The sequence below is a fragment of the Pleuronectes platessa genome, chromosome 1, assembly GCF_947347685.1.
Source record: "Pleuronectes platessa chromosome 1, fPlePla1.1, whole genome shotgun sequence".
NCBI classification, from domain to species: domain Eukaryota; kingdom Metazoa; phylum Chordata; class Actinopteri; order Pleuronectiformes; family Pleuronectidae; genus Pleuronectes; species Pleuronectes platessa.
In genome coordinates this window covers 29,974,025-30,101,079 of record NC_070626.1, presented here as the reverse complement: position 1 = coordinate 30,101,079, position 127,055 = coordinate 29,974,025, and the positions used below count along the sequence as shown (strand labels likewise).

Below are 127,055 nucleotides of genomic sequence, written 5' to 3'. Positions count from 1 at the left end.
ACTTTCTTTCTTATTGGGTCATTATTTATTTAAATTGTCTCAGTTCTGCTCTGCTCACTGTCCCTCAGTCATCTGTCACTCACCCAGCCTGTCAGTCACGTCCACCTCATCAACTCCATTCACCTGCACTCACCTGCTCCTGATCACTAAGAAAGTGTCAGTAAATAACATGTGGACTGAGGCCGAGCACTCGTCCTCCTCATTTTTTCAAAATAGGACACATTCTTATTGAATCACACAGTTGATAAGTATAGAAGAAAACAGGAAGTGACTGTCAGGAGCCATCTCTACTTTAAACAGTGTTTAATTACACAAACCTGCTCAGTGACCAAACACAGAGAAGAAGCTGATGAATGAAACAATGGTCCAACATGTCTGATCTGATATTTATCTTCAGGTCTTAGACTGGACTGAGGTCAGCAGCATGTTGAGAGTCTGTGTTGACATGATGACGATCCACAACAGCAGGAGGACACATTTTAATATTCATCTTTTTTTATCCAGGTTGGAGAGCTGCTGTCTGTCAGAGATCAGCTGTTCTTCTCTGGCTTCAGCTCTGAGGTCAAACCCCTCTCGTCTGAGAGAACTGGATCTGAGGAGCAACAACCTGCAGGACTCAGGAGTGAAGGAGCTCTGTGGTTTTCTACAGAATCCAGCCTGTGGACTGGAGACTCTGAGGTCAGACATCATGTTTTATTGTTAAAAGTTGGGTTTAATGACATCTAGCGGTGAAGTGTCATGTTGCAGCTGAACACCCCTTATAGTAGAGAGGACCCGCTCCTGATGTTAATATAAAGGGTTAGGGTATGTAAATATATATTGTCGTTAAATATAAAGTATTTAAACATAAATGTCTAATTATAAAGTAAAGAAAAGTTTGTACAATTAAGATGAAACTAGTAAAAACATCTATTATATTATATTCAGTTTCTAACTGTAGATACTTTCACCTGAATCTTACACACGGGAGTAGGGCTGGGCGATATGGAAAAAAATCGTATCATGATTTCAGTCGATATCGCTATTAATCACTATATAATTTAAATAACCAGTAAATAACTTTTTTCACATTTGTGTTTATGTACAGGGTTTTTCTCATGTGCAAACGTTAAAAACTGAATTTGACTTGCTCGTACAATCATCCTGTTTCATTGCACTTTAGTTATAATGTTTTATACAAACCACTACGGTGAAAATGTGTATATAATGTAATAAATTAATTAATGAATTAACATAATTGTTATTATGAGGCATATTACGCCACTGGTCAACAAGTGACTGATGTTTTTTAATCACTCACATTTAGAACTGATCTGTAAAAAAACCTGCTAAATTCATATTTTTGTTCCTGGATAAACGGGGCGTCGCTTCTTCTGCAAACAAGTTCTGAGAACAAAGAAATTCAAACTCTGTGTTACGTCGTAATCTGCAGGAGGAACTTCTGTCTGTGGGAGCGTGTGTGAATGTTTGTGTCTGTCTCCTCATCTCTCATCACATGTATTTGGTTATTAATCGATGATGTCAAAAGTCCAGATGGTTCCGTCACTTTAACCCTGATGTCCTGACTAAACTCTAGTTAGCTAAGTTGAAGGATATGGAGTTCTTGACAGTATAGAGGTTGGCAAAAATTTGTGAAAGAAAAATATTTATTATGAATATAATAAAGTATAAAAACACAAATTACTGACGGTGTACTTACTAAACAAAGATGTGCATGTGTGTGTCTGTGTGCTTCCAAAATGGCGGCTGGCCACTTAAAAAATGACATCCTCCCCCCCTTTGGAGTGTTTGATGATAGATAGCGGAGGTCAGAGATAATTAGGTGAAGAGTTATGCATGTGTTGTGGGTTTGTGCCATGTTAGAGAAAGAGTGTAGAGTGAAATGCAAAGAAAGACTTTGAAGAGCATAACAAACTGACATTACTTTTGAATAACTTATAACCAAAATATCACAATACAAATCAAACTTATAAACATCACACAGAATCGAATAAACAGTCTTGCTTAGCCTAGCATGATTATTAAGGCCAGTTGTGTTACCCGTCAGTGGAAAGGGGTAAAAATAAATTGCTGTGTAGTTCGCAGTTCGGTGACCTCGTCTAGCTCAGTGGTTCTCAACTGGTCTGGCTTCGGGACCAACCACCCCTTAATGACAAGTCGTGAACCAAATCGAGGAAAATTTTCAACTTCTGAAATTTATTTTATAAAAAGATGGTGCAGTTTGAAGCTGAGATGGTACAGAATATCATGGTATGCCAACACCAAAAAACAAGTTTAATGATAAACTGAAACGACCAGCAGCTGGCGATGCTACAGAGGGAAATATTCCCTTTTACACTCAATTAGCTGCATTATAATTAAAAACCAAAAGTGCATCTTAAGGACATGTCAGGCGTGTTGGTTTATCCTAAATATGAGAAGATGAGCCGAACTCGGTTTGTTCAATCAAGTATTTATTTAGAAAGCAATGAAAGCTAACAATCAGCAAAGCAATGGGCATCCAACAAGTCGCATCAGAACACGAGACCCATCAGAACGCATCAAACAGCCGGCGCCTGTCTATTTTATAACAGTAGATCTTGGTTCTTCCTCCTCGAAAGTGCGCAGGCGTAGCCCCTCCTTCTTGGCTTTGGAATGAGGAAGTGACAAGTCTCAAAATGTTCATCTCTTGACCAGCCTTGACACAGCTGATGGCATGTGGGCCAACGGTTTTGACAATTGGAGAAAAGATTATTGTGTTCTTGCTATATCAAAACAATGTTCTGTTTGTACAGACATTCAAAACAATTTAACCAAAACAACGAAACAGCATTGTGACGCAGACACATTCTAATTTCAAGATTAAACGGTAGGAAGGAAAAGGTTATTATTAATCATTTGTGTGAAGGCCTTATATCTGGCTGAAACTGCTTCTATCTTTATTCATTTAGAGTTCAGTTAGACACAGACTATAGTTAAAATATTGAAATCCTGACAAACACAAGGTAATACAACTTACATAACAATTCCGTAACTTCAGCCTTTTTTAACAGACTCAACAGTGCTTACATGCACAAACTTGAAATAAAAGAGTCCATCTACTGAGAAGTAGTTTAAAAAAGACCCAAATTATGTAGCTTTAGCTGAGAATACTAACTCATTGAATCTATGACAACAAACAAAACTGATCCTATTCACACTTCATAACAAATACTGGAAGACGGCAATCCGCTGCATAAATAAATCCCCTTCAAAATAAAAGCACAGGATTTTCTTCTTAACATTATTTTTTGCCCAGGCAAAGGCCCGCAAATCACTGGTCTAGCTGGTTGTGTGGCTCCTTCCTTAGTGGTTCTGTTGAGCTGTGCAGCTAAGTTGCTGGTTGAAGTTTTCCTGCAGGACATTGCGTCGCTGCTAGAGGCTGGTTGGAGGCTGGTAGAGCCTCCAACCAGTTGAGAACGCAGCAGCTTCTCACTGGTATTAAACGGCAACATCACATCTTCCTGATCCTCACTTCTCTCCATTGGCTCCCTGTCCGTTTTAGAATTGACTCTAAGATTTTACTGATCACTTTTAAAGCATCTGGCCCCAAACTACATCACAGAATACTAAAAATCCTTACAAATTCAATAGGGCCTCTCACCATTCGGTGCTCAGGCCCTAATTATTGAGCCGTATGTTCCTGCACGCAGCCTTAGATCCTCAGGTGGATCCTGCTGTTCCAAAGTCCAGGTTGAAAACTAAACCGTGACCGTGCTTTTACCATAAGGGCCCCTCGGCTTTGGAAAGGCCCCCTGATGAGATAAGGCAGAGTCAATGACTTATTTTCAATCACTTCTTAAAATCCATTTTTATAGACTTGCTTTTATGTGATGTTCTGTTTTTACTGTGTTTTTAACATTTACAACTTTTATTTACATATTCATTTATCTCTATTTTCATTTAACTGCTTTTTATGGGTTCAAGTTTGTATTTACTTTTCTGGCTTTGCTGTCAAATCACTTTGTAAACTCTGTTTTTAAAATGTACTGTATCAATAAAGTTTATTATTATTATTATTTATTCAGGTTGTGGTGCTGCAGACTGTCAGAGATCAGCTGTTCTTATCTGGCTTCAGCTATGAGGTCAAACCCCTCTCATCTGAGAGAACTGGATCTGAGTAGCAAGAACTTGCAGGACTCAGGAGTGAAGGAGCTGTGTGGTTTTCTACAGAGTCCAACCTGTCAACTGGAGACTCTGAGGTCAGTTCACTGACTGACTTTTGTAGATCTCATATCTATAATACAGCATTTATACACAATTGATCTCTTCATACATAACATGAATCCATTCATTAATTAAGTTGTGACATTTAAAATATTCAGCTACTTGTTAAAACACTGAGTTTAGTTCTGGAGTTCCTAAACTGATCTGCAGGACAGAGACCGGGTCCAAATAATCTATTTTTACTACATCAGGACATGCTTTAGTCCAACATGTCGGATTTCATATTTATCTTCCATGTTGTGAGGCTGTGCTGACATGAATATTCGTGTGTTATTTTCACACATGAACTCAGTTTAATTTACAGTTAAGTTTTATTCTTTATCCAGGTTGATTCAATGCAGTCTGTCAGAGATCAGCTGTTCTTCTCTGGCTTCAGCTCTGAGGTCAAACCCCTCTCATCTGAGAACACTGGACCTAGGTACAACAGCCTGCAGGACTCAGCAGTGAAGGAGCTGCTTGATCTAAAGCAGAGTTCAGGCTGTCGACTGGAGACTCTGAGGTCAGTAGATGGTTGGAGTCAGTCCACGCTTCTTTCATCAGTATGTTACTAAACACAGTCAGTATCACAGATCCAGGGTCTGTGCTACCAAGCAGGATTTGTGGTTATCAGGTTAACTTCAGGTTAAGTTTTTTCAGTCCTACGAAACTGGTCCACTTCTTAACGAGGTAAATCACCATGGTAACTTCTGATGAACTGCTAACCTGCTCCAGGTTAAGTTGGAGATCAACCCGTATAGAAGCTCCGCCCACTGACCACAGTGACTCTACACTGTTGTGTGGTGCACACTCTCCTTAAAGGGATGGATTAGGGAAGTTTAAATCAACGTCTGGTTGGTTCAGTTGATCTCTAACTCACCCAGAACATCTCAATCTCTCCAGACTCATCCTGTCACCAAAACACCAGATGACCTCAGTCAGCTTCCTGAAGATAGGTCGATGTGTTTTTATTGAGTAGTGATGTCAGAGGTTCCCATGCGTACAAACGTTTTGGAGATGGGAAAGTGGCGACGCAGTGGTGAACTGAAGCCAGATTATTGATCCAATTCATCATTTACATTAAAACCAACAGCTCAGTTTTGCTGGCGTGACATATCTGCTCCACACAAGGCTTTAATTAAAAAATATATGAAACAACTGACAGCAAATTACATTCAGATTCGATTTAACCGCGGAGTTACGGAGCCGAGTCATTAACCGGTTTTAATAATATCTTCTAACACTGTGCGTGTATCAATAATTCACTGCAGTGAACGTGATTGAGCCATCAGGCGCACAGAGCACAGAGCACAGAGCACACAGGAGATTACTTACAAGAAATGAAGACACTTATCCCAGAGTGGAGGCAAGGATCCCCTGATGTGAGGGAATCGGTCCGATGCTCTAAATAAATAAATACTGCCGTGACACCGGTGGTTCTGCGCGATGTGTGCATGAGAATGGAAGGACGAGGAGGAAGCGAGGGTTTAATGATTTCTGATCTCACACATTGTGTTATCTTATCCACAGCAGCGGCAGAGTATCAGTGTGTTTTCTTTATTAGTGACATCACTGCTGTCCCATAAAATCGCTCTTCACCTCAATAACGAACACCTCGATGTCAGTTTCAGAAAGTTTCACTTCCTCTTCACATCGCTTGATGCCGTGACTCCGTCAGGAATCTCGGTGGAAACCCAATGGTCAGCTTCATAATTTAATATTCGTGAAGTGCTTTGCATTGACCATTTATAGTTGAAATTGGGCGTGTGGAGGGCGGATTTAGAGTTCGAGTTTGCGTGCGCACAGTTTTATAAATCGGAATTAGCTTTGGCGTACGCCATTTCCGGCTTTTGTGCGTACGAACACTTTCAGCAAGAATCCTACGCACTCTCTTAAAAATCCGACCCCATGTCTGTGATTGGTCATACATAGTAAACCCCGCCCCTTTTATGTGCACGTGCTCACACAGTGAAACATGTCTTCACCTGTAACAGCAGTAAATCCACGTCTCAGGTGTCCACTCTGCACTTTGACATGCAGAGGACACACACTGAGCTCTTAGCGTGTTCATTCCAACACGTGAACATGAAGCAGAGAGGAAGCTGCTCCACCTCTGAACAGGACTGAAGTCCCTGCTGCTCTTTCTACTGGATGTGCTGCATCACTGACTCACAGCTGATGAAGTGAGTCTCTGTAACACTGATGTATACTTCTCTCAACAGTTGGTGATCTTTGTGAAGGTGAGTGTGAAGAGGACAGTGTGTGTGGACGGAGGCTGAGCTGTGTCCTGAGGATCCAGAGGCTGAAGCAGCAGCAGCTTGTGTGTATAGCGGCTCTGACTGGGCCTTGTTGCTGGAGGAGGCTCTGAGATCAGCTGTCACACAGTGTCCAGTCCACCATCCTCCCTGTGTGTTCCTGTGGATGTGACACAGCATCATCAGTGGATCTGCTGCTGCTCTGTCATTTGACTCAGTGTCTGCAGACACACTCAAGCTCCTCCATCTCCTCCACTCTTTTATTCACTAACATATTCTGAACACAAACACACTCAGCCGATTATTTCTGTTCACGACAACATAACTTCAGATCAACACTTTTCTAAATTTGTTTTGAGTGAATTTGCAGCATCTTTTTCGACCTCTTCCCTCCGTTCACGATCTTTACCACTTGTCCTCTTGGGGGCAGCAGGGGGAGCTGGAGCCGATCCCAGCTGACATTGGATGGGAGTTGTGGTGCACCTCGGACTGGTCACCAGTCACACTCACATTAACACCTATGCTCGATGTAGTGTCCCCAATTTACCCAACCCCTAATCTGCATGTTTATGAGATGAAGCTGGAGCACATGGAGAAAACATGGGGAGAACCTGCAGACTCCACACAGGAAGACCCCATCTGAACCGGGATTCAAACCAGCAACCTTCTGGCTGTGAGGCAACAGTGCCAACCACCGCGCAGACCCAAAGCATTGCCCCCCTTGCTGCCAATTGTGTTTACTCACATGAAGAATGTGTTTATTGAAATGACACAAAACCAACAGAATATATAAACCCTCTGTCAAGAGTCACATACAGTGTATTTAACTTTGCCTTTATTATTTTACACCTTTGTCCCTCAGTATATATCCATGTATGTATAACCACGTTTGTCTGTATTTGTTTGTTTATAATCATAAAGATCCTGGATTCATGTCACAAATTGAGTTTTGTCTTTGACACAAAAGATCAAAACTCTGGACTTAAAAATGGGAAGTTTTCATTTCTGCATCAGGTGCAGAGCGGTGGTGGCTTTTCTACTTTTTGACCAACAGGTGGCGCTGCAGTATAACAGCAGCACATCCCGGTCAAAGCCTTTATATTCAGTCTATGAGTCAAACACATGGATCATTTCCTCTGTGACAAACCAGATGTAACGAGAAGAAAAACATCTCAGAGAGAAAAGTTCTGTTGTGTCTACTTCTCCGTCTCTGCTTTAATGCTCAATAAAAACATCCTTCCACCGACTTCACTGGAATAATGACTCTGGTTTTCTTTCATCTTGCAAACAAACAGGTGTAAACATCACCTCCTTGCTGCAGGTACATGAACAACATCACCAGTTTGACATAATAGAAACAACCACAAGAAAAATGAATGTTATATTTACAGTATGAAGAAGAGTCGAAGAGCAGAGCATCTTTAAGTTTCTGAGGAAACTTTCATAAATATTTTACCATATTTAATAGAAAACTGACCCGAGGACATTTTATACAAACGTAGATGAAGATTCTTGTTGTATGTTCTCGACCACCAACTCAGAACAACCACAAGGGGGAGACTGTTGCAGCCTCTGGGAACTGCAGCATGCTGGGAAATAATGGATGATGGGAGGTTCACAGCAGAGACAAGGGACAGAGAGTGTCTGAGAGATGATGGCCTGAAGACAGTGGACATTTGGGGTCTGTTGTGTTGAACAGTTTGTGTTATTCTGTGGAGACACTTGTCTCAAAATGATGATTTCACTGAGTTTATTTTCAAGCCCGTCTCAGTTCTTTGTTACTTCAGGATAAGAAATGTTTGACAGAGTCAGTTCCTGACAGGCTCAAGTTCTCACTGTGTGGAGAGGTCATCATGTGACTTTGTTATGATCCTCAACACACGTGTGTCAGTGTAACATGTGACTGTGACGCCATGTTCATGAACACGCTGCTCTAACATCTGTCCAGCAGATGTTGAAGCTCTGAGGTCCACTTCCTCTTCACCAGAGTGACACCATCATCTCTTCATGGAGCTGTGCACGATCCGTTCAAATTCCACCAAACACATTTATGTGATATACTTTACACTTATGAAGAAAAGTTTGTGCTCGTAATCAAATTCTACATATTATAAATATTATACATCAATCAGTCTTGTTGTAATCAATCGTTTTTCAGCCTGATCACAAACTAAACTAAGGTTCTGTCTGAAACACAGTGAAGGTGCAGCTCAGGTTCTATATTCTTACAGGGTGAAAAAAGAACAAATTCTTTACCTAAATATGATATAAAACATCTTTAAATTATAAAACACGATAAATAAATCAGTATTTAATTTCAACCATTTTCTGCCATCGTCGCTCTCTGACCTCTCGTTGGTAAAACAAGTGTTTGACGAATAACAAAAATTTATGATTGATTTTACCCATTTGTGCTTCTCCGACTGTAACATGTGAAAAATCCCTCTGTAGTCACGTGTTTATTGTATTTTAAAACATGCACAATCTGGCCAAAGTCATGTATTAAAGATTAAAGCAACGTTCTCGACCCTATGACCTGTTTACCTGGAGTGTGATTGATTCATCCCAGCAGCACCATCTTGGGTCTTGTGATGTGATTGCTGCACCGACATGTTTGCGTGTCTCTCCTCACACTCTGCGGTATCAGTCCTGTCGGCCGGTGTGCACGTCTCAGTCCTGCCCCAACCACAATTTCGACTCCGACCCCGACCAGTGTTCAGGCCTGACCGAGGGCTGCGTGTGTCCTGAGGGGACGCTGCTCCACCGGCCCTACTCCGCCCTCTGCATCTCACCCGAGAAATGCGGTAAGTCTCAAACTTTTTATTTAGCCTGAATATAAGAGGATATTTCTTTCTGGTAACAACGTCCTAAAAGTATTTGATGTGATTTTGTGTTGACAGCACCAGATGTGTTTTTTGGTGATAGAGAGGAGTTGTGTTTCATTTTGAGTGTTTTCATTCTGTTTATAGTTTAGACTTAGTTCAGAGTTAGTTTAACCTGCAGGAGTTTCTGGAGGCTGGTGTGATGTGTTTTGTCGTCTCGGTGGAAACGTCTTTACTGCAGCATTCTGAGAGAGCAGGACAGACAAGATCCCAGAATGTGCATCTTACATTAGAGCAGGTGATGTTTATTTCTACATCCTGCATCAGAGCAATGAATAAAAGAACATTTCTAATTGGTGCAAGTGTATTTTTGTGGCTGTGGAGGAAGATCTGGAGGAAAGTGATTGTTTTCTTTCAAACTCAATCTACTTTTGCTTTTATTTCTTCTTTCACTCAATCAAGAGAAACATTTTCTTTCCCTTGAATCAACAGTTTCTCAGGGAAACTTTGCCAATGAGTATAAAATATTTAACTCTCAGTGAGAAAGTGAAGAAGAGTGTTTCCCAACATGTGGATCTGTTGGATGAATTAGTTTCTGTTTGTTGCAGGTTCATTCAAAGGGTTGAACTCTCTCAGTTCACACACTTTCCAATTTCATTTCGAAGCTAAAATTACCCACAGTTTATTTGTGTATCATATTTCATTGAGGCGATTCAAAGTACTTTTCATAAGATATAAGAGGCATCATAACAAATTGTCCAAGCAACATTAGACAATATCAGAAAGAAGCATTTAAACAGAAATTAAAAGAGAATATAAAGAAATTAAGAAATATACAAACTGGATGTTGAGCACAGACCAGTTGAGGACATCACCATTTAAAGGAAGTGGAGAATCTTCAATTTAATCGGACAGTGACTTGAAAATCACACTTTGAATTTAAAGAGATGTGTCCACTCCTCTGGATGACTTCCAGCTGTGTGACCTTCTTCACTGATGCTCTGTGTCCTGCAGGTGAACATCGTGTCATGTGACGGGAAGTGTCCTTCCGCCAGCATCTACAACTACAACATCAACACGTACGCTCGCTTCTGCAAGTGCTGCCGGGAGACGGGGCTGCAGCGGCGCTCGGTGCAGCTCTACTGCAGCGGCAACGCAACCTGGGTCAGCTACAGCATCCAAGAGTCCACCGACTGCTCCTGCCAGTGGTCCTGACACACACACACACACACACACACACACACACACACACACACACACACACACACACACAGAACGATGTTCTGCTGCCTCTGCTGGCAAGGAGGTTGAAGTGCAGCTTCATTTGCAGCAGTGACACGTGACAACTTTTTTTGTAATTTATAGTTTTGATTTTAGCTGAGAAAGTTTTAATGCTGCTAGATACATTTTTCAAAAAAATGTAATGTACAAACTGCACATAAAGCTGTTTACGTATAATTTTACCATCATCTGTAGTTAAAGATGGACGACATGGCTGCTCCTCAAAAGTGAAGCCAGTTGATTTTGATTGCCCCTTGCTGGCTGGCTGCAGTATAATTCATAAATCTTGCCTCCTCCATGTTAGTATTTGGGATCAGAGATATCTTAGCTTCATCTTTGATCAACAGGAGGAAGTTGAGATGTTATCCATCTTTATTTTACAGTCCATGGTTCAAAGTTACTGTTCAAACTGCTGTAGCGCCACCTCCCTGTCCGCTGGCACACTCTCCACATCTCTTTCCATTGTGCCTGTTTTTTGTAAATAACTAAATGTCCTAATGTTTAAAAATGTTTTGCAACATCAAACACTTAGATTTCCCTCTTATTAAGACAATAAATTGTATATGTACTGATTACACACATCTTTTAAATAATCAGAGGGAGTTGGTGAATCAACTGATCTGAGTCCAGCAGTATGTGGAGCACTTTATTTATTTATTGGAGTTCAATAGAGCAAAGCTGTTTTTATTTCGTGGAAACATTTGGTCCAAGCGGAGAAGAAACAAACCAAACTTTGATTTGGTTCAATTATCGATGACAGAAATTGCAGGGAGAGCCCAGTGGAGCGTTATGGATGCATATTTCTCTGTGGACCAAACTTCTTTCAACATTTGTTCATATCAATCACTGGAAATTTAAAGTTAAAGAGGACTTGTATAATATTAATGTACATTTGCATTTTCAATAAATATTTCCTTTTGAAAAACTAAAACAGGTTTTTGTCTGTTTATTAGTTAACAGGACGCTGTGTAATATAGATGATGTTATCCCTGGTTATTACTATTATTTTTATTATTATACTCATGTCAGGATGTTCTGCTGCCCCCTGGTGGCCAAACATCAGGTCTTGATCCTAGATCAGTAACAGGAAATGTTCACAGTCAGGACTCAGTGTTAAAGTGAAGATCTGGATCAATGATCATTATTAACTAAATACCATCCCGATAAAAAATGAACTGTGAACGTGAACCAGTTCAGTTCATGTGTATGAACTGGACTTAGAACTGGTTGTTTCCAAGAGTGAACTGGTTCAACAGGGAGGAGGAGCATGAGATCGGTGAAGTGTCAGACTCCATTTTCACTTGGATGAGCAGGAGGAAGAAAAGTGAGCAGGTGAGTGTGAACACAACTTTCTGAAAGTTTTACTGTCTCACTCTCACACCTGCTGTTAACATCCGTCTGCTGATCACAGGACTCTAAGTTTGTCAGTTCACACCTGGTGACAGACGTAGTCTCATGTGATCGAATCCCAGAGACAGATGTGAACAGCACCTGTGGAACAAAGAGCCTTCAAAGGACTAATTAACAGAGTTAACTCAGAGTTTCACGTTTTATCTTCATCACATCTGTTCATCAAGTGTTTAATAACAGAACGTGTTTTCAGAATCATACGTTACAGTCACCTCAGCTGGTGTGTGTGTTTGTATGTGTGTCTTTGTGTCTGTGTATCTGTGTGTGTGTCTCTGTGTCTGTGTGTCTGTGTGTGTGTGTCTTGCTTGGTATTTTTGGGTGTGTTTCCTGACAGACTTGTTTGTCCTGATTCCTTTGAGCTCACAGTGTTTTTCCTCTCAGTCTAAAGATGAGTGGTTATGAGGAGGAAGAGGAGGACAGAGCAGAGTCTCCAGGGTTCAGCTGTGTGTCTCTGAAGAGTGACAAGTCCATGAATCAGCCTCTAACCTTCAGGAATGAACCTGGACCCTCAACCACAAAGTAAGAGACTTGCTACAAACATGTGAACCTCTAAACTGAATCCTCAGAGAATGAACCAATGAATGATGTGTTCTGAATAAAAACATGTTTGTGTTTGCAGAGGTCAGGACCACAGACTGAGAGCAGAGTCTCCAGGGTCCAGCTGTGTGTCTCTGAAGAGTGACTGGTCCAAAGGACTTCCTCTAGACTTCAGTAATGAACCTGGACCCTCACACAGAAAGTAAGAGACTGTTTCTACCCCCCCCCCCCCCCCCCCCCCAACTCCTCCCCGATCTGGTTCACGGACCACATCCTTCCAACAAGTTTACTGGTAATCTGTTCAGTGGTGTTTTATAATCCCCTAACAAACAAACCAACTAACACACAAACATACACGGTGAAAACAAAACCTCCTTGACAAAAGTAATGACAACCTGTGACTGTGACGTGTGAGTTATCAGAAAATATCTTCACAGGGAGAGGAAGAGGAGTCATGTTTCTGAGGAGGAGCAGTCGTCCTGCTGTGCTTCGTGTCAGGACGTCCTGAAGGATCCAGTCTCCACCAGCTGTGGACACTGGTTCTGCCGACGGCGCATCACCTCAAACTGGGACCAGTCTGGATCTTCAGGAGACTCCCCCTGTCCCCAGTGTGGAGAACGATCCAGAACAGGAGCTGGAGCTCAGACAGCCGGTCAGAGCAGCACTGTACATGTGTCTGCTGATGTGACTTCTGACACAGCTTTTATTTTCTGTAGTTTCTCTGTTTCTGATGAAAACAATCAGCAGATTCTCAAATTCATTGTCTCTGACATTGTTTCTTGTCTTTCAGCAGATCTTGGTCTGCAGGAGGTTTCAGATGAACATAAGCTCAGTCTGAGGAGGAGATGTGACCATGTGACTGAAGGAACTGATGAAACAGGAAGTAGAACCCTCCTCAACAGGATCTACACTGAGCTCTACATCACAGAGGGACAGAGTGAAGAGGTTAATACTCAACATGAGGTGAGGCAGCTTGAGACGGCTTCCAAGATGAAGATCCTCCACGACACTCCCATCAAGGTCCACGACATCTTTAAAGCCTCCACTGACCAGCAGAGCAGCATCAGAGTCGTCCTGACCAACGGCGTCGCTGGAGTTGGAAAAACCTTCTCGGTGCAGAAGTTCACTCTGGACTGGGCAGAGGGTTTAGAAAACCAGGATGTGGGTCTGCTGACTGTGCTTTCGTTCAGGGAGCTGAACCTGGTGAAGGACCAGCAGCACAGTCTTCTCACGCTGCTCCGTGTTTTCAATCCAGCATTACAGAAGCTCACTGCAGAGATGCTCGCTGTCTGTAAACCTTTGTTCATCTTTGACGGCCTGGATGAAAGCAGATCTTCTCTGGACTTCAACCACAGGGAGCTTGTGTCTGAGGTCACACAGAGATCATCAGTTAACGTGCTGCTGACAAACCTCATCCGGGGGAATCTGCTTCCCTCGGCTCTCGTCTGGATAACCTCCAGACCTGCGGCCAATCAGATCCCTCCTGCATGTGTTGACAGGGTCACAGAAGTACGAGGCTTCACTGAGGCCCAGAAGGAGGAGTACTTCAGGAGGAGATTCAGTGATGAAGAGCTGTGCAGCAGAATCATCTCACACATCAAGACGTCCAGGAGCCTCCACATCATGTGTCAAATCCCAGTCTTCTGCTGGATCAGTGCTACAGTTCTGGAGCACATGTTGACCACAGACCAGAGAGGAGAGCTGCCCAAGACCCTGACTGACCTGTACTCACACTTCCTGCTGGTTCAGACAAAGAGGAAGAACAACAAGTACGGTGAGGGACATGAGACGACTCCACAGCAGCTGACGGAGGCTGACAGGGACGTTCTCCTGAAGCTGGGGAGGCTGGCACTTAAACATCTGGAGGAAGGAAACATCATGTTCTACCAAGAAGACCTGGAGCGGTGTGGTCTTAATGTCACAGAGGCCTCGGTGTACTCAGGAGTTTGTACTGAGATCTTCAGAAGAGAGTGTGTGATCTTCCAGAAATCAGTCTACTGCTTTGTTCATCGTTCAGGAGTTTCTAGCTGCAGTCTACATGTTCCACTGTTACACCAAGAGGAACAGAGAAGAACTCAACAACTTCTTGGGAACATATGGGAACACAGACAGTACCTTCTCCCTGGATGAACTCCTGAAGAGAACCATGGAGAAATCCCTCACCAGTACAAATGGTCATCTGGACCTGTTTGTTCGCTTCCTTCACGGCCTCAGTCTGGAGTCCAACCAGAGAGTCTGCTGGGTCAGACAGAGAACAATCCAAAGATGATCCAGAGAGTCTTAGGGGGCCTGCTGGGTCGTACAGGGAACAATCCAAATATCATCCAGAGAGTCTTAGGAGGCCTGCTGGGTCGGAGAGGGAACAATCCAAAGATTATCAAGAGAGTCATCAACAACCTGAAGGAGATGAAGAGTGATGACATTTCTCCTGACAGAAGCATCAACATCTTCCACTGTCTGATTGAGATGAACGACCACTCAGTTCATCAGCAGATGCAACAGTTCCTGACGTCAAAGAACAAATCTAAGGAGAAACTCTCTAAGATCCACTGCTCAGCTCTGGCCTACATGCTGCAGATGTCAGAGGAGGTTCTGGATGAGTTGGACCTGGAGAAGTTCAACACATCAGTCCAGGGTCGAAGGAGACTGATCCCAGCTGTGAGGAACTGCAGGAAGGCTCGGTGAGTCCAGACATGATCATTAACATGTTCAATCAGTGGAGATGAGTCGTTCTTCAAATACACTCAGTGTTAAATGATTCTCATTGTTTTGGGGCAGCATGGTGTTGCAGTGGTCAACACTGTTAGTGCAGCCTTTTTGTGAGGAGGAGGTTCTCCTGGTGTCTGCAGGGTTTTCTCTGGGTTCTCCAGCTTCCTCCACAAACCCAAAGACATGTAGATCGGAGTTAGTTTGACTGGAGACTGAGATTCAGTGTCGGCTGAGATGTGCTCCAGGCCCCTGAGATAAGGATAAGTGGCTATTGGCGTGCGTGCGTGCGTGTGCGTGTATTTATACGTATGTATACTAAAATATATGTATACATTTGGTTTGTATATATACATTCTCATTGTTCTCATTTACATATAAGAGCAACTAGATCAGATGTGGAGAGTCTTATCCAAGTAATCACTGTGCTGGTGTTTGCCATATAATTATATATATATATATGTATATACATATATATATATGTATATATATATATATATCAGAGCGACACACGCAGTGGAATCAGAGCTCGTTCACGTGAAGCAGCCGCTCAGTGGTAGCCTGGATGCCAGACGAACTTAGCCCCGCCCACAACAATTTGGTCGGGCAGTTCGGTCTGGAGTCGCTCCATTGGGAAAAAATTATGGCCCGACCGGGCCAACCAGATTGTCAGGGCGGGCTTTATACGATGATTGACAGATGATCAACGGTAACGTAATCAACCACGTCATCACAGTGCCCCTGGGTTGAATAATAATATCACCCGTTGATCCAGTAGATCGCTGCACGGCTTTGTGCCGGTCACACCGGAGGCTGAAGCACCGCGCTGCGTCAAGGCTGCCTCGCGGTGCTTCAGCCTCCGGTGTGACCGGCACAAAGTTTTAACATGGGAGTGGATGGGAGCCAGCTTTTATTTAAGGCTTGGCGCTGCGCTGAAGCGTCCGGTGTGAACCCGGGTTAGTAAATAACTCACAATGCGTTGCTTAGCATACGTCACATACTACGTTGCTCTGACAGCAGGAAAAAACTGCAACACATAGTCAACACAGCTGGTGAGATCATTGGTGGCCCACTCCCTTCCTTGCAAGACACTTACACTACCCGCCTCACCCGGAAAGCTACCTCGATTGTGAGTGACACCAGCCACCCCGAACACAGTCTGTTCAGCCTCCTACCCTCTGGAAGAAGGTCGGGAGTCTCCGTTGCCGCACCACCAGACTCAGAAATAACTTCATACACCAAGCTGTCAGGAAGCTAAATTATCTCCCCTCACTCCCCACAGCCATATCCTCCAGTCTGAAAGGAAGCTGAATTCCCCCCCCCCCACCTAAAATCACTCAGGACTCTGCAACAAACTGTCTCTTGTACTTTTTGCACTGTTATCACTACGTTTACACTTTAGACAAACTTATGCTGCTCTATGAAAAATCTGTATGTTTACTTAGTATTAGGAAATGTCTTGTCTTATCTGTTGTGCCTGTGCACTTTATACGTTTCACCGTGGGAGTGGGAAACGTCCTATCGATTCCTTGTATGTCTTGAACATGTGAAGAAATTGACAATAAAGCCACTTTATCTTATCTTTATCTTTATGAGGCTGCATGTAAACATCATGAAAATGACTCGTCAACATGTTGTGCTCAGTCCAACACGAGACGCTCACAGTCAGGACTCAGTGTTAAAATGAGCAACACGCAGACATGATCCGACTCCATAGATTCAGAACCAAACACATGACCGGACGTTTGTCACCTGAATCATCCCAATAAAAAAATGAACTGTTGACGTGAACTAGTTCATTTTCATCTTTCATCTTTGAGTTTGATAAAAAAGTTCTGAATAACATCATCAGAGGCAGAGCAAAGAGACAGACACAACTTAGGTTTGGTATGTTTTAGTTTGATTTTATTGTATTTTTCAATCTAAATAACTCACATTTGGACTCGTTACCAATAAAAAAACTAATGTTAAGTGTAAATATCCGCCTTCTGTCATTTATCTTTCTGTTCCCACAACAATATACAGAGATAAAGGGAATTTTTCGGCATTTAGAAACGGTGATTAATCAGATAAATCACAGCTTCTCTGTGTTTAGGATGAGAATCACTAACTGTTCCTTTAAACTGAAGAAGTAGAACTGGAAAATTTGTTTATTCTTCTTTCTGGTCAAACTAGAATTCCCACCCTGCGTTTGTACACCACCAACAACCAGTGCAGTGTCAGTCCCTCCAGGTTCCTGACATTTTGCATTCACAATAATATGAGGTCACTGTTACCTTTGACCTTTGACCACTGAAATCTCATCATTTTATCTTTAAATCCAACTTGTAAAAATGTGAAGAAATCCCCTAAAGACAGACCTGAGAAATCATGTTCAAGAGGCCAGACACATGTTGTGTGACCTTGACCTTTGACCTTTGACCACCTGATCTAATGATCCTCTGTTAGTTTGAATGAACGCTTGTACCAAATCTGAAAGGATTCGCTTGAGGAGTTTTTAACATGTTCATGAGGTAATAAGGGGATTTACCAGGGTGAGGGTCACATGATCACGTTTTGTAGGAATGATGTGTTTTCTGATTTAATTCTAACAGATATTTCCTTTAATTACAGACTCTGTGGTTGTGAACTCTCCGAGACTCACTGTGAAGTCGTGGCCTCAGCTCTGAAGTCAGACCCCTCACATCTGAGAGAACTGGATCTGAGTGGAAACGAGCTGCAGGATTCAGGAGTGAAGCTGCTGTGTTCTGGACTGGAGAGTCCAAACTGTCGACTGGAGACTCTGAGGTCCTTAAATCCTTGTTCCCTTCTCCAACTTTCTTTCTTATTCGGTCATTATGTGGACTATAGATCTGAATGGCGGATCATGATCTTGCTGGCTGCTGACCATAGACTATGAGTGCAGCAGGACTGCTTGACATATAGTATTGAAGTTATCCTTCAAAATGTTTACCCTCATACCAATGCTGCTAAAAACTTTAATCTTGATGATGTTTTCCTACACCTGACATCTATTGCACTTCTGTCCATCCTGGGAGAGGGATCCCTCACATGTGTCTACGTATTTTTACCCTGTTGAAAGGGTTTTTAGTAGTTTTTCCTTACTCTTTCTGAGGGATAAGGACAGAGGATGTCACACCATGTTAAAGCCCTATGAGACGAATTGTGATTTGTGAATATGGTCTATACAAATTTTGATCGATGATTATTTATTTAAATTGTCTCAGTTCTGCTCTGTTCACTGTCCCTCAGTCATCTGCCACTCACCCAGCCTGTCTGTCACGTCCACCTCATCAACTCCATTCACCTGCACTCACCTGCTCCTGATCACTAAGAAAGTGTCAGTAAATAACATGTGAACTGAGGCCGAGCACTCGTCCTCCTCAGGTTTTCAAAATAAGACACATTCTTACTGAAACACGTTGGACACTTGATAAGTAGAAACAAACAGGAAGTGACTGTCAGGAGCCGTCCCTACTTTAAACAGTGTTTAATTACACAAACCTGCTCATCGACCAACACACAGAGAAGAAGGAGATAAATTAAATAATGGTCCAACATGATCTGATATTTATCTTCAGGTCACAGACTGGACTGAGGTCAGCAGCATGTTGAGAGTCTGTGTTGACATGATGACGATCCACAACAACATTCAAATATTCATGTTTCCTTATCCAGGTTGAAGAGCTGCAGACTGTCAGATATCAGCTGTTCTTCTCTGGGTTCAGCTCAATTTTCAGTGTGTAGAATTTAGTTACATCTAGCGGTGAAGTGTCATGTAACTGACCACCCCACAACCCCCCCCCCCCCCCGCGCAGAACATGAAAGAGAACCTGTTGTAGCTTCAGTTGTCATAGGAACTCAATAGGTTTAGTTTGTTCAGTCAGCATTATGTTGAGAGTCTGTGTTGACATGATGACGATCCACAACAACAGGAGGACACATTCAACTATTCATATTTCTTTATTCAGGTTGAAGAGCTGCATTCTGTCAGAGATCAGCTGTTCTTCTCTGGCTTCAGCTCTGAGGTCAAACCCCTCTCATCTGAGAGAACTGGATCTGAGTAGAAACTACAACCTGCAGGACTCAGGAGTGAAGGAGCTGTGTGGTTTTCTACAGAGTCCAACCTGTCGACTGGAGACTCTGAGGTAAGTTCACTGACGGACTTTTGTACCGTCAGTTTAGAAACCTTATATCTAAAATACGCCATTTATACTTTATTATTATATTATAATTTATCTCATTTAATTGTAATTTAACATAATTCATGCATTACTTGAATCCCTTCATAAATTAATCGGTGACATTTTAAATATTCAGCTATTTGTTAAAACATTGAGTTTAGTTCTGGATAACCTAAACTGATCTGCAGGACAGAGACCAGGTCCAAATAATATATTTTTAGTAAATCGTGACTGGTTTTTATTCCAACATGTCTGATTTCATATCTATCTTTCATGTTATGAGTCTGTGCTGACATGAATATTTGTATGTTATTTTCTCACATGAACTCAGTATAATAAACAGTTAAGTTTTATGCTTTATCCAGATTGGAGGGCTGCAGTCTGTCAGAGATCAGCTGTTCTTTTCTGGCTTCAGCTCTGAGGTCAAACCCTTCTCATCTGAGAGAACTGGATCTGAGGGTCAATCACCTGCAGGACTCAGGAGTGAAGGAGCTGTGTGGTTTTCTACAGAGTCCAACCTGTCGACTGGAGACTCTGAGGTCAGACATCATCAGTGTCATGTTGCAAATATAATTTAGTTACATATAAAGTATTTAAAATTAATGTCTCATTATAAAGTAAAGAAAATTAACATTTGTCAAATTTAGATGAGACTAGTAAAATCAATTATATTTTATATTCAGTTTCTAACTATAGATCCTTGCACCTGGATCTTAAACACGGGAGTCGGGCTGGGCGATACGGGAAAAAATCTTACCATGTTAAATAACTTTTATCCTTTACTCAGGTTGAGGAGCTGCAGACTGTCAGAGATCAGCTGTTCTTCTCTGGCTTCAGCTCTGAGGTCAAACCCCTCTCATCTGAGAGAACTGGATCTGACGTACAACAGCCTGCAGGACTCAGGAGTGAAGGAGCTGCTTGATCTGAAGCAGAGGTCAGGCTGCCGACTGGCGACTCTGAGGTCAGTAGATGGTTGGAGTCAGTCCACGCTGCTTTCATCAGTATTTTACTAAACACAGTCAGTATCACAGATCCAGGGTCTGTGCTTCCAAGCAGGATTTGTGGTTATCAGGTTATCTTCAGGTTAAGTTTTTCCAGTCCCATGAAGCTCATCGACTTATTAACGAGGAAAATCACCATGGTAACTCATGATGAACAGCTAACCTGCTTCAGGTTAAGTTGGAGATCAACCCGTATAAAAGCTCCGCCCACTGACCACAGTGATTCTACACTGTTGTGTGGTGCACACTCTCCTTAAAGGGAAGGATAAGGGAAGTTTAAATCAACGTCTGGTAGGGGAGGTGACGTCATGATCGAGGCAACAGCCTGATCAAGAAGCTCCCAGAGAAATAGCCAGAAAAAATAATTACAATCTTGTTTCCCATCTAAACTACTAACAACAATTAACCGTGATGAAGAGCGTTCGACGAGAGACAAGAAAGAGGAACAAAATAACTCCAAATCCACCACCAGACCAACAAAGTCAAAGTGACTCAGGTAACGAAGAGAGCATGGCGGCGGTGCTAGTCGAGCTGCGCACTTTCAGGAAGGAGCACTCAGAAGCCTCCAAAGACACCAAAGACTCGTTAGCAAGAGTGGAAACTGCGCTGTTTGATGTAGCTGAAAGGACGACACAGCTTGAGCAACGAGTGACAGAATACGAACAAAGACTGGGTGCTGCCGAGGCGACACGAAAGAGCACTTTGCACCTGCGAGATGCTAACCTAACAGCAAAATGTGTGGATCTCGAGTCCAGAGCGAGACACAACAATATCCGTATATACGGAGTAACAGAAGATAAAGAAAACAACGATATGCTGAGCTACATCAGCGATCTCATCCGAACCTCACTGACATTACCAGTGGATCTTAATTTAAACATAGTGAGAGCACACCGATCTCTGACCATGAAACCGACAGACCCAGGGAGCCCCCCGAGGTAAGTCATCATCAGATTCCTTGACTACAGAACTAAGGAATTCTTATACACAAAAATGTCACCTTTGATAGTGATCAGATAATTGCAGACACGAATAACCGGTTCATCATAGTCACCGGTCGTCTTTTCAACAAACCAGTTTTTCTCGCCAGTGTATACGCTCCAAACTGGGACAACAGCGCTTTTATTAACTCCTTTTTTTCAACTGTCCCCTGGGTCAATAGCCACCACTAGGATGGCTAAATTGAAAGAGCTTTCTGTAAAAATGTTACAGCTGGACAATCAGTATGCCTCGCAATTACTCCAGAGCTTTATCAAAAGCGGATTCACCTACAGACTGAATTTGATCTAGCCTCTACCTCAGCAGCAGAGCAGCTGTTACTAAAGTCCCGACATTCGTTTTATGAGTTTGGCGACAAAGCCGGCCGGCTTCTCGCTCACCAAGCGCGCCAAACTGCAGCCTCACGCCAGATAACTCAAATTAAGACCACCTCGGGTTCAGTGACCACAGAGAACAAGGAGATTAAGGTTGCCTTTGTAGCGTTTTATACAAATTTATACTCGTCTGAATATGAGGATGAAAGATGCCCTTGATTCCCCCCTGACGCTGGAGGAGGTTTGTGATGCCATTAAATATATGCAATCTGGAAAATCCCCCGGACCAGACGGGTTCTCAGTGGAGTTCTTTAAGAAATTTACAGAGGACTTATCACCAATACTACTATCTATGTTTTATGAATCATTTTCAATTGGTCATCTCCCTTAAACCCTGAACCAAGCCTCTATCTGTCTCCTACCTAAAAAGGGTAAAGACCCCTTGTTGTGCGGGTCTTACAGACCGATTTCCCTTCTAAATGTGGACTGTAAAATTCTCCATAAGTCCCTTGCTCTGCGGCTTGAAAATACTCTTCCCAAGCTGGTGCTACCTGACCAAACCGGATTTATCCAAGGCAGACATTCCCATTCTAATATCCGTAGGCTCTTCAATATTATTTATACTACCACCTGTTCGGAGGATCCTGAACTTGTAATTTCCTTAGATGCAGAGAAGGCGTTCGACCGGGTTGAGTGGGAATATTTATTTATGATCATGAGGAAATTTGGCTACGGTGATGAATTTATCTCCTGAGTTAAATTGTTGTAAATCTCTCCCTTAGCCTCTGTCAATACTAATGACTCTCACTCAAAATATTTCCCACTACATAGAGGCACGAGACAGGGCTGTCCTATGAGTCCCCTGCTTTTTGCTCTGGCGATTGAACCGCTTGCGGCTTCTATTCGTCAATGCCAGGCAATTGAAGGAATAACTCGAGGAGACACAATACATAAGCTATCGCTTTATGCCGATGATTTACTTTTGTACATTGCTAACCCAGTATCTTCTTTGCCGCACGTCCTGTCTACTTTGGAACGATTTGGAAAGTTTTCAGGTTACAAACTGAATTTACAAACTGAATTTAGAAAAAAGTGAACTTGATATCCCAACCCCAGCCTTCCCATTCAAGAGAGTGTCTTCCCATTTTAAATACCTTGGGGTGGTGGTGCCGCGATCTTTTCCCAAGTTGTATAAATTAAACTTCACACCATTACTGGATCAGTGCAGGCAGGACATAAACCGCTGGCGCATGTTATCTTTATCATAAGCTGGCCGGATCAATCTAAAAAGATGAATATTCTTCCTAGGTTTCTGTATTTGTATCAATGTATTCCGATTTTCATTCCTAAAAAACACTATTCTAAACTCTACCAAATACTATTTGCATTTATATGGGATAGCAAGACGGGACATGGGACGGGAATTATGTAGAATGCATTTCAAATGCTGACTGTGAATTATCCTGCTTTCTATTGTGTGTGTAATTTATGTTATGAAGATGGAGATTTCCAGCCTATCTTATAGATATCAAGTCAGTGTTAAAGCTCAGAGGTGAGCTCGTAATTGAAAAACCTGTCACGGTCTGGAAAGTGTGTTTGAGATAAGAGACAATTTACCTGCTGTACAATGTGGCAATTCCAATATCCACAGATTTGCAATTTTACAAATTGGAAAAATCATGTTAGTGCTGTCAAACGATTAAAATAATTAATCGCGATTAATCGCATTTATTTCATAGTTGACTCGCGACTAATCGAAAATTTGTATTATTCAAAATGTCCATTCATTCTTTTTTTTTCCATAATTTGTTTTTCCGTTTAAATGCTCTTATGAACATGGAAAAGTGAATTGGCTTGCTTTATGCAAATGTTTTATTTTATTGAAAAAACAACATTAAACACAGAACTTTGTAGGGCTATTTGAGTCTTCCCCATATTTGTGGAAAATGTATGAAAAAAGAAGTACCCTATTTTTAAATAAATAAAAATATATAGCTGCAGCCTAATAGCTAAAAAATATATATTTTAGTTGGGGAAATATTAAAACAAAAAGCGAGAGCAGGTCAGACCGGAGGCGAACACAGATACTGAAGATCTGTAGAAACCAACTGCAGCTTCTGCTCTGATCAAGACGCTGAGGCGCTGATCTCTGATCAGCTGAGACCAGAGAAACTCTGGGTTTTCACTGTTTCCATAGTTAAGAGACAGTCAGTCACTGAGCGTGACCGACTTCACGTGAACGAGCTCTGATCTCACTGTGTCTCTCTGAGACACAGTGAGATCAGGGCTTTAAATTACGGCGTTAAAATGGGTTTGCGTTAACGCCGTTAATAACGCGTTTAACTGACAGCACTAGTTATTATTATTATTATTATTATTATTATTATTATTATCTTTATCATTCTTTGCTGTTCTTGTTTTTTTTGTTGTTGCTTTTTCTCTCAACACATTTACTGTGATTATGCCTGAAATTGAAATGTGATGCATGCTACGCTGCTCTTCTAATTGACTTTATCATGAAATGTATGTTTTGCAAAAAGAAGAAAAAAATCAACGTCTGGTTGGTTCAGTTGATCTCTAAATCACCCAGTACATCTCAATGTCTCCAGACTCATCCTCTCACCAAAACACCAAATGACCTCAGTCAGCTTATTGAAGACAGGTCCATGTCTTTCTATTGTAGTAGTGATGTCAGAGGTTTCCACCACAGTGTGTCCTCAGAGTCAGTGTGTCCACAGAGACAGTGAGACAGTGTCTGTCCTCAGAGTCAGTGTGTGTCCTCAGAATCAGTGTGTGTCATCAGAATCAGTGAGACAGTCTGTGTCCTCAGAGACAATGTGTGTCCTCTGAGTCAGTGAGAAAGTGTATCCTCAGAGTCATTGAGAAAGTGGGTCCTCAGAGACAGTGAGACAGTGTCTGTCCTAAGAATCAGTTTGTGTCCTCAGAGTCAGTGAGACAGTGTGTGTCCTCAGAGACAGTGTGTGTTCTCAGAGTCAGTGTGTGTTCTCAGAGTCAGTGTGTGTCCTCAGAGACAGTGAGACAGTGTGTGTCCTCAGGATCAGTGTGTGTTCTCAGAGTCAGTGAGACAGTGTGTGTTCTCAGAGACAGTGAGACAGTGTCTGTCCTCAGAATCAGTGTGTGTCCTCAAAGTCAGTGAGACAGTGTGTGTCCTCAGGGTCAATGTGTGTTCTCAGAGTCAGTGTGTGTCCTCCGAGTCAGTGAGACAGTGTGTGTCTTCAGGGTCAATGTGTGTCCTCAGAGACAGTGTGTATCCCCAGAGACACAGAGACAGTTTATGTCCTAGGAGTCAGTGTGTGTCCTCAGAGACAATGAGACAGTGTGTGTCCTCAGTCAGTGAGATTTTGTGTCTTCAGAGACAGTGTGTGTCGTCAGAGTCACTGTGTGTCTTCAGAGTCAGCCTGTGTCCTCAGAGTCAGTGAGATTTTGTGTCTTCAGAGTCAGTGAGTGTGTGTCCTCAGACTGCACTTTGACATGCATAGGACACACACTGGGCTCTTAGCGTGTTCATTCCAACACGTGAACATGAAGCAGAGAAGAAGCTGCTCCACCTCTGAACAGGACTGAAGTCCCTGCTGCTCTTTCTACTGGATGTGCTGCATCACTGACTCACAGCGGATGAAGTGAGTCTCTGTAACACTGATGTCTTCTTCTCTCAACATGTGGAAGGACTGGTGGAGCTGAGTGTGAAGAGGACAGTGTGTGTGGACGGAGGCTGAGCTGTGTCCTGAAGATCCAGAGGCTGAAGCAGCAGCAGCTTGTGTGTAGAGCGGCTCTGACTGGGCCTTGTTGCTGGGAGGCAGAGTGGAGACAGAGCTCCAGAGGAATCAGAGGAGGTGAGCTGCTCTGAGATCAGCTGTCACACAGTGTCCAGTCCACCATCCTCCCTGTGTGTTCCTGTGGATTTGACACAGCATCATCAGTGGATCTGCTGCTGCTCTGTCCTTTGACTCAGTGTCTGCAGACACACTCCACCTCCTCCACTCTTTTATTCACTCACATATTCTGAGCACGATTACACTCAGATTATTTCTGTTCACGACGACATGACTGCAGATCAACACTTTTCTAAATCTGTATTGGGGTAATTTAAAACCTGTGGAGTCTTTACCTTATTTGTCTTGTGTGTTTTTTGGGTTTAATATGTTGTAAAAATGTAGAGTTATGTAGTTACTGAAATAAAAAGATACCAAACATCAGCAAGCTGATTTTTTTTTTTCGCGACATTTAAAACTAGCCGCATTAGCCGAGGATTCTAAAGGATTCAGGCACGTTCATATTATATCGTAGAAATAGTAAATTTGCAGTTTAAAGATGGAGACGACTGAACTCAGACGTCTGAATACTGAGAGTAAGAATGAGGTGAGAGGAAATGAGAAATCGCTTAAATTATAAGGGAATAACACTGTTTAAATTGGAGAAATTCCATGAGAACTTAGAGCTTTGGAGATACTTGGTATATAAAATATACAAAGGAAATTTAATGAAGAATCAGGCAAATATATATGGACTAAACTAAAAAACTTAAATCAGGCTCACTGGATATGCAGCATATGGAGAAATTCCTGTGGAGGAGAAAAGAAAAACCAGACATGATGTGTGACGTTCATAGAAAAACACAGATTAAAATTTATTCAGCATTTTACATTTCGCAGGACATCAAAAACAAGTCATTTGTTTATAAATTAAACTCATCAAATCGTTTGATTAGTCTCAAGTATTCACACGTTATTGACCATTTCATTTTTTTCTTTTTTAAAGGGGGCAACAGTTAACATGTACATATGTGCAAGAGTAAAGTCATCTTATTAAAATGATCAGTCAATCAAACTCGTCTTTTCAGTTCAAAACATCCGTCCGAGCTACGTGTGGCGCTATTTATACTTTTACTACTCGTGGTAATTTGAGGAAAAATGAATACAACAAAAAATAAAACAAATTATAATTCTGTTCCCCCCATCACAATGAGTGTTGCTGGTGAACTATGCATGTTTTGTTGATCAAACGGGAAAAAGTTTATTTAAGTCTATTTGAATTCCAGTTAGTAACAGTACATAATGGGAAAAAGTCCAAGGGGGGTGAATACTTATGCAAGGCACTGTACATTCCTCCTATCCACAACTGTCATTTCAGATATCCACAAAGACATTCCTCCTAGGAGAAATGATGTCATTTTTGCCATTCATGTCTATCGGGTTTCTCATTACAGATATCTACAATTCAATTGCGGATATCCACTATGTGAATTACGGATATCTGCAACTGAATTGTAGATATCTGTAATTCCAGTTGGAGATATCTACAATTTGATTCTGACTAGTCATAATTCCAGTTCAAGATATCTTTAATTCACCTCAATTCAAGATATCTACATGTCCCTTTTCAGATATCTTAAATTAAGTTTTGACTAGGCGAAATTACATTGTAGATATCTCTAAATGGAGTTAAGACTAGTCAAAACGACGTTGTAGATATCTCAAACTGGAGTTAGGGATAGTCATAATTTAATTGTAGATATCTATTATCAGGTTATAGATATCTTGAAATTAATTTTGATTAGAGATATCTAAAGTTGTAGATATCTGTAACTTTCATTCCGCCTAGTCAAAATTGAATTACAGATATCTTAAATTAGAGTTTTGACTAGGCGAAATTACGTTTCAGATATCTGTAATGACAAATTATAGGACCGCCTCCCACTTTAGACGGGAGTGGAGCAGGTCGTTGTCGTTCATCATCATTCACACAATACACCTGTGTTCACTGATTACATCGGTCCACGGATCAGTTTAGTACCATGTCACAGCAGCCGGCAGTCGAAGGGGTCGGGGTTTTTAACCGTCTTTTTAACGCTGCAGCCCGTGCCAGGCAGGAGCTGGCAACGAGCAATGAGGATTCCCGATTACTTTCTTCAACGAGAAGACTATTTCGCCGGGAAGTTCCACGAGTTCGGGGTAAGTTTGGCCATTTGCTAGCTAGCAGAATGTGCTAGCAGAAGTTCGGGGTAACGTTAGCTGTTAAATATGTTAACCTATCTTGTTTTTCCGGGTTGACTATCGTGCTTCGTTATCGTTACTATAAAGTTATTTGCAGCATAATTCACAGCCTCATACGTATTTAAGTGTAACGTTAATTCAGCTGCTACCTCAGGGATTCCCAATCTGGTACGTGAGCTGCTAACTTGCTAGCTGCTAGCAGGGGGGTCATCCCTATGTTCCCCGTTTTTTTTTTAAAAAGGCTCCTATGTTCCCCGCTTTTCCCAAAAAATGTGAGATGAAAAGGGCAATGTCGGAAAGGTGTTAAATTTACTTTTTAAATCTTATTTAATTACTGCACTTTGATAACATTTAATGCTGGTCTCTCGACTTTATCCTTATAATGTTGGACTTATTTGCACTACCACCATGACTGGCTATTGCTAGATCAAGCTCAACTGTAGCATGTGCAAAAGCTGCAGGGCGAAATCAAATCGCCGGAAGATTGGGCTGGGGGTTACACGAAGGGGAAACGCAGATATTTCCACGGGGTTTGGCCTCTAATTTACACAAACACTTTTTCTTCTTCTCTTTTTTTTTAATCACAAAACTATTCTCAAAATGAGCGTCGGAATTACGGCATGGCACCATTATAAAAGGTATACACTACAGTAAGCGGTAATATGGTGAGCCGTTCCAAGAGATCCGGCTCACTAAAAAGAGCCGAAATTCCCATCCCTAATTCCCTGGTTGTTTTTATCATTGGTGTGACCAGAATTTTTTTCAATATCGCCGTTTTTCAGAATACCCTGCTGCTATGTATAAACATGGCCTAACCATGACGCACTTTATAATAGAGCACCTTACCACCCACTGAATCACAGGGTCAGTCCCTCTCTGCCTGCATGCCATACACCCCTCAGTACATTCATGTGAACTTTTTATTTGTTTTATTTAGTATCTTATTGTCCATATTATTCATATAGATTTTAGCGAAGAGTGACTGACAGTTATGTATTTGTGTTTACAGGAGGATCTGGTGGCCGCAGGGAAAACCTTATTTGGCAAGCAAAGCTTTTCCTCCTTCCAGGGCCAGATAGTGATTTTCTGCCCCCAACAAAAACACTTGATGAATTTGCTAAACTTGGATTAGGTAATGTGAGATTGAAGCACATAAGAATTGAGTGTTATTTACTTTTACACGTTATTATCCAACCTTCTTGCCAAGAAAACTATGGAACAAGCTTTTTTAATTCTAACTTGAGCCTGTCTGGTCCCATTTGTAAAACTGTGTATTGGGAGACATTTAATTATGTTAAAATACATTTAGCATTTGTTTTAAAGAAATATTGTAGAGCTGTTTACTCTTTAATGCATTTTCATAAAAGTTTCCATGTAGCCATTTTAATAAATACACCTATGCCCTTCCAACACTTTCTCATGCCAAGGCATCATTTTGAAAGTGTTGAGGAATATCTCCCAATGAATCATTTTGCATCAGCTATCTAAAGTTAGTCAATGGTGGTTATGGTTAGTGTGGGTTCTAGGTGGTGCATTCGGAGGCTCAGCTACACCATATATCATATGTTAATGTTCTTTCACATATTATGCTCAGAGGCTCAACTGTGTGATGCCCTTGGGAGTGAAACCAGGCTCCCTCATCTCAGTCATATACAAATTTTGTTTAGCTTTAAACTTTGTAGAAGCACAACTTATCATAGGTTAGCTGTGGCAGTCATACAGGTCTACTTTAGTGGTTGGCAACACTGATTATCTCTGAAAATATGACAACAGTTTGGAAGCCTTGATTTGTGGAATTTATCGTCTTTGAAACTGTCTTCGCGAACATTGTAGGAGTCTGGGCAAGATCTCTAAGGACAGTTTGCGAGGATTCCTGAAATATCGGGAATATAGTATTAGCAACTAATGGCTGAGTTACTTTGCCACTAGAAGCAGATTATACTGATGTTTACATTTCCATTTTTAGGAAAACCTGTGCAAGATTCAGCAGACAGCCGCACAAACTCGAAGATTGGGTTGAACTGGAGTCTAGCGGAATTAAACAGCTTTGTTTGTCACAGCTACCCTCACATAAGCTTAAATTTGGTTGGGTTTGAATTGGCAAGAACAGGCAAAGGACGCAAAATCCAGATATTGAATGTTAGTTCTGTGAGGGAACTAAAAAACAGCTGTTGGCAAAAGCAGACTTTACATCGTGCCACGAGCCACTGTCTTGCAGGTATGGAATTATATACACAGGGATTTATATCATACTACAGTGCTGAAGTTAGTTTCACCTTTGTAACCTATTTTGAGGTTCTTAGAAATAGGCTGTTTATGTTTTTTTACCTTGACAGTTATAATAATAATAATGTACTACAATCAAATGTGTTAACTGTAATGTCTGCCTGTAACTGAAGTTACCCTCTCTTACCTCAGGAAACCTCACCACCTTCAGCCATGTCCCAGAATTCATTCCCACCACTCTCTGCAGCTCCAGCAGCAGATGAGACCTCACAGGTAGCTAAGGAAAATGTGGTTTCAGATCAGGCCCATATTGAAATGATTGCACATCTAAGATCAGTATGCACTTGATGAGTGGCAGATATAAACAGTGTTTTTGTCTTTTTCTAATATGTATTTATTATACTGTGATGTCTGAGCAGTTACATTCCCCAGGCAAACAGTTTTTGTACGTTTTGATTTTCTGTGTACTGCCAGGTGGCATCCACATCCTCTGCCATATCCATGGTTTCATTCCCACCACTCTCAATTGCTCCAGTACAAGATGAGACCGCCCCTTTGGCTGAGAGTACCCAAGCTCAAAGTGTGGTTGCAAATCGGGTAACAAATTTTGACATTAAAGAATCTATTATTTTAAGTATGTGTAGGCCTATTTGATGGTGATTGGTGAGAAATGCCATTTTTGATGTTTTACTTTAGGCTCTTCAAGAATGGCAAGCAATACGTGCCCAGCAAGACCAGGAATATAATGACAATTTGTTGGTGGATCAGGAGAAGGTAAAATTTCCAAGTTGTTATTTTGTATGTTTTACATGATATTACAGAATGCATAAATAATTTTAATGTGGTCTTTTAATAGGAGAGGAAGAAACTAGCCTATCAGGCCTGTGAGGAAAGGCGTCAAAAGGTTTGTTTGTAATATTCGTTTGAATGAACTAGCCGAAGATTAATTTGAATTTTCTTTTTAATGAGAGCAATAACATTTCAGGCTATTGAAGCAAGACATCAGCGTCTATCTGCATGTGAGGTACCCTCTGATGGGGTGTTGATCAAATTTAAATATCCAGATGGACACCTCAACATGAGGAAATTCAGCTTGTGTGAGCCAATTCAGGTGATGTGTGTTCAGCTTGAGAAAATATCAAGTGTCGTCACAGTGGGTTGTCAAACGTCACTGGTGTAACACTGTTTCACATATTTTACGACCTTGTTTGACTTTGTGGGACAAGATGATGGTGCCAGTGAAATCTTTGTGGTACAAGAAGCCACATCATCAAGATCAATTGAGAGCAGTTCCGCCGGGTCAATAATTGATCATGGCATAAAACCATCCTCAACTCTTTACGTACTTTGGTTTTCAAATCACCATGTACAGGTAAATGTATATTGCATTGTATTTCCTGTCTCAAATGAAAAATTGTTTTGTTTTGTGCAAGCTCATGTATTGTGTATGTTTGTCTTCAGGAAATTCTCTCAGGTCAACAAAATGATGGAGCTCATGCCCTAAACCATACATCTCCTGGTCAGTCGTCGCTGTCTGAGCCCTCAACCCAGCAAAGTCTCTCTGTGCCCTCTCTCCAGTCTGAGCCCTCAACCCAGCCAAGTCTCTCTGTGACCTCCACCCACTCACTGCTGTTTGAGCCCTCTCTCCAGCCTCTGCCATCTGAGAACTCTATCCAGCCATCGCTCACTCTGATCTCACAACCGCAAGAAATCCTGACTGATGAAGAACCATCACTCCCTCCTTCACCTGTCCAGGAACCAATCATTGATCTTGATGAACAAGAGGAGACGGTTTCACAAAATCAGTCTCCTGTATCGACACATCACCTTAGAGGACCTGTGGATGAGTATGTGTTTCTCATTAACTTGACATTGATGTTTTTGGTGTATGTAAATATTACATTTTCTATACCATAAAAAGGACTAGCACTAAACCAAAGTCAGTGTGATGCTTATATCCTGTAACATTTAAGCAGGTGGTTAAAACTTAGAAAACATGGTACATATTTGGCATATGAATAAAATGTATGAACTTCTTTTGTTGCAGGATTGATCTACAGACCATATTGAAAAAACTGGTCAGCAAAGTAGATGACTGCTTCTCTCCAACAAGCAACCAAATAAATGTGTGCAGGGACAATGTTTTACCATGTAGCCTGCGGGCGTTTAAACGGAAGTCCTTCGACCCTGAAGCAAGACTGGATGTTGTCTTTGTGGATGAAGATGACAATGGTGAAGGGGCAGTTGACGAAGGCGGCCCGACCAGAGAGTACCTAAGGCTGTTGATGAGGGCCGTCCACCAATCAAACATCTTCGATGGACATGAGAAAGACCGGCAGTTGCGTCTTGATACGCAAGGTAAGGAAGCCCAAATTCTTGGGGCTGTCTTCATTCAACTGGCATAATTCTAGAAATGTATACACGGAAACCTATTTAAATTATTGCACTCCCTTATTTCTCCTGTCTTGATTTATTGTGGTTTTTTTACGTGTTCATTTTAGCTTTACAGAGTAAACTGTACACCTGGGTGGGGAAAATGATAGCTGTGTGCATCATTCATGGAGGAGTTGGTCCGCATTTCTTCTCGGAAAGGCTTTTCCGGCAAATCTGTGGAATAGAAACGACCCCGGCCACGGTCGATGAAGTTTGCGACCATACTTTTAGGGAGCAGTTGATGAAAGTAAGAAGGAGAAAGGTGTTATACATTGAATGTACAGTCTACTGTGACACAGCCCTCCAGTTGCTTTCTATTAACTTTCTATTTATGAAATGCTTCCTTTCATAGTGTACAACTATTGACATGTAATTTATATAGGATAGGTGTCCTTGTAAGCCAAGTTTGGATTGTAGACTCCTGCACATTTTAATTATCCTTGTCTTTATGTGCCACTCACTATCTTTCATCCTGTCTTTTCTTTCTTTTTGTCTTTCTTTCTGTCGATTTGTCTTTTCTTTTTAGATACAGGATGCAACAACAGTCAGAGAGGCAAACAATGCAATAACAGAGGCAGCAGATAGTCTCAGTATTATAGGTGCCTTGAGACATGTGTCCAGCCTGGAAGAGAAGGACTCCCTTGTCCAGTCAGCTGCTGACTTCTTTGTCAACGGCAGATTGGCGACTGCCCTGGACCAGTAAGTAATTGCCTCACCTGTCTTGTCTGTCCGAGAAATTAAACTCACTAGCCCAGGACAACTCACACTGTCACATGTTTTCATAGGTTTGCTGATGGGTTAAAAACCCTTGGATTACTCAAAGAGATGAGGGAGAATCTGGCCGTGTTCTTCAACTTCTTTGTCAATGAGGAAATTCCCCTTCAGGCGAAGGACCTGTGCAAGTTATTTGTTCCAGACTTCTCAGCGCAGGGCAGCAACCGGAGAAACCGAGAAAATATGACAATCTGCTTCTGGCGTGACTGGTTGATTGACATAGAAGGTATACTAATTATTCTACCAGTAACAATATTGTATGTGAAAACATTTGATTTATTTTAAATTAACTTTTCTCCAATTCTATCAAGGTGTGAAAGGCATCACTTAATCACCGTTTCACACCACTTTCTTGTGTTACAGAAGGAGAATGCAGTCCAGTCACCCTTAAGAGGGTTTTGGAATTTTCGTCTGGAGCCTCTGTAGTCCCTCCACTGGGATTTCCACACCCTCCTCAAATACAGTTCATTCATGAAGAGAACCGAATCTTCCCTGAAGCAAACACGTGTATTGTTACATTATGCCTGCCGCTGCACTCTTCTTATGAATGGTTTAAAAAACATATGATGGAGGGAATTTTGCAAGCGCCGACCTTTGGTCTTGCATAATGTTACCGTGTTTGTTTTTAAAATTGTTCAGTGCAGGTTGTTAGAGGGCATGCCTCTATTGTTCCCAATTGTTTTCTACATTCTAGTTTTACAAGTGCTCTTTAACTTGGCACTTGTTGTTCTAATCACAACCCCATCACCAGATTTGTGCCCACCCTCTGCCACTCTGCCAATGCTGGGCCCACGACACAGGCCACAATGCCTGTTAGTTGGGCATCAACCACAGCTGCCATCAAGTGCCAAGTGCACTTGCACCTTCACTTTTAATGATGTGGTACTCTGTTAATGTTATGTCCAATTTCATGCACTTTTAAATATTTTCTATGTCCACATCTTACAAGTGCTCCTTGCCTCTGTGGCACTTGTTGTTCTCTTTACTGTGGTCATCCCCACTTGCTGCACTCTCAATAAAGTGGTCAGTGCTACAATGATGCATTGTTGAGTGTATTTATATGCAGGGCCTATAATTTAACAAATCCTTTAAATCAGCATCCCAATAGCAGAAGGCCTAATAGACATAAGAATAAATGGCTTCTAGGCAGAATGGAAACATTCTCACACAAACATGGACTTTTGATCAATACTCGGACTAACAAGACTTTATCACTTTAGATCAAGCGTTTGCAATAATACACATTTGTTCCGTTTGTTTTGAAGACGTATGACCATGCATGATGCCAGCCTCTTGGGCACCTGTGGGCAGGACATGCAAATTAGTTAGACATCAAATGTATATTTATTTATTGTACAATGTTGACCAAGCACAATGGGAGCAGTAACGCAACTATACAGCCCATCCCCCTACACAGAGTAGCCTTAACAGAGTCAGGCAGGGCGTGTCGGCGCTTGTCAACCAACAATAGGCCTACAATATGACATATGACAACACTTGTTGCTACTTCCAATGTCTTGACTGGCACACCCGGCATTAGCTACATCCTGGATAATGTATGCAACCAATAAAATGTCTCTGGGCTTAGAATTGGACTATACCTGATCAGTTTGCAAAATACTGACAATTGCAGTACAGCAAGCCTGATATTTAATCTTCAGATCAGAAAAGTGTTGGATTGCATTGTGCACAGATGTCTGTTGTTGCCGAGTGAGGATGAGTTGAGGTGGCTCTACCCTTACAGCTGGGAACTCTTCCTCGTCAAGTGTAGGCAGTGTTTGAATTCCGTACTGCGCTAGGATGGCCTCAATGTTTTGGTCGCTGTAGGGATTTTCCCCAAACACATTGTTGACAGCTGTGCTGTCTGTGGCAATATTTCTGAGCATGCCCTCTGTCCAGAGTTGAGTTGGTGTGCGATTATTTTCTGTTCTCAACGGATGGAGGTTCCAGGCCTGTCTAAACTGCTCCACTCTTTTCTGGATCTCCGGAAGATAAACAATATGCAGTGATAGTCTGTGGACATCATTATCTGGGTTTAGAACCTCTGAATCCTCTAAGGAGTAGAACATATGGTAAAAGTGCTGCAACACATGCAAAAATACATCACGCCAAAGGCGTTCAATTCTCTGATTGTGAACTGATCGTCCGGTTATGAAACCTCTGTGTTCAAGTCCTTGAACTAGATGCATGAATAAAGCCACAAGGATGTTTTCACCACCATGGTCAGATCTAACTCTTGATGGTAGGGCATAGAGGCAGGTTGCTTTCAAAAACTGAGAAAGCACTGTTGTGGAACGATTGTCTGTGCTGCAGCTGAGGTAAGTAATCAGACGGGAGTATCCATCAATTGCACCATGAGTGACAAAGCCCCATCTAGAAAGGTTGAAAAACAAATAAAATGATTACTTGAAATTATAATACTATTGACAGTAGTCTTGAAACAATATAGCTGTGAACTCCAGTTTTTCACTTGCTGAAGTTCTCTTCAAAATATAAAAGAATATATTGACAAGTCTGGTAGTAAGTATGACAAGTCTGGTAATAATAACCTTATCAGACGCATGTTCCCATCAATGTGCCACAAACTGTTGGGGTAAGGTACATGATAAACACGTCTTGCAACTGTCCGGCTCCATCTCCTTGCAGCAGCAGTAGGATTCACCCGTGTCAACATCTCACGCACTCTGGACCGTGTAACAAAGACACCCCGTGTGCGCAACAGGGCTCGAATAATCTGAAACACATTTAAGAAAAGATCTACATTTTCTTGATATTCAAAAAACAATGGCACACAAATGTGAATTAAATACAGGCTAAAAATAAAGACCACCAATTACCTCATTTCCAGAATTAGGATATTGGCCCTGAAGTTGCCTCACATGTTGTTCTAGTTCACCATCATCTATTGCAGGCCGCATACTTCTGACAGGTATACCCATCAACTTTGACTTCTTGTACAGAAATGATGAGGAACATCCAAGTATTTCAGCAGTTTTTGCAATTGTATTGCCTTGCGCCAGCAGAAATTCTATCTGTTCTCTGGTAACATCAATAGCTGGTCGGCCTGTTCTCCCTACAAAAAGAAAAAGTCAACAAGGTTTAAGTGTTGAGGCAGCATTGGACTGTTTATTAATTATAATTTAAAGTAGGCCTATATATCAGCATACCAATTCTCAAACATGCATTGAAATTGCATATTGTTAATGAATAGGCCAATAGGCTACCCTGGGTGTGGAGAGGCTTGAGGATTTGCAAAAATACTGTATTTATTGCTGTGACCAGTCAGTGGACATAACAGTAAGACCAATACATTTAATGATTGCTGAAATAAGCACATGGATCAGTGTGCGAAATACCCATCAATATTCGGGGGGTCCCCATCTCCCCCGATTGTTGCGCCATATCGATCTAAATTTTCTCATGCAGTAGGCCTATTACTAGAGATGAGCCGGATACTCGGCTGAAACGAGTATCCGGTACGGATAAAGCACTTTTGCCGAGCACGAGTATTATACGAGTAATACGAGTCAATATCTGTGCTCGGACTGAATGAAAATCCTCACACAGCGTCACAGCGCTCCTCCCCTTCACACACCGCTCTGCTCACTCACTCACAGAACAGCTCTCTGTCTCTCAGTCACTCAGGTTCGCGGGTCTTTTCCGTTAACGTTTAGGGTTTCTTCAGCTTGAAGTTTGTTTTTATTTCAGTTTGTACTTACTTATTAACCAGTAGAGTTCTGTTAAACGTGGGTTCGTTCAGACGTGGTGCTGGTAGAAAGCGACTCGCGTTGCGTCTCTGCCTGTCGGAGATTTTTTTTTTTTTTTTACTTCACGCATTGAGTGTCGGACTACTCTCTAGCGTCTGGCTACTCTCTCTCCCTCTCTCTGCCGGTCGTTGGAGTTTTTTTTTTTTTTTTTAAACCGTCAGTTGGCTCTAACCAGTTTTATTTTACTTCACGCACTGAGTGTCTGACACTTTCTAGGTAGTAGTGGTATAAAAAATATTACAAATTAAGCTACACACACACACACACACACCTCGTGTGGAAATAAATGTAAATAAAATTAAAATTAAAAAATCATAAAAAAATTTCAAAGTTAAAAAATAAAGTTATGTTGAGTATGAAAACCCTTGTTATTACATTTCACTTCATAATTGCAACAGCATGTGTTGTATTCATTGTTGCAAAACTTGTTTTGTAAATAGTTCGTTTGCTATTGTGATCAAAATCATTGATCTGAAGCTCAATGCTGATACTGTCCTGTAATAGTTTTCTAATCAGCAATAAATATAACAATTTCTGATCAACCCATATCAATTGCATGCTTAAAATAACATACTGGTTAAAGCCCCGCCCGTATCAAGACAACCCGGCCTACTTCCGGGTTAAATCCAGCCCACGTCCGGGTTAAATCACACCCACTTCCGGGTTAGGCCCCGCCCACTCCGAGTACGGATACGGATACAGATAATTCATATGGTTAACAGATACAGATACAGATACAGATAATGCTGTACTCGCTCATCCCTACCTATTACATTACAATATTTCATGGATGCAAGCCAAGATAATCAGTCTAATAGGCTACATGACAAACACATGCACACACTTAACAATTTTGCAATTTTGCAAACTGAAATAAACATTTGACAAAACATCCTTTTACAACGGTGAAAAATCATTAAAAACACTGAACGGGAGCAAGTGTGCGGACTTTCCACTCTTTTTCATTTTGATAGTTATTTTTGTCCAGTAGCAATTGTTTTTTATTTCTTTAGTGTGACTTCTCAACATTACGTCTTCTGTTTGGCGCACATGGCTAATTTGCATACGCGCGCACAGGACTGGCTGGCTCCGCTTGGCAAAAAATAGAACATATTTGTGAATAAATGTTTAAAATTCTGAATACTGGACATGGTGAGCTTAAACACATTGAAATTACCATTAGTGACAATAATATACATATATATATATATACGAAATTTGAGACCCCTCTCAAATTTTGCTTTTGAGGCTTTCAGGGGGTCTCATGGGATAGGGGATAGTCGGGGTGCCCAGCCCCCCCGACCCCCCCGTATTTCGCACACTCCATGTGGTAGGCTATGCCACTCGTTTTTTTGTTTGTTTATTTTTTATTGACCAATGTACAAAATCCATAACCACTCGGTTATCGGGTCACCCATGCAGGAGCGATAGAGCAAACTCCATGGCTCTGACCCATGCAACTTGTTTTTGTATTTTCACAAACAATCAGACGTGGTCTGAACCGTGCACCTGCATGTCCGTAGGAAACACTATCGCCACTATGTCGCCACAACTATTTTACGTAGCGAACTAATGCATATTATAGCCTAATATATGAATGCAGTGATAAACGGACACACCTGAACGAATGCGCCCGACAGAGAAACTTCGGTCTTCCCCAGCCTGGAAATGTGTGCCTACTAGATTTTTCAGTTCAGCCAAACTGCTTTTGAGTTCGTTGTTGGTCTCTGGTGATAGCAAATCTTCAATTCTTCCGAGATTTCTTTCACAGCTTTCAATCGAACGACGTTCTCTCTCTCCACAAATCCCCTGTGTGAGGGCTCGTTCAATTTCATGGCATTTTCTGGTGATTTTTTCGATTACAGCCAACGCCATGACTGCTCCTTTCTTATTCCCACTTCTTCTTTGATTATGGCGGCAAACGGAAATTACGTATTTCTGGATATCTAAAACGTCATGCCCAATAATTCGCACTCAAATGACGTTTGAGATATCTTTAACTTTAATTCTGCCTAGTCAAAACTGAATTACAGATATCTGCAATTGTCATTTAAGATGTGTGACGAGTTGAATGTCGTTTTCTGTGACGTCATTGCAGATATCTTTATCTGTCGTTTCGACTAGTCACAATTACATTACAGATATCTTGAATGAAAATTCCAACTAATCAAAATGTAATTACGACTAGTCAAAAAGAAGTTGTTGATATCTACAATGTTAATTCCGGATAGTCAAACGTAGTTGATAAATGACAATTCGGCTTGCCATAGCTGCGAGGGGCGCGGAGAGTCGGCAGCAGCGGGTCGGTGGAGGCGAAGGCTGGTGGGTGTCACCTCCTGGACCGAGGCCGGTCTGGAGCCTGTGGACAACAAAATAAAAAACTGTCTGAGCTTTTCTGATGACGTCGAATTATTGTTCATTCTGAAAATGTAATTCCATTCATCATTTTGACGATAAATTAGCTCTTTAAGACGTTAAAAACAGACTGAAATTTAACTTTGGTATTTTTGTGTGCATTATATATTTTGGATATTCAACCATTGATCAGACAAATCAATTATATCGTCATCTGAAAAGTGATTAATTTCAATAGTTAAATCAGTTCAATTTAACTGGAGTGATGATGATGAAAGGTTTCCAGTGTTGATTTGACTATAACAAAGTATAGTGTAGTGAAACACGAACAGACGTCACATTCTCTGTGGCTTTTACCTGCGGTTGGTGTTTGGTAAATGTACGTGGGGGTTGAGGTCTTGTGGCTTTCTCCCCCTGAAGCTTTACACCAGCTGCTGCCCACAGAGAGTCTGCGGTGAGGCGGCAAGTTTGAAATGTTCAAACTGAAAAAGTTGGTGTAGAATTAGAAAATCCAATGTTGAAGATGTGATTTGTGGCTCTGCAGTTTGTAACCAGAGCCTGTGTGACCTGGTCCCTCCTGAGTGTAAGTACGGGGAGAAGCTGGTTTCGGACTACAGGCAGGACTCCTGCTGTCCGCACTACGTCTGTGGTGAGATTCTCTTTCTCTGACTTTTTATTTAGTCTGAATATAAGATGATATTTCTTTCTAGAAGTAACATCCTAAAAGTAGTTGCTGGGATTTTGTATTGAAAGCACCAGTTTCATTCTGTTTATAGTTTATAATTAGTTGAGAGTAAGTTTAACCTGCAGGAGTTTCTGGAGGCTGGTGTGATGTGTTTTGTCGTCTCAGTGGAAACGTCTTTACTGCAGCATTCTGAGAGAGCAGGACAGACAAGATCCCAAAATGTGCATTTTACATTAGAGCAGGTGATATTTATTTCTACATCCTGCATCAGAGCAATGAATAAAAGAACATTTCTAATTGGTGCGAGTGTGTTTTAGCGGCTGTGGAGGGAGATCTGGAGGAAAGTGATTGTTTTCTTTCAAACTCAATCTACTTTTGCTTTTATTTCTTCTTTCACTCAATCAAGAGAAATGTTTTCTTTCCCTTGTATCAACGGTTTTCACAGGGAAACTTTGCCAATGAGTATAAAGATCACGGCTGGAGGATAATCATTGATGCAAACTAACTGCAACTTGACTGGTTTGTGGAGGCTGTGGTTGTAGTTCACCTTGAGACACTAGAACTGTTTCACTGCAGCGTCTCATTGGTGTCGATCTCCTCATTTAACTCTCAGTGAGAAAGTGAAGAAGAGTGTTTCCCAACACGTGGATCTGGTGGATGAATTAGTTTCAAACACATTAATACTACAATGAATGGGGCAGGGAGGGGGCAGCTCTGGAGAAAGGTCTGTCAATCCAGGTCTGCTGCTTGGTGTGATGGAGACATGAGGTTAGCATCAGGAGCGGAGGTTGCAGGAGGGACCGTGGAGCTGAGGCACACCTGTACTGCTTCTCTTGAGAAGAACTGAAGGACACACAAACAAACCATATTGTTAAATTATGAAGATGGTTCCCTCAGATTTTTTTGTTTTAAACATAAACGTCAGACAGGCCGCTAAAAACTAAAAATGCTGAAGCTAACAGCTACCCAACAGCAAGCTAATGCCTTCCTAAGGCTGCCAGGGAGTAGCATGAGTAGCATTGTAGCAAGAGAGTGTAGCTAATCACAGCCCTTCATCAGTGGAGAAGTACCTCGCCATGTTTTCATCTTCAGAGGAGTCATCTAAAGACTGTGCTGCTGTTCCAGAATATGTCAGGCCCGCTGCAGCCTGCTGGGCTTGAACTCTGAGCACGCAGAGTAGGCCCTCACGTCCCGTCTCAGTAAATGCATCAGTCCTTCCTGAGAATATATGATAAAAAACAAAACGTCTCAATAGTGCGTTTGTACGTGTGTACGTATGTATACATACACACATTTTTCTACAGAAATATTTTTCCTGAGTTGATGTCTCTGCTTATGCCATCTAGAATGTGAAACCAAATATATTTTGGCATAGCTGTATGTTTTCGGATTGTCTAACTGTGTATTTGTGTTAAAGTCAAAACGTCAAGGCCACACTGACCTCATCTTATGGTTTCAGTTGTCAAGAGACACAGTGTCATTTATACGAGAGAAAATATGTAGAAATATGTAGACGGACACTGCACTGGTTAGCGGAGTCATACAACGCAGTGCGGTAATTCTAGTGTAGTTTTTTTTTAATAAATGGGTTATCTTTTTTTACAATCTACAAAAAGTTATCTATACATTTGGTCAAAGAATGTTACACAAATAAATTGGCATTAAAGTTTGCATCTTGCTGTCTGGCCAGTCTGACGATGCAGCTGAAGCGTCCATCAAGGGCGTTCTGCAGGTAATTTGGATTGTTTGTTTCTTGTGAAGAGGAGAATAACATGAATTCATACCAATATCAGTTTACAATCAAACCTTTTTGTGTTAACCTTGTGTAAACAGAGTCAAAGTACATTGTACAACAATGACACACATTTTTCCACAGTACCTGTCGTTCACTACTGAACTTCTGACACCCATTACTGGACTGTGTCTTCCTGTAGAGTGGTGATGTTCTCAACGTTCTTTTCACAGTCTGTCAAAACAAAATTAGAGTTACAAATGTTAATGCCCCACAACCCATTGCCGATACGGTTTTATTTGCACACCACATCAGATCAAAACAAAACTGCAGTCTGTGAAACAAGCAGTTTTGGTAGATATAAGGGAAATGCTAATATTTCTACATGAAACATATTCAGTCCCTTAAGCAAAATAACAATGATGGCAGGCCGCAACCTCGATGCCTTCGTCTGCTTTGCTTACAGACTAGTTTGCGGAGTCTCGGGCTGCCGCCCACTGACCGATACATCATCGCTCTTTTCTGAAACTAATGAATGCAAATTCACACATGTAGACAGAAATAATCAGTATAAATTAAAAGGTGTAAAGATTGCTAACATTATGTTTGATGGGGGTCATCATTATACATAACAGAGTAAAACTTTGCACATGTATTCCTTAAATTTACTTGCCTTCCTGTGGAAAAAGTTGTTTTCCCAGTTAAACAATCACAGCAGGGAAGCATGATTGATCAAAATTCTTTCAGTGTGATATAAACTTGTATGTCAGCAAGCGTACTTTGGGGATTTAGTAAAAATGTATATTTGGCACATTATATAAAATGGTGTTTCTGGTATGTAACTTAAAAGTACCTCTTTAATGGTAGGATCATTTCTCTCCCTCATCTTCCTCGTGGTACGTGGATGATGGTAGTGGGCTCAACCCGGCTTCTCTTTCTCTCCAGTCTGCCCTTCCTGCTCTTCATCAAGCAAAACAAAGTGTTCGGTCCAAGTTATTGACGTTAATGAAACTCCTGTAGCTTCACTTTGATCCTCCTTGATTAAAAAACAGAACATAGCAATTGTTTTATAAAATGAATCGCAACTCCATAACATGGAAACATTATTGTCATAGTGCATACTATACATTAAACCAAATTGACCTGATATTGTGAAGTAATGGTAGAGAAATACACTCCTTATTAATCTAAAGCATTCATAAATCAAATTCATGTTTATATTTATATTGTAGCGTCCCTCAATGATGAGCTAAGCGTCTTGAATTGGTTTCAACAACCATGTATTCACCTCCCAGGTAGCACAGGCTAATGTGGGCTGTAGCATGTGGCTATCAATGGCGTATTAGCTGAAGAATAGCATCCATTGTGTGTATCAACGGACTCCGCATCTGCTGTCTCAGCACTCGGACTGTAAACCTAGATCGTAACGATCTTTAAAAACAATAAACTACTCACCTGACAGAAGGAAGATGACATCGTTTGTCTTCCAAGCGCTCGGTGGTTATTACGCAGCCCCGAGTTAAAGGACCGGATGTTTACTAAAAGCCACAGTCCTTAGCATTAGAGGTGTAATCTAGCCTCAAATATTAATATTATATACCGTGAATAACATTCACGATCACTGAACGACGCCACGCAGGGACGGTGATTTTAACAGCACGCTGTGGCCTGGTCTTCCGCATGGCAGCGTCATAGCAACCCTCATAGCAACGATAAAAACATTCGTGATAACTATTAAAATATTGATCATATGCACGAACTGGCTGAAGACTGTGGAAGCAAAGAGCACATTTCTCGCTAGAAATGGTGTCAGAATGTATTTTTATGCCCAAACTAAGTTACAAAATTATATTTTTATCTGAAAAAACAAGGAATCTCCGCCATGTTTTCCTCTCCGCAGACGGGAGCTTGAGAGTCACGTGACGTGAGAACACGCCAATGCAAAACAATGGGCTGACAAAATGTTACCAGCTCACAATCTGAGAGGCCAGATTGTGAGATGGTAATGTCGTTCCAAGTGGACCAACGTTGCCACTGAACGTTTTCTGATGAGACTGGGTTGCCATGCCTGTTCCTCTGCCAGATCGTTTAGTGTGTTCGTACCTAATCCTTCCAGCGTTTACCTCCTGATTCCTTTCCTGCCTGATCTCACCCGTGACCTGCCTGCTCTTCCCCTGGACTCCTCTTCTGCCTGATCCTTGTCGGTTCTGTTTGCTTTGGACTGACTACCTGGCTCCTGACCCCTGCTCTGTCTACCCTGGATTATCTCTGGCCTGCTCCTTATTGGATTTGTTTGCATCGGACTGACTACCTGGTATCTGACCCCTGCTCATTCCAATAAACAACAAACTTTGCTTATTCCCACTCTGCCTCATTGTCGTTTGCTTTTGGGTTCACGCCTGCCATTCTGCCGGTCCTGACAACAGGAGGAAGTTGAGACGTCATCCATCTTTATTTTACAGTCCATGGTTCAAAGTTACTGTTCAAACTGCTGTAGCGCCACCTCCCTGTCAGCCTGCACACTCTCCATATTTCCTCCAATTGTGCCTGGTTTTTGTAAATAACTAAATTTCACAATGTTTGAAAATGTTTTGCAACATCCAACACTTAGATTTCCCTCTTAAGACAATTAATTGTAAATGTACTGATAACACACATCTTTTAGATAATCAGAGGGAGTCAGGTGAATGAACTGATTTGAATCCAGCAGTATGTGGAGCACTTTATTTATTTATTGGAGTTCGATAGAGCAAAGCTGTTTTTATTTTGTGGAAACATTTTGGTCCAAACGGAGAAGAAACAAACCAAACTTTGATTTGGTTCAATTATCGATGAAAGAAAATACAGGGAGAGCCCGGTTGAGCGTTATAGATGAATGTTTCTCTGTGGACCAAACTTCTTTCTGTGTTTGTTCATATCAATCACTGGATATTTTAAAGTTAAAGAGGATTTGTATTGTATAAATGTACATTTTAATTTTTAAGACTAAAACTGGTTTTCGTCTGTTAGATAACAGGATACTGTGCAATATAGATTATGTTATCCCTGGTTAATATTATTATTATTGTTATTATTATGATTATGATTATTATTATACTCATGTCAGGATGTTCTGCTGCCCCCTGGCGGCCAAACATCGGCTGAACAGACATCAGGTTTTGATCCTGGATCAGTAACAGCTCACTGTCAGGACCCAGTGTTAAAGGGAAGATCTGGATCAATGATCATTATAAACTAAATACTATCCCAATAAAAAAAGATCTGTGAACATGAACCAGTTCATTTTCATGTGTATGAATTGGACTTTGAACTGGTTGTTTTCAAGAGTGAACTGGTTTAACAGGGAGGAGGAGCATGAGATAGGTGAAGTGTCAGACTCCATTTTCACTTGGATGAGCAGAAGGAAGAAAAGTGAGCAGGTGAGTGTGAACACAACTTTCTAAAAGTTTTACTGTCTCACTCTCACACCTGCTGTTAACATCCATCTGCTGATCACGACGTAGTTTCATTTGATCGGATCCCAGAGACAGATGTGAACAGCAGGTCTGGAACAAAGAGACTTCAAAGGACTAATTAACAGAGTTAACTCACAGTTACACGTTTTATCTTCATCTGTTCATCAAATGTTTAATAACTGAACTTGTTTTAAGAATCATACGTTACTTCACCTTAGTTGGTATGTGAGTCTGTGTGTGTGTGTGCGTGTGTGAGATTGTGTGTGTTTGTGTGTTTGTGTGTGTGTGTGTCTGTGTCTTGCTTGGTATTTTTGGGTGCGTTTCTTGACGGACTTGTTTGTCCTGATTCCTTTGAGTTCACAGTGTTTTTCCTCTCAGACTGAAGATGAGTGGTTATGAGGAGGAAGAGGACAGAGCAATGTCTCCAGTGTTCAGCTGTCTGTCTCTGAAGAGTGACATGTCTAAAGGACTTCCTCCAGAGTTCAGTAATGAACCTGGACCCTCACACACAAAGTAAGAGACCTGCTACAAACACGTGAACCCCCAAACTGAATCCTCAGAGAATGAGCCAGCGAATGATGTGTTCTGAATAAAAACCTGTTTGTGTTTGCAGAGGTCAGGACCACAGACTGAGAGCAGAGTCTCCAGGGTCCAGCTGTCTGTCTCTGAAGAGTGACATGTCCAAAGGACTTCCTCCAGAGTTCAGTAATGAACCTGGACCCTCCCCCACAGAGTAAGAGACTGTTTCTAATGTGACCTGCTCTGAAGAGGATCTAGTTTCCTCTAGTGTGGCCCCTGCATTAGGACACAGCTTCATTGAAGTTGATGACTAATCCCTCAGAATCACTCAAAGAGCTCAGACCTCCACCAAGAACCAACACGCTCCTTATGAAACCCCTTTGAAATTCACTAGAGACCCATTTTGATTTGGATCTGCACCAAATTCCACAAACTGGTAAACATCAGTCCTCTGAACATGTCTGTGAAAGAGGAACCCCCCCCGATCTGTTTCACAGACCATAACCTTCCACCAAGTTTACTGCTAATCTGTTCAGTGGTGTTTTATAATCCCACCAACGAACAAACCAACCAACACACAAACATACTGGGTGAAAACAAAACCTCCTTGACAGAAGTAATGACAACCTGTGACTGTGACATGTGAGTTATCAGGAAATGTCTTCACAGGGAGAGGAAGAGGAGTCATGTTTCTGAGGAGGAGCATTCGTCCTGCTGTGCTTCTTGTCAGGACGTCCTGAAGGATCCAGTCTCCCACAGCTGTGGACACTGGTTCTGCAGACAATGCATCACCTCATACTGGGACAAGTCCGGTTCTTCAGGAGACTCCTCCTGTCCCCAGTGTGGACAAATATCCAGAACAGGAGCTAGAGGTCAGACAGCCGGTCAGAGCAGCACTGTACATGTGTCTGCTGATGTCTTCACTTCTGACAACAGCACATGTGGTTTTATTTTGTTCCTTCATACAGCATCAACATTTAACATCGTTAGAAAAGCACAAAGTTAAAAAGCTTTTATTTTCTATAGTTTTTCTGTATCTGATGAAAACAATCAGCAGATTCTCAGATTCTCTGTCTCTCACATTGTTTCTTGTCTTTCAGAAGATCGTGGTCTGCAGGAGGTTTTAGATGAACATAAGCTCAGTGTGCGGAGGAGATGTGAACATGTGACTGAAGGAGCTGATGAAGCAGGAAGTAGAACCCTCCTCAACAGGATCTACACTGAGCTCTTCATTACAGAGGGACAGAGTGAAGAGGTTAATACTCAACATGAGGTGAGGCAGCTTGAGACGGCTTCCAAGAAGAAGATCCTCCAGGACACTCCCATCAAGGTCCACGACATCTTTAAAGTCTCCACTGACCAGCAGAGCAGCATCAGAGTCGTCCTGACCAACGGCGTCGCTGGCGTTGGAAAAACCTTCTCGGTGCAGAAGTTCACTCTGGACTGGGCAGAGGGTTTAGAGAACCAGGATGTGGGTCTGCTGGCTGTGCTTTCGTTCAGGGAGCTGAACCTGGTGAAGGACCAGCAGCACAGTCTTCTCACTCTGCTCCATGTTTTCCATCCAGCGTTACAGAAGCTCACTGCAGAGACGCTCGCTGTCTGTAAACCTTTGTTCATCTTTGACGGCCTGGATGAAAGCAGACCTTCTTTGGACTTCAACCACAGGGAGCTTGTGTCTGAGGTCACACAGAGGTCATCAGTCAACGTGCTGCTGACAAACCTCATCCGGGGGAATCTGCTTCCCTCGGCTCTCGTCTGGATAACCTCCAGACCTGCGGCGGCCAATCAGATCCCTCCTACATGTGTTGACAGGGTCACAGAAGTAAGAGGCTTCACTGACGCCCAGAAGGAGGAGTACTTCAGTTGGAGATTCAGTGATGAAGAGCTGTGCAGCAGAATCATCTCACACATCAAGACGTCCAGGAGCCTCCACATCATGTGTCAAATCCCAGTCTTCTGCTGGATCAGTGCTACAGTTCTGGAGCACATGTTGACCACAGACCAGAGAGGAGAGCTGCCCAAGACCCTGACTGACCTGTACTCACACTTCCTGATGGTTCAAACAAAGAGGAAGAACAACAAGTACGGTGAGGGACATGAGACGACTCCACAGCAGCTGACGGAGGCTGACAGGGACGTTCTACTGAAGCTGGGGAGGCTGGCACTTAAACATCTGGAGGAAGGAAACATCATGTTCTACCAAGAAGACCTGGAGCTGTGTGGTCTTAATGTCACAGAGGCCTCAGTGTACTCAGGAGTTTGTACTGAGATCTTCAGAAGAGAGAGTGTGATCTTCCAGAAATCAATCTACTGCTTTGTTCATCTGAGCGTTCAGGAGTTTCTGGCTGCAGTCTACATGTTCCACTGTTACACCGAGAGGAACACAGAAGAACTCAACAACTTCTTTGGAACATATGGGAACACAGACAGTACCTTCTCCCTGGATGACCTCCTGAAGAGAACCATGGAGAAATCCCTCACCAGTACAAATGGTCATCTGGACCTGTTTGTTCGCTTCTTTCACGGCCTCAGTCTGGAGACCAACAGGAGAGTCTTAGGAGGCCTGCTGGGTCGGACAGGGAACAATCCAAATATCATCCAGAGAGTCTTAGGAGGCCTGCTTGGTCGGACAGAGAACAATCCAGAGATCAACCAGAGAATCATCAGCAACCTGAAGAAGATGCAGAGTGGTGACATTTCTCCTGACAGAAGCATCAATATCTTCCACTGTCTGACTGAGATGAACGACAACTCAGTTCATCAGCAGATGAAACAGTTCCTGACGTCAGAGAACAGATCAGAGGAGGAACTCTCTGAGATCCACTGCTCAGCTCTGGCCTACATGCTGCAGATGTCAGATGAGGTTCTGGATGAGTTGGACCTGGAGAAGTTCAACACATCAGATCAGGGTCGATGGAGACTGATCCCAGCTGTGAGGAACTGCAGGAAGGCTCGGTGAGTCCAAACATTATCAATAACATGATCAGTGAAGATGAGTCATTCTTCAAGTACACTCAGTGTTAAATGATTCTCATTGTTTGGGGCAGCATGGTGTTGCAGTGGTCAACACTGTTAGTGCAGCCTTTCTGTGAGGAGGAGGTTCTCCTGGTGTCTGCAGGGTTTTCTCTGGGTTCTCCAGTTTCCTCCACAAACCCAAAGACAAGTAGATCGGAGTTAGGTTGATTGGAGACTGAGATTCAATGTCAGCTTAGATTGGCTCTAGGCCCCTGAGACCGCTAAAGGATAAGTGGCTACTGGCTGAAGTGTGTGTGTGTGTATCCGTAAATATATGTATAAATCAGGTTTGTTTGTTCTCATTGTATCCATTTACATATAAGATCAACTAGATCAGATGAGGAGAGGGAAATCCAAGTGATCACTGTGCTGGAGTTTGCCGTATATTTATTTCTTTATCTATTCATAAGGGCGTGGGATGATTCATTTGTGGAATTAACGTGTTTATTATTTTAACGAATTAACGCATAAGATGCAGAATGAGCCGCTCCATGAACCCCCCACTCACTTGCTCAGAGCGACACACGCAGTGAAATCAGAGCTCGTTCACGTGAAGCAGCCGCTCAGTGACTTTGTAGAAGTGAAACACAGAGTTTCTCTGGTCTCAGCTGATCAGTGATCAGCTGCTTCATGATCAGAGCAGAAGCTGCAGCTGTGACCGAGCTGGAGTTTCTGTGTCCTGCTCCACTCTGCTCTCACTGGAACTAATAACTGTCACAGTCTGCTCATCTCCTGTCTGCTGGTATTTTTCCACTCACCTGTCTCTGCTCCACTCTGCCAGTCAGCCACACCTCCTCATCAGGCCAACTCTCCACACCTGTGACAGCCCTGGCTGCATTTAAGCCTGCTCCTGTCTCTGCTTCAGTGCCAGATGGTCTTGTGTTATGCCTGACTTCCAGTGTGTTTTCTCCGGACTGATCACCTTTTGCCGACCCCGTCGATCCCCGACCTGCCTGCCTCGTCTCTGCCCTGGATATTACCTCAGCCTTCTGTCTTCGACCACGAGTTACGCCTGTTCCCTCCTGGTTGCGCTCCTGCTCGGCTCTGTGGCTACACAGCTCACCACTGGACCTGTCTGCCAGCTAGGTAACCCATCAGCTGTTGACTTTACCTTCAGTCAGCGACACCAGGCTCGCTCCTGTTCAGATCTCGCAGATGATCACTGTGAGCAAAGACTTTTCACCCTGCCACTGTTTGAACTGTTAAAGACTGCAGTGAACAATAAAGGTCATTACCGACTGGTATTTCGCCTGCCTGTGCTGCTTTTGGGTCCTCACCATATCCGTGACAGTACAATCTGGCCAGACATGGACCCAGCACACACGCCGAAGGATCGCCTGGAGAAGGTAGAGGCGATGCTCCAGCACCACGGGGCGCTGTTAATTTCAAACTCAGCAGAAGTTCAACTAGCAGTGGCTAAGGAGGAGCAGGCGTTTACCTCGCTAGCATCGCAGGTCCAACAGCTCGCCTCAGCTTTTGCTCAAGCTGTCCCTCTGCCTCCAGAACCAGTCCAGCCTCCACCAACCCCGGCTGCCTCTGCCTCTGCTTTCGGTATTTCGTCTGCCTGTGCTGCTTTTGGGTCCTCACCATATCCGTGACAATAACCACTCATCACTAGTTATCAGGAACTGATCAGCACATGAAGTCACTAAGTGATTCCACAATTTATGAGGCTGCATTTAAACATCATGAAAATGACTCTTCAACATGTTGTGCTCAGTCCAACATGAGACGCTCACAGTCAGGACTCAGTGTTAAAATGAGCGACACGAAGACATGATCCGATTCAAAACCAAATGCATGACAGGACTGTTGTCACCTGAATCATCCCAATAAAATGTGAACTAGTTAATTTTCATCAGCATGAACTGAACTTGGAACTCGTTCTTTTTACGTGTGAACTGGCTCGACACTGCTTCTGCAGATGGGCTCAGATTCAGATTTCATGTTCACATTTAGTTGTGTAAAGGTTTGGTTGTTTTTTTTATTTACAAAAAGAAAAGAAAAAAGTTTTAATAAAGAAAGAGCAAAGACTCCGATTGCTTAGGATAAAGGTTCTCAGAGGCAGACACATTTTGTTAGATTTTTTATTATATTTTTCAACCTTAATTATCATTTGGACTTGTGATCAATAAAAAAACTAATGTTAAATGTATATATCCACCTTTGGTCATTAACTTTCAGACAACAATATACAGAGATAATGGGGATTATTTGGGGATTTAGAAACGGCGATTAATCAGATAAATCTCTGTGTTTAGGATGAGAATCACTGACTGTTCCTTTAAACTGAAGAAGCCGAACTGGAAATATCGTTTATTCTTCTTTCTGGTCAAACTAGAATTACCACCCTGCGTTTGTACACCACCACCAACCAGTGCAGTGTCCGTCGCTCCAGGTTCCTGACATGTTGCCTTCACATAACATGAGGTCACTGTAACCATTGACCTTTGATCACTGAAATCTAATCAGTTTATCTTTGAGTCCAACTGGTGAAAATGTGTAGAAATCCCCTAAAGACAGACTTGAGACATCATGTTCAAGAGGCCAGAAACATGTTGTGTGACCTTGACCTTTGAGCTTTGACCACTTGAATCTAAGGAGTTCCTCTGTCAGTCTAAATGACAATTGTACCAAATCTGAAAGGATTTTCTTGAGTTGTTAACATGTTCATGAGACAAAAGGGGATTTACCAGGGTGAGGGTCACATGATCACGTTTTGTATGAATGTTGTGTTGTCTGATTTTATTCTAACCAGAATCAGAATCAGAAAGTATTTATTGCCAAGTAGGTTTACACCTACCAGGAATTTGCTCTGGTAATTGGTGCATACAATGAACATGGAAACATAAAAACACAATAAATACAACACACATAAGAAAAGTAATGAAAAAAAACAGTATATATTTGCTCACTATTTACTTCTTATTTACTCACTTTATCTAAATAAAAAGATATAAAAGATATAAAAAGTGAAGTAAAAAGTGAAATGCAAAATGCAAAACAGTGAACAGTGTCAAATTGCAATATGCAATGTAATGCAGTATAATATAATATAATATAATGTGTTAATTTAACACATCCTTGAGGTGTGGGGCGGAATAAAAGTCCGAGACAGGTGGGGGGTCCAGGGCCTTGTTGATAGATATTTTCTTTAATTACAGACTCGGTGGTTGTGACCTTTCAGAGACTCACTGTGAAGTCGTTGCCTCAGCTCTGAAGTCAGACCCCTCACATCTGAAAGAACTTGATCTGACTAACAACAACCTGAAGGATCCAGGAGTGAAGCTGCTGTGTTCTGGACTGGAGAGTCCAAACTGTCGACTGGAGACTCTGAGGTCCTTAAATCCTTCTTCACTTTTCCAACTTTCTTTCTTACGCCGGGTTCACACCGGACGCTGAACCGCCGGGCAGCGCTAATAATATCACCTGCTGATCCAGTAGAATAAAAGCATATACTTAATTGTTGCTCCAACATTAAGCAACAGCGTCCAAACATTTGTCTTTTTTAGTGTTGTCTTTATACAAAATGTTCCGAGGATCATACAACTCACTGTATTTCTCCACTTCAATTATTAATTTAATGTCATCCATGTTGAAGAACTTCTCCGCTGCTTACAACGTTAAATGTCGGGTGTCGAGGGTAAATAACGTATTTTCACCTCCCCTCTCTCTCTCTTTATCGTTATCACTGATTGTGTGGCTGTAGTGGATGGGCAGAGGGGGACATTTAATAATGTGGTTGGTAAAAGTGGTCAATTAAAACTCCTGGACAACAGAAGGTGAATACAAAGTATGGGATGCTTATTTGATCATTTACAGTGCCTTGCATAAGTATTCACCCCCTTTGGACTTTTCTACATTTTGTCATGGTATAACCACAGATTAAAATTTATTTAATCGGGAGTTTATGTAATGGACCAACACAAAATAGTGCATCATTTGGAAGTGGGGGGAAATATTACATGGATTTCACAATTATTTACAAATAAAAATCTGAAAAGTGTTGAGTGCATATGTATTCACCCCCTTTACTGTGAAACCCCTAACAAAGATCTGGTGCGACCAATTGCATTCACAAGTCACATTTGCAAGTCACATAATTAGTAAATAGGGTCCACCTGTCTGTAATTAAATCTCAGTATAAATACACCTGTTCTGTGACGGACTCAGAGTTTGTTGGAGATCATTACTGAACAAACAGTATCATGAAGACCAAGGAGCTCACCAAACAGGTCAGGGATAAAGTTGTGGAGAAATATGAAGCAGGGCTAGGTTATAAAAAAATATCCAGAGCTTTGAACATCTCTCTGAGCACCATAAAATCCATCATAAGAAAATGGAAAGAATATGGCACAACCGCAAACCTACCAAGAGGAGGCCGTCCACCCAAACTGAAGAGTCGGACAAGGAGAAAATTAATCAGAGAAGCAACCAGGAGGCCCATGGTTACTCTGGAGGAGTTGCAGAGATCCACAGCTGAGGTGGGAGAATCTGTCCACAGGACAACTATTAGTCGTCTACTCCACAAATCTGGCCTTTATGGAAGAATGGCAAGAAGAAAGCCATTGTTGAAAGGGATCCATAAAAAATCCCGTTTGGAGTTTGCCAGAAGCCATGTGGGAGACACAGCAAACATGTGGAAGAAGGTGCTCTGGTCACATGAGACCAAAATTTAACTTTTTGGCCTCAATGCAAAACGCATTGTGTGGCGAAAACCCAACACTGCCCATCACCCTGAGCACACCATCCCAACAGTGAAACATGGTGGTGGTAGCATCATGCTGTGGGGATGCTTCTCTTCAGCAGGTACAGGGAAACTGGTCAGAATAGAGGGAAAGATGGATGGAGCCAAATACAGGGAAATCCTTGAAGAAAATCTGATGCAGTCTGCAAAAGACTTGAGACTGGGGTGGAGGTTCATCTTCCAGCAGGACAATGACCCTAAACATACAGCCAGAGCTACAAAGGAATGGTTTGGATTAAAGAATGTTAATGTCTTAAAATGGCCCAGTCAAAGCCCAGACCTCAATCCAATAGAGAATCTATGGCAAGACTTGAAGATTGCGGTTCACAGACTGTCTCCATCCAATCTGACTGAGCTTCATCTTTTTTGCCAAGAAGAATGGACAAACCTTTCCATCTCTAGATGTGCAAAGCTGGTAGAGACATATCCCAAAAGACTTGCAGCTGTAATTGCAGCGAAAGGTGGTTCTACCAAGTATTGACACAGGGGGGTGAATACTTATGCACCCAACAGATGTCAACTTTTTTGTTCTCATTATTGTTTGTGTCACAATAAAATTTATTTTGCACCTCCAAAGTACTATGCATGTTTTGTTGATCAAACGGGAAAAAGTTTATTTAAGTCTATTTGAATTCCAGTTAGTAACAGTACATAATGGGGAAAAAAGTCCAAGGGGGGTGAATAATTATGCAAGGCACTGTATATCATATAAAATATGTCATCAATATCGTTTAAAATCATTTTTCAGTGTGTTTCCTGTTGCGATACGCTTGCGTCAAGTGGAAAAAATAGACTCAACGCCGAAGCGATCGCTTCACGGCACTAGGCAGCTTTGGCGCGGCCCGGCGCTTCAGCGTCCGGTGTGACCAGCACAACGATTTAACATGGGAGTGGATGGGAGTCAGCTGTTTTTTAAGGCATGGCGCTGCGCTTACCGATGTGAACCCGGCGTTATACGGTCATTATTTATATAAATTGTCTCTGTTCTGCTCTGCTCATTGTCCCTCAGTCATCTGTCACTCACCCAGCCTGTCAGTCACGTCCACCTCATCAACTCCATTCATCTGCATTCACCTGCTCCTGATCTCTAAGAAAGTGTCAGTAAATAACATGTGGACTGAGGCTGAGCACTCGTCCTCCTCAGGTTTTCAAAATAAGACACATTCTTATTGAAACATGTTTGACAGTTGATGAGTATAGAAACAAACAGGAAGTGACTGTCAGAAGCCATCCCTACTTTAAACAGTGTTTAATTACACAAACCTGCTCAGTGACCATACACACAGAGAAGAAGCTGATGTATGAAACAATGGTCCAACATGTCTGATCTGATATTTATCTTCAGGTCACAGACTGGACTGAGGTCAGCAGCATGTTGAGTGTCTGTGTTGACATGATGATGATCCACAAAAACAGGAGGACACATTCAAATATTCATATTTCTTTATTCAGGTTTTTGAGCTGCAGTCTGTCAGAGATCAGCTGTTCTTCTCTGGCTTCAGCTCTGAGGTCAAACCCCTCTCATCTGAGAGAACTGGATCTGAGTAACAACAACCTGCAGGACTCAGGAGTTAAGGTGCTGTGTGGTTTTCTACAGAGTCCAACCTGTCGACTGGAGACTCTGAGGTTAGTTCATTGACTGACTATTGTATATCTCATATCTATAATACAGCATTTATACCCAATTGATCTAATTTAATTATAATTTATCATAATTCCTCTTCATACATGACTTGATTCCAGTCATTGATTAATCTCTGACATTTGAAATATTCAGCTACTTGTTAAAACACATCTGAGTTTAGTTCTGGATTTTCTAAACTGATCTGCAGGACAGAGACTGGGTCCAAATAATATATTTTTACTGAATAAGGACTCGTTTTTAGTCCAACATGTCTGATTTCATATTTATCTTCCATGTTATGAGTCTGTGCTGATATGAATATTTGTTTGTTATTTTTACACATGAACTCAGTTAAATTTACATTTAAGTTTTATCCTTTATTTAGGTTGGGGGACTGCAGTATGTCAGAGATCAGCTGTTCCTCTCTGGCCTCAGCTCTGAGGTCAAACCCCTCTCATCTGAGAGAACTTGATCTTAGACTAAACGACCTGCAGGACTCAGGAGTGAATGAGCTGTGTGGTTTTCTACAGAGTTCAGCTTGTCGACTAGAGATTCTGAGGTCAGACAATCATGTTTTATTGTTCAAGGTTCAGTTTGTAGAATTTAGTGACATCTAGTGGTGAAGTGTCATGGTGCAGCTGAACACCCCTCAACACCCCCCCCCCCCTTCCAGACATGAAAGAGAACCTGTTGAAGCTTCAGTTGTCATAGAAACTCAAAAGGTTTAGTTGGTCTAGTCTGGGCTACTGTACAAAAACATGGCTGGCTATGTAGTGAGGACCCACTCCTGATGGAAATATAATGTAGGTCAATATAAATGTCTAATTTTAGGGTAAAGAAAACAACAATTAATTTCCAACCGATTCAGGACGCAGCAGCTTCTCACTGGTATTAAACGGCAACATCACATCTCCCTGATCCTCACCTCTCTCCATTGGCACTATATCAATACGGTTTATTATTATTATTTATTCAGGTTTTGGGGCTGCAGTCTGTCAGAGATCAGCTGTTCTTCTCTGGCTTCAGCTATGAGGTCAAACCCCTCTCATCTGAGAGAACTGGATCTGAGTAGAAACCACAACCTGCAGGACTCAGCAGTGAAGGAGCTGTTTGGTTTTCTACAGAGTCCAACCTGTCGACTGGAGACTCTGAGGTCAGTTCACTGACTGACTTTTGTATATCTCTTATCTATAATACAGCATTTATACACAATTGATGTAATTTAATTCTAATTTGACATAATTCCACTTCATACATAACTTGAATCCATTCATTAATTAATCTGTGACATTTTAAATATTCAGCTACTTGTTAAAACACATCTGAGTTCAGTTCTGGATTTCCTAAACTGATCTGCAGGATAGAGACCAGGTCCAAATAATCTATTTTTACAGTCTGGACTCGTTATTATTCCAACTTGTCTGATTTCATATTTATCTTCCATGTTCTGAGTCTGTGCTGACATGAATATTTGTTATTTTCACACATGAACTCATTTTAAGTTACAGTTAAGTTTTATCCTTTATTCAGGTTGAAGAGCTGCTGTCTGTCAGAGATCAGCTGTTCTTCTCTGGCTTCAGCTCTGAGGTCAAACCCCTCTAATCTGGGAGAACTGGATCTGAGTGGTAACAACGACCTGCAGGACTCAGGAGTGAAGGAGCTGTGTGGTTTTTTACAAAGTCCAACCTGTAGACTGGAGACTCTGAAGTCAGGCAACATGTTTTATTGTTAAAGGTTGAGTGTGTAGAATTGAGTGAAATCTAGTAGTAAAGTGTCATGTTGCAGCTGAACACCCCCCCCCCCCCCTTCCAAACATGGAAGAGAACCTGTGGTAGCTTCAGTTATCATAGAAACTCAAAAGGTTTAGTTGGTCCAGTCTGGGCTACTGTAAAAAACATGGCTGCCTCTGTAGAGAGGACCTGCTCCTGCTGTAAATATAATGTAGTTAAATGTCTCATTTAAGGGTGAAGAAAATAACAATTAGTTTCCAACCAGTTCAGAACGCAACAGCTTCTCACTTGTATTAAACGGCAACATCACATCTCCCTGATCCTCGCTTCTCTCCATTGGCTCCCTGTCCATTTTAGAATTAATTTTAAGATTTTACTGATCAATTTTAAAGCATCTGGCCCCAAACTATATCACATAATTATTGAGCCTGTATGTTCCTGCATGCAGCCTTAGATCCCCAGGTGGATCCTGCTGTTCCAAAGTCCAGGTTGAAAACTAAACGGTGACCGTGCTTTTACCATCAGGGCCCCTCGGCTCTGGAACGGCCCCCTATGGAGATAAGGCAGAGTCAGTGACTTCTTTTAAATCACTTCTTAAGACCCGTTTTTATAGACTTGCTTTTTTTTCCTTTTACTTACTTGTTCATTTATCTCTATTGCCTTTTTACTGCTTTTATGGGTTCAAGTTTATATTTACTTTTCCTGCTTTGCTGTCAAAGCACTTTGTAAACTCTGTTTTAAAAACTACGATATCAATAAAGTTTATTATTGTTATTCTTTATCCAGGTTGGAGGGCTGCATTCTTTCAAAGATCAGCTGTTCTTCTCTGGCTTCAGCTCTGATGTCAAACCCCTCTCATCTGAGAAAACTGGATCTGAGTAGAAACCACAACCTGCAGGACTCAGGAGTGAAGGAGCTGTGTGGTTTTCTACAGAGTCCAACCTGTCGACTGGAGACTCTCAGGCCAGTTCGCTGACTGACTTCTGTCGATCTCATATTTATAATATAGCATGTATACCCAATTGATCTCCTTTAATTATAATTTAACATAATTCCTCTTCAAACATTACTTGAATCCATTCATTAATTAATCTGTGACATTTTTAATATTAAGCTACTTGTTTAAACACATTTGAGTTCATTTCTGGATTTCCTAAACTGATCTGGAGGACAGAGACCGGTTCCAAATAATATATTTTTTACTGGATCAGGACTCGTTTTTATTCCAACATGTCTGATTTCATATTTATCTTCCATGTTATGAGTCTGTGCTGATATGAATATTTGTTTGTTATTTTTACACATGAACTCAGTTAAATTTACATTTAAGTTTTATTCTTTGTCCAGGTTGGAGGGCTGCAGACTGTCAGAGATCAGCTGTTCTTCTCTGGCTTCAGCTCTGAGGTCAAACCCCTCTCACCTGAGAGAACTGGATCTGAGTCACAACGACCTGCCACACTTAGTAGTGAAGGAGCTGTGTGATTTTCTACAGACTCAAACCTGTCCACTGGAGACTCTGAGGTCAGACATCATGATTTATTGTTAAAGGTTCAGTTTGGTGACATCTAGAGGTGAAGTGTCATGTTGCAGATGAACACTCCTCACCCCTGCAAACATGAAAGATAACCTGTGATAGCTTCAGGTGTCATAGAAACTCAAGAGGTTTACTTTGTCAAATTTTGGGCTACTGTAAAAAACATGGCTGCCTCTGAAGAGAGGACCTGCTCCTGATGTAAATATTAAGTATGTAAATATAATGTAATTAAATATAAATGTCTCATTTTAGGGTAAAGAAAAAAACACATAGTTTCAGACCAGTTCAGAACACAGCCGCTTCTTACTGGTATTAAACGGCAACATCACATCTCCCTGACCCTTGCTTCTCTCCATGGGCTCCCTGTCAGTTTTAGAATTGATTTTAAGATTTTACTGATCACTTTTAAAGCATCTTGACACAAACTACATCACAGAATTATTGATCCTGTATGTTCCTGCAAGCAGCCTTAGATCCTCAGGTGGATCCTGCTGTTCCAAAGTCAAGGTTGAAAACTAAATCGTGACCGTGCCTTTACCATCAGGGCCCCTCGGCTTTGGAACGGCCCCCTGAGGAGATAAGGCAGAGTCAGTGACTTCTGTTAAATCACTTCTTAAACCCATTTTTATAGACTTAATTTAATGTGATGTATTTTTACTGCGTTTCTATCATTTTTACCTTTTATTTACTTGTTCATTTAGCTCTTTTGTCATTTTTTTTTTTTAAAACATATATTTATTGGTTTTATACATTTACATCAATTTACATACATACAAGAACCTTCCCCAACCTAAATATATGGCAGTAAAAAATGACAGTAAATCATACAAATATCACAAAAATTATGACTAAAACATAAATTCAAGGACAAAAACTTACAATGAAAGTCCTAATGAAGTTTAAATTAAAACAAAGTTAAATAAATATATACATAAGTAACAAAAAGTACAGTCACAAACCTGGATCAGAGTACAGCACACCTTCCTCACAACAGATCAGTCACCTTGCATTTCCAATGCCTCTTCAATGTCACCATTCTTAATAAAGTCCAGAAACATCTCCCATATAAGGTAAAATTGAGAAGCTTTCTTCCTAACTATATAGGTTAACTTTTCAAGAGCCAAACTCGTTGTCAAGTTGTTTAACCAGTTGCCTAGAGAGCGGCAATGTACATTCTTCCACGATAGAGCGATTGAACGCCTGGCCTGTAGAAGACACAGATCAACCATTTTCCTATCTCTACTAGACAGAGAACAATTGTCTGGATAGAGGCTTAGTATACATAGCTTATGATTTAGCGGTACTGGAGAAGAGGTAATTTGAGAGATATACTGTATCACCGAACTCCAAAATTTTTGAATCTCCTCACATTCCCACAAACAGTGATATAAAGTACCCTGATGAATATTGCACTTATAGCATCGATCAGGCAAATTAGGATCAAACCTGTTTAACTTCACAGGAGTGATATACGTTCTCATTATCCAATTATATTGTATTAATCTCAGTCGTGTGTTAATGGTTTGAGTATGTACCTTTGAACATATTATACCCCAATCCTCCACTGAAATGTCCTCTTGTAAGTCCCCAATCCACTGCTGTCTCTTACTTTCAGAGTTGTCTTTATGGTTTTCCACCAATATGTTATATAATTGAGTAACCACTCCTTTGCTGGAACAAGATTTTGTAAAAAATATCTCCAGTGTGGACATTGGGGGTTGTTGCACTGAATTCTTCAAACATGTAAGAATAAAACTTCTAAGTTGTAGATATTTAAAGAAGTGTTTCTGTGGTACATCGAATTTTGCTTTCAGCTCGTCAAATGACATTAGAGTGTTGTCCTTATAGATATCTAGTAGTTTAGTTATGCCCTTACTTAACCATACTTTAAACCCCATGTCATTCTTAGCCGGGCTAAAGTGCTCATTGCCCCAGATAGGTGAGAAACAGGATAACACTGGGAGATCTCCAAGATACTTATGCACTTCATGCCAGACAATAATAGTGTTTTTCACAAAGAGATTATCAGTGTTTTTTCTTAGTTTCTTAAGGGTAGCCGAGTATAAAAAACTATCCAGCGTCAGACCCTTTGAAGACAACATCTCAATCTGTAACCAGGGCTGGACCTCTTCTTTAGAGAACCAAAACATGGCGGCCCTCAATTGTGCAGACCAGTAGTACCACTGTAAGTTTGGTAGTTGTAAACCTCCCCTATCATAAGGCAAGTATAGAAGAGAGAGTCTAAGTCGTGGCTTCCTGTTGTTCCAAATAAAGTTTGAAAGCAGCTTCCTTACTTTAGAGAAAAAAGAAGGTGGAGGAGCTAATGGGATTGATTGAAAAATGTATAAGAATTTAGGCAATATATTCATTTTAATTATATTTATTCTTCCTAGTATAGACAGAGGCAAAGTTGTCCATCTTTGGACATCATCTGACAGGTTAGCCAACATAGGCTCATAGTTAGTTGCACTAAGGGTGTTTATCTTAGGGGTTATTCTAATACCCAGATATTTAAAACCGTCTATAGAATTTACAAATGGGTGAAAAACCGTTGGATGCATTCTCTCCTGTTCATTTAGGAACATAATAGAGGATTTATCTTTGTTCACCTTAAAACCAGAGAAGCCACCAAACTGGCTGATCAGCTCTAAGAGGGATGGTATTGATTTAATTAGATCTGATAGAAATACAATGGTATCATCTACATACAATGGTATATGGTGTTCCAGATCTCCTGTCTTAATACCACAAATTGAAGGGTTTGATCTTATTGCTATTGCTAGTGGTTCCATTGCTATTACGAAAAGTAAAGGCGAAATTGGTGAGCCTTGTCTCGTGCCTCGAAAGAGTTTAAACGGTTGTGAAATCAAATTATTTGTAGATACTACTGCAGTTGAATCAACAAACAGAATTTCAACCCATCTACGAAAGTAATCACCGAACCCAAAACGCCTAAGCACCTCCAGGAGAAAGGGCCATTCGACTCTGTCAAATGCCTTCTCCGCATCAAGTGACAGGATGGCAGTATCTGGGGCCCCCTCCCATACATGAACTATGTTGAGAACTCTCCTCACATTGTGGAACCCCTGACGATTTTTAACAAAGCCATTTTGGTCTGTGTGTATCATGGGTGGTAGGGCGGTCTCCAGTCTCATAGCCAAGGCTTTAGCAATGATCTTTGCGTCAGAGTTCAAAAGTGATATTGGTCTGTGGGAGCCACAGTCTGTTGGCGGTCTACCTGGCTTCAGAATAAGCGTGATCAAGGCACTTCGTAGCGAAGGGGGAAGGTAACCTTGTTTAAAGGATTCTGCATACATATCTAACAAAGGAGCTATTAATTTTTCTTTAAATAATTTATAAATATCGATTGGGAGCCCATCAGGGCCGGATGCCTTACCGCCCTTCATGTTAAGAATGGCGTTAGAAACATCTTCTAAAGTCAGATCTTTATCCAGCTCAAGTTTTTTATCTTCAGAGATACATGGAATGTCTAGCCCATCTAGGAAACTGTTCTGATTCTTTGGATTTATTGGATATTCAGATTGATAGAGGGTCTTGTAGAACGAGACAAAAGTATTGTTAATTTCCAATGGATCTGTAGTGATTACCCCCTGTTCATTCTTAATTGCATTTATGGCTCTTTCTGAGTTAAGTTTTTTAATTTGCCAGGCTAACACTTTCCCGGGTTTTTCACCTTGGTCGTAAAAAGTTTGCTTAAGCCTTATTAGACTGTTTTCAGCTTTAAGTGTGGAGAGCTCCTCGTATTCAGCTTTAAGTGCAAATAGTTCTTGTTTTGTTTCTACCGAATTATCAATGCTACTTATTCTCTCTAACTCACTGATTTTTGAGTCCAACTCGTTCATTTTTTGTTTAAATTTGTTAAATTTAGAACTAGTGAAACTAATCATTTGCCCTCTAATATATGCTTTGAAAGCCTCCCATCTGATGACTGCCGATGTCTGGTCCGTATTTATAGCAAAGTAAATATCTACGTGTTCCCCCACAAATTTTATGAAATGAGAATTTTGTAACCATTTCGGGTGTAAGCGCCAACTAAAGGAACCTTTGGTTAAATGTGAATCATTATAGAATAGTGAGGTGGGGGCATGATCTGATAGAACAATGCCATCATATATGCAGTTAGCTACATTGGGAAGTAGAGAAGTAGAGATTAAAAAATAATCTATGGGGGAGTAGGTTTTAAATGATGCGGAGTAACAGGAGTATTCCATTTTATTTGGGTTTTGAATCCTCCATGGGTCACAGAGGTTCAGATCTTTTATAAACTGTTTTATTTTCTTTCTACTTTGAGAATGAGAGGAGTCCGACCCAGATGAGCGATCAAGCCTTGGGTCAAGCGTGCAGTTAAAATCGCCTATCATCAGTACTTTACCTGAAAGAGAGGCAATCAATAAAAATAAATTCTCAAAAAATGAGGGATTGTCATCATTTGGTCCATAGATGTTAACCAAATTTATATCTTCTCTCAAAAGCGTGCCCTGTACCACCAAATATCTACCAGCTGTATCAAAGATAGTTTGATTCACTTGAAATGGCACAGATTTGTGAATTAACACCATAACCCCTCTAGAGTGAGAGGAGAAACATGATGCGAGTACCTGGCCTGGCCATCTCCTTCGCACCTTCAGTAAGTCCTCCCTAAGTAGATGAGTCTCTTGGATAAAAGCAATAGATGAATCAAGCTGCTTAAGCCTAGTAATAACCTGTTTCAACTTAGTCACTTTAACCATCCCCCTTACATTCCACGAGGTGAATTTTAGATTTTTGTTCGTAGTCATCTTAAACTGATGATAAACCAGATTGTCCAAAAATTGTCTGATCTATATAGTAACAAACCGGTCACTTCGCCGTGTGAGTAAGAGTGTGCCATTGTACATGGATGAATGTAAAACAAAACAAACAAAAAAAAAACAACACAAAGAACAACAAAAAAACTAAAAAAACACATATACAGGAAAAAATAAAGTTCTTCTGCCATACACAAACCCCTTCAGCCGTCATCACGAACAGGACAGCCTCACGTACCCTCCCCCCTCCCCCTTACCTTTGGATGTGGTTAAGTGCACAAACTGATCCAGTGCGAGCAAGGGAGCAGTTAAACCAAACAAAGCCGTCGGTGTGTTACTATAAAACAACAAAACGAGACTTCTGAGTCTCCCGGCAAAAGTAAAAATAAAATATAAATAGTTTTCACTGCCGAACCTTTATTAACAAAGTATCCTCTCTTACCGTGTAATTCTAGAGGAGCTCGAAAAACAAGTGACATTTATATTTACTATGGAGACCGTCTACCTGTCTGCTTATCTAAATGAAAAATATCAGACCTCGTGAGAAAAGCTATTATCATAAAAATAATAATAATAAATGGAGCCTGTCATTAATGAGAGTCTCCATAGATCCTTTTTACCTCTTCTGTGCATCTTCGTCGCGTTGTATGCCCTGAACAAAGATCTCAGCGTCTGCTGCGGAGATGAATTCACGTGTTTGTCCATTGATCGTCATACGAAGCTTGGCTGGGTACACTATTCCATAGCGAATGTTCAGGGATCTCAGTTGTTGCTTTACCCCGTCGAAACGCCTCCTCTGTCGGTGCAGCTCCGCCGATAAGTCCGGAAAGAACATTACTTCTTGTCCTTCACAAATAACCTTGCCCTTAGCCCTGGCTGCTCGCATAACTCGGATCTTGAAAGTTCAGAAATGTCATAATAAGGACTCTCGGTGAAGAGGTTCGATCAGATTGTGTCCGACCGGGGAGTCTGTGTGCGCTCTCGATGACCGGTGCTGTAGGAAAGGTTGCAGGTCCCAGTGCTTCAGGCAGCCACTTCTCGAGGAAAGCAACTGCGTTCTTATTTTCCACTTTTTCGGGCAGGTTAACCAGCCTGAGGTTGGCTCTCCGCGAGCGGTTTTCAAGCTCATCGACCTTGTTTGTGAGGAGAGCCACTTGCTTAATCAGCGCTTCAGTCTTGCCTTTCTCTGAGTTAACTGCATCCTCGACCTCGCTAATGCGATTCTCTGCTTCATCCATGCGACCGGAAAAATCCCGCACATCCCTCTGAACATTTTGAATTGCCTTAAGATTTCCGTCAATTTTTGTGGCAATGTCATTTCTTATCAAGTCAAGCTTTTGAATGACATCAAAGTTATGAACCGTTTCAGCAGCCGCTACTTCTGACGGGAGGGTAGCGATAGGGCTCGTGTTACCTGTTGAGCTGCTAGCTAGGTTGCTAGCTTGACTGCTAGCATCCACCTCGTCGTCCTCCTCGGTTGGGGAAAAATTCGCTTTAGCGGCGTTCTTTGTCTTTTTCATCGGCATGATAGCGAATATGTATACTGGAGAGGTGTATCAAACGATTGGTGTTCGTGTCCGTGATCTTAAAGGATAGTTTCCAGGAGTTTAATCGAAAGTTGCCGGGAGCTCACACAAAACACGTGTGCCTAGTTCGCTGCCATAACCACCGCCCCCTCTTTTGTCATTTTACTGCTTTTATGGGTTCAAATTTATTTACTTTTCTTGCCTTGCTGTCAAAGCACTTTGTGAACTCTGTTTTTAAAAAGTACGTTATCAATGAAGTGTATTATTATTATTATTTATTCAGGTTGGATCACTGCAGTCTGTCAGAGATCAGCTGTTCTTATCTGGCTTCAGCTCTGAGGTCAAGCCCCTCTCATCTGAAAAAACTGGATCTGAGTTACAACTACAAGCTGCAGGACTCAGGAGTGAAGGAGCTGTGTGGTTTTCTACAGAGTCCAACCTGTCGACTGGAGACTCTGAGGTCAGTTTACTGACTGACTTTTGTAGATCTCATATCTATAATACAGCATTTATACCCAATTGATCTCATTTAATTCTAATTTAATATAATTCATAACGTGATTCCATTCATTCAACAATCTTTGACATTTTAAATATTCACCTACTTGTTAAAAAAAACATCTGAGTTTAGTTCTGGATTTCCTGAACTGATCTGCAGGACAGAGATCAGGTCCAACTAATATATTAACTGAATCAGGACTCGTTTTTAGTCCAACATATCTGATTTCCTATTTATCTTCCATGTTATGAGTGTTATGAGTTATGTGCTGATATGAATATTTATCTGTTATTTTCACACATGAGCTCAGTGTAATTTACAGTTAAGTGTTATCCTTTATTCAGGTTGAAGAACTGCTGTCTGTCAGAGATCAGCTGTTCTTCTCTGGCTTCAGCTCTGAGGTCAAACCCCTCTCATCTGAGAGAACTGGATCTGAGTAACAACTACCAGCAGGACTCAGGAGTGAAGGAGCTGCTTTATCTAAAGCAGAGTATAGGCTATCGACTGGAGACTCTGAGGTCAGTAGATGGTTTGAGTCAGTCCACGTGCTTTCATCATTATTTTACTAAACACATGGAAGAGAACTTATCACAGATCCAGGGTCTGTGCTACCAAGCAGGATTTGTGGTTATCAGGTTAACTTCTGGTTTAGTTTTTTCAGTCCTACGAAGCTCATCCACTTCTTAACGAGGTAAACCACCATCGTAACTTCTGATGAATGGCGAAACTGATCCAGGTTAAGTTGGAGATCAACCCGTATCAAAGTTCCGCCCACTTACCACAGTGACTCTACATTGTTGTGTGGTGCACACTCTCCTTGAAGGGAAGGATAAGGGAAGTTTAATTCAACGTCTGGTTGGTTCAGTTGATCTCTAACTCACCCAGAACATCTCAATCTCTCCAGACTCATCCTGTCACCAAAACACCAGATGACCTCAGTCAGCTTCCTGAAGATAGGTCCATGTGTTTTTGTTGAGAAGTTATGTCAGAGGTTTCCAACACAGTGTGTATCCTCAGAGACAGTGTGTGTCCTCAGCGACAGTGCGACAGTGTGTGTCAAACTAAAGCTCATTATCAAGGACACATCCTGGGATTCAATCGTTTCTCATCTAGAATCTTCTTCTCTTCCACTCGTCTTGTTAGTAAACAACAGATTCAGATCTCGTGGCCTCGAGTTATTTATCTCGTTCACACACGTTATTTTATCTTGGTCATGTAATATATTTTTACCAAATGCCACCAGGGGGCGCTGTAACTTACACATTGACACAATCACAGATGTTTTACCAGCTGTTCTTCCTGCATTTAGCAGCTGCAACAGAGTTTAATTTCATCTGGATCATGTGTTTGTTCTCCTCTGATTTTTATTACAGAACAGTTTGATCCTGGTTGTGAAATATGAGGCTCTGCTGTCATTTAAACTGTCCATGTCTTTGATTGGTCAAACACAGTAAACCCCACCCCTTTTATGTGCACATGCTCACATAGTGAAACATGGCTTCACATGTAACAGCAGTAAATCCACCTCTCAGGTGTCCACTCTGCACTTTGATATGCAGAGGAAACACACTGAGCTCTTAGCGTGTTCATTCCAACACGTGAACATGAAGCAGAGAGGAAGCTGCTCCACCTCTGAACAGGACTGAAGTCCCTGCTGCTCTTTCTACTGGATGTGCTACATCACTGACTCACAGCTGATGAAGTGAGTCTCTGGAAACACTGATTTCTTCTTCTCTCAACAGGTGGTGATCTTTGTGGTGAGTGTGAAGAGGACAGTGTGTCCTGAGGATCCAGAGGCTGAAGCAGCAGCAGCTTATGTGTAGAGCGGCTCTGACTGGGCCTTGTTGCTGGGAGGCAGAGTGGAGACAGAGCTCCAGAGGAATCAGAGGAGGTGAGCTGCTCTGAGATAAGCTGTCACACAGTGTCCAGTCCACCATCCTCCCTGTGTGTTCCTGTGGATGTGACACAGCATCATCAGTGGATCTGCTGCTGCTCTGTCCTTTGACTCAGTGTCTGCAGACTCACTCACCCTCCTCCACCTCCTCCACTCTTTTATTCACTCACATAATCTGAACACAAACACACTCAGCAGATTATTTCTGTTCACGACGACATAACTGCACATCAACACTTTTCTAAATCTGTTTTGAGTGAATTTTCAGCATCTTTTTCGATCTCTTTTCTCCGTTCACGATCTTTACTGCTTGTCCTCTTGAGGGCAGCAGGGGGAGCTGAAGCCGATCCCAGCTGACATTGGATTGGAGTTGTCGTGCGCCTTGGACGGGTCACCAGTCCGTCACAGGGGCAACAAACAACCATTCACATTCACATTAACACCTACACTCGATGTAAAGTCTCCAATTTACCCAACCCCTAATCTGCATGTTTATGAGATGAAGCTGGAGCACATGGAGAAAACACGGAGAGAATATGCAGACTCCACACAGGAAGACCCCATCTGAACCGGGATTCAAACCGGCAACCTTCTGGATGTGAGGTGACAGTGCCAACCACCTCGCAGCCCCAAAGTCTTGCCCCTCGCTACCGATTGTTTTTATTCATATAAAGAATGTGTTTATTGAAATGATACAAAACCAACAAAATATATAAACCCTCTGTAAAGAGTCACATATAGTGAATTTTTATATCCATGTTTGTATAACCACCTTTTTGTGTATATGTTTGTTTATGATCTTAAATTTCCTGGATTCACGTCACAAATGGATTTAGTTCCACACAGAGTTAAACACATTTAAATCCCTTTGACCTTAAAATCATAGTTTGTCTTTCACTCAAAAGATAAAAGTCTGGGCTTAAAAATGGGACGTTTTCATGACGTTTTCATTGACCCACAGGTGGCGCTGCAGTATAACAGCAGCACATCCCAGTGAAAGCCTTTATATTCAGTCTATGAGTCAAACACATGGATCATTTCCTCTGTGAATAAACAGATGTAACGAGAAGAAAAACATCTCAGAGAGAAAAGTTCTGTTTCTACTTGTTTCTGCTTTAATGCTCAATAAACATCCTTCCACCGACTTCACTGGAATCATGACTCTGCTTTCTTTCTTTCACAATCATCAGTTTGACATAATGGAAACAACCAGAAAAAAATGAATGTTATATTTACAGTATGAAAAAGAGGCTATGAAAAGCAGAGCATCTTTAAGTCTGAGGAAACTTTCATAAATATTTAACCATATTTAATAGAAAACTGACCCAAGGACGTTTCATACGACCGAGATGAAGATTCTTCGTCTGTCCATTTTGTGAATTGTTATAATAATAATAATTACTAAAACAATGATGTGAATCTGTTTGTTCTCGACCACCAACTCAGAACAAACACAAGGGGGAGAGAGTAGCAGGCCTCTGGTAAAAGCAGCATGCTGGGAAATAATTAATGATGGGAGGTTTGCAGCAGAGACAAGGGACAGAATGTGGGGTGCCGTTTGTAAAGCCGCTCACGCTGAAAATAACAGCAATATTTTGTCACATTTAGCTTCAAACCATGTTGAAAAACTGGTGTGAATTTTTGAGAGTCACTTTTTTGCACATTTACAACAATAGTTGTCATCTTAGAGATATTTTAAATATTTAAATCCAAATGTTAAATGCTACACTTAAATGTTAAATTTTAAATCTAAATGCTAAATCTAATTCTAAATGTTAAATTTAAATCTAAATCTAAATATGAAATCTAAATGTTTAATCTAAATCTAAATCTAAATGTTAAATCTAAATCTAAATGTTAAATTTAAATTTAAATCTATATGTTAAATCTAAATGTCAAAGCTAAATCTAAATGTTAAATCTGAATCTAAATCTAAATGTTAAATCTAAATGTTAAATCTAAATCTAAATCTAAATGTTAAATCTAAATGTTTCGGGTGAAACTAAATATTTAACTAATATGCAAATTCAAATGCAGTTAACAGGAAGTAACAAAATAAAAGCTCGAGGAGGTCAGAGTTGCCTCTTCAAGAGCCTCATCTTCCTCCAGATAAACAGGGCTGAGCAAACAGGGACAACAGAAAGTTCAGCAGAAAGCCCAGAGAGAGCGAGAGAGCGAGAGAGACTTATATCAGAGGTTCATAATGTTAATAGACCAACATCTACACTGCTGTATTTCTATGAAGCCCAAACAATATCTTACACAAATTCTGCCACATTATAAGGAAACAATTGTCTCGGGTCCCCTGCCTGGCCCTGATTTTCACTCTCTCGAGTGCTGCTCTCTATCTCCTGACATCTGGCCTCACTGTCCCTCGGTGGTGAAGGCACTGTACTCCGCACTGCATAAAGAAAGGAGGTCAAAGGGAAATGTTTTTGTAATGATGTTAATCTCATTTTATCTAAGTGCAATTTAACACTAATTCCATCTTTTTAAGTGTGTTTCCTTTAAAAGGCAGCCTTTAAGGATTTAGGGTGAAGCAAAACTGAATGAGATGAGCTAGGTTTGAGAGTTGCCTATCCCTTTCAGTACAAATGACTGAATTGTGCTACTAAGCTCAGTCTACACCTCTTATAATGACTTGTAGGTAGATGAATCAAGACATCCAATCCAAATACAGTTTACAGGCTGCTTACAGTGATCCAATTGAGGCTGACAAAACAAAAACAAAAAACAAACTGGTGCTTAAATTCTGTCAGGTTGGCATTTAACGTTAAGCTTCGGTCACACTACATGACTTTCAAAGTCTTAAGATCACTGTACTGTTCACACTACACGACTGTCTTGTACTCAGGGATGTTGTGAGAAGAGGAGAAGAGGGCAACCATAGCACAGTGCCCGGGAACCAAGTCCAGATTTGACAAGTGTTTTAACCTACTTCTTCTTTGACGCCCTGGACTTTCTTGTAGTCTATCATTTTCATTCCCTTGACTGATGAGCTCACTTTCACTTGTGGAAGGTGACACTGTATGAACTAAATTACATGATGTTATGGACAAAAGAGGGGAAAATATATATCAGTAATTGGAAACAAAGTACTTAACATTTCTAATTACCCATATCTGAAGTTTGGGATGAGCAGAATTAGAACAGATACATTTTTTGTTATAAATAAATGATAAAGTCATTGCAGTCAGAAAAACATGACAGATCAGTCAAAGTGTGCCCCCTTTGGGCTGACTATAGTGGCTACAGGTCAAAAGTCCCGCATCCTTCATATAAGTGACAATAAAAACTCAAAGTACTCTTCAAATAAAGTTTCTCCGAACACGTTTGTTATTTTATGTAGTTAATATCACGATAATCCATGTCCAAGAGTCCATTTCCCCAGATAAGATTTATTCGTTATTTGCCACTATAAACACACTCTGACCTCCTCGAGCTTTTATTTTGTTACTTCCTGTTACCGGCATTTGAATTTGCATAATAGGTAAATATTTAGTTTCACCCGAAACATTTAGATTTAACATTTAGATTTAGAAATTAGATTTAACATTTAGATTTAACATTTAGATTTATATTCAGATTTAACATTTAGATTTCGATTTAACATTTAGATTTAACATTTAGATATAGATTTAGATTAAACATTTAGATTTCACATTTAGATTTAGATTTAAATTTAACATGTAGATTTAGATTTAGCATTTAGATTTAACATTTAACACTTAACTGTAACATTTAACATTTGGATTTAAATATTTAAAATATCTCTAAGTTGACAACTATTGTTGCAAACGTGCAAAAAAGTGACTCTCAAAAATTCACACCAGTTTTTTAAACATAGTTTGAAACTAAATGTGACAAAATGTTGCTGTTATTTTCAGCGTGAGCGTGACACTTTCTATTGTCTCAAACAATAGAAAGTGTCTGAGAGATGATGTCCTGAAGACAGTGGACATTTTGGGTCTGTTTTGTTGAACAGTTTATGTTATTCTGTAGAGAGACACTTGTCTCAACATGATGATTTCACTAAGTTTATTTTCAAGCCCGTCTCAGTTCTTTGTGACTTCAGGATAAGAAAGTCAGTTCCTAAGAGGCATCATAACGAATTGTCAAAGCATCACAAGACAATACCAGAAAGAAACATTTAAACAGAAATAAATAAAATAAAAGAGAATAAAAAGAAATTAGGAAATATACAGACTGGATGTTGAGCACAGACCAGTTGAGGACGTCATCATTTAAAGGAAGTGGAGAATCTTCAATTAAATCAGACAGCAACTTGAAAATCACACTTTTAATTCAAAGATATATGTCCACTCCTCTGGATGACTTCCAGCTGTGTGACCTTCTGCACTGACGCTCTATGTCCTGCAGGTGAACATCGTGTCATGTGACGGGAAGTGTCCGTCCGCCAGCATCTACAACTACAACATCAACACGTACGCTCGCTTCTGCAAGTGCTGCCGGGAGACGGGGCTGCAGCGGCGCTCGGTGCAGCTCTACTGCAGCGGCAACGCAATCTGGGTCAGCTACAGCATCCAGGAGCCCACCGACTGCTCCTGCCAGTGGTCCTGAACACACACACACACACATAAAGTACTGTGTTCTGGTGCCTCTGCTGGCTGGGAGGTCGAACTGCAGCTTCATCTGCAGCAGTCGACACGTGACGACTTTATTTGTCATTTATATTCATAGTTTTGATTTTAGCTGAGAAATGTTTTGATGCTGCAAGATAAATTTTTTACGAAAGTGAAATGTACAAACTGCACTTAAAGCTGTTTACGTATAATTTTACCATCATCTGTAGTTAAAGATGGACGACATGGCTGCTCCTCAAAAGTGAAGCCATTTCCTCTTGATCGCCCCTTGCTGGCTGCCTGCAGTATAATTCATAAATCTTGCCTCCTCCATGTTAGTAGTTTGGACCAGAGATATTTCAGCTTCATTTTTGATCGACAGGAGGAAGTTGAGACGTCATCCATCTTTATTTACAGTCCATGGTTCAAAGTTACTGTTCAAACTGCTGTAGCGCCACCTCCCTGTCAGCCGGCACACTCTCCACATCTCCTCCAATTGTGCCTGGTTTTTTTACATCACTAATTTTCCTAATATTTGAAAATATTTTGCAACATCAAACACTTTCAAACGATTTCCCTCTTACTTACACAATAAATTGTAAACGTACTGATTACAAACATCTTTTAGATAATCAGAGGGACTCAGGTGAATGAACTGATCTGAATCCAGCAGTATGTGGAGCACTTTATTTATTTATTGGAGTTCGATAGAGCAAAGCATTTTTTATTTAGTGGAAACATTTGGTCCAAGCGGAGAAGAAAAAAAACAAACTTTGATTTGGTTCAATTATCGATGACAGAAAATACAAGGAGAGCCCGGTGGAGCGTTATAAATGCATATTTTTCTGTGGAACAAACTTCTTACTGTGTTTGTTCATATCAAACACTGGATATTTTAAAGTTAAAGATGATTTGTGTTATATAAATGTACATTTGCATTTTCTTTTAAATTTTTTATTAGATAATAGTATGCTGTGCAATATAGATTATGTTGTACCTGGTTATTTCTCTTATTATTATTATTTTTATTATTATTATTATTATTATTATTATTATTATTGTTATTATTATTATTATTGTTATATTCAGGATGTTCTGCTGCCCCCTGGCGGCCAAACATCGGCTGAACAAACATCAGGATCAGTAACAGGAGACGCCCACTGTCAGGACTCAGTGTTAAAGTGAAGATCTGAAACAATCATCCCAATAAAAAATTAACTGTGAACGTGAACCAGTTCAGTTCATGTGTATGAACTGGACTTAGAACTGGTTGTTTCCAAGAGTGAACTGGTTCAACAGGGAGGAGGAGCCTAAGAACAGGGAAGTGTCAGACTCCATTTTCACTTGGATGAGCAGGAGGAAGAAAAGTGAGCAGGTGAGTGTGAACACAACTTTCTGAAAGTTTTACTGTCTCACTCTCACACCTGCTGTTAACATCCGTCTGCTTATCACATTACTCTAAGTTTGTCAGTTCACACCTGATGACAGACGTAGTCTCATGTGATCGGATCCCAGAGACAGATGTGAACAGCAGCTGTGGAACAAAGAGCCTTCAAAGGACTAATTAACAGAGTTAACTCAGAGTTTCACGTTTTATCTTCATCACATCTGTTCATCAAGTGTTTAATAACAGAACGTGTTTTCAGAATCATACGTTACAGTCACCTCAGCTGGTGTGTGTGTTTGTATGTGTGTCTTTGTGTCTGTGTATCTGTGTGTGTGTCTCTGTGTCTGTGTGTGTGTGTCTTGCTTGGTATTTTTGGGTGTGTTTCCTGACAGACTTGTTTGTCCTGATTCCTTTGAGCTCACAGTGTTTTTCCTCTCAGTCTAAAGATGAGTGGTTATGAGGAGGAAGAGGAGGACAGAGCAGAGTCTACAGTGTTCAGCTGTGTGTCTCTGAAGAGTGACAAGTCCATGAATCAGCCTCTAACCTTCAGGAATGAACCTGGACCCTCAACCACAAAGTAAGAGACTTGCTACAAACATGTGAACCTCCAAACTGAATCCTCAGAGAATGAACCAATGAATGATGTGTTCTGAATAAAACATGTTTGTGTTTGCAGAGTTCAGGACCACAGACTGAGAGCAGAGTCTCCAGAGTTCAGCTGTGTGTCTCTGAAGAGTGACTGGTCCATGAGACATCCTCCAGAGTTCAGTAATGAACCTGGACCCTCACACACAGAGTAAGAGACTGTTTCTACCCCCCCTCCCCCCCGATCTGGTTCACAGACCACATCCTTCCAACAAGTTTACTGGTAATCTGTTCAGTGGTGTTTTATAATCCCCTAACAAACAAACCAACCAACACACAAACATACACGGTGAAAACAAAACCTCCTTGACAAAAGTAATGACAACCTGTGACTGTGACATGTGAGTTATCAGGAAATGTCTTCACAGGGAGAGGAAGAGGAGTCATGTTTCTGAGGAGGAGCAGTCGTCCTGCTGTGCTTTGTGTCAGGACGTCCTGAAGGATCCAGTCTCCACCAGCTGTGGACACTGGTTCTGCCGACGGTGCATCACCTCAAACTGGAACCAGTTTGGATCTTCAGGAGACTCCCCCTGTCCCCAGTGTGTAGAACGATCCAGAACAGGAGCTGGAGCTCAGACAGCCGGTCAGAGCAGCACTGTACATGTGTCTGCTGATGTCTTCAAATATGACAATAGCACATGTTGTTTTATTTTGTTCCTTCATACAGCATCAACATTTAACATCGTTAGAAAAGCACGTTAAAAAGCTTTTATTTTCTGTAGTTTCTCTGTTTCTGATGAAAACAATCAGCAGATTCTCAGATTCACTGTCTCTGACATTGTTTCTTGTCTTTCAGCAGATCTTGGTCTGCTGGAGGTTTCAGATGAACATAAGCTCAGTCTGAGGAGGAGATGTGACCATGTGACTGAAGGAAGTAATGAAACAGGAAGTACAACCCTCCTCAACAGGATCTACACTGAGCTCTACATCACAGAGGGACAGAGTGAAGAGGTTAATACTCAACATGAGGTGAGGCAGCTTGAGACGGCTTCCAAGATGAAGATCCTCCACGACACTCCCATCAAGGTCCACGACATCTTTAAAGCCTCCACTGACCAGCAGAGCAGCATCAGAGTCGTCCTGACCAACGGCGTCGCTGGCGTTGGAAAAACCTTCTCGGTGCAGAAGTTCACTCTGGACTGGGCAGAGGGTTTAGAAAACCAGGATGTGGGTCTGCTGACTGTGCTTTCGTTCAGGGAGCTGAACCTGGTGAAGGACCAGCAGCACAGTCTTCTCACTCTGCTCCGTGTTTTCCATCCAGCGTTACAGAAGCTCACTGCAGAGACGCTCGCTGTCTGTAAACCTTTGTTCATCTTTGACGGCCTGGATGAAAGCAGACCTTCTCTGGACTTCAACCACAGGGAGCTTGTGTCTGAGGTCACACAGAGGTCATCAGTCAACGTGCTGCTGACAAACCTCATCCGGGGGAATCTGCTTCCCTCAGCTCTCGTCTGGATAACCTCCAGACCTGCGGCGGCCAATCAGATCCCTCCTGCATGTGTTGACAGGGTCACAGAAGTAAGAGGCTTCACTGACGCCCAGAAGGAGGAGTACTTCAGGAGGAGATTCAGTGATGAAGAGCTGTCCAGCAGAATCATCTCACACATCAAGACCTCCAGGAGCCTCCACATCATGTGTCAAATCCCAGTCTTCTGCTGGATCAGTGCTACAGTTCTGGAGCACATGTTGACCACAGACCAGAGAGGAGAGCTGCCCAAGACCCTGACTGACCTGTACTCCCACTTCCTGCTGGTTCAGACAAAGAGGAAGAACAACAAGTACGGTGAGGGACATAAGACGACTCCACAGCAGCTGACGAGGGCTGACAGGGACGTTCTCCTGAAGCTGGGGAGGCTGGCACTTAAACATCTGGAGGAAGGAAACATCATGTTCTACCAAGAAGACCTGGAGCAGTGTGGTCTTAATGTCACAGAGGCCTCAGTGTACTCAGGAGTTTGTACTGAGATCTTCAGAAGAGAGTGTGTGATCTTCCAGAAATCAGTCTACTGCTTTGTTCATCTGAGCGTTCAGGAGTTTCTGGCTGCAGTCTACATGTTCCACTGTTACACCAAGAGTAACACAGAAGAACTCAACAACTTCTTGGGAACATATGGGAACACAGACAGTACCTTCTCCCTGGATGACCTCCTGAAGAGAACCATGGAGAAATCCCTCACCAGTACAAATGGTCATCTGGACCTGTTTGTTCGCTTCCTTCACGGCCTCAGTCTGGAGTCCAACAGGAGAGTCTTAGGAGGCCTGCTGGGTCGAACAGACAACAATCCAAAGATCAACCAGAGAGTCTTAGGAGGCCTGCTCGTTCTCACAGGGAACAATCCAAAGATCATTCAGAGAGTCATCAGCAACCTGAAGAAGATGCAGAGTGGTGACATTTCTCCTGACAGAAGCATCAACATCTTCCACTGTCTGACTGAGATGAACGACCACTCAGTTCATCAGCAGATGCAACAGTTCCTGATGTCAAAGAACAGATCGAAGGAGGAACTCTCTGAGATCCACTGCTCAGCTCTGGCCTACATGCTGCAGATGTCAGAGGAGGTTCTGGATGAGTTGGACATGGAGAAGTTCAATACCTCAGACCAGGGTAGACTGAGACTGATCCCAGCTGTGAGGAACTGCAGGAAGGCTCGGTGAGTCCAAACATGATCAATAACATGTTCAGCAGTGGAGATGAGTCGTTCCTCAAATACACTCAGTGTTAAATTATTCTCATTGTTTGGGGCAGCATGGTGTTGCAGTGGTCAACACTGTTAGTGCAGCCTTTCTGTGAGCAGGAGGTTCTCCTGCTGTCTGCAGGGTTTTCTCTGGGTTCTACAGCTTCCTCCACAAACCCAAAGACATGTAGATCGGAGTTAGGTTGATTGGAGACTGAGATTCAGTGTCAGCTGAGTTTGGTTCCAGGCCTCTGTGTGTGTGTGTGTGTGTGTGTGTGTGTGTGTGTGTGTGTGTGTGTGTGTGTGTGTGTGTGTGTGTGTGTGTGTGTGTGTGTGTGTGTGTGTGTGTGTGTGTGTGTGTGTGTGTGTGTGTGTGTGTGTGTGTGTGTGTGTGTGTGTGTGTGTTCGTAAATATATGTATACATCGGGTTTGTATATATACACATTCTCTTTGTTTTCATTTACATATAGGATCAAGTAGATCAGATGTGGAGAGTGAAATCCAAGTGATCACTGTGCTGGAGTTTGCCGTATATTTATTTATCTATTTATAAGGGCGTGGCATGATTCATTTTAATTTGTGTTTATTATTTTAACGCATAAGATGCAAAATTACTCTTCAACATGTTGTGCTCAGTCCAACACGAGACGCTCACAGTCAGAACCAAACACATGATCTGACGTTTGTCTCCTGAATAATCCCAATAAAATATGAACTGTGAACGTGAACTTCGTCTTTTTCATCTGCATGAACTGAACTTGGAACTCGATCTTTTTAAGTGTGAACTGGCTCAACACTGCTTCTGCAGATGGGCTCAGACTCAGATTTCACATTCACATTTAATTGTGTAAAGGTTTGGTTGTTTGTTTGATTTACAAAAAGAAAAGAAAAAAGTTTTATTAAAGAAAGAGCAAAGGCTAAGGAGCCCCGATTGTTTAGGATAAAGGTTCTCAGAGGCAAACACATTTAGTTTGATTTTTAATTATATTTTTCAATCTTAATAACTATCATTTGGACTTGTCATCAATAAAAAAACTAATGTTAAATGTATATATCCACCTTCTGTCATTTATCTTTCTGTACCCACAACAATATACAGAGATAAAACGGTTTAATTATTAGAAACGGTGATTAATCAGATAAATCACAGCTTCACTGTGTTTTGAGAATCACTGACTGTTCCTTTAAACTGAAGAAACAGAACTGGAAATATGGTTTATTCTTCTTTCTGGTCAAACTAGAATTACCACCCTGCGTTCGTACGCCACCACCTACCAGTGCAGTGTCAGTCCCTCCAGGTTCCTGACATGTTGTCAGGAACCTGGACCAATATCAGGTTACTGTGACCTTTGACCTTTGACCACTGAAATCTAATCAGTTCATTTTTGAGTCCAACTGGTCAAAATGTGAAGAAATCCCCTAGAGACAGACTTGAGACATCATCTTAAAGAGGCTAGAAACATGTTGTGTGACCTTGACCTTTCACCTCTGACCACCTGAATCTAATGAATTGTTCTGTCAGTCTGAATGAACGCTCGTAACAAATCTGAAAGGATTCTCTTGAATAGTTTTTTCTTGACACAAACAGGGATTTACCAGGGTGAGGGTCACATGATCATGCTTTGTAGGAATGTTGTGTTGTCTGATTTTATTCTAACAGATATTTTCTTTAATTACAGACTCAGTGATTGTCGACTCTCAGAGACTCACTGTGAAGTTGTGGCCTCAGCTCTGAAGTCAGACCCCTCACATCTGAGAGAACTAGATCTGAGTGACAACTACCTGCAGGAATCAGGAGTGAAGCTGCTGTGTTCTGGACTGGAGAGTCCAAACTGTCGACTGGAGACTCTGAGGTCCTTACATTCTTCTTCACTTTTCAAACTTTCTTTCTTATTGGGTCATTATTTATTTTAATTGTCTCAGTTCTGCTCTGCTCACTGTCCCTCAGTCATCTGTCACTCACCCAGCCTGTCAGTCATGTCAACCTCATCAACTCCATTCACCTGCCCTCACCTGCTCCTGATCACTAAGAAAGTGTCAGTAAATAACAAGTGGACTGAGGCCGAGCAATCGTCCTCCTCAGGTTTTCAAAATAAGACACATTCTAATTGAAATACGTTGGACTGTTGATAAGTATGAAACAAACAGGAAGTGAGTGTCAGGAGCTATCCCTACTTTAAACAGTGTTTAATTACAAAAACCTGCTTAGTGACCAAACACAGAGAAGAAGGTAATAAATTAAATAATGGTCCAACATGTCTGATCTGATATTTATCTTCAGGTCACAGACTGGACTGAGGTCAGCAGCATGTTGAGAGTCTGTGTTGACATGATGACGATCCACAATAACAGGAGGACACATTCTAATATTCATATTTCTTTATCCAGGTTTGAGTGCTGCAGACTGTCAGAGATCAGCTGTTCTTCTCTGGCTTCAGCTCTGAGGTCAAACCCCTCTCATCTGAGAGAACTGGATCTGAGTAACAACAACCTGCAGGACTCAGGAGTGAAGGAGCTGTGTGGTTTTCTACAGAGTCCAACCTGTCGACTGGAGTCTCTGAGGTCAGTTCAATGACTGACTTTTGTATATCTCATATCTATAATACAGCATTTATACCCAATTGATCTAATTTAATTATAATTTAACATAATTCCTCTTCATACATAACTTGAATCCAGTCATTAACTAATCTGTGACATTTTAAATATTCAGCTACTTATTAAAACCCATCTGAGTTTAGTTCTGGATTTTCGAAACTGATCTGCAGGACAGAGACCGGGTCCAAATAATATATTTTTACTGAATCAGGACTTGTTTTTAGTCCAAGATGTCTGATTTCATATTTATCTTCCATGTTATGAGTCTATGCTCACATGAATATTTGTTTGTTATTTTCACTCAGGAACTCAGTTCAATTTACATTTAAGTTTTAACCTTTATTCAGGTTGGGGGGCTGCAGTCTGTCAGAGATCAGCTGTTCTTCTCTGGCTTCAGCTCTGAGGTCAAACCCCTCTCAAATGAGAGAACTGGATCTGAGACTAAACGGCCTGCAGGACTCAGGAGTGAAGGAGCTGTGTGGTTTTCTACAGAGTTCAACCTGTCGACTGGAGACTCTCAGGCCAGTTCGCTGACTGACTTCTGTCGATCTCATATTTATAATATAGCATTTATACCCAATTGATCTCCTTTAATTATTAAATTATTTGACAATCATGTTTTATTGTAAAAGGTTCAGTCCGTAGAATTTAGTGACATATAGTGGTGAAGTGTCATGTCGCAGCTGAACACCCCTGCACCCCCCCCCCCTTCCAAACATGAAAGAGAACCTGTTGAAGCTTCAGTTGTCATAGAAACTCAAAAGGTTTAGTTGGTCCAGTGTGGGCTACTCTAAAAAACATGGCTTACTCTGTAGAGAGGACCCGTTCCTGATGTAAATATAAAGTATGTTAATATAATGTAGTTAAATATAAATGTCTCATTTTAGGGTAAAGAAAACAACAATTAGTTTCCAACCGGTTCAGAACACAGCTGCTTATCAATGGTATTAAATGGCAACATAACATCTCCCTGATCCTCGCTTCTCTCCATTGGCCCCCTTTCCATTTTAGAATTGATTTTAAGATTTTACTGATCACTTTTAAAGCATCTGGACCCAAACTACATCACAGAATTATTGAGGCTGTGTATTCCTGCAAACAGCTTTAGATCCTCAGGTAGATCCTGCTGTTCCAAAGTCCAGGATGAAAACTATATTGTGACCGTGCTTTTAGCATCAGGGCACCTCAGCTTTGGAACGGCCCCTGAGGAGATGAGGCAGAGTCAATGACTTCTTTTAAATCACTTCTTAAAACCCATTTTTATAGACTTGGTTTAACATGATGTTGTATTTTTACTGCGTTTCTATCATTTTCACCTTTTATTTACTTGTTCATTTATCTATATTGTCATTTTAATGCTTTTATGGTTTCAAGTTTTTACTTACTTTTCTTGTTTTGCTGTCAAAGTACTTTGTAAACCCTGTTTTTAAAAAGTACTACATCATTAAAGTTTATTATTATTATTTATTTAGGTTTTGGGGCTGCTGTCTGTCAGAGATCAGCTGTTCTTCTCTGGCTTCAGCTCTGAGGTCCAACCCCTCTCATCTGAGAGAACTGGATCTGAGAATAAACAACAACCTGCAGGACTCAGGAGTGAAGGAGCTGTGTGGTTTTCTACAGAGTCCAACCTGTCGACTTGAGACTCTGAGGTCAAATCACTGACTGACTTTTGTATATCTCTTATCTATAATACAGCCTTTTTACACAATTGATCTCATTTAATTCTAATTTGACATAATTCCTCTTCATACATAACTTGAATCCATTCATTAGTTAATTTGTGACATTTTAAATATTCAGCTACTTGTTAAAACACTGAGTTTAGATCTAGATTTCCTGAACTGATCTGCAAGACAGAGACCGGGTCCAAATAATCTATTTTTACAGAGTCAGGAATCGTTCTTAGTCCAACATGTCTGATTTCATATTTATCTTCCATGTTATGAGTCTGTGTGACATTAATATTTGTATGTTATTTTCAAACATGAAATCTGTTTAATTTACAGTTAAGTTTTATCCTTTATTCAGGTTGGGGGGCTGCTGTCTGTCAGAGATCAGCTGTTCTTCTCTGGCTTCATCTCTGAGGTCAAACCCCTCTCATCTGAGAGAACTGGATCTGAGTGGTAACAATGACCTGCAGGACTCAGCAGTGAAGGAGCTGTGTGGTTTTCTTCAGAGTCCAACCTGTTCACTGGAGACTCTGAAGTCAGGCAACATGTTTTATTGTTAAAGGTTCAGTGTGTAGAATTGGGTGACACCTAGTGGTAAAGTGTCATGTTGCAGCTGAACCCCCCCCCCCCCCCCCGCCTCCCCTCCAAACATGGAAGAGAACCTGTGGTAGCTTCAGTTATCATAGAAACTCAAAAGGTTTAGTTGGTCCAGTCTGGGCTACTGTAAAAAACGTGGCTGCCTATGTAGATAGGATCCGCTCCTGATGTTAATATAATGTAGTTAATATAAATGTCTCATTTTAGGGTAAAGAAAACAACAATTAGTTTCCAACCAGTTCAGAACGCAGAAGCTTCTCACTGGTATTAAACGGCAACATCACATCTCCCTGATCCTCGCTTCTCTCCATTGGCTCCCTGTCTATTTAAGAATTGATTTTATGATTTTACTCATCACTTTTAAAGCATCTGGACCCAAACTACATAACAGAATTATTGAGCCTGTATGTTCCTGCAAGCAGCCTTAGATCCTCAGGTGGATCCTGCTGTTCCAAAGCTCAGGTTGAAAACTAAACCCTGAACGTGCTTTTACCATCAGGGCCCCTTGGCTTTGGAACGGCCCCCTGAGGAGATAAGTCAGAGTCAGTGACTTCTTTTAAATCACTTCTTAAAACCCATTTTTATAGACTTGCTTTTATGTGATGTTGTGTTTTTACTGTTTTTGTCATTTTCACCTTTTATTTACTTGTTCATTTATCTTTATTGTCATTTTACTGCTTTTATGGGTTCAAGTTTATATTTACTTTTCTTGCTTTAATGTCAAAGCACTTTGTAAACACTGTTTTCAAAACTACTCTATCATTAAGTTTATTATTGTTGTTCTTTATCCAGGTTGGAGGGCTGCAGTCTGTCAAAGATCAGCTGTTTTTCTTTGGCTTCAGTTATGAGGTCAAACCCCTCTCATCTGAGAAAACTGGATCTGAGTAGAAACAACAACCTGCAGGACTCAGGAGTGAAGGAGCTGTGTGGTTTTCTACAGAGTCCAACCTGTCGACTGGAGACTCTGAGGTCAGTTCACTGACTGATTTCTGTCGATCTCATATATATATAATATAGCATTTATACCCAATTGATCTCCTTTAATTATAATTTAACATAATTCCTCTTCATATATTACTTAAATCCATTCATTTATTAATTTGTGACATTTTCAATATTCAGCTACTTGTTTAAACACATTTGAGTTTAGTTCTGGATTTCCTAAACTGATCTGCAGGACAGAGACCAGGTCCAAATAATATATTTTTACTGAATCAGGACTCGTTTTTAGTCCAACATGTCTGATTTCATATTCATCTTCCATGGTATGAGTCTGTGCTGACATGAATATTTGTATAGTATTTTCACACATGAAATCAGTTTAATTTAGAGTTAAGTTTTATTCTTTATCCAGGTTGGAGGGCTGCAGACTGTCAGAGATCAGTGGTTCTTCTCTGGCTTCAGCTCTGAGATCAAACCCCTCTCATCTGAGAGAACTGGATCTGAGTTACAACGACCTGCCACACTTAGTAGTGAAGGAGCTGTGTGATTTTCTACAGAATCAAACCTGTTCACTGGAGACTCTGAGGTCAGACATCATGATTTATTGTTAAAGGTTCAGTTTGGTGACATCTAGTGGTGAAGTGTCGTGTTGCAGCTGAACACCCCTAAATCCCTCCAAATATGAAGGAGAACCGGTGATAGCTTTAGCTTTCATAGAAACTCAAAAGGTTTACTTTGTCAAATTTTGGGCTACTGTAAAAAACATGCCTACCTACCCTGATGTAAATATAAAGTATGTAAATATAATATAGTTATATATAAATGTCTAATTTTAGGATAAAGAAAACAACACATGGTTTCAGACCAGTTCAGAACACAGCAGCCTTTCACTGGTATTAAACGGCAACATCCCCCCCCCCCCCCCCTCCCTTCTCGCTTCTCTCCATTGGCTCACTGTCCATTTTAGAACCGATTTTAAGATTTTACTGATCACCTTCAAAGCATCTGGACCCAAACTAAATCACTAAATATTTGAGCCCATATGATCATGCACGCAGCCTTAGATCCTCAGGTGGATCCTGCTGTTCCAAAGTCCAGGTTTGAAAACTAAACGGTGAAAGTGCTTTTACCATCAGGGCCCCTCGGCTATGGAACGGCCCCTGGGGAGATAAGGCAAAGTCAGTGACTTCTTTTAAATCACTTCTTAAGACTTGCTTTTATGTGATGTTGTGTTTTTACTGTTTTTATAATTTTCACATTCAATTTACTTGTTCATTTAGCTCTTTTGTCATTTAACTGCTTTTATGGGTTCAAGTTTTTAATTACTTTTCTTGCTTTGCTGTCAAAGCACTTTGTGAACTCTGTTTTTAAAAAGTACTCTATCAATGAAGTATATGTTTATTTATTCAGGTTGGATCACTGCAGACTGTCAGAGATCAGCTGTTCTTATCTGGCTTCAGCTCTGAGGTCAAGCTCCTCTCATCTGAAAAAACTGGATCTGAGCTATAATTACAAATTGCAGGACTCAGGAGTGAAGGAGCTGTGTGGTTTTCTACAGAGTCCAACTTGTCGACTGGAGACTCTGAGGTCAGTTCACTGACTGACTTTTGTAGATCTCATATCTATAAAACAGCATTTATACCCAATTGATCTCATTTAATTCTAATGTAATATAATTCCTCTTCATACATAACGTGATTCCATGCATTTAATAATCTGTGACATTTTAAATATTCAGCTACTTGTTAAAACACTGAGTTTAGTTCTGGATTTCCTTAACTGATCTGCAGGACAGAAATAACATATTAACTGAATCAGGACTCGTTTTTAGTCCAACATGTCTGATTTCATATTTATCTTCCATGTTCTGAGTCTGTGCTGACATGAATATTTGTTATTTTCACACATGAACTCATTTTAAGTTACAGTTAAGTTTTATCCTTTATTCAGGTTGAAGAGCTGCTGTCTGTCAGAGATCAGCTGTTCTTCTCTGGCTTCAGCTCTGAGGTCAAACCCCTCTAATCTGAGTGAACTGGATCTGAGTAACAACTACCAGCAGGACTCAGGAGTGAAGGAGCTGCTTGATCTAAAGCAGAGTTTAGGCTATCGACTGGAGACTGTGAGGTCAGTAGATGGTTGGAGTCAGTCCACGTTGCTTTCATCAGTATTTTACTAAACACAGTCAGTATCACAGGTCCAGGGGATGTGCTACCAATGATAATTCATGGTTATCAGGTTAACTTTAGGTTTAGTTTTTTCAGTCCTACGAAGCTCGTCCACTTCTTAACGATGTAAATCACCATGGTAACTTATGATGAAGGGCTAACCTGCTCCAGGTTAAGTTGGAGATCAACCCGTATAAAAGCTCCGCCCACTGACCACAGTGACTCTCCACTGTTGTGTGGTGCACACTCTCCTTAAAAGGACGGATAAGGGAAGTTTAAATCAATGTCTGGTTGGTTCAGTTGATCTCTAACTCACCTAGAACATCTCAATCTCTCCAGACTCATCCTGTCACCAAAACACCAGATGACCTCAGTCAGCTTCCTGAAGACAGGTCCATGTGTTTCTATTGAGTAGTGATGTCAGAGGTTTCCACCACAGTGAGTGTCCTCAGAGACAGTGAGTGTCCTCAGAGACAGTGTGTGTCCTCAGAGACAGTGTGTGTCCTCAGAGTCAGTGACACAGTGTGTGTCCTCAGAATCAGTGAGACAGTGTGTGTCCTGAGAGTCAGTGTGTGTCCTCAGAGTCAGTGAGACAGTGTGTGTCCTCAGAGACAGTGAGACAGTGAGACAGTGTGTGTCCTGAGAGTCAGTGAGACAGAGTGTGTCCTCAGAGACAGTGTGTGTCAAACTAAAGCTCATTATCGAGTACACATCCTGGGATTCAAACGTTTCTTCTCTTCTCTTCCACTCCTCTTGTTAGTAAACAACAGATTCAGATCTCGTGGCCTCGAGTTATTTATCTCGTTCACACACGTTATTATATCGTGGTCTTATAATATATTTTTACCAAATGCCACCAGGGGGCGCTGTAACTTACACATTGACACAATCACAGATGTTTTACCAGCTGTTCTTCCCGCATTTAGCAGCTGTAACTGAGTTTCTTTTATTCTGGATCATGTGTTTGTTCTCCTCTGATTTTTATTATAGAACAGTTTGATCCTGGTTGTGAAATATGAGGCTCTGCTGTTTGTCAAACTGTCCATGTCTGTGATTGGTCATACACAGTAAACCCCGCCCCTTTTATGTGCACATGCTCACACAGTGAAACATGGCTTCACCTGTAACAGCAGTAAATCCACCTCTCAGGTGTCCACTCTGCACTTTGACATGCAGAGGACACACACTGAGCTCTTAGCGTGTTCATTCCAACACGTGAACATGAAGCAGAGAGGAAGCTGCTCTACCTCTGAACAGGACTGAAGTCCCTGCTGCTCTTTCTACTGGATGAGCTGCATCACTGACTCACAGCTGATGAAGTGAGTCTCTGGAACACTGATGTCTTCTTCTCTCAACAGGTGGTGATATCTGTGGAGGTGAGTTTGAAGAGGACAGTGTGTGTGGACGGAGGCTGAGCTGTGTCCTGAGGATCCAGAGGCTGAAGCAGCAGCAGCTTGTGTGTAGAGCGGCTCTGACTGGGCGTTGTTGCTGGGAGGCAGAGTGGAGACAGAGCTCCAGAGGAATCAGAGGAGGTGAGCTGCTCTGAGATCAGCTGTCACACAGTGTCCAGTCCACCATCCTCCCTGTGTGTTCCTGTGGATGTGACACAGCATCATCAGTGGATCTGCTGCTGCTCTGTCCTTTGACTCAGTGTCTGCAGAAACACTAACGCTCCTCCACCTCCTCCACTCTTTTATTCACGCTCATATTCTGAACACAAACACACTCAGCAGATTATTTCTGTTCACGACGACATGACTGCAGATCAACACTTTTCTAAATCTGTATTGAAGTCATTTAAAACCTGTGTAGTCTTTACCTTATTTGTCTAGTCTGTTTTTTGGGTCTAATATGTTGAAAAAATTTAGGGTTAGGGTTATGTAGTTACTGAAATAAAAAGATACCAAACATCAGCAAGCTGATTTTTTTTTTTACGTGACATTTAAAACTAGCCACATTAGCCGAGGATTCTAAAGGATTCAGGCACGTTCATATTATATCGTAGAAATAGTCAATTTGCAGTTTAATGATGGAGACGACTGAACTCAGACGTCTGAATACTGAGAGGAAGAATGAGGTGAGAGGAAATGAGAAATCGTTTTAATTATAAGGGAATAACACTGTTTCAATTGGAGAAATTTCATGAGAACTGAGAGCTTTGGAGATACTTGGTATATAACATATACAAAGGAAATTTAATGAAGAAGCAGGCAAATATATATGAATTAAACTAAAGTAGAACTAAAAATCTTAAATCAGGCTCACTGGATATGCAGCATATGGAGAAATTCCTCTGGAGGAGAAAAGAAAAACCAGACATGACGTGTGACGTTCATAGAAAAACACAGATTAAAATTTAATCAGCATTTTACATTTCGCAGGACATCAAAAACAATTAGTCATTTGTCTATAAATTAAACTCATCAAATTGTTTGATTAGTCTCAAGTATTCACACGTTATTGACAATTTCATTTTTTTTTTAAAGGGGGCAACAGTTAACATGTACATATGTGCAAGAGTAAATTCATCTTATTAAAATGATCTGTCAATCAAACTCGTCTTTTCAGTTCAAAACATCCGTCTGAGCTGCGTGTGGCGCTATTTATAGTTTTACTACTCGTGGTAATTTGAGGAAAAATGAATGCAACAAAAAATAAAACAAATTATAATTCTGTTCCCCCCATCACAATGAGTGTTGCTGGTGAAGTTGGTTTGAAATCCCATTCCCAGTCCAGCAGCTATTTTTAGAACTGACTGTGATAAGAACCAAGGCCGCTGTGAAATACTCAGAGGTAGTGAATACTGTAACACGCTCATCAAACCAAATAACATTAAAAACACCAACCGACCACCACACAGACGCAGCACTCACACACGTAATCAACACAGACACCGGAGCGCTTCCCTTCACGACTCCTCGGACGCCACGTCCAGCTTCCTCTGAGGGATGTAAACGGTTTGGGAGGCCACGTGTCCAGCTGTGGTCAACATGGTGGCCAGAGGCGAGAGGGGGACCGGCGTGTGGAAGAAGCTGTGCTGGGGGAGGGCGGTCCCTTTGGGGGGGGGGGGGGTCATCAGGGGCTGGACAACAGACAGAGCTCAGTTAGTGGGACGGCTCATGATTCACGGTTATGATAAATAAGTCAATGGAAATGAAAATAAAGATTGAAAAGCAGTTTCAATCCTCCCTCCAATATCTTTTTGTGAAGTGTTACAATCAATTATACCATTTATTGATATTTTTGAAGCACTCAATTTTTTGTTTTGCACTTCCCTGAAGTCTGGGCACTTTGGACAGACATTAAAAACTCTGCATCTTATATAAAGGATATAGTATATAAGTATACCCCTCTAGTTAAATTACATGACGGACTTCCTCAGACTGAACAAAGCTGATGACATTATACCAGTGAGTCTCAACCTGGGGGTTGTGAGATCATTTCTTTACAATCTTTAAAGATGATATTTTATACTGGGAATTGTTTTGTATGTGATACCAGTGATAAGATCGAATAGTGGTTATTGATAATTATTGATGTTTGTGAGAATTAAAGTCTGTTTCTGTGATTTATTAACAACTTAATTTGTTAATCAGCAGGTCCAGAGTCAGGTCAGGGGGCGTTCTGGCCACACAGCAGCGACCTGGCAGCTCAGTCGTGAACCAATCTGACTTTACCAGTGGGTGGCGACTCACAAAAGGTCGAAAAGCAACATTTAAGAACCCCATTCCACCCAAAGAGTTAGTTCACTTAGTTAGTGAGTCAGAACACAGAAGAGAGTATTTTCACCTGTTGTACACTGAACAGCGTCACCGAGTGTGCAGGCACAGGGGACACGGGTTTGATGAAGACCATGCCTCTCTGCTGCAGAGACAGCGGGGCCGACAGGGGGCTGGACAGGGAGTTGCAGCGCTCTGGAGTCTGAGGGGCAGCGAAGGCGTTTCCCGGGCTGGAGATCAGGCCCAGGTTCTGCAGGGTGAAGTTGAGGATGGCTGGACTGGGGCTGTGGAGGTGGTGAGCCTGCTGGGAGGGGCGCGGAGAGTCGGCAGCAGCGGGTCGGTGTCTAAGCTCTTCTGATGACATTGAATCATTGTTAGTTCTGAAAATATCATTCCATTCATCATTTGGACGATAAATTAGCTCTTTAAGACGTTAAAAACAGACTCTGGTCTTAAATTTGACTTTGTTTTTTTTTCAGTAAATTATATATTTGATATTCTACCATTGATCAGACAAATCAATTATATCATCATCTGAAAAGTGATTAATTTCAATAGTTTAATCAGTTCAATTTAACTGGAGTGATGATGATGTGCATACTCACGACTGCACATCAACCTACAGCACCAATCACATGGTGAAGTTTGCGGACGACACAACTCTGGTGCATCTCATCACCAAGAACGATGACACCCACTAAAGGATGGAGGTCCACCTTTTGACCACCTGGTGCAGAAACAACAACCTCCTGCTGAATGTCAGCAAGACAAAGGAGATTGTGGTTGACTTCAGGAAAAGCCACACTGAGCACCCACAACTGACCATTGATGGTGCTGCTGTGGAGCGAGTGAGCAGCACCAAATTCCTGGGGGTGCACATCAGTGAGGACTTCTCCTGAGCCACCAACTCTGCATCACTGGCGAAGAAAGCCCAGTGGGCCTCTACTTCCTCCGCAAACTCAAGAGAGCGAGAGCTCCCATACCCATCCTGAAAACATTCTACCGGGTCACCATTGAAAGCATCCTGTCCAGCTGCATCACTGTGTGGGGGGGGTAGCTGCAATGCACACAGCAGGAAAAAGCTGCAAGGCATAGTCAACACAGCTGGTAAGATCATTTGATGTGATTTTGTGTTGACAGCACCAGATGTGTTTTTTGGTGACAGAAAGGAGTTGTGCTTTATTTGTGCGTTTTTCCTGCAGCATTCTGAGGGAGCAGGACAGACAAGATCCCAAAATGTGCATTTTACATTAGAGCAGGTGATGTTTATTTCTACATCCTGCATTAGAGCAATGAATAAAAGAACATTTCTAATTGGTGCGAGTGTGTTTTAGTGGCTGCGGAGGGAGATCTGGAGGAAAGTGATTGTTTTCTTTCAAACTCAATCTACTTTTGCTTTTATTTCTTATTTCACTCAATCAAGAGAAACGTTTTCTTTCCCTTGAATCAACAGTTTCTCAGGGAAACTTTGCCAATGAGTATTTAAGATCACGGCTGGAGGATAATCATGGATTCAAACTCAATGCAACTTGACTGGTTTGTGGAGGCTGTGATTCTAGTTCACCTTGAGACACTAGAACTGTTTCACTGCAGCGTCTCATTGGTGTCGATCTCCTCATTTAACTCTCAGTGAGAAAGTGAAGACGAGTGTTTCCCAACACGTGGATCTGGTGGATGAATTAGTTTCTGTTTGTTGCAGGTTAATTCAAAGTGTGTGAACTCTCCCAGTTCACACACTTTCCAATTTAAATTCAAAAGCTAAAATTCACCACAGCTTATTTGTTTTGCATATTTCAATGAGGCAACACAAAGTTCTTTTCATCAGATATAAGAGGCATCATGACGAATTGTCACAGCAACATTAGACAATATCAGAAAGAAGCATTTAAACAGAAATTAAAAGAGAAGAAAATGAAATGAAGAAATATACAGACTGGATGTTGAGCACAGACCAGTTGAGGACGTCATCATTTAAAGGATGTGGAGAATCTTCAATTTAATCGGACAGTGACTTGAAAATCACACTTGTGTCCACTCCTCTGGGCGCCTTCCAGCCATGTGACCTTCTGCACTGACGCTCTGTGTCCTGCAGGTGAACATCGTGTCATGTGACAGGAAGTGTCCGTCCGCCAGCATCTACAACTACAACATCAACACGTACGCTCGCTTCTGCAAGTGCTGCCGGGAGACGGGGCTGCAGCGGCGCTCGGTGCAGCTCTACTTCAGCAGCAACGCAACCTGGGTCAGCTACAGCATCCAGGAGCCCACCGACTGCTCCTGCCAGTGGTCCTGAACACACACACACACACAAAATACTGTGTTCTGGTGCCTCTGCTGGCAGGGAGGTCAAACTGCAGCTTCAACTGCAGCAGTTTACATTTGACAACTTTATTTGTCATTTATATTTATAGTTTTGATTTTAGCCGAGAAAAGTTTTGATGCTGCAAGATAACACAACAAAAATGAAATGTACAAACTGCACTTAAAGCTGTTTACGTATCATTTTATCATCATCTGTAGTTAAAGATGGACGACATGGCTGTTCCTCAAAAATGAAGCCAAATCATCTTGATTGCCCCTTGCTGGCTGGCTGCAGTATAGTTCATAAATCTTGCCTCCACTATGTTAAAAGTTGGGACCGGAGATATTTTGGCTTCATTTTTGATCGATAGGAGGAAGTTGAGACGTCATCCATCTTTATTTTACAGTCCATGGTTCAAAGTTACTGCTCAAACTGCTGTAGCGCCACCTCCCTGTCAGTCTGCATACTCTCCACATCTCCTCCCATTGTGCCTGGATTTAGTTAATAACAAAATTGTCTAATATTTGAAAATCTTTTGCAACATCAAAGCCTTTGAGATTTCCCTCTTACTAACACAAAATATTGTAAATGGACTGATTACACACATCTTTTAGATAATTAGAGGAAGTCAGGTGAATCAACTGATTTGAATCCAGCAGTATGTGGAGCACTTTATTTATTTATTGGAGTTCGATAGAGCAAAGCTGTTTTTATTTCGTGGAAACATTTGGTCCAAGCGGAGAAGAAACAAACCAAACTTTGATTTGGTTCAATTATCGATGACAGAAAATACAAGGAGAGCCCGGTGGAGCGTTATAGATGAATGTTTCTCTGTAGACCAAACCTCTTACTGCGTTTGTTCATATCAAACACTGGATATTTTAAAGTTAAAGAGGATTTGTATTATACAAATGTACATTTGCCTTTTAAATGAATATTTTCTTTTGAAAAACTAAAACCGTTTTTTGTCTGTTTATTAGATAACAGGATACTGTGCAGAATAGTTGATGTTATCCCTGGTTTTTGCTATTATTATTATTATTATTATTATTATACTCATTGTCAGATTGTTCTGCTGCCCCCTGGCGACCGAACAGACATTAGGTCTTGATCCTGGATCAGTAACAGGAGACGATCACTGTCAGGACCCAGTGTTAAAGGGAAGATCTGGATCAATGATCATTATTAACTTAATACCATCCCAATAAAAAAAGATCTGTGAACATGAACCAGTTCATTTTCATGTGTATGAACTGGACTTTGAACTGGACTTTGAACTGGTTGTTTTCATGTGTGAACCGATTCAACACGGAGGAGGAGCTTGAGAACAGTGAGGTGTCGGACTCCATTTTCACCTGGATGAGCAGAAGGAAGAAAAGTGAGCAGGTGAGTGTGAACACAACTTTCTGAAAGTTTTACTGTCTCACTCTCACACCTGCTGTTAACATCGGTCTGCTGATCACACCACTTTAAGTGTGTCAGTTCACACCTGGTGACAGACGTAGTTTCATGTGATCGGATCCCAGAGACAGATGTGAACAGCAGCTGTGGAACAAAGATACTTCAAAGGACTAATTAATTAATCACAGTTTCACGTTTAATCTTCATCATATAATAACAGAACGTGTTTTCAGAATCATACGTTACAGTCACATTAGATGGTGTGTGTGTGTGTGTGTGTGTGTGTGTGTGTGTGTGTGTGTGTGTGTGTGTGTGTGTGTGTGTGTGTGTGTGTGTGTGTGTGTGTGTGCGTGTGTGCGTGTGTGTGTGTGTGTGTGTTTCCTTACTTTGTTCTTTGGGGTGTGTTTCTTGAACAGACTTGTTTGTCCTGTTTCCTTTGAGTTCAGTGTTTTTCCTCTCAGACTGAAGATGAGTGGTTATCAGAACAGGAGGGAGTCCATGACACCTCCTCTAAACTTCAGTAATGAACCTGGACCCTCACACACAAAGTAAGAGACCTGCTACAAACATGTGAAGCTCCAAACTGAATCCTCAGAGAATGAACCAGTGAATGATGTGTTCTGAATAAAAACATGTTTGTGTTTGCAGAGGTCAGGACCACAGACTGAGAGCAGAGTCTCCAGGGTCCAGCTGTGTGTCTCTAAAGAGTGACCGGTCCATGGAACCTCCTCTATTCTTCAGTAATGAACCTGGACCCTCACACACAGAGTAAGAGACTGTTTCTACTGTGACCTGCTCTGAACAGGATCTAGTTTCCTCTAGTGTGGCCCCTGCATTAGGACACAGCTTCATTGAAGTTGGTGACTAATCTCTCAGAATCACTCAAAGAGCTCAGACCTCCACCAAGAACCAACACGCTCCTTATGAAACCACTTTACATTCCTCTAACGAACAAACCAACACACAAACATACACGGTGAAAACAAAACCTCCTTGACAGAAGTAATGACAACCTGTGACTGTGACATGTGAGTGATCAGGACATGTCTTCACAGGGAGAGGAAGAGGAGTCATGTTTCTGAGGAGGAGCAGTCGTCCTGCTGTGCTTCGTGTCAGGACGTCCTGAAGGATCCAGTCTCCACCCGCTGTGGACACTGGTTCTTCCGACGGTGCATCACCTCACACTGGGACCAGTCTTGTTCTACAGGAGACTCCTCCTGTCCCCAGTGTGGACAAAGATCCAGAACAGGAGCTGGAGCTCAGACAGCCGGTCAGAGCAGCACTGTACATGTGTCTGCTGATGTCTTCACTTCTGACATCAGCAAATGTGTTTTTATTTTGTTCCTTCATACAGCATCAACATTTAACATCGTTAGAAAAGCACAAAGTTAAAAAGCTTTTATTTTCTGTAGTTTTTCTGTATCTGATGAAAACAATCAGCAGATTCTCAGATTCTCTGTCTCTCACATTGTTTCTTGTCTTTCAGCAGATCGTGGTCTGCAGGAGGTTTTAGATGAACATAAGCTCAGTGTGAGGAGGAGATGTGAACATGTGACTGAAGGAGCTGATGAAACCGGAAGTAGAACCCTCCTCAACAGGATCTACACTGAGCTCTACATCACAGAGGGACAGAGTGAAGAGGTTAATACTCAACATGAGGTGAGGCAGCTTGAGAAGGCTTCCAAGAGGAAGATCCTCCACGACACTCCCATCAAGGTCCACGACATCTTTAAAGCCTCCACTGACCAGCAGAGCAGCATCAGAGTCGTCCTGACCAACGGCGTCGCTGGCGTTGGAAAAACCTTCTCTGTGCAGAAGTTCACTCTGGACTGGGCAGAGGGTTTAGAGAACCAGGATGTGGATCTGCTGGCTGTGTTTTCGTTCAGGGAGCTGAACCTGGTGAAGGACCAGCAGCACAGTCTTCTCACGCTGCTCCATGTTTTCCATCCAGCGTTACAGAAGCTCACTGCAGAGACGCTCGCTGTCTGTAAACCTTTGTTCATCTTTGACGGCCTGGATGAAAGCAGACCTTCTCTGGACTTCAACCATAGGGAGCTTGTGTCTGAGGTCACACAGAGGTCATCAGTCAACGTGCTGCTGACAAACCTCATCCGGGGGAATCTGCTTCCCTCGGCTCTCGTCTGGATAACCTCCAGACCTGCGGCGGCCAATCAGATTCCTCCTGCATGTGTTGACAGGGTCACAGAAGTACGAGGCTTCACTGAGGCCCAGAAAGACGAGTACTTCAGGAGGAGATTCAGTGATGAAGAGCTGTGCAGCAGAATCATCTCACACATCAAGAGGTCCAGGAGCCTCCACATCATGTGTCAAATCCCAGTCTTCTGCTGGATCAGTGCTACAGTTCTGGAGCACATGTTGACCACAGACCAGAGAGGAGAGCTGCCCAAGACCTTGACTGACCTGTACTCACACTTCCTGCTGGTTCAGACAAAGAGAAAGAACAACAAGTACAGTGTGGGACACAAGACAACTCCACAACAGCTGAAGAGGGCTGACAGGGACGTTCTCCTGAAGCTGGGGAGGCTGGCACTTAAACAACTGGAGGAAGGAAACATCATGTTCTACCAAGAAGACCTGGAATGGTGTGGTCTTAATGTCACAGAGGCCTCAGTGTACTCAGGAGTTTGTACTGAGATCTTCAGAAGAGAGTGTGTGATCTTCCAGAAATCAGTCTACTGCTTTGTTCATCTGAGCGTTCAGGAGTTTCTGGCTGCAGTCTACATGTTCCACTGTTACACCGAGAGGAACACAGAAGAACTCAACAACTTCTTGGGAACATATGGGAACAGAGACAGTACCTTCTCCCTGGATGACCTCCTGAAGAGAACCATGGAGAAATCCCTCACCAGTACAAATGGTCATCTGGACCTGTTTGTTCGCTTCCTTCACGGCCTCAGTCTGAAGTCCAACAGGAGAGTCTTAGGAGGCCTGCTGGGTCGGACAGGGAACAATCCAAAGATCATTCAAAGAGTCATCAACAACCTGAAGGAGATGAAGAGTGATGATATTTCTCCTGACAGAAGCATCAACATCTTCCACTGTCTGACTGAGATGAACGACCACTCAGTTCATCAGCAAATGCAACAGTTCCTGAGGTCAGAGAACAGATCGAAGAAAAAACTCTCTGAGATCCACTGCTCAGCTCTGGCCTACATGCTGCAGATGTCAGAGGAGGTTCTGGATGAATTGGACCTGGAGAAGTTCAACACATCATTCCAGGGTCGATGGAGACTGATCCCAGCTGTGAGGAACTGCAGGAAGGCTAAGTGAGTCCAAACATGATCAATAACATGTTCAATCAGTGAAGATGAGTCATTCTTCAAGTACACTGAGTGTTAAATGATTCTAATTGTTTGGGGCAGCATGGTGTTGCAGTGGTCAACACTGTTAGTGCAGCCTTTCTGTGAGGAGGAGGTTCTCCTGGTGTCTGCAGGGTTTTCTCTGGGTTCTCCAGCTTCCTCCACAAACCCAGACACATGTAGATCGGAGTTAGATTGATTGGAGACTGATATTCAGTGTCAGCTGAGATTGGCTCCAGGCCCCTGAGACTGCTAAAGGATAAGTGATACTGGCTAGAGTTTTGTGTGTGTGTGTGTGTGTGTGTGTTTGTGTGTGTGTGTATTTATATGTATGTATACTTAATTATATGTATACTTTTGGTATGCATATAAACATTCTCATTGTTCTCATTTACATATAAGAGCAGCTAGATCAGATGTGGAGAGTGAAATCCAAGTGATCACTGTGCTGGAGTTTGCCATATATTTATTTATATATATATATATATATATATATATATAAGGGCTGTCAAAATCAATGTGTTAACACGGGAAGATTAATTTGAAGAATGAACGTGTTAATTATTTTAACGCATTAATGCAAAATGAGATGTTACATTTAAACATTACGAAACTGACTCGTCAATATTGTTTAGGTTAAAGGTTCTTTGAGTTTGATAAAGACAAAAAGTTATAAATAACATCATCCTATGTTTGCTCAGAGGCAAAGAGACAGACACATTTAAATATGGTGTGGTATGTTTTATTTTATTTTTATTGCCTCCAGGTTCCTGACATGTTGCATTCACAATAATATGAGGTCACTGTAGCCTTTGACCTTTGACCACTGAAATCAAATCAGTTTATCTTTGAGTCCAACTGGTCAAAATGTGAAGAAATCCCCTTGAGATATTATGTTGAAGAGATCAGAAACATGTTGTGTGGCCTTGACCTTTGACCTCTGACCACCTGAATCTAATGAGTTCCTCTGTCAGTCTAATTTCACGCTTGAACCAAATCTGAAACGATTCTCTTGAGGAGTTTTTAACATGTTCATTAGACAAAGGGGTATTTACCAGGGTGAGGGTCACATGATCACGTTTTGTATGAATGTTGTTTTCTGATTTAATTCTTACAGATCTTTTCTTTAATTACAGACTTGAGGGTTGTCTACTCACAGAGACTCACTGTGAAGTTGTGGCCTCAGCTCTGAAGTCAGACCCCTCACATCTGAGAGAACTGGATCTGAGTGGAAACATTAACCTGCAGGATTCAGAAGTGAAGCTGCTGTGTTCTGGACTGGAGAGTCCAAACTGTCGACTGGAGACTCTGAGGTCCTTAAATCCTTCTTCCCTTTTTCAACTTTCTTTCTTATTCGGTCATTATTTATTTAAATTGTCTCAGTTCTGCTCTGCTCACTGTCCCTCAGTCATCTGTCACTCACCCAGCCTGAGAGTCACGTCCACCTCATCAACTCCATTCACCTGCACTCACCTGCTCCTGATCACTAAGAAAGTGTCAGTAAATAACATGTGGACTGAGGCCGAGCACTCGTCCTCCTCAGGTTTTCAAATTAAGACACATTCTTATTGAAACACGTTGGACAGTTGATAAGTATAGAAACAAACAGGAAGTGACTGTCAGGAGCCATCCCTACTTTAAACAGTGTTTAATTACACAAACCTGCTCAGTGACCAACACACAGAGAAGAAGCTGATGAATGAAACAATGGTCCAACATGTCTGATCGGATATTTATCTTCAGGTCACAGACTGGACTGAGGTCAGCAGCATGTTGAGAGTCTGTGTTGACATGATGATGATCCAAAACAACAGGAGGACACATTCAAATATTCATATTTTTTTATCCAGGTTGGAGAGCTGCTGTCTGTCAGAGATCAACTGTTCTTCTCTGGCTTCAGCTCTGAGGTCAAACCCCTCTCATCTGAGGGAACTGGATCTGACAAGAAACAACCTGCAGGACTCAGGAGTGAAGGAGCTGTGTGGTATTCTACAGAGTCCAACCTGTCAACTGGAGACTCTGAGGTCAGTCATCATGTTTTATTGTTAAAGGTTCACTGTGGTGACATATAGTGGTGAAGTGTTATGTTGCAGTTGAACACCCCTCATCTCACTCTCCCCTTCCAAACATGAAAGAGAACGTGTGGTAGCTTCGGTTGTCATAGAAACTCAAAAGGTTTAGTTTGTCCAGTCTTGGCTACTGTAAAAAAACATGGCTTCCTATGTAGAGAGGCCCCACTCCTGATGTAAATATAAAGCATGTAAATATAAAATATGTAAATATAATGTAGTTAAAAAAAAGTATTTAAACATAAAGTATTAAAACTAAAATTGTATATATATAGATCCTTTCACGTGAATCTTACACACTGGAGTTGGGCTTAACAATGTGGAAAAAAATCGTATCATTTAAATGTTTTTCTATCAGTCGATATCACAATATAATTTAAATGACCAGAAAATAACTTTTTTGCACATTTGTGTTTATTTACAGTTTTTTTGTTATATGCCAACCTTCTCAAACAGATTTTTATGTGCTGGTACAATCATCGCGTGCCACTGCACTGCATTACTTATAACGTTTTATACAAACCACTACAAAAGTGTGGATATAATGTAATATATTAATTAATTAACATGACTCCAGATGGTTCCATCACTTTAAGGTCAAAGGGCCGAACATGTGTTCCTAACAGTGAACACAGATACTTAGCTCAGAGATGTTTATAGAATGAGCGCTGAGGACTGAGTCAAGCTCAATTTGACTGAAGTTTGACTGACAGATTAACAATCCAATGCTGAACAATGTGTACATGTAATGTTTCTTTGGAAGTTAACCAGGACTTGTACTGATGGTCCTGTGGACTCACCACAGGAGAGCGGGCTGCATTAGTGTCCTGAGCTCATTTCAAACATGAAACCCTTCCTCTGGTTTCAGGACCTACACAGGGTCGTCCATGCCTTTATCTTTTCAACACTAGATCTCTGTCCCACCCTGTACACACGTGTTCCTCAGGCTCCCTGCACCACTTTCAACTGGTCAAACTGCTGCTCAAATCATCGCCACTTCAAGAAAACAGGATCATAGCACTGCTCGCCCTCTTCACACATCAACTGTGGAACATGCTCAGAAAAGTGGGTCGGACATTTTCTGGAGCTGAAGCAGCAGCAGGAGATTGTCCGGGTCCGACTCGTTCACAGCAACAGGAACATGTGGGAACATTCAGACGAGGGTTGGAGCCAAAACACATATCTCCATGATGACCATGGTTATGTTAAGTTACAGGTTCACTGTGAAGGAGTTAGTGACGTCTCCAGGTGTCGTACATGTGAAAGTAGTACACTTGTTCACGTGTACGACTTCTGAACATGTCCAGCAAGAGATTTAGAGACATCTAGTGGTGAAGTTACATATTACAAACAACTGAACCCCGAGGACACAAGGAGGACACAAGGACTTTCCAACTGTTTTCAGTCATGACCTCTGTAAAATTGTGTCTGGACATTTTCTGGAGATTGCCTTTCACATATGAAGAACGGGTGGAGCAGCAGGAGGCCGGACATGATGTATAAATCCTGCTGTGGAAAGATCAGTGTTGTTGTTCACAGCACATCCACACCGGCGTCTGCCCTCATCACCAAAAGCTCTGGAATCTCCTTGTGTTTCCAAGTTGACGTCTTCGTCTTCTACATGTTGGGCTCCTCTTCTTCATCCGGAGATATTTGTGTTCTTCCAGTTTCATGTCGTCACGTGTTTGTGTCATCAACACGTCCACTCGCTCTCTGTGAATCCTCTGTACATTCACCTGCTCTATTCTCACAAGGACTCAACCAGAAACTTTATTAGGAGGCTGCAGGAAAAGTTCCAGAAAATGTCCAGAACAACTTGACTCAGACTTCAATGCAGATTTGAAAACAGAGACAGTGAAGTTTATTCAAAGTTCTTTATTTTCACACATGGACTCAGTTTAATTTACAGTTTAGTTTAATCCTTTATACTTTATACAAGTCTTCTCTAGACTCCAACCGGTGCAGAACGCAACAGCTTCTCACTGGTATTAAAAGGCAACAACTCATCTCCCTGATTTACGCTTCTCTCCATTGGCTCCCTGTCCGTTTTACTGATCACTTTTAAAGCATCTGGCCCCAAACTACATCACAGAAATTATTGAGCCTGTATGTTCCTGCGAGCAGCCTTAGATCCTCAGGTGGATCCTGCTCTTCCAAAGTCCAGGTTGAAAACTAAACCGTGACATTACCATCAGGGCCCCTCGGCTTTGGAACTGCCCCCTGAGGAGATAAGGCAGAGTCAGTGACTACTTTTAAATCAATTCTTAAAACCCATAGACTTGCTTTTATGTGATGTTTTGTTTTTACTGTGTTTTTATAATTTTCACCTTTTTATTTACTTGTTCATGTATCTCTATTGTCATTTTACTGCTTTTCTGGGGACTTTGTTAACTCTGTTTTTGAAAAGTACTTCAATAAAGTTTATTATTGTTATTATTTATCCAGGTTAAAGAGCTGCAGACTGTCAGAGATCAGCTGTTCTTCTCTGGCTTCAGCTCTGAGGTCAAACCCCTCTCATCTGAGAGAACTGGATCTGAGTAGCAACAAAAGTCTGCAGGACTCAGGAGTGAAGGAGCTGTGTGGTTTTCTACAGAGTCCAACCTGTCGACTGGAGACTGTGAGGTCAGTTCGCTGACTGACTTTTATAGATCTCATATCTATAATATAGCATTCATACCCAATTTATCCAATTTAATTCTAATTTAATATAATTCATATATAACTTGAATCTATTCATTAATTAATCTGTGACATTTGAAATATTCAGCTAATCGTTAAATCATCAAAACATCTGAGTTTTGGATTTCCTAAACTGATCTGCAGGACAGAGACCGGGTCCAAATAATATATTTTTCATGAATCAGGACTCTTTTTTAGTCCAACTTGTCTGATTTTATATTTATCTTCCATGTTATGAGTCTGTGCTCTGATGAATATCTGTATGTTATTTTCACATATGAACTCAGTTTAATTTACAGTTAATTTGTATTCTTTATTTAGGTTGTGTGGCTGCAGACTGTCAGAGATCAGCTGTTCTTCTCTGGCTTCAGCTCTGAGGTCAAACCCCTCTCATTTGAGAGAACTGGATCTGAGAGGAAACACCCTGCAGGACTCAGGAGTGAAGGAGCTGCTTGATCTAAAGCAGAGTCCGACCTGTCGACTGGAGACTCTGAGGTCAGTAGATGGTTGGAGTCAGTCCAGCAGGATTTGTGGACATCAGGTTAATTTCAGTTTAGTGTCAGTCCTACGAAGCTCCGCCCACTAACCACAGTGACTCTACACTGTTGTGTGGTGCACACTCTCCTGGAAGGGACGGATAAGGGAAGTTTAAATCAACATCTGGTTGGTTCAGTTGATCTCTAACTCACCCAGAACATCTCAATGCCTCCAGACTCATCCTGTCACCAAAACACCAGATGACCTCAGTCATCTTCCTAAAGATAGGTCCATGTGTTTTACAAAAGAGTAGTGACATCAGAGGTTTCCACCACAGTGTCTCCTCAGAGTGAGTGAGACAGTTGGTGTTGTCAGAGACAGTGTGTGATTCAGATCTCGTTGCCCCGAGTTATTTATCTCATTCACACACGTTATTATATCGTGTTCACAAATGCCATCAACTTACACATTGACACAATCACAGAGGTTTTATCAGATGTTCTCCCTGTATTTATCAGCTGTAACTGAGTTTCTTTCATTCTATTGTTCTCCTCTGATTTTTTACTATAGAACAGTTTGATCCTTGTTGTGAAATATGAGGCTCTGCTGTCAGTCAAACTGGCCATGTCTGTGATTGGTCATATGTAGTAAACCCCGCCCCTTTTATGTGAGCAGGCTCATTCAGTGAAACATGTCTTCACCTGTAACAGCAGTAAATCCACCTCTCAGGTGTCCACTCTGCACTTTGACATGCAGAGGAAACACACTGAGCTCTTAGCGTGTTCATTCCAACACGTGAACATGAAGCAGAGAGGAAGCTGCTCCACCTCTGAACAGGACTGAAGTCCCTGCTGCTCTTTCTGATGGATGTGCTGCATCACTGTCTCACAGCTGATGAAGTGAGTCTCTGGAAACACTGATGTCTTCTTCTCTCAACAGGTGGTGATATCTGTGGAGGTGAGTTTGAAGAGGACAGTGTGTGTGGACGGAGGCTGAGCTGTGTCCTGAGGATCCAGAGGCTGAAGCAGCAGCAGCTTGTGTAGAGCGGCTCTGACTGGGCCTGTTTTGAAGTAATTTAAAGTGAGTCTTTACCTTATTAGTCTTGTGTTTTTTGCGTCCAATATGTTGAAAAAATTTAGGGTTAGGGTTATGTAGTTACTGAAATAAAAAGATACCAAACATCAGCAAGCTGATTTTTTTTTTTACGTGACAATTAAAACTAGCCGCATTAGCCGAGGATTCTAAAGGATTCAGGCACGTTCATATTATATCGTAGAAATAGTCAATTTGCAGTTTAAAGATGGAGACGACTGAACTCAGACGTCTGAATACTGAGAGGAAGAATGAGGTGAGAGGAAATGAGAAATTGCTTAAATTATAAGGGAATAACACTGTTTCAATTGGAGAAATTTCATGAGAACTGAGAGCTTTGGAGATACTTGGTATATACAATCTAGAAAGGAAATTGAATGAAGAATCAGGCAAATATATATGAATTAAACTAAAATAGAACTAAAAACCTTAAATCAGGCTCACTGGATATGCAGCACATGGAGAAATTCCTCTGGAGGAGAAAAGAAAAACCAGACATGACGTGTGACGTTCTTAGAAAAACACAGATTAAAATTTATTCAGCATTTTACATTTCGCAAGACATCAAAAACAATTAGTCATTTGTTTATAAATTAAACTCATCAAATCGTTTGATTAGTCTCAAGTATTCACACGTTATTGACAATTTCATTTTTTTTTTAAAGGGGGCAACAGTTAACATGTACATATGTGCAAGAGTAAAGTCATCTTATTAAAATTATCAGTCAATCAAACTCATCTTTTCAGTTCAAAACATCCGTCTGAGCTGCGTGTGGCGCTATTTATACTTTTACTACTCGTGGTAATTTGAGGAAAAATTAATACAACAAAAAATAAAAAATTATAATTCTGTTCCCCCCAATCACAATGAGTGTTGCTGGTGAAGTCGGTTTGAAATCCCATTCCCAGTCCAGCAGCTATTTTTAGAACTGACTGTGATAAGAACCAAGGCCACTGTGAAAAACTCAGAGGTAGTGAATACTGTAACACGCTCATCAAACCAAATAACATTAAAAACACCAACCGACCACCACACAGACGCAGCACTCACACACGTAATCAACACAGACACCGGAGCGCTTCCCTTCACGACTCCTCGGACGCCACGTCCAGCTTCCTCTGAGGGATGTAAACGGTTTGGGAGGCCACGTGTCCAGCTGTGGTCAACATGGTGGCCAGAGGCGAGAGGGGGACCGGCGTGTGGAAGAAGCTGTGCTGGGGGAGGGCGGTCCCTTTGGGGGTGGTCATCAGGGGCTGGACAACAGACAGAGTTCAGTTAGTGGGACGGCTCATGATGCACGGTTATGATAAATAAGTCAATGGAAATGAAAATAAAGATTGAAAAGCAGTTCAGTTTCAATACATTCTCCCTCCAATATCTTTTTGACAAGCGTTACAATCAATTATACCATTTATTGATATTTTTGAGGCACTAAATTCTTTGTTTTGCACTTCCCTGAAGTCTGGGCACTTTGAACAGACATTAAAAACTCTGCATCTTATATAAAGGATATAATATATAAGTATACCCTTATAGTTAAATTCCATGATGGACTTCCTCAGACTGAACAAAGCTGATGACATTATACCAGTGAGTCTCAACCTGGGGGTTGTGAGATCATTTCTTTACAATCTTTAAAAATGATATTTTATACTGGGAATTGTTTTGTATGTGATACCAGTGATAAGATCGAATAGTGGTTATTGATAATTATTGATGTTTCTGAGAATTAAAGTCTGTTTCCGTGATTTATTAACAACTTAATTTGTAAATCAGCAGGTCCAGAGTCAGGTCAGGGGGCGTTCTGGCCACACAGCAGCGACCTGGCAGCTCAGTCGTGAACCAATCTGACTTTACCAGTGGGTGGTGACTGACAAAAGTTCGAAAACCAACATTTAAGAACCCCATTCCACCCAAAGAGTTAGTTCACTCAAGTTAGTTAGTGAGTCAGAACACAGAAGAGAGTATTTTCACCTGTTGTACACTGAACAGCGTCACCGAGTGTGCAGGCACAGGGGACACGGGTTTGATGAAGACCATGCCTCTCTGCTGCAGGGACAGCGGGGCCGACAGGGGGCTGGACAGGGAGTTGCAGCGCTCTGGAGTCTGAGGGGCAGCGAAGGCGTTTCCCGGGCTGGAGATCAGGCCCAGGTTCTGCAGGGTGAAGTTGAGGATGGCCGGACTGGGGCTGTGGAGGTGGTGAGCCTGCTGCGAGGGGCGCGGAGAGTCGGCAGCAGCGGGTCGGTGGAGGCGAAGGCTGGTGGGTGTCACCTCCTGGACCGAGGCAGGTCTGGAGCCTGTGGACAACAAAATAAAAAACTGTCTGAGCTTTTCTGATGACGTCGAATTATTGTTCATTCTGAAAATGTATTAAATTAGATCTTTAAGACGTTAAAAACAGACTCTGGTCCTATATTTTGACTTTGGTATTTTTGTGTGCATTATATATTTAATTTCAATAGTTAAATCAGTTCAATTGAACTGGAGTGATGATGATGAACAGTTTCCAGTGTTGATCTGACTATAACAAAGTATAGTGTAGTGAAACACAAACAGACGTCACATTCTCTGTGGCTCTTACCTGCGGTTGGTGTTTGGTAAATGTACGTGGGGGTTGAGGTCTTGTGGCTTTCTCCCCCTGAAGCTTTACTTTCCTTGTAGCCGATGAGGGACTGCTGGGAGATCGGGATCAGGTATCCGGCCGGTACCAAAGTCTGGATGGGCAGAAAAACAAATGTCAAGTATGCAGCTAAAAACACGTGAAGGCTTTTAAAATCCTTCCTGGAATAAAACTGAGCACAGAAAGCATCGTTCTTTATTTACCTCGGTGTGGAGTTGTCCGGGTGTGAGGGGCACCGCTCTGACCGGGGTCAATCCCGTCTCGCTGTCAGAGAAGACAGTCTTGTCCTCTGTGTCCAGGAGGGTCTCCAAGCTCTGCTCTAGCGTCTGATTGTCCCCAGCACAAGTGGGGGTGTTGACAAACTCCGGGTCCAGGTGGAGGACGCGGGGCGAGGGTCGGCTGGAGAGCTGGTCGCCCCGACGGGCTTTCAGACGGGCCTGCAGGATCTCACACAGCTTCGGAGAGGTGTCCTACCGGGGGCAGAACACAGGGGGGTGACTTTGCTGGACGTACATGTGCCAGAATGCATTTCCTGTTCCCCTGCTGTTGTGGGTTTCATACATTGTGGCCACTTCTTTTAATATCTCACCTTAAAGTTTGGGTCGGCCCTCTTGGCTTTGGACGGGCTGCTCTGCACAGCGGAACCCGGGTGCAGCCGTTTGAGCGCAGTGGGGCTGGCGTCCGACGTCTGGCTGGTAGCCGGCGCGTTCGGGCTCAGTCCGCTTTTATCCTCAAAGGTCATAGAGCGCACGGCGAGGCTGGTCGGCTGCGGCCTGGCCAGAGGGTTCGGCCTGAGGGAAGACGGTTGTAGATACACGGCGTAGGGCCCGCTCCCCCGCTGCTGGGGAAACAGGACGGGGATCATGGGCGAGCACTGCGTCGGGATGTAAGCGACGGCGCCTGCGGACTGCAGTGACCGGGGGGGGTGGGGGGTTAGGTGGAGTGTAGTGTTGACTCCAGGCTCCTGGGTTGAAGTCCATAACGGGGCCTGAGGCGGCTCCGTTGAATGAGAGGAAGTCGGCTGGAGTCTGGCAGCAGCAGCAGCTTTAAGCTTTTTACCTCCAGACCTGCAACAGAAGCAAAACTCATTTAATAATCCAGAAATCTGCAATGACTTCATTATAAAATACTAAATCAGAGCTGAACCTTTAGTTGCTTCTCTTTTTCTATATCAAAGCTTTAAATCATCCATTACTGTTCTTTCTTTTCTGTTTTAAAGGAAAATATGACAAACAAATAAAGGGATTTCAAAATAAAAGTCAATGTAAACAGTAGCAGTTAGAAAGAGAAACAGATTTCTCCTCAGTATGAACACATGAAATGGATCAGCACGATTACTCAAACCCCGATTTCCGTGATATTCCAAAATATGACCCATTAGATTCCATATTAATTTGACAATTTCTAGTTGACTTTCCTCTTCACTCATGTATAACTGAGCCAGATTTAACAGTTCAGGGTGAATACAAATCCAGACTTACACAGTTGACTCCTGGTCGAGCTGGATTTTACAGATGGCGGCGAGTTGAGCCATCTTGTTCGGGAAGTCGCTGTTTGATGAATCACCTTAAGATAGGAGAAGATGCACGTGTCATCACACCATTAACAAACCGACAAATCATTGACCTGCCGATCTGGACTCTACTCACTGGTCTTGATGGGACTGCTGGGCGCCGAGTTGACCTTGCGCCGGTCGTCCTGGATGCTCTTCACCAGCTTTATGAGGGAGGGGTGCCGGGTGAAGCTGCGTTTAGTCCCCGGTGAGGAAAAGAGTTTTTTGGCACAGTTGTCCACAGACGCACGTGATTCCAGAACATTTTTCTTCCTGCTCGGACATTCAGTCGTGGAGCTCCCCAAGTCTGAAACAAGAATTTGACATTCGTTGCCTTTAGAATATTTGTTTACATGTCACAAACATACTGTAAACGCCGAACCAAAAATCGAAAAATAGCAAATAAGAAGCGAGGTGTGACGATACCTTTGACTTGTGGGAACTCTACGGGGCCGACCCACTCGAAGGCGGGTTTCCTCCCCCGCTCTTCTGTCACGTGCACTTTCTCGATGAGCTTCAGGCTCCGCAGCACGTTAGCGATATCATAGAGCCGCCGCACTTTGGCTGCAAACACAAGAGCAAACAGTGAAATGATTTGATGTCCACCACAGAGAGACAGAGAGGAAAACAGGTCTTGTCCCTCAGACTCGGCGCTCACTCTTGAACTTGTTCTTGTCCTGGTCGGCGCCCTGGTCCTCTCCGATCAGGATCTTCGCTGCCACGTCCAGGCTGACCACGCGAGGATAAGACACCAGGAAGAGCATGACAAACTTCTGGCTCATCACCCGCAGAGACTTGTCCTTCCGGCTGTTGACAGAGGCTGGACGGGGACAAACAGCGAGACAGGAAGAGGAGGATTTGTTTAAATATGAATCACTCGGGTAGCAGGTTCATGTCAGTGTCTCTTGGATGTTTAATTCTAAGACAAAAGTTTGTGTGTGGTGTATTCACATATCTGACCACAGTGAACATGATCACGTGAGGAAGAGGACCGAAAGGATCTCCAGCTGCTCACCTGCTTTGAACTCCACTCCCGGAAGCTCCACGAAGAAGAGCTCCTTCTGTCCCTGCTCGCTGCTCTCCAGCTCCAGCAGCTCCTCGTTCTCCTTCTCTTCCAGGAGGCGCTGCCGGATCTGCTGCATCTGCTGCCCGTAGCGCTGCTCCTCGCCCACCTGCTTCAGGATGGCCAGCGTCTGGGCCAGCTTGGAGCGGCCGTGCCACGTGTAGCGGTTCTTGGCCGAGCGGCTCACCATGTGCAGGCTCTCCAGCACGTTCATGATGTCGTAGATGCGCCGGCGCTCCACACCTGTACGGAGAGAAACAAAAGAGGTAAAAGGCATTGAAGCAGATCTAGGAACAAACGAGCACAACACAAGTTACTGGTGTGAAAGAGAGAGAGGACGTACTGAGCTCCGTGGCCACGTCGTCCAGACAGATGTCGTTGTTGAGGGCGGGGTTTGGGTAATCCGGGTAGCGGGCGAGGAACTTGTGACAGAGCAAACCCAAACTCTTTTCTTTCCTGCTGATCATTCGGTCAGACTCTTCTCCGTTTTCAGCATCCTGCAAAAAAAAAAAATAACACGGACAAAAGCAGGGAAATGAATATTTGAACAGCTGGTCTCCACAGAGAGAATCTGTCACGTGTTCATTCTCGGACGTGTTTTGATACCTGTGCAGAGTCGAGACCCTCCCGTCCATCGGGGTCCATGCACAGCTCCTTCTCTCGGTTCCTCATGTCGGGACTAGCAGCACTGATGAGCATTTTAAGGTTGGAGGTCGGCGTCCAGGGATCGACAGAACCTCCCTCCCGTCCTTTCTTGGGCGTGGCGAGGGGACCCATGGTTCTCCGGTTCTCCTCCGACACCACACACGTGTCAAATGATCTCTTCCAGGTATTTACAGGAAGGTTTTATAAAGCCATGGTCCTGGTCAGGAGAAAGACAGAGAGAATGAGTTAGATCAGTTTAAATCAATCCAATGCAAGGATTTGACCCTTAGAATAAAAACATTTAGATCAGTTTTTGAGATGTTCTGCTGTTTTGACATTCTCCACCTTAGCATGGGTATTTCTGAAAGGTTTAGATTAATTGGAGACACATTCAGCTAAAGGCTGGGACACTATCCTCTTTAATAATCAACTGATTTCAAGGTATAAAATAGTTAAATAGTGAAAATGATGCACAGAGAGGAGTGAAAAACCAAATCACGTTTACTTTAACACTAGCTTTCTAACTTTAAAAGAAACTCAAAAGTAAATAAATCATTTTATAACAAGTATGACAATTACTCTCTAATAATCAATGTATTTCAATTAATAAAATCTCACAACAACAATAATAATGACTTAGTTCACACGAGCTCTAATCTAAAAAATATAAAACCAACTCAGGAGTGATTTTTCCTGCATTATTCCAGTTTGTCAGTTAATTGAAACACGAGACTTTAGGTGAATAAACCTTATTATCTCAGTTTTACCGCTTTCAGGAGGAAACGTGTTGGTCTGTTCTACACCAGCGTGACGTCATCAAGTCAGATGTAAACACGCATATTAAATTATCATCCTGTTCTGCGTGATAACGAGGAATCAATAAATTAAATACATTTGTTTTAAATCTCATTTAAAAAACGTCTCATCCGTGTTGGCGGTAACTGACGTGCGGTCCGTCGAATCCCCGCAGCGGTCCCGCCCTTTTTCCTGTGAGCGGCGGCCAATGGGAGCGCGGCACGAGGCGACGTACCGGAAGCGAAGGGCTGTCCCGCGCAGGTGAAATGTTTTTGAATAATCCTTTGGCGCGGAACGTGTGTTATTTTACGGGAACACCGGCGGATCCACGTTAAAAACCCGTGTGTAGCCGTTAATGAGCGATCCGCCGTTAACGTGACGGCGACACGCGAGGAAGTGTGTCCGTGTCGCGGGAGTAGTTTGTGGGGACAGAGCCGCAGACGAGCGCCCGACGTCCGGTTTGGTTCAGAGAGGGAAACCCGTTGAAATCATTAAAAAACCGGACTATCCGGTAACTGCACGAGCGGCCACGGTTTCATTCAACGGATTCGAACACACGGCCGAAGAGTTACGTTGAGGTTTACCCCGCCTGTACGTTAGGGTTAGAATCCAGGAGGCGGTAACCCCCGAGACACCGAAACCGCAGATTTTAAAATCCGAGCAAAACTCAGATTTTGTTCTATCTCCTTAGGAAGGCTAGAAGCGGTTCTCGGGTGTTTCCCCACACTTACCTCAGATCAGCAGAACTATCTGTGGTTCAGAAGAATCCTCTCATCGTCCCCGACTCCAGATCAGAGGTTTGAAAACACGAGATCTCCAACTTCCGGCTTCGAAACGAGGATAAAGCTCCAAAAAGAGGAAACGGTCAAATGTGTCCGCAGCTCCCGGGTTTCTGTGTTTTGCTCCCGGTGTCGGTCAAAGTTTACAGCGGAGGAGCAAAGTTTGAACCTGGTGTGTGTGTGTGTGTGTGTCCAGCAGAGTTTAGCCCCGCCCAGTCTAAACATGCTGCCAACGTCACCAAACACTCGCCCCTGCACTTCCGCCTCCTCCTCCTCTTCCAGGCTGACATCACACACTCACTCAGCACATTCCAAACAAACACATGCATGCAAAAAGACATGTGAGTGATTCCAACACAAAAAATAAATACAAATGTATAGACAAATTCGAATGCACGTGCACCTTGTTGTTTGTTTTGAGAAAGTCCTGCAAGACACTGGTGGTCAACCAATGAAGACATCTCATGCAAGTAGAAAAACAACGTAAAAATTGCTCCATCAATTTGAAGACACACGTGCTGCAAAAAAATTAAAATCACACAACACCTGCAGATAAAGAAACACGCTGCAATTTGGGAAAACAACAAGCATTATGTTTCCAGGTGACTCCAAACAAGTGATGAACCTGGCTGTAGTTCAATGCTCGGTGAATTCACGGTGCATTGAACTCTCTCGCTTACTGTACAAACAAAGTTACCACTATCAACCGATGCCACCGTGGGGGGGGGGGGTCACACAATGGCCTCACTCCAGAAGACCTCAGTCACCTGAGCAGAGAGGAGGTTGCTCTGGTCCATTATACAACAAAAAACACCATTAAATCCATAATAATAATAATAATAATAGGGTGGTTGTGGTTCAGGGAGTAAAGTGGGTCGTCCACTAACCAGAAGGTCACTGGTCCTTGCTCAAAACCCTGAATGGGGAAAAGTGCTGTGTACTGTATGGTCATCGAGACTAGAAAAGCTCTTTATGAATACAAACCGTTTACCAGTAACAGAACAGAATAGTTGACAATAAAGTGGTGGAGGATAATCAGAAGGATTAAAAAAATTACATGTTTTAAGAAGTGATTATGTCTTTAATTCTTCAAGCCTCAGAATAAGTGACATCAACAGATTAGATTAATATTAAAACAGACAGAATCCCCAGTCGTCCTCCCAAAATGAGTCTTAACCAGTTTATCTGAATCCAATATGAGGCTTCACCTTGTTTTTATACTTATACAGTACTTAGGTGAATGTATTATATGAAATCAATTCTATCAATGCAAGGGGAGAAAGTAATTTAAAATCATATGTGGTATTTGTTGCCATCAGATGTCTGTCTTATTTATATTATATTACATTTCCTGTGTTCTGCAACCAGATGTGTTGATGTACAGAACTTCATTTACCTCCTATGATCTTTTCTTTCCCGACAAAGTCCTTTAAGAATTTATGCAAAATGTGAAGATGTTTCCGGCCGGTTGGATTTTTACAAGCCCGTCTGTCTATTTGCAGTAAAACAGAGTGAAACCTGCTCTGGGCTCTTTTAGCTGCAGTGGAAAACGTGCTGGGAAACATATATCTGGCTGTTCGGTTGAAAACAGCTGTGAATCCTGCATCACATGCAAGATTCACAGCTGCACACGGTGATCACACCACAGTAAATAACCAAATTTACATAATTGTTTGATGAAAGCATTTGCACGGTTTGCAGTAAACTCAGGTTTTATGTGATTTCATTATCAGGGAGAGAAGTTTGGCTGCTCAAAGGAAACAACTGTCCAGGTATTATTAACATTTATCTCAAGGTCCACCTACCAGTACGTCACTGGACTTTGGTAACTTGATGAATTGGGAACTCGCACCACATAAGAAATATCAAATAATGCAGGTCTTGCATTATTAATTATATTTCGTCCTGCTCTGTCGATGGAGCCTCTGTCAAAATCTTGTTTGGCGCCGGGGCCGTGCAGGCTGAGCTATTATTCCAGCAGAGAAGTGGTTTCTGGGTAAATAATGTAGCCGCCATGTACAAATAGCCTTTTGTGTTCACCGGTGACAGGGCACATACATAATTCACCGGGAGCTGTCGGTGTGTGAGGTGGAGGTGCAGCAGCTAATGTCCCCCCCCCCCCCCCCCCCCCGATCTGCTCGAGCTGCCCACGGCCTCGTAAATTCAGGCCCAGGCTCATTTTTTAAATGTCGAGCACTGAGTTGCAGAGAAAGACTGTTTTCAATAAAGCACAGTGGAGCCGGACTTCATTACTGCTCATGTCATTCAAATAAATGTTGCGTGTGAATAAAATCCAATTAAATACATTTTTGTGTTTCTGCATGTGGCCCGTTCCTGTTGGGGATTACATCACACCCTTTTCAAAAACATACATCACACCATCGTCTGGTATTGTAGATAAAAACAAGAAAGACAAAGAGAACACACAGAAAGAATCAAACTTAGAAATAAAACCCAAATTCACTTATTGCATACAGAACCTACGACTTATCAAAATGTCTCTTCCTGCAGGTTTTCCTCAAGATATCATATTTCATTATAGTATTCGATGACGTGTCTCTGTCGTGACGCTAGATGGCGCTATAGTCCTCCTCACTGGCAATCACCATGGAAACCTACGGGCACCTTCAAGGATGTTGGGAGGAAACGCTCTCGAGCTCGAAGCATCCAGTGACGTAATGGTACGGGTGTGAGAACGAGGACCCTGATGCTGCCTTCACGTGCTGCTCGTCAATTAGACCACCCGCTCCAGCTGGGCGGGCACAGCACCTTGCAGGGGTTATGATTAGAAATGGACCCAGTTTGTTTGCATATCATGAAAAAATGAGTGACCAGGGTGAATATGACAGAAGAATAAACTTAAATACTTATTTTGATGGTCTGTGGTGGAGATAAATGTCCATTACTCAAGTTCTTTCAAAGCCATGACACAGATTTTCTGTTTTGAGTTTAAAAACACGACCAAAAGAACCATGAGTTACTGAAAGGAGTTACACACTGTTGCAGCTCCGGTGTGCTGATTAATACTAAATCTATTCAGCATACAGAATAAGAATATATAAGTTTTACTAGAGATCAACGACCTGGAGTTTCCCTCCAATTTCTGTGACCTATAAGTTTGTATCTGTGCTTAGATGAATGGTCAGATCCAACAAATATCTCCCATAGTTTAAAAATCATTAACATTTAAAGGTTTTTATGTATTTATTTTGAATTTATTAAAGTGATGTCGTGTTTTACGTTATGTGTGGATCCCAGGAAAACCAACCAATGTGCATGTGAGCATCATGCAAAACAAAACAAAACACAATAAGCTTGAAAGCACATTTGACACGATTAAAAGACGAAAATAGTTTGTGCTGCAAAAAGCAAAACCGTGAACGCCAGTGATTTCTGAAAGTGTGTTTCTTTCCGACGGTCCGTGAAGGCAGCAGCTGGCCCCTCTGCTCAGCAGCCGGAGGAGAGAGAGAGACAGGAGGAGCGGACAGACAGACAGGGAGCATCCCCTCCACGGACAGGGACGGAGCAGTGCGGGGTGAGCATCTTCTCTTACCACACCAACTTCTGATCCTCCACCGGCTCCCGGTGCGTTTACTGCCCGCGGACCCGGAGCTTTCCGCACAGTTCCCAGAGAAGCTCGGGGGCTGCAGCTCGCGGAGTTCTCTCACATTCTCCTGCAGAGATGATGCTGCTGCAGCTCCGAGCTTCTGCAGGCGACTGGTTCCACTCCTCACTTAGTGTTGGTCCGTGGTCAAACGTGTTTGCTTCCATTTGCAAGAACTGCGTTTCAGGAGAGGAAGTTTGCAAACGATGAAAAGTGAGAAAGTTGTGTTTGTGCAAGCTCCACACCTGCAGGAACTAGCTGTGGGCTGTAGTATGTCATGTGTGTAATTGATGGTAAATGTCACTGCACAGGATTTAGTCTGTAAATCCCATCATTAAAACTAAAACCATTACATCTTCTGTGCCACATGGATCTTAGCTGTTGTTCAAAAAGAGTTAAAATCCCATCGCAGTGGCTCCAGGTTCATGTTCCTTCATTATGTCTATACACTGTCCAGCTGTTTTGGGACAGTGTATCTATCTTTTCCTGAACAGCACCTTTCATACAGATCCGTGCAGTTCAAAGTGCTGACGAGCCAAGAATGAGATAAAATACATTTGATAAATACTATAAAACAGATTGTATGAGCTGAAGGAATTCCATTCCATGAAAATCGTCTTGTTCATGAAGCCTGTGCTGCTTTCACAGACGAGTTGGGATATTTGAGAGATGGACTAACTCAATTGTGGGTTTCTGGTCTTTTCATAAAATATATGAAATAATTCCAGTATTTACCTTAAGTTCTTTAACAACTCAGTTCTTTCAATAATATTTGAATGTACCTCTGTTTTTCTCCAGCACTCGTTCCCTGTCAGGAGGCAGCACTCGCCTCTCGAGCTGTGAGTGACACCAGCGTTCAACCACCTGCCTTTTCCTCTACATCTTTTTTTAATTTGCTTTTCTTGTGGCTGCTTCCTGGAAAACTGAAGTCTGCCCATTTCGCCGCTCAGACACAGAATCCTGCCCTCGTCTTGTTCCCAGCGCCAGACGGATCGAGGACCCCCCCCCCCCCCCCCTTCTTTAGGATCCCATGATGTTTGAGGCAGAGGAAACCATCCTGTTTTCCGCCGGCTCCGGTTCTCCGCCCTGATGCTGCAGCCTCTCGACTCCAGGAGCCGTAAAGAACGAGCATCGAGGAAGGATATGACTGAGAGGCGGCATGTGGCTGAGCTCCGATCCCCCTGGAGATTGGGTACCATCCTTTTCATGAAGCAAAGTTGATGGACAGACCGTCTTTGGCTTTTGTAGCAGCAGCTGGGATCCAGCCGGGAAGGGGACTGAAACCCTCTGAGCAGGTATTTCCCTTCAGTCCCAGAAAGGATATTTTTCCCCGTGGAAGAGTCCGAGGAACTCCCTCACTTATGGGAAGATGGAGGCGGGAGCAGAGGCGAGTCCACCGCAGCACCCGAGGAGGAAACCTGTGCTGCACGGCTTGGAGGACCAGAAAAGGGTGAGTTGAGGAATCATCCTCTTCATCCTCCAGATGTTTGCATCTGCGCTGTGCTGTGTGACGAGCGATGAGACTGAGTCAGGGAATTGGGTTCGAGGGTTGACAGTCAAATCTGGATTGGTAGATGTTTGGCATGTGTGCAAATCAAAGGTGCTGCTTCCTGGTTGTGCTTCTTCTCGATGCCAGAGGAGATTTTAAGGAACATTTTCTGCTTCATCTAAATCAGTTTCCATGAGGACTTTAGGCTGAAACAAATGTTTTTACCTCCCACAGTCTTTGAAATTCAAAATTTAAATTCTAAACTTTCAACCAAACAGGTCTAAACCAGATTGTTGAATTGCAAAAATACCCACAACACCTTCTACTGGGTCAGGGATGACTTTTAAATATCTGCATCCTGACCTCGTTCTGACCTTCATAACTTTTCACGAGGTGCCAAAGAAAGACGTTGATTAAAAGCTGAAGTGTGTGAAAGCACTGAGGCGTCTTGTTAAGTCTTCTTTGATGCTTTGTGGTTTTGTAGAATTACTTCAGCAGCCTGCACTGAGATTGATGGACGACTTAATGCCGCTGCTCATTTTCCCGGTTTCAGCTGCGCTCTGCATTTTCCACATGATGTTGATGTAGTGCCGGTGTTGTATGCAAACCCCCACGGCTCCCTGCTTTTCATGGTTTGACTTTATATATATATATACATATATATATATATATATATATATATAGAGAGAGAGAGATTTTGAGAAACCTGAAAGCTCCTCCGGTGTGTGAACCCTTTTAATGCTGTGGTGGACTTTTTATTCATCGCTCTGTTTACAGCTCAGGTAGCAAAACAGGAGGGATCCCCAATGACCTCTGGGGGGGGGGGGGGGGGGGGGGGGATGAACAGGGTTGAGATGAACAGGGTCACAGCATGGACGGTGGAGTTTGGTCACTGCTGAATCTGGTTCAGTTCCAAACCTCGTGGAGATGTGTTGGACTCTGTCTGCTGAAGGTGCTTCAGGGATCAGAGTCAAAAAGAAGGTTTCTGTCCTTTTTCTCATTTCATTGCCATCTATCTCTTACCCCCCCCCCCCCCTCCCCCCAGTGAATTATTGATTTGATCAGGTGTGTTTAATTAGTCCCTGGGGATTATGTAGAACATGAATATTAATTGATCCGAACCAAAGTCCCAGCTGCTGTTTTTCCAATTTTCCAGACTGCCGAGCTTCTCTCTGGAAGCTAAGTGACGCACTGAGCGGGAGAATGACTTCGGCTTCTCTGTCAAGTGTTGGGATGCAGCCCAACGCTCAGTAGTTACCAAGGCTGGTCCCATTTCCCTATTGTTTTGTGGCTCGGCCATTATGAGTCATATCAGTATCTGCTTTAACTTTTGGCAACACATGCAACTTTTATTTTGTAGAATAAACAATACAGAAAAAAAGACGTTTTATTTTCTTATTTCAGGCTCTATGTATTTGGTTTAAAAATAAAATATCAAGCCTACATTTGATAAAGACACTTTTTTAGATACATATATGATTTAAAATATGTGTTGGTATTTACAATATTATTCCCAAATATCTGAATCCGCATCAGCCCTAAAAGATCCACATGGGTCAGGCTCTACAATGGACCCTGATATAATTCAGAAAGTGGGGTTGTGTGTCTCTTAGTGTTTTCAGCAGCGACGTGTGTAGAAGTCATCAGTAGCTTCACAATGCAGAGGCCTCACCAGTCCAGACGGGGCCCGGCGCTCTCCAGGGAACAGAGGCTGCGCCAGACTGAGCCAATACTCACCTTCCCTCTTAATGGACATCAGCCGACTTAAATAAATTGAAAGCACTGAGGGAGTAATGTGGACACGCGGGCGCTCATTGTTGGAGAATTACCCCAGACGCCCAGGCAGCGAGGTTCAACGTCCCCCGACAATTACCTCGAGTTCAAGATCCTACATGTGATACTCGCCCGGGTCGGAGGTAATTGGATTTTGTTCTGGTTGTAGATTTACTCTCTCACATGTCCCCCGCCCCATGTATTAATGTATTAATGTTCATTGAGTAGCAATAAAGGAGAGCGTTAGAGAGGGAGGGAGAATCAGAGGGTGTATTATGATGGAACCGGGCTCATGGTTTGATAGACTGGGAACAAGGATCCGTGAGATTTGATCTTTGACCTTTCAGCACCATCCTGATCTGTAGCTTTGTAATAAAGTGATGTTTTTAAGCTTAGTTCCTGGGGATTTTCATTTTTTAGGGCATTTTCACACCTGAACATCTTTGTTCTATTGTTTCCATTTGATCTGGTTAGTTTTGGTTTCATATTCTACTTTAGGGAGCACACTTAATAATTTTGCACCATCCACTACATATTCACGGTTTCTGATTCGTGCATCCCACTTGTGAGAGGCAGCGTGAAATTAAAACTGAGAGACACTGGGATGCCTGTGAACTCCAGGTCTAGCAGCCATGTTTAATTTATTGGAGCACAGTCAATGAAAAGGAGCTCTGAGCTGATCTTTGATTAACAATGACTCCGCAGCCTATTGGACAGCTGGCTCATCTACTCCTCCCATTCAGCCTGGTTCCTGCAGGAAGAGCTAATGAAACTCTGAACTTTATATTAATGAAGTGATCTGTGATTTATATCCTGACCTCACACCGGGTTGTGTTGAGAAATCGAAAGTTCTTTAATTACAGATACAGTTTGTGATTGTGTATCTTCAAATTCAAAGAGCTGTTCTGATACCCGTCGATAAAAAGCTGTATGTTAATAACCCTGTATTGAAATGCTGATTGCTTTATTGTGTGGCCTGGCTAAGGTTAAACCCAGAATACCTTATAGAACTTCTTTTATTCTCTAGAAACATTCAACGGTAAAACAACACAAGCGAAAAAATCTGGGAACACACAACAATCCACTCACTGAGTTCGTTGTTTATCTTTCCTGCTTTGTTGAGTTCCATTTGAATGTGTTTACCAAAGTTTACAGTTTGTACCTTTTCCCCTTTTGTGCTCTTTTGTGGTGATGGTTCTTCAAATGCTTTGAGATTGTTGGCAACACTAGTGCCAACCTCTAAAATATTGAGTTTTGCATATAGTACACGTTGCCGTTTCACTGGTGGGACTATCCAGAAGGAGATATTTCCATATTGTAGTTCTGCCATTGGCAAGAGCTGTTTGTAGAAGAAGGAGAGGTGATTTCTGGGAAAAGAAAATTGCGGTTTTATCTGGTTGAAATGTTTACTCAGGCGATTGGTACTTAGATGCGTGTACTTGCTGACGCGATACATGGGAAGCATTTCTGATGTTGATATCTCTATAAACTTTGCACGACACTAATTGTGCAATAACACAAAATGTAGTTTTTTTTAAAAGAAGTCTGGCAGCGGATCAGATCCACTGGAGTAACACAGATGACAAAGGGCACTGACAAGGCGAAGGAGAGCGCTCTGTAGTGGAATCCATCTTTGATTCAGCTCGGTGAGAATGAAAGGGAATGTGACACTAATTGTGCAAACAGAGCCGTTTCATATTATGTATTTATTTCCAGCGGTCTAGTTTGTGGCCGCTCATTAAGAGGCGTTTGATTCGGTCGGCTGAGCTCCTGTAGGATAATGAGGTCTTTACAGTGGACGTGTCTGCTGCAGTTATTCTGTTACAGCCTCATAATTAGTTAAGAGACACAGATGAGTGGGAAAACCTACATGGCTCTGGACTCAGGTCGTTCTGTGGCTGGTGAGCTTCAGAGTTTGTTTCCCTGGCTTCTGTGATGTGGGACACGAGGATGAAACCCTGGCTTATTATACTGACGAGGAGTTTGTAATGTATGGGACAAGTCTAATTGGTTAATTGGGGTTTGAAAGCAATAGAATCCTGGCTCGGACACAAACAAAAGCAGAAAAATTATCATTTTTATGTCACTTTCCAAACTGATAACAAAATTAGATGTTAGAATGAATTTAACAGAGCACATTTGTTTGAATGTATTTAAATATATGTATTACTGGCCTACTTTACTGATGAGTAATACTTCAGATAGTCTAGATGGATAATATATATTGGTCTGTGTATTTTGAACTGGAACTTTGCCGTCCACATTTGAATTATAAATAAAATAGTCACAACCCTCCATCCATCCATCCATCCATCCTTTATTCATCCATCTGCATGTAATCCCACCAGAATGTTCTTGTTCTTTTTGTCCTCTTTGTCAGATGATCCTCCACAAGGAGGCGTGACCCTGATCAGATAATGAACCACCAGTGTTTCCACTCTGATATCCTTGTCTGGTTTTCTGAGCTCCTCACTTGGTTCCTGAGATGAGTTGAAATCAAACTTTTCCGTAATTTTGTTTTGTTTACTTTTGTTGATCCAGGTTAGTGAATCTAATATTCACCTTTGACAGGAGTTGTTAAACAAACAAACTCAGGTGCTCACTTCACCCTGACAGAGTCGTGATGTTCCTGCTCCGATTGCAGCATACGCCTCAGTTGTGTCAAATGAATCTGCTCGTAAAGAATAATCAACAGAAGAGTTATTTGCTTTCCCTGTTTCCTCTCCAGCATTGGACAGTTAGCCAGACATATGGGCAAGGTCAGTGCAGCCGTCCCCCCCCCCCTGAGCTGCCAACCTGTTCATTAGGACGGCAACATCTGTGCTAGCCACCACTCACATTACTGCAGTCATCACTGTCTCTGAATCAAGCAGACAAACTGACTGTGTGCACATTCTCAAGCCGTTGAGACAATTTCTTTCTCGTACGGGAACAGATTTGAAAGATCTGTTTGCTGGGTTCAGACTCCAGGTCGAGGCGTCTGTTAAACTTCACCTCTCATGTCTCCACTGCCACGTTGGCCTGCTGCCTCGTTATAGAGAACGATTTGTCATTGACGGGTTTTGATTGATCACGAACGCCAGCGGCCTCGCGCGGCTGGTATCTGAAGCTAATTGAATGTAATATCAGGGAGATAGGAGAGCGAGGTGACAGACGAGCAGCCTTGTGAGATTATTTAAAAGCTATTGTGCACATTATCCCTCTTTAACAGTTGCTCCTTCCCAGCCTGCCCCTGACCGCTCGGCTCAGATAAATGATGACCATCTTTATAGATCTCAATGGCCAGCACTCATTATCTTATTTAGCTGCGGTGCTCTGTAGCTGGCACAGACGTAGAACCATTTCCCCTTTTAACGATTTATGTACAGCACCAGGAGCAGGTTCTGGCTCCTGGTGATAGTGGGAATCTTAATGTGGTGAATGCTGTTTTGCCAGCAGAGATGAAGGCGCCGGCTCAGCTTTTCTCTCGCAAACCAGGCAGCTGCGTCGGAGAGACGGGGATTTATTTTGGTGAAGGACTGTGTTTGCTCAGTCATGCAGCACTGACGAGCGCTGGGGCTCAGGGGTTTGGATCGGGGAAGGGGAGGGGGGGGTCAGAGGGTGGAGGTGGGACCAGGCATGGAGCTCGGAAGGCTGGGGGTGGGGAGAGATGCTGCACTCAGGATGCTGCTTGGCCCTCAAGAGCCATCTGGCCGTCACCCTCTCCCTGCACGCTGAGGGAGGGTGAAGGACAGGTGGCAGGGGCTGGTGGGATGGCCTGGACTTCAGCTACGGGGGAACACGATTGGCCCGTCACATAACGGAGGTCTGCTCAGCTTCCTGTCAGGAAGGACATCCTCCATGACCCTGGTTAGAAATCTGTCATTTTCACACCGTCCACAGGATAATGCATCTGCTTCGACAAAGATCATACTAATTAAGTAAATGAGTATATCAATTATAGAATTTGAAAGAGTTAAATAAGAGGACTCAGGCCATGTTTTTGTTTATTTTATAATGGTTGTTAAACCAGAGCACTTAGAAGAATAAGTACCACCTAGTGGCCGAAATAATATGGCGTTTAAACAAGACATCAGTACATGACATTTAAAAATAATTAAAGTGTTGTGTACAAAATAAAATATGATAAAAGCAACGTGGTTCACCTCATTTTTAAATTGAACTGTACATCAGCAGAGGTCAAGTTGTTGCACTGTGTGTGTGTGACATATCTATACGGTCTACATGGCTGGAGAAATTGTGTTGTCAGTAACACACTCAGCAGGGTGTGAGAGGGTCCGGCTGTTCGGACTCACACACCATGATGAGGCCTGTCTGGGGGTCAGCGGGCAGGGGGGGGTGCTCGGCCGGTGAACAGGTGCTTCAGCTCGATCCTGTGGCTACAGGGTTTCCTCAGTGCCCCTGCGCTCGGTGCATCAACACACAAACGTGCACGATGACAACAACACGTTTTCATAATTTGAGCAGGTGGCGGTGAATTGGAAACAGGCCTGATGAATTAAACACTCTTTTATCTTTCGTGTGTTTTCACTGAACAATGAGGTTATAATTAAAGCTGAGAAGCAGCGTTGGTCATATCTGGGGAGAGCTCATTTTAAAAGCTGCTTCACCCCGATCAGGTTCCTTTATCTTTCCTCCAAGAGTAGTTTTTATAATGGGCTCTTGCCGGTGGATATATTTTCTATATTGTGAAGCATTCCTTTATTTTTTTTCATTTGAATCTCATAAAAAAATTAAATCCCATCCATGTGCAGCACCTGTTAGTCTAGCTGCAGGCTCAGTTTGTATGTGACTGGAATAGATAGGAAGGAGAGGTCTATAGATTAAAAAACAGCAAAAGGGTCTCAGGCTGCGTTCACACAACACTTTCATTATAAAAATGCTTTTTTAAACCAAAACAATCTTTGTCCACATGAGCATCTCTGGCTTCAGATCAGCTTTAATCCCTGGCGTCCACACGAACCTGCCTGGATATCCCTCCACTTCTCACACACACCCGGCCTGTGTGTGCTGGTGCAGACAGGAAGCTGGTTAGGTGCAGAGAGCCACTCTTTCAACTGATCGTCCATGTTGTTCTACACTGGTTGCTGATGCTGGTTGTTTTTGGCATCACGTGATCGGAGCCTGAGGAATGAGAGGAGGCTATGCTGTGAATGAAAAGACCCAAGAAAAGCAAACGATTGTGTGTCTACGTCCTCCTTTCTGCCCGTTTCCTAACTTCTCAGTTGTAGCAGCTCTAAAACACTAAGTTGTGTGGACACCAGGAGTCAACGTGAGTAAATGTATTCACCTCTTTTAGTCGTTTGCTGCTGTGAACACATGCAACATCACAGAGCATCCAGATCACCCAGTATGATACTGGGATTCAGTTCTTCTTTGCACCATCGGCTTAATATGAGTCCACCTACTTGGTTCCAGGAAGAACGAGACCTTATCTTGTGTGTGTAGTTAATGTACGGAAAGGCAGTGGACTAGTGGCAGAAAAATTGGACTATGGGCATAAAGCTACGGACATCAGACTGGAAGGTCTCTGGTTCGACTCCTCGCAGTGACAATAAAACATACCTGGATGGACGACACCTGGATCTGTCCAAAGAGGACTCTCCCTACCCCCACTGTCTAAGTGCCCCTGAGCAAGGCACCTTACTCCCCCAACTTCTACTCCCCGGGCGCCGTGCATGGCTGCCCACTGCTCTGTGTGTCCTGCTATGTTCACCAGATGGGTCAAAAGCAGAGGACACATTTCCCTCATCTGCATGTAGTGTGACTGTGTTTGGGATTAATAAATGTATCTTGTACGTGTGTGGGTGAAATTGAGGGATTGTGTTAAAGAGCATTTGTTGCAGCTTCTGCACATTATGATTTCGTCAATCCCTTCCCCTTTATCTTGATCCAGGAAAATATGATCAGAATTCAATTTTACACACCAGGGATTCTCCAAGCGGTAGAAAAAGGATGAGGGTCGAGAAAAGGTGCAGCTTTTCATCTGAAGCCTCGAAAGTGGAGCTGGAGGTTCCTCAGCCAATTCCCCTCCCACATAGACACACACTACACAGCCTCTTAACCTTAACCCCCCCCCGTCTCCAGCTTGGTGTAAATCCGCCACATCTAAAGAGGAATGGTGAAGAGGAGCAGAGGGAGGCTGGACAAACTTCCTCTGCATCAGCCTCCTTTGTTGCAAGAAGAAGAGATTTCCACCGTGTTTTGTTCAGGGGAATATCGCTGCACACTTTGTGCCTTCAGGGCCGGAGGAAACACAATTGGCACCAGGATGGTGAAGAATGGCACTGAGGGGACAGGAGGGCTTTTTTCTTTGTTGCCTCTTTCTCCAGAGGGAAAATTATATTTTTCTTTTAGCTGTTGCTCAAAATGTGAGAATTTATTTTTGTTAAAGAATCCAGGGCCATGGCACAATAGGTTCATAAGCCAGTGATAATTAAATCTTTATGAAATCCAGGCTCATCCGTTGGCTCTGCAAGCTCCATGAGATCGTTGTGGAGATACTTTATGATTCCATGGAGGGATTAGACCTTCATGCTTCTTTTATCTTTCTGAATAAATAATTCTCTTTTATTAATAGCACCGATTTTCCACCGGTGTCTCTCTCCGTGTTTAATCTGCTGAACATGAAATGATAAATCAGACAGTGATTTCCTGTCTCCTCCACCCCCCCCCCCCCCCCCCCGTCTTTCTCCACCTTCCCAGACACAGCTGTGGGGTTTTATCTGCATGTCGATGTCAGTGCGCTGCAACAGACTCAATGTGGTGTTGAATGGTGAGCTGGAGTTCTTTACGACCGAGGAACACTTCTTTATCTCGTCCATCTCTGCGCTCCATGGGTTTTACTCTTTGGTGTAACTGCTGCTGTCAAATGCTGCAGTAATTCATCCCCCTCTGCTGAACTGAAGGGAATCAGATGCTCTTTGTGGGTTAGATGGATGGAATAGGTGGATGTGTACAGTATCTTTAAAAAAATTGCCCTATATTGCATTGATTTTGGCAGTAAAATCACTTAGTACTTAGAGGTCTTACTCAGAATTGAACTGTTTTGCCCAGTTTCACTGAAAGCTTGTAGATTCTTCTTCCTACTGCAAATCACAGCTGATTCACACGTCCCTGCACTCTGATGGCATCTGTAGTTCAGATGTAATAGCAATGGCTCATTATACCACAGAGACATTTGATATTTTGATCACAGCGGACCTGGACATTTTTCAGGATCTGGGGTCTCAGATCCCGGGGGGGCGTGTCGGGTGCTGCCTCAGCACTGTGTGGAGGGTGGAGCTGCAGACATGTAGCTGAGCCAGTCGATTCCTCGGAGAGCACTAAGCTCCGTGTTGGAACAGAAGCTTTTCATGTGGCTCAGTCTATAGCAAAAGCACAATCAATATAAATAAAGGGCAGCTGGGATGACAGGTGGGTTCTGTTATTGGTTAACAGAGGAAGCTCGTGAAGAAACAATTAAGAGCGATAAATCTTTTTATAGTCTTGAGTTGTTCGATATTCAGGCTGTAATGTGAGTTACATCCAAAAAAAGGTGATATGCAAATGGTTGAGAAGGTCTTATGTTAATATTGCTTTGTGCTGTATTCAGGAAAACTAGTAGTGCTGCAGGTGAATTGGTTTAAGCTGTTAAATCGGTTTAACCCTCAGGCTTTGTTTATGATTTGTGCTTTCAGAGTTATTTGTGTCAAATTTTATGCTCTGAATACAAATGAGGCAGAAATAGCCCATTTATTTATCAGCCTGCCCCAATTAACGAAGGACTAAACTGTCCTGGTTTACAAAATGTTACGTACTGCTGCTTTTTTCACGCTGCTTTCTAAATAGTTGTGTTTTTTTTACCAGAAGTGTTGAAACCTGTCTGCACTCTGTAATTCCATGTGTGAGATTTTGGTTCTAACACCACAAAAATAACCTTATGTGTATAATTAACACCTACATGAAGCTTAAAGGAAAATAGTTTCACACTTCTGCCGCTTGTTAGTCCCAAAATGTGGAATAATAAGAAGAAGGATAGAGAATCTTTTTTGGTTGAAGTTATTCAAGGGCTGACTTTACATGCTTTTATTTGTTTAATTTATTTCATATATAAATCTGTCCATTATCTATACTGCTTGTCCCTTGGGGGGGCGGAGGCTGGAGCCAATCTTAGGTCAGATGACAATCACACTGCCAACATACAGCGATACACAACCGTTCATGTCCACATTTATACCTACAGATAATTTACAGTCCCCAATTAACCTAATGTGATTCTCATCGTCTTTGAACCGTGAGAAGAAGCCGGAGCATTTGGAGAACCCCCCCCCCCCCCCCCCCCGCCCCCCCGCAGAAATTGAGGTCCTAGTAGCAAATATTCAAACGAGAACTTAGAAGGTGAGGGGTCCATGTTTTTTAGATCAGGTCTGTGGCAAGGATCAGACCAGGACATGATGTGGGGGGGGGGGGGGGGGGGGGGGGGGGGGGATGCATATGGAAGCCTTGGAATTCAGGGGTCAACGGGTATTGAATGATATGACATGCTGCCCCCCCCCCCCCCCCCTATGTGAGAGAATAGGGAAACCAAATAGCCGCGCACTCACATGCCCACGCAGAGGATCACCACAAGGCTGGATCCCTGTTACCTTACCCACCTCCTCCTCCCCCATAACAACCCCCATTCGAGTATCACTTACACACATAATCAATACAGGCCCTCTGCTGTTATTGATCCGCGAGCTGTGTGTACACAGCTGCCGAGCCCAGACTGCGGCCTCCTGCCTGGAATCATGAAGCCAGAAAAAGACACTTGATCACCTGCACCACCTGGTTCTTCTCCCTCGTCTCCGTGAGGCATCGAGCTCAGGCAGATCAAAGCAGAATACGCACATCAAAGACTCTTACTCTGCGCTAGGAACATTGATCAGTGTGTGCCCGAGAATCTATTTGTCGCAGGTCAATGACTCTTTCACCACGTGATACATGTACACTCTGGAATTGTAACTGGACAGTCTATACAGAGACTGATGATTAATTACTTTTTGATTAGATAACAAAAAGTTAGGGTCAGTTGTTTGAATGCAACGTCTTTTCTGACTTGACTGGCTGCACGGACATCCGTCAATCAATGAAAGGCTGATTAATGGCTAATTGTGAGGTAATGGTGAAGTTGATTGATGGATCTCGAGCTGAGAACCATCTGTTTTAAATTGTAAGGCACCAAAAAACTAATTTAATATCTGTTTGGCCGTGGCTCGCATATCTGTTCATCTTATCGGCTTCGGGTCAGTGTGTGTATTGTTGAGGGCCTCAGGAAGTGCAGTGTTGATTTCAGTGGGACTTTGACAGGTTTGATATTAAATAATAAAACATTTTGAATTAACAACCAGTGCTCTGTAGGAGTTTTAAAAAGAAACACAGGCCAGGATGAAAACAGCCCACTCCAAACAGGCAGGTTAAGAAGAGGCCCTGCTCTACTAAAGAAAATGCAGATGTTTATTCCCTTCAAGCAAAGCTGTTGCTTCCCCTTCTAACGTGGTTTGGTCTAAATAAATCAACCTGTTGATGTGATTGCTCCTCGCTCTGAGGCCGATTGCCTGGAGGCTGTTGTGGAGCTTGGTGGTTGGACTGAATATTGCCTGGAGATCTTTGCCTGTAATGACAACAGACCGTAACTGCATCCATGGAATTCAATTACCTTTAATTGTACCGTCCCCACTTGGAGATATTACCCTCTGTCAGAGCCAATCACTATAACAAAATGAAATCAAGTATGATGCGTTTTCCTCTGATTGATTCATGCATAGATTGACCTGACTTGCTTCAGCGTAAATTAAATTGTTGCAGGCATCATAGGTTCTCAGGATTTCAGGTGTGGTATTGACAGTTTGTCTTCTGGATCAAAACCGACTCCAGGATTAGAGAGAATCGTTCGGTCTTGTTGGGCGATTAATGGAAGCTGCATCCTTTTCCTGAAGGTTGGAGTTTTCAAATGTTGCAGAGAAGAGGATCAGCGTCTTCCAGCCACAGAGTGTAACCCCCCAAAGACTGGAGCTCAGGCCCTACATCAGCACTTTTCTTTTCTGTTCCCCCACTCTCATCTCTCAAGGCTTGATTAAGGAGGAAGTAGAATAAGTTTAAGGGCAATTATTCACCAGGGAAATAAAGTTGTTCTGACTGAAAGGCCACCACATGCAGTACATTCAATGATAATTGGAAACAACTCTCGGCAAATTAAATTAACTAGTTTGAATAGAGTGTAGTTTTTTTCCTGAGATATGCTTTCAGAGAAAAATGGTTTCAAGGTTCTTTGCTTTCCAAGGCTTTAATCAGGACGTCGCATTTTCCTTCACCATGGAGGTTATGTTTTCACTGTCTTTTGTTTTTCTGTCAATGTCTCAGCAGGTTTGGGGCTTGAGTCAAGGAAAAGTCCATTAAATGTCACAATGGATCCAGATAAACGTGTGGATTCGGGTATCGGTAAAGATTCCCAGTCATCCAGGTCATGACTCACACAGACTCCTGGTCAGACTGGATTTTACAGATGGCTGCAGGTTTAGCCATTTAGTCGTCTTTGGAAAATAGACGGAATGATTGGATTTGCGTGTTTCTACATCTTATAAGTCTAACTAACCACTGTTCTTGTTAAACTGGTTGTACTGGTTGTCTTCCTCTACCTCATCCTCAGACAGTAGACACTTTGGTCCCATGTCCTGGCTTTATTGGATTTTTGTGCCGGGTCAGGATTATGTGTTTCACCTCACGTCACAATGTTACTGTGGAGCCACGATCAGATTAAAGTGGTTAATAAGACTTTCCCGACCACACACACACACAGACACACACACACACATTCACACACACCTGTGCTTTAGTGGTAGCTCCCATCACATCCGAAAAGGCAGAGGTGCTGGTGTAAGCACTTCAGCAGGGGTCACCCAACGTGGGGCTCAAGGACGTAACGGTAATGTAATCTCAGCTGTTAATAGGACTCATCGGGAGGGAAGGATCGGCTCAGAGTGGGAAAGCACTGTTACCTGATAGTGGCCACTTATATGCACCACAGGGCATGTGCACACACACACACACACACACACACACACACACACAGAAAGACAGTAAGACACATATTTCCCTCTATCTGTAGCATCTGTGTTTTACGATTGTGTTCTCTCAACACTGTCGTCTCATTAGAAAACACTTTAAGTGAAGCTAAATGCTTTAAGTCTTAACCTTTCATTCTGATTTGACATTCAGAGGTTACAGCAGCGTGTACGTGTCTGTGTGTGTGTATGTGTGTGTGTGTGTGTGTGTGTGTGTGTGTGTGTGTGTTCATCTTTACAGTGATCACAGTCAGTGGGGAT

The 127,055-nt window shown here is 42.3% G+C and overlaps 5 protein-coding genes and 1 long non-coding RNA gene across 13 annotated transcripts; 4 read left to right on the top strand and 2 right to left on the bottom strand.

The window, feature by feature from the left end:
* The first annotated feature begins 11,784 nt into the window (after nucleotides 1-11,784).
* Nucleotides 11,785-86,243, top strand: LOC128442586 (NACHT, LRR and PYD domains-containing protein 14-like). 3 transcript variants are annotated; one of them, XM_053425126.1, is made up of 16 exons: nucleotides 11,785-11,911; nucleotides 12,371-12,508; nucleotides 45,785-45,904; nucleotides 46,360-46,562; nucleotides 46,791-48,645; nucleotides 51,870-52,043; nucleotides 54,905-55,078; nucleotides 55,462-55,635; nucleotides 56,053-56,229; nucleotides 56,607-56,783; nucleotides 57,593-57,769; nucleotides 58,154-58,327; nucleotides 64,958-65,134; nucleotides 65,518-65,691; nucleotides 66,916-66,930; nucleotides 85,707-86,243. In XM_053425126.1, the coding sequence occupies exons 2-15, from the start codon at nucleotides 12,378-12,380 to the stop codon at nucleotides 66,920-66,922; spliced, it is 3,894 nt and encodes a 1,297-aa protein (XP_053281101.1). In that variant the 5' UTR covers nucleotides 11,785-11,911; nucleotides 12,371-12,377; the 3' UTR covers nucleotides 66,923-66,930; nucleotides 85,707-86,243. The 3 variants fall into 3 exon arrangements, with proteins under 3 accessions (XP_053281101.1, XP_053281092.1, XP_053281108.1); XM_053425117.1 differs by lacking the exon at nucleotides 85,707-86,243 and having other exon boundaries at nucleotides 66,916-68,212; XM_053425133.1 differs by lacking the exons at nucleotides 58,154-58,327; nucleotides 64,958-65,134; nucleotides 65,518-65,691; nucleotides 66,916-66,930; nucleotides 85,707-86,243 and having other exon boundaries at nucleotides 56,607-56,810; nucleotides 57,593-57,726.
* LOC128442674 (NACHT, LRR and PYD domains-containing protein 12) lies at nucleotides 14,761-25,937 on the top strand. Of its 2 annotated transcripts, XM_053425235.1 has the most exons (6): nucleotides 14,761-15,207; nucleotides 17,846-18,019; nucleotides 19,204-19,380; nucleotides 19,782-19,955; nucleotides 20,204-20,377; nucleotides 25,418-25,937. In XM_053425235.1, exons 1-6 carry the CDS (start codon nucleotides 14,792-14,794, stop codon nucleotides 25,596-25,598), a joined length of 1,296 nt encoding a protein of 431 aa, XP_053281210.1. In that variant the 5' UTR covers nucleotides 14,761-14,791; the 3' UTR covers nucleotides 25,599-25,937. The 2 variants fall into 2 exon arrangements, with proteins under 2 accessions (XP_053281210.1, XP_053281218.1); XM_053425243.1 differs by lacking the exon at nucleotides 19,782-19,955.
* Nucleotides 39,223-43,246, bottom strand: LOC128442781 (uncharacterized). The gene is made up of 3 exons (XR_008338885.1): nucleotides 43,172-43,246; nucleotides 39,657-40,115; nucleotides 39,223-39,303 (listed from the first exon to the last, which is right to left on the bottom strand). It is a non-coding gene; the product is annotated as an uncharacterized LOC128442781 (long non-coding RNA).
* Nucleotides 72,827-86,243, top strand: LOC128442560 (NACHT, LRR and PYD domains-containing protein 12-like). Of its 5 annotated transcripts, none has more exons than XM_053425081.1 (15): nucleotides 72,829-73,025; nucleotides 73,462-73,614; nucleotides 73,714-73,833; nucleotides 74,051-74,265; nucleotides 74,479-76,333; nucleotides 78,038-78,211; nucleotides 78,747-78,920; nucleotides 79,304-79,477; nucleotides 80,429-80,605; nucleotides 80,985-81,161; nucleotides 82,016-82,192; nucleotides 82,578-82,751; nucleotides 83,576-83,752; nucleotides 84,116-84,289; nucleotides 85,689-86,243. In XM_053425081.1, exons 2-15 carry the CDS (start codon nucleotides 73,484-73,486, stop codon nucleotides 85,693-85,695), a joined length of 3,906 nt encoding a protein of 1,301 aa, XP_053281056.1. In that variant the 5' UTR covers nucleotides 72,829-73,025; nucleotides 73,462-73,483; the 3' UTR covers nucleotides 85,696-86,243. The 5 variants fall into 5 exon arrangements, with proteins under 5 accessions (XP_053281078.1, XP_053281056.1, XP_053281047.1 ...); XM_053425072.1 differs by having other exon boundaries at nucleotides 72,831-73,025; nucleotides 73,477-73,614; XM_053425087.1 differs by having other exon boundaries at nucleotides 72,832-73,025; nucleotides 73,477-73,614; nucleotides 74,482-76,333.
* Nucleotides 86,244-91,681: 5,438 nt separating this feature from the next.
* LOC128456758 (NACHT, LRR and PYD domains-containing protein 12-like) lies at nucleotides 91,682-101,004 on the top strand. The gene is made up of 10 exons (XM_053441508.1): nucleotides 91,682-91,737; nucleotides 92,214-92,300; nucleotides 92,401-92,520; nucleotides 92,808-93,022; nucleotides 93,239-95,039; nucleotides 96,209-96,385; nucleotides 96,923-97,096; nucleotides 99,587-99,763; nucleotides 100,142-100,311; nucleotides 100,973-101,004. The coding sequence occupies exons 2-10, from the start codon at nucleotides 92,221-92,223 to the stop codon at nucleotides 101,002-101,004; spliced, it is 2,946 nt and encodes a 981-aa protein (XP_053297483.1). The 5' UTR covers nucleotides 91,682-91,737; nucleotides 92,214-92,220.
* An 895-nt stretch (nucleotides 101,005-101,899) lies between these two features.
* On the bottom strand, nucleotides 101,900-109,065 carry e2f8 (E2F transcription factor 8). Its single transcript, XM_053425037.1, has 13 exons — nucleotides 108,797-109,065; nucleotides 107,232-107,487; nucleotides 106,969-107,122; nucleotides 106,578-106,868; nucleotides 106,221-106,382; nucleotides 105,989-106,126; nucleotides 105,660-105,869; nucleotides 105,492-105,576; nucleotides 104,600-105,077; nucleotides 104,214-104,480; nucleotides 103,972-104,104; nucleotides 103,365-103,687; nucleotides 101,900-102,643 (listed from the first exon to the last, which is right to left on the bottom strand). The coding sequence occupies exons 2-13, from the start codon at nucleotides 107,400-107,402 to the stop codon at nucleotides 102,476-102,478; spliced, it is 2,580 nt and encodes an 859-aa protein (XP_053281012.1). The 5' UTR covers nucleotides 107,403-107,487; nucleotides 108,797-109,065; the 3' UTR covers nucleotides 101,900-102,475.
* Between the last annotated feature and the right edge of the window lie 17,990 nt (nucleotides 109,066-127,055).

Excerpts from the sequence above, each read along its gene's own strand:
- LOC128442586 (XM_053425126.1), top strand. The coding sequence starts at position 12,378 with ATGAGTGGTTATGAGGAGGAAGAGGAGGACAGAGCAGAGTCTCCAGGG. Across the intron at positions 52,044-54,904 it reads TGTCGACTGGAGACTCTGAG|GTTTTTGAGCTGCAGTCTGT; the intron begins GTCCTTAAATCC and ends TTCTTTATTCAG. Across the intron at positions 56,230-56,606 it reads TGTCGACTGGAGACTCTGAG|GTTGAAGAGCTGCTGTCTGT; the intron begins GTCAGTTCACTG and ends TCCTTTATTCAG.
- LOC128442674 (XM_053425235.1), top strand. The coding sequence starts at position 14,792 with ATGATCCAGAGAGTCTTAGGGGGCCTGCTGGGTCGTACAGGGAACAAT. Across the intron at positions 15,208-17,845 it reads AGGAACTGCAGGAAGGCTCG|ACTCTGTGGTTGTGAACTCT; the intron begins GTGAGTCCAGAC and ends CTTTAATTACAG. Across the intron at positions 19,956-20,203 it reads TGTCGACTGGAGACTCTGAG|GTTGAGGAGCTGCAGACTGT; the intron begins GTCAGACATCAT and ends TCCTTTACTCAG.
- LOC128442560 (XM_053425081.1), top strand. The coding sequence starts at position 73,484 with ATGAGTGGTTATGAGGAGGAAGAGGAGGACAGAGCAGAGTCTACAGTG. Across the intron at positions 79,478-80,428 it reads TGTCGACTGGAGACTCTCAG|GTTTTGGGGCTGCTGTCTGT; the intron begins GCCAGTTCGCTG and ends TTATTTATTTAG. Across the intron at positions 80,606-80,984 it reads TGTCGACTTGAGACTCTGAG|GTTGGGGGGCTGCTGTCTGT; the intron begins GTCAAATCACTG and ends TCCTTTATTCAG.
- LOC128456758 (XM_053441508.1), top strand. The coding sequence starts at position 92,221 with ATGAGTGGTTATCAGAACAGGAGGGAGTCCATGACACCTCCTCTAAAC. Across the intron at positions 92,521-92,807 it reads CCTGGACCCTCACACACAGA|GGAGAGGAAGAGGAGTCATG; the intron begins GTAAGAGACTGT and ends ATGTCTTCACAG. Across the intron at positions 96,386-96,922 it reads TGTCGACTGGAGACTCTGAG|GTTGGAGAGCTGCTGTCTGT; the intron begins GTCCTTAAATCC and ends TTTTTTATCCAG.
- e2f8 (XM_053425037.1), bottom strand. The coding sequence starts at position 107,402 with ATGGGTCCCCTCGCCACGCCCAAGAAAGGACGGGAGGGAGGTTCTGTC. Across the intron at positions 104,105-104,213 it reads CCGGACAACTCCACACCGAG|ACTTTGGTACCGGCCGGATA; the intron begins GTAAATAAAGAA and ends CTGCCCATCCAG. Across the intron at positions 103,688-103,971 it reads TTACCAAACACCAACCGCAG|GCTCCAGACCTGCCTCGGTC; the intron begins GTAAGAGCCACA and ends TGTTGTCCACAG.